The sequence below is a fragment of the Rhinatrema bivittatum genome, chromosome 4, assembly GCF_901001135.1.
Source record: "Rhinatrema bivittatum chromosome 4, aRhiBiv1.1, whole genome shotgun sequence".
Classification (NCBI taxonomy): domain Eukaryota; kingdom Metazoa; phylum Chordata; class Amphibia; order Gymnophiona; family Rhinatrematidae; genus Rhinatrema; species Rhinatrema bivittatum.
The window spans coordinates 230,514,364-230,658,542 of record NC_042618.1 but is presented as its reverse complement, the minus strand read 5'-3'; the positions used below and the strand labels follow the sequence as shown (position 1 = coordinate 230,658,542).

The 144,179-nt window shown below is 45.0% G+C and overlaps 3 protein-coding genes across 20 annotated transcripts in view; 2 read left to right on the top strand and 1 right to left on the bottom strand.

The window, feature by feature from the left end:
• CACNA1C (calcium voltage-gated channel subunit alpha1 C) overlaps positions 1-17,322 on the top strand; it is a 1,539,476-nt gene extending 1,522,154 nt beyond the window's left edge. For all 18 annotated transcript variants that reach the window (XM_029599882.1, XM_029599881.1, XM_029599874.1 and 15 more), the window contains 2 exons: positions 10,763-11,083; positions 12,696-17,322. In XM_029599882.1, the coding sequence (XP_029455742.1) occupies positions 10,763-11,083; positions 12,696-13,025 (651 nt within the window). In that variant the 3' untranslated portion in view covers positions 13,026-17,322. The remainder of the gene's footprint in view (positions 1-10,762; positions 11,084-12,695) is intronic.
• A 46,857-nt stretch (positions 17,323-64,179) lies between these two features.
• Positions 64,180-133,533, top strand: IL17RA (interleukin 17 receptor A). Its single transcript, XM_029599866.1, has 12 exons — positions 64,180-64,561; positions 98,603-98,627; positions 99,686-99,832; positions 103,943-104,067; positions 105,095-105,221; positions 107,462-107,509; positions 110,899-111,059; positions 120,887-120,964; positions 121,905-121,998; positions 124,115-124,222; positions 125,925-125,957; positions 127,837-133,533. The coding sequence occupies exons 1-12, from the start codon at positions 64,262-64,264 to the stop codon at positions 129,282-129,284; spliced, it is 2,694 nt and encodes an 897-aa protein (XP_029455726.1). The 5' UTR covers positions 64,180-64,261; the 3' UTR covers positions 129,285-133,533.
• A 7,111-nt stretch (positions 133,534-140,644) lies between these two features.
• Positions 140,645-144,179, bottom strand: part of TMEM121B (transmembrane protein 121B) — a 3,848-nt gene continuing 313 nt past the window's right edge. Inside the window, exon 1 of the mRNA XM_029599865.1 lies at positions 140,645-144,179. This exon is cut by the window's right edge and continues 313 nt beyond it. Within this exon, the coding sequence (XP_029455725.1) occupies positions 143,034-144,179 (1,146 nt within the window). The 3' untranslated portion in view covers positions 140,645-143,033.

Genomic DNA, 144,179 nt, shown 5'->3' with positions numbered 1-144,179 from the left:
GGATAGCATCAGCCCCACAAATCTTCACAAAATGCCTGGCCATGGTGGTGGCGCACATCCGCAGGCTGGGAGTTCATGTTTTTCCTTATCTGGACAATTGGCTGGTCAAGAGCACTTTTCACGCAGGGGCCATCAGATCCATGTGCTTGGCCATGACCATGTTGGAGTCGCTAGGTTGCTCATTAACTACCTGAAGTCCCATCTTAGCCCATCACCTCAATTGGAATTCATAGGAGCCATGCTAGACACAGCTCAAGCCAAGGCCTTCCTACCTCATCAAAGGGCTGTCACTTTGACGACCATCGTGGCAGAGATTCAGCAGAACCAGCAGGTGTCAGCCTGGCACATGTTGAGGCTTTTGGGCCATGTGGCCATGTCACTCCCTTAGCATGATTACACATGCACAGAGCCCAATGTACCCTGAGGTTGCAGTGGCGCCAGGCCACGCAGAACATCCAGGATTAAATCCTAGTCATCCCATCCCTCCGGGACTTGTTGTCCTGATAGCAAGTACTTCAAATCTGGAATGGGGGATCCCTTTTCAAAATCCTCCTACCCAAATTGTCCTAACCACGGATGCGTTCACTCTGAACTGGGGAACTTATGTAAATGGGCTCAGCACCCAGGGTCTCTGGTCTGCTCAGGAAAGATGTTGTCAAATCAACTTCTTGGAGCTTCGGGCAATGAGGTATGTTCTATAGGCTTTCAGAGATCGGCTGTCCAACAAAGTTGTCCTGATCCAAACAGACAACCAGGTAGCGATGTGGTATGCCAGTAAGCCGGGAGGTATGGGTTCATACCTCCTGTGTTAGGAAGCAGTCCAGATCTGGTCGTGGCCTTCTCCCAAGGGATGGTGCGCAGGGCCATGTATCTGGCCAGGACGAAGAACGTGGTAGCGAAAAGACTGAATCATGCCTTCAGACCCCCTGGACCAGGGGGTGGCAAATCGTATTTTCTGCCTCTGGGGAAGCCCGGACGTAGATCTATTTGTGTCCTTGCAATAGGAAGGTGTCTCAGTTCTGCTCCCTATACAGGTCAGACGGCAAACCAGCCTTGGACGCCCTTGCCTGTCATTGGAGCAAGGGTCTTCTGTACACGTATCCACCGATCCCCTTAGTGGCAAAGACTCTCTTGTTGCTTCGTGAGGATGCGGGAACTCTGATCCTCATAGCCCCTTAGTGGCCGAGACAGGTCTGGTTTCCACTCCTATGGGAGGTGTCTATCAGGAGACTGATCAGTCTGGGGACTTCCCCAGATCTCACCACGCAAGATCAAGACAAGTTGGTGATTCAATTATTAGGAATGTAGACAGCCGAGTGGCTGGTGGGCGTGAGGATCGCCTGGTAACATGCCTACCTGGTGCCAAGGTGGCGGACCTCATGCGTCACCTAGATAGGATTTTAGACAGTGCTGGGGAGCAGCCGGCTGTTGTGGTACATGTGGGCACCAATGACATAAGAAAATGTGGGAGGGAGGTTCTGGAAGCCAAATAGGCTCTTAGGTAGAAAGCTTAAATCCAGAACCTCCAGGGTAGCATTCTCTGAAATGCTCCCTGTTCCACGCATAGGTCCCCAGAGGCAGGCAGAGCTCCAGAGTCTCAATGCGTGGATGAGACAATGGTGCAAGGAAGAGGGATTCAGTTTTGGAAGGAACTGGGGAACCTTTTGGGGAAGGTGGAGTCTCTTCCGAAGGGATGGGCTCCACCTTAACCAGGGTGGAACCAGACTGATGGCGCTAACCTTTAAAAAGGAGATAGAGCAGCTTTTAAACTAGAACAAAGGGGAAAGCCGACAGTCACTCAACAGCGCAGGGTTCGGAGGGAGGTATCTTCAAAGGATACTGACGACGCATTAGTTAGGGCAACCCAACAGTGAGGTTCCAATAATAAGAAAAGTAGTCCAAATGCCTGTAACTAAAAACTCACCTGAGCTAAAAAATTCTAACTTATCCCTATCACTTAAAAAGCAGAATGAAAATACAAACAAAAAACCAAATTTTGAAATGTTTATATGCTAATACCAGAAGTCTAAGAAGTAAGCTGGGAGAATTAGAATGTATAGCAGTGAATGATGACATAGACTTAATTGGCATCTCAGAGACATGGTGGAAGGAGGATAACCAATGGGACAGTACTATACCAGGGGATTTACTTATGGTCCCCCTTCTAGTTATTAATTCAAATGTAATCATATTATGATCACTATTGCCAAGCAGTCCCAATACCATTACCTTTCTCACCAAATCCTGTGCTCCAGTAAGAATTAGATCTAAAATAGATCATCGGTTCCTGAACCAATGGCTCCAAAAAGCTGTCATTTATTCCATCCAATAACTGTATCTCTCTAGCATGTCCTGATGTTACATTTACCCAGTCAATATTGGGGTAATTTAAATCTAAAAGTCAACAGAAGCAAATCTTGCACATAAGCAAGTATTCAAATGAACAGGTGCAGGAAAGAGAATGAAGTTCCATTCAGAATTCAAATTTGTATTTATTATATATTTAAATTCTCATAGTTCATTCAAAACGGCAACTCCTTCTGGTAAACAAAGAAGGTTTCTAAATACATGTCCCCCGACACGGTCCGTGTTTCGTGTGAACTGCATCAGGAGGGACCACAGCATATTATAATCTACAATAAAACAATATATATCAAGAATGGAACAAATAGGCTGCAGAAAATACACTTGTAACATGACACGTACATACCTTTAAAGTTAACACAGGAGCGCAAGCGCCCTATAGCAATGACAGCCATTTAAAAGGAAAAAAGGCGCGAAAGGGAAGTCTCTCGCGAGATGCTGGAAACCGCAGGAACGCACAGCAACACACATGTCGAATTAATAGACAATTAATAGAATAGGTACCACTCTATCTCCTTGTTCAAACCATTGGGGAAAACCGAATCCAAAGTGAAAATCCAACGCTGCTCTCTCCGTCCTAGCATCCCGGAAAAGTCTCCCCCCGTTGGGGACATGCGACCACCTCCAGGACCGCCTCCTGCGGTTTCCAGCATCTCGCGAGAGACTTCCCTTTCGCGCCTTTTTTCCTTTTAAATGGCTGTCATTGCTATAGAGCGCTTGCGCTCCTGTGTTAACTTTAAAGGTATGTACGTGTCATGTTACAAGTGTATTTTCTGCAGCCTATTTGTTCCATTCTTGATATATATTGTTTTATTGTAGATTATAATATGCTGTGGTCCCTCCTGATCCAGTTCACACGAAACACGGACCGTGTCGGGGGACATGTATTTAGAAACCTTCTTTGTTTACCAGAAGGAGTTGCCGTTTTGAATGAACTATGAGAATTTAAATATATAATAAATACAAATTTGAATTCTGAATGGAACTTCATTCTCTTTCCTGCACCTGTTCATTTGAATACTTGCTTATGTGCAAGATTTGCTTCTGTTGACTTTTGGATATTATCGCATGATTGAAGCTTTAATGGCTGCGTCTGATGACTATACATTCAGCTATACTGATGATGCTGTAAACGCGGTCCTCACAGACACACTATTCTTTTCAGAAGATTCAGAGGATGCTGCTCCCCCTGTGTCATGGACTGACCTTATAAATACTCAAAAACGCCTGACTCGGGCAGAACTGCCTTCGGCCACACTCATTGAGTATTGCAGAGTTCGTCGCATACCGCGAGGGCTCCGCATCCAAAAAGAGCCTAGGCTACACGCGGACAATACAGCTTTTGTGAATCGATGGAACCAGATCTTAAATAAGTGTTCCTTGGACCTTATGGTCCTAATCATTGAGACGAACCGAGATCTTCATGATTCACTACAAGATGAAGTGACACAGAAACTTGATTTAATTAAACACTCTTGTCCGGTAGAAGTGTTTGACCAACAACTGGGGGAGTTCCAGGAAAATTTAAAAAAATTCAGGTCGGATTTAAAAGCCGTCAAATACAGCAAGTTCCAACGGGACGCGACTGATTACAGTACAGGATACGTGTACAAATGGATGGTACAGAAGCCTTCGAAGAAAGTCACCTTTGCAGACAGCTCTTCCTCTGGCGAATCATCCGGAGAAGAATCTCGGGCACAACGGACACGGGGTCAGTCCCGCCGGGGCCGTGCCACTGCTGCCTCTACAGATCCTGGACATTCGGCTCGCACTCACGGCTCAGACGACTCTGCCTTGAATGCTGGATTATCTGCCTCTTCGCGCTATTCCTCTATAGCAGCTACTTTTTTAGACTCAGGGCACCCGCAGCCGAAGCCAGACACCCGACAACTCCGACCGCGAGGGATGGTGCCTTCTCAGAACAGTTCACAGATTCGGGCGGTTCGTCCACCACGGTCCCAGGCGGACCTCTGGCAATGAGGGATGAAACTGTTTTTAACCTTTCCTCGCGCCAGCTCTCTCCGTTGGAATTACGACTACTACATAGGGGGCTCTCATTTGTCCCTACCAATAGAGGGGATAACTTTGATCTTCTGGTTCATGTTCACAGATTTCTTCGGAGATTGAAACTGAAACTATTTTTTGAGGATTCCCCACCATCATCAGACTCCTCTGTGGTACATCCGAGATCAAAATGGACCCCACCCGGGGTGGTGGATGTGTCTTTAGGTGCGTTTGAGCGCCTTGTATGTAGAGATGTAAATCTGATTTGCTCACAAAAACCATATATCAGGTACAATCTTCCAAAAAATGAGGCTCGAGCCATTGGGGAACTATCTAAAGATCATTCCATTGTGATTAAGCCAGCAGATAAGGGGGGTTGGATAGGTCTGACTATGAAGCTGAAGTCTTGAGACAATTGGGAGACACCTCTTTTTACACCCCACTATCTTCAGACCCCACGGAGGCTTTACTTTTGGAGATTAAGTCTATAGTACAAATGGCCTTAGACGCACGTATTATTACAAACAAGGAAGCCAAATTCTTAGTGGCCTCCCATCCAGTTATGCCACTGTTTTACACCCTTCCAAAGGTTCATAAATCCTTGACAAACCCTCTGGGTCGCCCGATAGTATCTGGCATCGGCTCTTTATTAGAGCCATTGTCCCAGTTTGTGGACGTCTTTTTAAAACCACTGGTACCATGTATTAAGTCATTTGTGAGGGACTCCTCTCACTTTTTGTCTATATTGGGACAGTTAGAGATTACCCGATCCACCTTGTTTCTTATTACCCTTGATGTTGTTTCGCTCTATTCCAACATACCACAATCTGAGGCACTTACAGTTATTGAGAGGGCTTTGAACACCCGCCCAGCTCCATATCGGGTCACTACCGCTTTTTTGGTGCAACTTGCCGAGATAGCTTTGACAAAAAATTTTTTTCAATTTCAGGACCAAATTTACCAACAAAATAAGGGGACTGCGATGGGGGCGACGATGGCACCGAGTCTGGCATGCCTCTATATGGATGACTATGAAACATCCCAGATTTATTCTTCGGAATGGTCTTCTTTCATCCATATTTGGCTACGCTATATTGATGATGTTTTCATTATATGGATGGGCACTGACATACAGTTTTATGTATTTTTTGATTGGGTGAACTCCCTCAATCCCCATATTCAATTTAATTTCAACATTCATCCCACACATATTTCTTTTTTGGACGTTTCTATTTCTTGGATGGGGGACCATTTTCAGACCTCATTGTACCGCAAAGACACTGATAGAAACACATTACTTGCCTATAACAGCTGCCATCCTCGGGCTCTTCGTGAGAATATCCCGACGGGGCAGTTTTTAAGACTGCGTCGCCTTTGCTCAAACCGTACTGACTTTCTCTTACAGGCTCAAATTCTATCCGCTCGGTTCGCAGAAAGGGGCTAGCCTCCTCGGGTCATTAAAAAAGCGTTTAAAAGAGCACTATACACGCACCGGGAATGGCTTTTTATATCCCCTACGGTTACCGAGGACACGTCATTGAATTGTATCCTTCCATTCTCTATAGTGGGGAGGACCATAGTCAACATGATTAAGAGACATTGGGCAGCCCTTTCTCTTAATACTCTTATGCACGGATCACTTCGGTTCACCTTTAAGAGAGGGACCAATCTACGGGACCGACTGGTTCACACAGCGAGCCGTCCTAGTGACTCGCGATCAGATAGGAGAGGTCAGCATTCCCCCTGCGGTCACTGTTCTATGTGCCGGCATACAGAATCATCTACGGAATTTATTCACCCCAAGACTGGACGAGTATTTAAGTTGTTCTCTAATACTGACTGTACGACCAGGGGAGTGGTTTATGTGATTAAATGTCCTTGCTCTTTACTATACGTGGGTAAAACCTCGCGTATGATTAAGACAAGGATCATTGAGCACTGTTGTAATATTAGATCCTCTAGGATTGATGAGCCCCTTGTATCACATTGGCTTCAGGCTGGTCATTCTATCGATGCTCTCTCCTTCCTGGTCCTGGAGGTGGTCGCATGCCCCAACGGGGGGGAGACTTTTCCGGGATGCTAGGACGGAGAGAGCAGCGTTGGATTTTCACTTTGGATTCGGTTTTCCCCAATGGTTTGAACAAGGAGATAGAGTAGTACCTATTCTATTAATTGTCTATTAATTCGACATGTGTGTTGCTGTGCGTTCCTGCGGTTTCCAGCATCTCGCGAGAGACTTCCCTTTCGCGCCTTTTTTCCTTTTAAATGGCTGTCATTGCTATAGGGCGCTTGCGCTCCTGTGTTAACTTTAAAGGTATGTACGTGTCATGTTACAAGTGTATTTTCTGCAGCCTATTTGTTCCATTCTTGATATATATTGTTTTATTGTAGATTATAATATGCTGTGGTCCCTCCTGATGCAGTTCACACGAAACACGGACCGTGTCGGGGGACATGTATTTAGAAACCTTCTTTGTTTACCAGAAGGAGTTGCCGTTTTGAATGAACTATGAGAATTTAAATATATAATAAATACAAATTTGAATTCTGAATGGAACTTCATTCTCTTTCCTGCACCTGTTCATTTGGGTAATTTAAATCTCCCATTATTACTGTATTACCAATTTGGTTAGCTTCCCTAATTTCTCTTAGCATTTCATCATCCGTCTCATCATTTTGGCCAGGTGGACGGTTGCATACTCCTATAGCAATACTCTTCCCCAACACACATGGGATTTCTACCCATAAAAATTCTGTTATGCATTTAGTCTTTTTCAGGATCCTTATCCTGTTGAACTGTATACCATCCTAGACATAAAGCTCTACAACCCCATCAGGTTACTCCTCCTTATCAGTGTGAAATAATTTGCTCTCTGATATGGTACTATCCTATTGGTTATCCTCCTTCCATCATGTCTCTGAGATGCCAAGGGGTAGATTTTAAAATGTACACGTATGCGCATATGGATGGGCCAATTTTATAACATGCGCTCGTTGGCGTGCGAATGTTATAAAATCCGTTGGCCGCACGGATTTTATAATCCGTGCACGCATGTATGGGCAGCACATGCAGAGGGGGTGAATTTTTGCAAATTTCGAGCGGTGACGCACTGGGGCCTTCCCCAGTTCCCTAACCCCCTGGCTAACCTTCCTTCCCCTTCCTCTCTCCTCTCCTCCCCACCCCTAAACCTAACCTACATTTCACCATTTTTTAAATTTTCTTACCTACTGCTCCGCAGAAGTAAGTTATGCGCGCGACCGGCTGCCAGCACGCACTTCCCCAGGACAGTGGCTAATGGCCGCTGTCCTGGCCAGCCCCCGCCCCCCCCCCCCCTCACCACCACCTTTTTTTAGGGCCCAGCACTTGTGCGCGTATCGCCACTTATGCGTGTGGCTTGGCCCTTTAGAAAATACGCGCAGCAAACTGTGACGGATATGAGCCCTTGGGCTGTGGCATGGTTGACGCAGCCTAGAAGGTGAACTTGCTAGGCCCACGCCAACAACTGGTGGACTCACTCTTACTGGGACAGAAACTGGAGCTTCACCTATACCAGCCCCATTCCCCGCAAGTTGAGCCCTTGGGTTCCAGCTGCCGACAAGACTTAGGCAAAAGTTCCATAAGAAGCAGCCAAATGAAGTCAAGATTCTGACAGCGGTCAGGGTAGGCAGCGATCAGAGGGTATCCAGGTCCAGGTCAAGGGTTGGGGCAGGAAGTGAGCAGACTGTATCCAAACCCAGGTCAAGGGTCAGGGCAGGCTGCAATCCAGGAGCAAAGTCAGAATCCAAAGCAGAGGTCAGAACCAGAGAATCAGGCCAAGATGGACAAGACAGGGTAGGCAGACAAGGCAAGGCAACAGAGAGGCAAGACAGAAACCTCAGTCGGCCCATTGTCAAATTGTACATAAAGGCATATAACATTGAAAGATATCAAAGCTGCTGTGTACATATTTCAGAAAAGATGATTAATATCTTTTAGACTCTGTCACTATCCTGCCTACTACACAGCCTCCCCCCTTGTCCTTGTCAGTGAGCCTTGCCCACAGCTGCTCTGGTCGCTTCCTCGCTGATCACATGGCTCGGTGGTTCCAGGCCTGTTTAGCCCAGCCTGGTCAGGGTCTCCTTGCCTCTTCATCGAGTCACCTCGGCTCCTTGACCATCCTTGCTTTCTTATACTGCCTTGCCTTGTGGCCTACCTAGGCCTCCTGCCTTGCCTTATGGCCTACTTGAGCCTCCTGCCTTGCAGCCTACCTCGGCCTCCTGCCTTGCTCTGTGCCCTTGCAGATCTCCATGTCTTGCTCTGAAGCCTTCCTGGCCTTCCTATGTTGCTCAGAGGCCTCTTGGGCCTTCTTTTATACCTTGCTGCCTTCAGGCCTTCTAAGTTTGCCTAGCCCAGGCTTGTGCCCTCTTGTTTATTTTTGCTTGTTCTAGTCCTGTCCTGTCCAGTCCAGACCTTGTCCTGTCCTATCTAATCCAGTCTTTGTCCTGTCCAGTCTTTGTCCTTTGTCTTGTCCAGTCTTTGTCCTGCCCAGCCCAGGCCTAGTCTTGATATGGTTGGTCCAGCCATGTGTCCAGCTCTAGCCTGGTCCTTGGTTCCAGCTCATGCCTACAGCCCTACTTGTACCTAGCTGCCAGCCATCAGAACCCAAAGGCTCAACCTATGTAGGAGATGGCTGGTCCAGGCAAAAAAACCAACTCCAGTCCTGTCCTGCAGTCCTTTGCTGCTCATGTAGGGGTAATCTCTGATCCCAGCCTGCCAGACCATTACAGATTCCATTAAGCATGCTAGAAAACAGAACAGGAACCAGAAAAACATTAGCGAAATGAGAATAATTTTTTTCCGGATTCAAGCAGGTTGGGGTAAGTGGTTGGAGGGAGGGTATTATGAATTTTACTGTATTTTTTCAGAAATACAACAGGATGAGACATTATAGATTACATCAAATGACTCTATATACGTAGAGGTTCATATTGAGTAAGCCAGGGAGTGGGAAAGTTACCTAGGTACATTGACCCAGATATTCAACGGAACATACCTGGGTAAGCATTCTACTGTCTATACCTGGCTAGTTACCCAGATAACATTAGGACAGCATTTTCTTCAGCCAGACTTACCAGGCTAAGTTTATCTAGCTGCTGTTGAATATCGGCGGTAGCAGGATAAATTTTAGCCACACCCCGCTCTGCTTCTTTTTATCCAGCTAAATTTTAACCGGTTAATGACGTATCTGGCTACAGTTTCTCACTGAGTATTGACCCACATGTTGCAGTCCCACACATGATTTCCTAGGAGAAGGTCATGATGGCAATAACAAGTCCTAAAGTGCATGCTTGTTAAAGGTCCCCAGAATCACGAGATCTAGGATGGATTGTGGTAGGCAGGTAGAAGGAAAGAACGAACGCTGATCTCAATAGCTCTAAGGATCATTTTCATGAATGTCTGGCAATTAAAGCAGTGATTTTCTGTATATTTACACAACGCATATGCATGAGATCTTTTTGCAAACATTGGATGCCCATTATATTTATTTATTTATTTATTTATTTATTTATTTATTTATTTATTTATTTAAATTCTTTTAATATACCGATGCTCAAGACAGGTCTTATCGTACCGGTTTACAATAAACTAGGGGGAACCAGTTAACAGAGAAAGCAAAAGTTACATTATAACAGGGAAAGTGGAACTGGGCTGTTAGAGAAAAGAAAGGTTAAGCAAATTCTAACTGGAGAGAAGGGCAAAAGCAGGAGAGGGTGCTTACAATGTAATAATTATGTACAAATTTACATAGTGTATATGAATTAAGCAAGTTAAAAGATTAGTCGAGAAATATGCACATGCATATTCGTTATGAACATCCTGAAAAACCTGACTAGCTGTGGGAAGCCCTGCGGTGTAGAACGTGAAATCCCACTCCGTGACAGAGGGCTGCTGTAATGCCATCCTTGTATGCAGGGGGGATCTATGAGAATAAACTGGAAAGCACTAGTGAATCATGAGTGCTGCTCAATTTCGCCAGGTTCCTTCACTTCTTCCACTCCCTCATCCAGTGAACTTAAGGTTCAGGATCCATTTCCTTGCTGTCTCCAAAGAAAGTTCTCTTTGGCCCAGTTGCAAGGTTCAAGTCTTTAAGTATGCTGAGGGAGATGCAGGAAGCTGTAAGAGAACCCAGGGGGACCAGAATAATAAGGAGAAATCCAGAAAAGAGCAAATCACCATGGTTAATTAGTGATGTACAGAATATTCTGTTATCATATGTAGACATTTTCTTCAAAACTATGGTAAATGCAGAATCACAAAATATGTTTGTGCTGTCTCATGCTTGTGGTTCTTCCATTGTTCAGTACTGATAGCAGTTCTCCTAAACATGTATGTTCTTGTTTTCTGTGTGCACAGGCTTTAGCAGTGGCAGGTTTGAGTCCTCTTCTCCGGAGAAGCCATTCTCCGACGACGTTCTCCCGGGTGTGCACCACACCACCTGCTACACCATGTAACCGTGGCTGGCCACAGCAGCCCATCCCAACCCTGAGATTTGATGGGACAGAGTCCAGTGAAAAACTGAACAGTAGCTTCCCCTCAATAAACTGTAGCTCTTGGTACTCGGACAGCGCCAACTGCAACCCCAGAAGATCCAGGCCGGTGTCCCTCACTGTTCCCAGTCAAACCCAAGAAAATGTGAGGCAGTTCCAGGGCAGTGCTGGTAGCCTCGTTGAAGCGGTAAGTTCACTAAAGTAATGAAGCCACTGCAGATCAGAATCTGCAGCAACTGGAAACGCCAGTCCCTCCTAGAAGAAACATTCAAGGGTATTGATAATATTACGGTTGTGGACTAATAACAGCTGCAGGTATTATTAGAACACAGTAACGGAGAGATCCCTTCCTAATCTGGAGTCCTTCACAGCTCCTGAGAAAAGGAGGAAGATATCTGTAGTAGAGATTAGGGAGATAATGATGACGATTAGGGATGTGAATCGTTTTAGGACGATTAAAATTATCGTCCGATAATTTTAATATCGTCTTAAACCGTTATGGAACACAATACAATAGAGATTCTAACGATTTATCGTTATAAATCGTTAGAATCGTGAGCCGGCACACTAAAACCCCCTAAAACCCACCCCCGACCCTTTAAATTAAATCCCCCACCCTCCCGAACCCCCCCCAAATGAGTTAAATAACCTGCGGGTCCAGCGGCGGTCCGGAACGGCAGCGGTCCGGAACGGGCTCCTGCTCCTCAATCTTGTTGTCTTCAGCCGGCGCCATTTTCCAAAATGGCGGCGAAAAATGGCGGCGGCCATAGACGAACACGATTGGACGGCAGGAGGTCCTTCCGGACCCCCGCTGGACTTTTGGCAAGTCTCGTGGGGGTCAGGAGGCCCCCCACAAGCTGGCCAAAAGTTCCTGGAGGTCCAGCGGGGGTCAGGGAGCGATTTCCCGCCGCGAATCGTTTTCGTACGGAAAATGGCGCCAGCAGGAGATCGACTGCAGGAGGTCGTTCAGCGAGGGTTCCGGCGCCTCGCTGAACGACCTCCTGCAGTCGATCTCCTGCCGGCGCCATTTTCCGTACGAAAACGATTCGCGGCGGGAAATCGCTCCCTGACCCCCGCTGGACCTCCAGGAACTTTTGGCCAGCTTGTGGGGGGCCTCCTGACCCCCACGAGACTTGCCAAAAGTCCAGCGGGGGTCCGGAAGGACCTCCTGCCGTCCAATCGTGTTCGTCTATGGCCGCCGCCATTTTTCGCCGCCATTTTGGAAAATGGCGCCGGCTGAAGACAACAAGATTGAGGAGCAGGAGCCCGTTCCGGACCGCTGCCGTTCCGGACCGCCGCTGGACCCGCAGGTTATTTAAGTCATTTGGGGGGGGTTCGGGAGGGTGGGGGATTTAATTTAAAGGGTCGGGGGTGGGTTTTAGGGGGTTTTAATGTGCCGGTTTTTCGATTTTTCGATTTTTCACGATTTTTCACTATATTTTACCCCCCCAAACGGCAACAATACGATTCCCTCCCCCTCCCAGCCGAAATCGATCGTTAAGACGATCGAGGACACGATTCACATCCCTAATGACGATGATGATGATGTAAAAATTGTTGATGACATTATGGATAGGATGACAGTGATTTTAACAATGTAATGATGATGAGAGCTGTGATGACTATTGTTGATGTGCCAGTGGGGGATATAATTATGTTAAGGATTTTGATGATGATGTGATGGAGAGAATAAAATCATGCAGTTGACAGATGATAGAGTTGATTTTATAAAGATGATTCAATATTAATTTTCATCTTTTTTTATTTTTTCCGATTGCCCATCCATTAACCGAATGAAGGTCTTGATCTCAGAAGGACTCGTGCAGTTTGCTCAAGATCCAAAGTTCATAGAGACCACCACCCAAGAGCTAGCAGATGCCTGCGATATGACAATAGAAGAGATGGAAAATGCAGCAGACAACATCCTCAATGGCAACAGCAAGGAGAGCCCCAATGGCAAATTGTTGCCTTTTGTTAACTGCAGGGACCAAAGGCAGGACAGTTCTGGAGAAGAGGAAATGGAAGAGGAGGAGGTGAAGGTGGAGGGGGGGCATCAGACCACAGATTGTAGAAAAAGTGAGGAGGAGGAGGAGCTCAAGGACAGCAGGATTTGTGTCAGCAGCCTGTAGTTGCAGGGCAGAAGTGATGCTGTTTTTTTCTTTGTTTCAATGTTCCTAATGGGTTTGTTTCAGAAGTGCCTCACTGTTCTCGTAACTTGGAGTAACCAGAACAGCGTTCTTCATACATTTTTGTTGGGATGAGTTGCTGAGTTGGGTGGTACAAGCAAGCTGTCCAGAAGTACGACCAATCCCAGCATGACGTTTCCATGGAGAAAGAGTGAAGAGGAGAGCCAGCGCCCTCGATTTTTCAGTCCCTGCACAAGGAACAACTGCTGCTTCTTGAAAGTGAAGGAGAAGCTCTGCTTCCTGTGGATGGCCCTAGAAAAAAGGACCCTGCATCAAACGGGTGTCTTTCAACTTTGCTTGTAAAAAAAAAAAAAATCATTTTGCACATGTTCGGTATGAGCCTCACAATCTCCATAGAGCCAAGGCCCTTGTGATTTTGAAAGGAATGTTGGACTTCTGATGATGCAGATTACCTCGTTAGAAAAGAAGACGCACTGCCTTAGAATTCACGAGAGGCAAAAGGCAATGCTGCAGATCGATGCAAACAGAGAATGCCAAGATGCCAAACCAGCTAGAGCTCTACCAACCAACCCCAAGAGCAGGTGGTCAGCTCTGCTAGGCAGTGAGAGCTTTGATGGCCAACCAGTCAGAGCTCAGGCAGCCAGGTCTGCTCCACAGAGCTCAGGCAGCCAGGTCTTTTCGAAGCGAGATTATGGGCTTTTGTAGATCTCTTGTTTCCGCAGTTTGATATTTTCTTGAAGGCATGTTCCAATTGCTTTGTTTTGTTTTTTTGGAGAGGGGGTACAGGGAAAGGGAGGAAGGAGAGTTTACAAAGCTTTGTAACCACCTTCTTTTTCACTTTTATAAATGTAAATTTGATTTGGTTATATTGTATTATTTAAACAATTTTCCATTGAAAATTCAGTAAGTTTCATTACAAATTCCTGAGTTTTACCTGCCATTCTCTACACCAAGAATTTTAATTTGATAGTAATTGAAACCATTTTTTAATTATTTTTTTTATATATATAAATAATTTAAAGATAGTAGGCAATGCACTTGATATAGTCTTGCACATTGGAGTGAGTGAGTAGGATTTTTCTTTAGTAGTAGGTCTGTGTGTGGGCATGTGGGTGGGTGAGAGTGCCTTGTGCGCGCGAGTGTATGCTTGCATGGTGTGCGTCAGTGTATGTATGTGCACGCGCAATGGTCCACTTTCTAGTGTTACCTGCAGGAAATCCGAATCTGGGGGTCATATGAATGCAAAAAAAAAAAATACAGCCAATGTCTTTGCTTTGAAAAGGGAATCAGTAACTCTTTGCATTTTCTGTTCCACAAGATATGCAAAAGCAATGCAATAATATTAATTTTAAAATAAAATTGTGACTTGTGTAGACATTATAAATTGTATAAAAAAAAAATTTCAAGAAAAAAAAATCCAGCGGGAATAATTTCCTCTTTGATATATTCCATGTGATGTTTTCTTGCATTGATGATGTTTCTGTTGAAGAAACCGTAATACTTGAATTCAGGTCAGTTTCAGTATTTTTGAAATATTTTTTTAAAATTGAATTGCAATTGTGCCAAGCGAGTATTATGAATTGACTTTAGTTTGTTTCAAAATCACTTATTGTATATTTTGCTGCATGTAAATCCTTTAGTATTCAGAGTGTGCCAAGCTTTACCTTTGGACTATTAAGTGCTTTTCTACGTGTGGTTGGGGGAAGGGGAAGTAACATTTTTTTTAATTTGTACAATTAACAGTGTACATTGTGTAAGTAACTATTTTAACAATCCACTAATGGATTTCACATGACTGATTTTGCATATCTTGTGTTCATTCTCCCTTGAAGATGCATGATGAAATGACTAGTATCTTGCTTACTGATGTTATGACATCTTTTCCAGTCTTTGGCACCTTTCCTTCCCTTGGTTCAGTTTCTATCAATGCTTTTTTTTTTTTCTTGCAAATCATGGCAAAAGCCAGTCTGGTACAAATTGCATCCTTGATTTCTAGAAACTGAGCTGGCACCAGCAAAATCAAAACAGGGAATAGCTGATTTCTCCTTTCTTAGCACCAGAACCCTCCCCCAGCAACGTCAACGGACGTGTCATAGTCACTCAGTTACTGGAGGTGGAACTTCCTGGTCAGTCATCAAAGGGGGCAGTAACGTTCACTCAATCTGGGCATTTTGATCATTCGGGCTGGGATAGTAGGGAGTTCTCCAGTCACAGAAATATCTGTTCCCAGATCACTCAGTATTATAAGGTCACTCAGATATTTCTTAGTAACTCAGTAATGCTGGGCTTTGCCTGATTAGTGCTTCCAGGCATTTCTTGGTCACTAGTTTTGTATTCCTTGGGACTAATAATAACCAATCCCTTACCAAAAAAAAAAACCAACCAAAAACAGATATTCTCTACATGTTTGCCACAGACAATGCACATGATGCACACTTGCTAACTTTTGTTTCTGTCAGGGATGGCTGAAACATCTAATACTACAAGGCTGAAAAATCTATTCAGTTCTTCCATGTATGACATAAATAAGTTCAGTCTAGCTGCACAGAGAAATGTCTCTAATGCTGCTTTTACTTAATCTTGGGCCTCATGAGCCAGAATTCTGTACAGCACCCACAAAATGATCAATCTTATTATGCACAATTGCTTAGACAAGTACCATAGTTACTGTGTGCAGTAGTGTGCGCAATACTGTTCCCAGATGTGATAAGAAATTAGATTATGGGCTCCTTAACTGCATTATGTAGTTGACCTAAGAAACAAAAATGTACTTTGAAGTGAAGGTAAAGGCATGGGTGTGTGTATATGTGTATATATATACACACACACACAGGCACGCACATACATATATATAAAGAGAAAGAATGAAAAATATTAAATCTATTTTCCTGTAAGTCTAGAAACTTCAGCACTGAAACCAATGGTGGTCTATAAATCCTACACTACCCTGAACAATGAAATCATTAATTGGAAGAGGAGTCCATTTATGAATATATGGACCTCATCACGCTGATTCCTTGTATATCCATAACCCCATGATTAGGGGATACAATCCCTCTTGGTGCCTAGAGAAGAAATTTAGCAATTTTGTTTCAGAAGTTAGAAAGCAAAGAAGTATAAGTTCTAGCTTAAACTCTAGAGTGAGTTTTCTTTGTAAGTTTCCCAGTCATTGTTTCAGGCTTTCAGAAGTTTCCTGGCTTGTTGCAGGACTTTTACAATGCTTCTAGCATGGAAAGAAAACAGAGGCTGCAGGATTCAACCATTCATTGTTCTATCAATCTGCTCCAGCAGACATTGAGAATGTAACATTAGGATAACCGCAGGCTCTCAGAACACACACACACAGTGAATTTTCTAGGCAAGAAAACACATGTGGATTGAGGGCTTCTTCAACTATTGTTTTCCCCCCAGTGATGTTCATAAGCTAGGTAAAGGGAACCACTTTCTCCAGTGTACTCATAGGTACTCTAAAGCACTGACTGTTGGGAGCATTCACTGCTGTATTAAATCATTTCAACGTTTACCTACCCCATAGACTATTCTCTAATTCTGCAGTTTTCCCACTGTGGTAAAACCATTCCACACAACCCCCACTGCCACTCCCCCTACCCCCAACTCCCTTACTTTTGGTTATTCACCCTTTCTTTCATGCTTCAAGGCTCCCATAACCCGGTACTGCACGGACATACTGCACATTTGCTGAGAAGTGGATCTTCATCCTTGCAGGTAGATGGTATTCCCCTATAGAATGGATGGGATCTCTATTTTCTATCCCTGTTTTATTTCTCTTTTATTGAAACTATCGTGCTCTCAGGGCTCCTGGTCTACAAGGGCTGGGAAAACCTTGGTCTCTACCAAAGAATCCCCACAAAATCTTGATTTGAATAATCGGTGGTAGAGGCGTCCTCCAAAGGTAGAGATATTCATAATGATTTGAAAAATAAAACGTAGCATGGGCACGCAGACAAAAATTGTTGGATGCCAGGTGTGCCAGTTTTCATATCCATGGAAAGGGGGGAGGGCATGCCATGTCAAGGAATTCCCATTGCAAGATTGCACTCTAGACCTGAGCAAAGAGCTACTGCCTCCTAGCCAGTTGAGTGTGGAGCCGGTTGCAGTCGGTATCCCATCTGGTTCAGTCAGTGGCTATTCTTCCTTTTCCTTTGTACTGGAGTGAGTGTCTGGCACAGTCACCGAATGGTTGGGTCAAACCTTTAGCAAGCTAAAGCCTAAAGTGTTTTCTATATATACAAAAAAAAAAAAAAAGAACAAAAAAAAAGATGAAAATTTGTCTTCTCCTTGTCTTGTCATTTGAGTTTTGAGTTATTTGCGGCTCGATAAACTGCACTATGGGCAAAGGACACTCTAACAGAACTAAACCCCCCCTGGCTCTTGCTCCAGGTAGTATCTGGCCAGTCACTATTGAACGTGTTTCCTATTCCATACTCTTATTGGCCAGCATGTGGAAGAGGTGGAACTAAAGGATTCTGGAAGCTGATGTTTCCTTGCACACAAATCTTTTCCTCATCGTTTGCCTGTTCACTTGGAGATGCTGCTGCTCAACAGGTGGCTGATCTGTTTTTCCAGTCAGGAGGGGACGGCCGAAGGAAAAACTTTGGAATCCCCTTATCATGTAGAGGACAGCATCTTTCTGCTTTGTTTTTTCTGGCAGCGCCCAGACCTCTTCTTCCCTCCCTCCCCACCCAAACAAACAAACAAAAAAAGGACAAATGCATTTTTTTTACATTTCTTGATAATTTTCAAAAGCAATGTATCATTGTTTTCTTTAGATTGACACCAATATAACAGTTGTATGGGTCACAGCTGGCCTCCTGTGTTTTTTCTGATTATTTTAAAGGTTTACAGGTCGAGGTCTGAACTAAGCAGATCCAACAAACGCAACAGAAAGACAACACAAGTCATTTACCATCCAGGAAAGCCTGAGCTCGGACACAGAATGCAACCAGCTACTTCTGAGTATCATCATCAGGAGGCTGACCATCTATGAGTAGAACCTGTGTCTGTTAAAAAGAATTCTGGCAAACTTGCCTTTCATGTTACTTGTCAGCTTTGCTTTTCACGTTCTCAAAAGCCCAGGAAAACCTCTTTTAAACAAGTTACTTACTGAGCTTACATGTAGGTGGCAGGAGTACAGAAAAATCCAAATCTGCCTTATCACTTAGGCCTCTAGCTGTACATGCCACTTTGACATTCATGTTTCCTACTAAGGCTCAGGTCATATCTGTTTGGGCTAATGGTCAAAGATTACTATTGTCTTGCATGTTTGAGTAATGCACAGTTTAAAAATAAAAGCATTAGTGGTTCAGATGATACTTTTAGAAGCTGACATCATTAACCAATCCTGTTATCTCCTGATGTCAGCTCCTGATAAGAGTTGTCCTGAAACATGCAGTGCACTAGTAGTGACATTTGTCACTACTAGCCTGCTTTAAAGCTGCTCTCTTCTCCATCATGGCCTCCCTTTGGGTCTGATTTTCAAAAGCATTAGTGGTTCAGATGATACTTTTAGAAGCTGACATCATTAACCAATCCTGTTATCTCCTGATGTCAGCTCCTGATAAGAGTTGTCCTGAAACATGCAGTGCACTAGTAGTGACATTTGTCACTACTAGCCTGCTTTAAAGCTGCTCTCTTCTCCATCATGGCCTCCCTTTGGGTCTGATTTTCAAAAGCATCTGCATGCTTAAAACTGGGATTTACATGCATAAATGCACTTTACCCATGTAAGTTGACTTTTGAAAATATATTCTGTTGCATTGTCAATAGGTTTTACCAGCGTTACATTTACTTAACAGGGGTAAATTGCTTTTGGAAATTGCTACGATAGTATGTTACATGTACATGGGTAATTACTTTGAAAATTCACCTGTTCATCTTCAAAAGGTCTAGACCAATGTTCCCTCTAACGTGTTTGGGTGTCCACTGACCATAGTGCATCTACTGTAGCTGGCTAGGGGTTTTGACTGTGTGGGGTAGGCACCCTGTGGGAAGTGCCCCTCCCTCCCCCCCCCCATGCGGTTCAAACCAGGCAATGACTGCAGTAGTGGCCAGTGGATGGAATATGGTCAGTGGCCATCAGTCTAGAGAGCATAGAGTAGGGGGTCCGTCAGCATTTTGGGCCAGTTTTACCCATCGATTTATGTAAAAAAGAAGACATTTGTATGTCTGGATATACAGCCACATACAGTTACTTTTAACATAGTATTCCTTTTGAATGAGCTTTCATTGACTTCAGGACCATGAGGGATGAAGCTCACCAATTGCTCTCCTTTAATAAGTCAGATAAAGCTAAGCATTTATTTTTCTATCATTTTTTAAATGACACCTGCGTGTGGTGGGGTAAGGGGACTGTAGATATGTGTTTCTCAAGTCAGAATAATGAAATAAAGAAGTTTGATCCGATATTATTTCTGTGCTTTAACCTGTGGAAAAATCAGCATGTCTGCAACTGGACAAGATTTGACTAGGGCAGAAATGCTAGCGCCCTCAGTTTCTCTTCTAGTTCTCCTATTCTTTTTGTCTCTTGTAGGATGTTATAGATCCCAATTACTAGGTCAGCCCCATGGTCTGGCCATAGCTCCATGCACTGCAGTACAGGAGCTATGGGCTTGGTTGCCTTGTCCATCAGGACAGGTCAATCTTAGGTACACCATAAAGAGGATGAGCTAAGGCCCAAGGAGGTAAGAAAGACAGCTTTCCCTGCCAGCCAAAAAGTAGCAGTGAGGGTACACCAAGGAGAAAGTACCTCACCCACCTTCAGGCCACCTAAGCATGCCATCTAGGGAGATGGTTTTTGAAGACAGAAGGTTAAAAATCAGAAAAAGATAATTACCAGAACCTCGCCACCCTATGCACACACATATATCGCTTTGAAAAAACAAATTGAAGTCCAATCATCAGTCTTAGTACAATGCCTATATTTAGGGAACAAGATGCTACAAGCATTTGCCTGGTGGGATTACTTCACGAGGGTTTTAATGAGGCATGAGCCACATGTCTGCATCATCTCAGTCTTCTGAGAGTGTGCTACACATTTATTTATTTACAAATTTTTCAAACCCGCTGATCGACAAATCTCACTGAGGAACAAATAAACATGCATAGCGGTATCTTAATAAACTAGACAAAACAAAACACAAAAGACAACGTGTCTTGCTTACAGTGGCACCCACCCAAACCAGTGTTCGTGTAAGTCATCCCATCATCCCCACCCAAGAAACACCAAGCTCCCTGCGCTGAGTCACTAGGTAGCAAAGGCCAAGGAAAAGAGATACGTGAGTATATCCATAGAAATGCTGAATCTGGTCTTTTACATCCCTGTTCTGAAACAGGAGTTATGGAATATATCGTTAAATATAATAAAGTTGTGTTACTATTAATGCCAGCCAAACATAAGAAAATGAGTCATCTGTCCAGAGCTTAGTGACATCAATGGCTGTACAATTCAAAGGCCCGGTTTTTTTTTTGCCAGAATTGCAATATTTCATATTAAAATATTAACGAGAAATTGTTATGGAGTGCATCACTGGCCCATTCCAGAATGCCATGCTGTGTGGTGAGGCATCTGAGATGTGTTGCAATGGACAGATACACACAAAATGAGGGATCTTAATGCAATCATGATAGCATGCATGTTTGCAATTCTGCCTCATGCCAAATCAAGGTTTTAGCTGTGCATTACACACACTCATGCAACACCAGAAACCACAGTTAGCAGCCAAAGATTCCATAGTATAATATTTATTTAGCCATGTATATACCATCGTTCTAGTTCATAGTCACAGCAGTTTACAAAGTAAATATACATAAAATAAGTAAAACGAAATACATAGGTATTTAAAATATTAAAACAAAGCAAATGACATTTACACCTATTCTCCAAGAAAAACTCTGCTTTGACATATTTATGGGCTTAGGCAAAAGGATTGCACATTATTCTTATCTACGAATGCCATTTTAAAGAGCCATGTTTTCAGATTCTTTATAAAATTCTTTGCACTTGGAGTTCATCAGGCATCGTATTCTACACTTTAGGTCCAGCGATTGATAGAGCCCTACCCCTAACTTCACTCAAATGTGCACTTTGAATCAAAGGTTACTTAACAAGCCTTTGCTAATCTAAGGTTTCTTTGTGGAGCGTAGAAGTGTAATGTGGCTCCCAACCAATCAGACTCTTTATTACTAATGATTTTAAGGGCGATGCATAGTACTTTATATTGAATGCAGAATTTTACTGGTAACCAGTGTAATGACATTAGTAGGGGGGTTATCAATAGAATCCATTTCAGTGCACAATTTGGAGCATTTACAATCTTGAAATACCCACCCTCTTTACATTGCTCACGCTTTCTCTCCCTGGCCTTTCTATTTAGTTGACCCTGTCATCCCAGCTCAGACTGCACCTAGTCAGGAACAAAACAGGCACGAAGAGCAAGAACCAAGAAGGTAGAGGTTCTTGTGAAGAATAAAACACTAATAGAAACCAACCAAAAGCCATCTCACGTCGATGGAGAGCAGTTTGTTTGAAATCAGTTTCCCTGTGCAGAAGAGCCTTGGTATGTTTCATGTCCACATGAATATCAGTGGCGTTTATTTCCTGTTTAGCTGCAGCCAGACCAGAGAGGAAAAACTAGAAGTATTATTTTTCTTGACTACCATCAACTTGTGCGATGCACAATTAACGTCCTTTTATTTGGCACGCAAATTGCTGTTTTTGAGCTTGGGAGGGTGGGGAGGGTCTAAGTATAATGCAGGACGAAAGGGGGATCTTTACGTATCCTACCTAGTAGCTGGGCAGAATTTTAAATGGCGTGTAACCCCTATGCCATCTGATATGTGCACTCAGTGCCTTGTTTAGCTTTGCTGAGGCCGAGGGCACAAAATACATAAAAGATTCCTGGCACTCTTCTTCCTTGCTGGAACGGCAAATCACCATTTTTCAGAAGTGGTAAGATAAAAGGGAATAAAGGTAAGAATATTTCTCTTTAGTAAATAATAGTTTTATAAACCAATACACAGAGAATATATGTACATTATGTTTTTTATTCTTGATAGGCCTAAAACATTACAATGAAATAAGAATCTGTACAGAGCAATAACTGAGTAAGGAAATGACTGTCAAGCCCGTAATAGTATTGTTAACCCATTAATATTGGTATTTATTAAAGCACACAGTATAAATATTTTTCCCTGCCCTAGTTAGTACAAGACAGGAAGCAGCTACACTCTTGGCCCCTTGCCACTCCTGTCCCCCGCCTACCACAGTAAATGGCCCTGCTTGTACTCCTGTGTTTCAGATTGTTTTTTTTTTTATTTATTTGATTTTAGTCCAGTAGTTGCTCCTTTCCCCTTTTTTCTTCCAGTTGAGTCAGAGCCAGGGCTGGGATCCTGGTAGCAGGAGCCTTCATTCCCAACCACCCGGGGATTTTTCCTCAATTTTAATAGACCCACCCATCCACTCTTCCCAGTCTGCTTCTGACGACTGCAACAGTCCTGAGGCCAGGGGCCCTGCAATAGGGCTCCTTTCAGAACCCTTCATCATGGGCTCTAAACCCAACCAGCAGATGTCAGCCTTAATGATGACCACGACACTTCAGTCCCTGCCCCAGGAACCGAATGTTGCCCCCACAGCCCAAGCCAACCCGGGGTGCAGAAGAACCGATCTCGGAGACTAACTGGAATCCTCAGCCTGGCAGTACTACACAGCACTGTCATTGAACCACTAGACTAGACCAGTCGTGCTTATTTTTTATTATTTTACTGTATTTTTATTGACTATAAACATTTATCAAAGATAAACATAGTTGAAAAAGAAATTTAGGCAAGAAACAAACACAAAGAAAAAAAAAAAAGAAACAAGCAAAATAAGAAAACTGCAAAATTTTTACCAGCCATATTAGTCTACTATATGGAGAAGGGGAGGGGGAGAAAGGGCCCTAGAGCATAGGGCCAGAAGGAAGCAATGTAAATATAAAAATCAAGCTCATCTGAACAAAAACAATGCCTCACTATATACAATCACATTTAAATCATGAGAGGTCTAGAACAGGTAGATGGAATCAGTTATTTACTCTTTCGGATAATAGAAAGACTAGGGGGCACTCCATGAAGTTAGCATGGGGTACATTTAAAACTAATCGGAGAAGGTTCTTTTTTACTTAACGCACAATTAAACTCTGGAATTTGTTACCAGAAGATGTGGTTAGTGCAGTTAGTGTAGCTGGGTTTAAAAAAGGATTGGATAAGTTCTTGGAGGAGAAGTCCATTACCTGCTATTAATCAAGTTGACTTAGAAAATAGCCACTGCTATTACTAGCAACGGTAACATGGAATAGACTTAGTTTTGGGTACTTGCCAGGTTCTTATGGCCTGGTTTGGCCACTGTTGGAAACAGGATGCTGGGCTTGATGGACCCTTGGTCTGACCCAGTAAGGCATGTTCTTAATCACGCCTAAGGCAAAGCAGGCTGAGAGATAACATTACGTCTAGCTTCCAGGAAGTTTCAACTGAGAATGCTCAAAAAATAAATACTTAGTATCATCCAAATTAACTGAACACTTACAAGGATGCCTAATAACACAGGTTGCCCCCAAAGACAAGACCCCAGGTCTCAAGGCCAAGAACTGTTTCCAATGGTCCAGCGAAGCTTTAGCTAGATCTGGAAAAATCCACACTTTCTGACCCTTGAAAAGGGTTTTTCAATGATGAAAGAAAAGGCAAAGAATGGTATCTCGATCTTGTGGGAAAACAAATGTCACTAATAAAGCAGCTCTTGAAGAAATAGTTTCATCAGAGTTGTCCAGAAAATCAGACAAATTAAGAGGCTTGCTCCACCTCGTTTGACCCCCTTCTTAGAAATAGGGAGATAATAAATCTTAGATAAAGGAGGTAAGGCATCTTCAAGAAGTCCCAGTATCTCCTTCGTATGTGATCTGAATAACTCAATCGAAGAAACTAAACAGAGGAAAATTTAATACACACAGATTCAAATATCTCTTCTCAATTTTCCATGTCAAGAGGACGCAGATAAGTCTTTGACGATGTTAGTTTGAACTTCCTTCACATGTTCCACCAATTTCTCAACATCATTTGGGGTAGATTTTATAAAATGAGTGCGCGCACGCTTCCCGGCACACACACACGAAGGCGCTGATTTTATAATCCACACGCATATGTGTGGGCGGCATGTGCAAGGCGGGGGAGAAATTATGCAACCTCTGCACTGCGACGCATTCGGGCCATCCCCAATTCCCTCCCAGTCCGCTCCAATTAAGAAGCAGACTGGGTGGGAACTTCCTTACCCCCCTATCTAAACTCCCTCCCTCTCCCCCTCTCCTCCCCACCCCCTAAACCCTACCCTTTTTTATTTTTTTCTTTGTTTCACAACTTACTTCAGCTCCTGAGCTGAAGAAAGTTGTGCGAGCCTTCAGAACAGCCAACAATGGCACTGTCCTGGCCCGCCCTGCCCAGAACATGCCCCCCAGCCCACCCCTTCTAAGAGGCCTGGCACTTATTCGCATACCGGCCTTTACGCACGTGGCCAGGCCTCTTAAAAAATTTGCCCGGCGCACATAACGGCCGGAATTTGTGCACGTAGGGCTTTTAAAATCCGGCTGTTTATCTCATCATAATGTACCATACGTTGCTATTGATTCTGAAGTTTAGTATTAATATTCACAGTCAGTACCACTAACAACGAGACTGACTTTTCTATAACAGCAAACGCAGACCACAGGTTTTCTAAAGATGCTAAGGGAGACTAACCAAAGTTAGCTCTGACCTTTAATGTCAACATAGCCTCTCAAACCTCCTGTGAACAAGCAGAATTGCCACCATTAGTCAAGACCAACTCCATGGAAGTCAATGTCTCAGCATTCCCATCCAGTACGCAGGAAGAATGGAGAAGCTCCACACCATCACGCTGTAGACCCACTATGGTGTGCAGTAGAGAAATGCTGACTGGTGACACGGCTGAAGTGCCGGAACTATCAATATGCTCCTGTGTATCTTTAGCCACAACAGCAGAGAAACCCGGAGGACGAGGCGTGCCACAATCATTTAGACTGAGTGATACCTCAGCTGCCAGCAGGCTGGATGCCCCTAAGCCAGCCAAGCCTGACACTGATGCCCCTGGAGGCAAAGTTTGTGCATGTTCTGGCTTGGTCATCCTCCAAGCTTCAGGGGTAAAGGAAAACCTTCTTACAGTCCTCTTCCTCTTCCCCATAAATTAAATTGTCTCGCAGTAAGAAAAAACAAATTAATAAGAGTCATTCCAGGGGAGCTTCAACATGCATGACTATCCAGAGAGCATCATCTTGAATCCCCCCACAGTCCTGTGTTTCTGGATAAGATTTATCAGGAGTAGGTGGCAGAATACACTAAAAAATGAATGAGGTCAGCTCATGATCTCCATTAGGTCCCAAGTCTAGTTTGTAATTTTACTTCAGTGGCTGGTCAGTATCATCACTGTGGTTTGTGTCCCACTTTAACATATTTTAAGTATTATGGTATAATATATTCATAGTTCTCTCACACAATTGTGCCTCTGTTCATTCTTCTGCTGCTACCTCTCTTCCCTTTCTTCAGCCACTGCGGCCTTGCTTCACTTTCTTTTTCAGCCTGCTGGCCTGGTCCTTCTTTTTCGGCCCCGCTGGCAGCCTGCAACCTGTCTTCATTTTCTTTTTTTAGGCCCCGCCGGCCTGGTCTCTGGTGGCAGCCGCAGCCTTTTTTTCTTCTTCAGCCTGGGCTCTGGCTCTGACCCACAGCCTTTCTTTTCCTTCTTCAGCCCTGCTGGCCTGGACTCCAGCAGTGGCTACAGCCTTACTTCATTTTCTTTTTCGGCCCCGCCAGCCTGGTCTCCGGCTGCAGTTTCTTTTTTGGTCCTGGCTCTGAAGGTGGCCTGGAAGCCACAGCCCATTTTTTCTTCTTTGGTCTGGGCTCTGGCCCCAGTCCCCAGCCTCCTCCTTCAGCCCTCTTGGCCTGGCCTCCGGCAGTGGCTCCTCTGGGCCCTTCATTCCATGCTCACCAATGTGTGGGGATACAGCATACCAAACAATTATAGAAGTCACAATGCTGCCTTTTGTCATTAGACCAAATCAACTGGCCCACCGGGACATGCCTGAAGCCCCAGTAGCCAATCCGCCCCTGCCTATGCCTAAGGTGGCAAAAATCTGGGGGCAGCAGGCTGGCTGAAGATTTGCTGCCTTTCAGTTGTGCTGAATCTCATTCATCAGAGAACAATCCTCTGCTTCCTAATCCAGCCCCCCCCCCACCAAAGCAGTCTCTAGCTAGCTTATTTGAATATGCATGAGATAGATTTGCATACAGTGGAGGCAGTGCATTCAACACTAACTCATGAATAATAATCATGGAACTCCTGAAAATTAAACTGGCTGGGGAGGATCTTCCAGGCCCAGCTTGAGAAACACTGGAAAGAATATTGACAAGAATAGCTAAGGGGCAGCCACCATGATAAAATCAAAAGTCAAGCCATGGCATATCATCATTGTGTACCCTGTAATCTGATTAAAGTTCTAGAGCTTTTCATCCCTGGCTAAAGTATTTATGTGACATGAAAGGTTACTGTAAAAGGACCGGAAAGCTCATCTGCATACTACTCCCAGCATCCCCTGGGAGAGGACTCCAGAGGTCACAGTGAACAATCCAGGCTTTCAACTCCACAGCCCCAGCTTCCAGAGGCCCCGCACCCTTTGCAGTAGAAGACGACCGGAAGCACGCGCCATTAGGCACGTGAATCTCAAATCTTTTAATCCTTTGCATGAAGATCAACTTAATGGTGGTTGAAGAGGATTGGTAAGCACAACTTTGGGAAATCATAGGACTTTTAAAAAGTTTGGACAGAGGTGAAATAATGGGATGTATTCTTTAGAGTTTGTGTGTGTCTGAGAAAATAAGCAAGCTAGAGGGAGTTAATTCTAGTGTCTCTTTCCCACCCTCCCAATCTCAGCCCTCTGATTTTTAAGCAAGAGACACTTTCTCATTAAAAATCAATCAGGCTCTTATCTAAATCATACTATTGCACCAGCCCTTATTGAGAGTTTAATCATCCCTTGTAGGATACTAGCAGATTAATTAGTAAATACACCTGTAAATTTAAAGTACTCTAATTCCCCTTAGTAACCTAAACTTAACTAGGAACTTAACAAAATTAAGATGAAGGCAGCAGTCCAGCAGCAAGAGGGGAGCTTTCCAGTCTTTTGCATTGAGTGTCACATGTATGATTTTTTACCGACCGGTGAGAGATTGTATGTGTGCACTCGGTGCAAAGAGCTCCTGGCTCTCAGAGAAAAAGTCCAATCTCTGGAGACTAGAGTGGCAGACCTGGAGAAGCTGAGGCAGACAGAGAGGTACATTAATGAGACTTTCAGGGACATAGTAGCCAAGTCCCAAATCCAGGCTGGCAGCACCAGTGCAGCTGTGGATCAGAAAGGTCTCACAGTTGGAGAACATCACCCTGGTGTAGCAGGAAGTGATCCTGTAGCAAGGACCTGCTCTCCAGGTGATGTGTTGTCCTCTTGCACTGAGGACAGGTTTCCCAGGGCTACTGCTCATGAGGAAAGGGTTAGGTTGGCCATCATAGTTGGTGATTCGATTATTAGAAATGTAGATAGCTGGGTGGCTGGTGGACGTGAGGACCACCTGGTAACTGGGCTGCCTGACGTGAAGGTGGCAGACTACACTTCACCTAGATAGGATTTTAGACAGTGCTGGGGAGGAGCCGGCTGTCGTGGTACATGTGGGCACTGACAACATAGGAAAATGTGGGAGAGAGGTTCTGGAAGCGAAATTTAGGCTCTTAGGTAGAAAACTGAAATCCAGAACCTCCAGGGTGGCATTCTCTGAAATGCTCCCTGTTCCACGTGCAGGTCCTCAGAGGCAGGCAGAGCTCCAGAGTCTCAATGCGTGGATGAGACGATGGTGCAGGGAAGAGGGATTCAGTTTTATAAGGAACTGGGGAACCTTTTGGGGAAGGGAGACACTTTTCCGAAAGGATGGGCTCCACCTTAATCAGACTGGAAGCAAGTTGCTGGCACTAACTTTTAAAAAGGAGACAGAGCCACTTTTAAACTAGAACAAGGGAGAAAGCCGACAGTCACTCAGCAGTGTATGGTTCAGAGGAATGTATCTTTGAAGGATACTAATGAAACAGGAGAGATAGGGCAACCCAACAGAGAGGTTCCAATAAAAGTAAATGTAGTCTATGTGCCTATTTGTAAAAAATCACCTGAGCTAAAGATTTCCAAATTATCCCTATCAACTGAAAAGCAGGTTGTTAATTCAAACAGAAAACACACTTTGAAATGTCTGTATGCCAGTGCCAGAAGACTAAGAAGTAAGATGGGAGAGTTAGAGTGTATAGCAGTAAATGATGAGATAGACATAATTGGCATCTCAGAGACCTGGTGGAAGGAGGATAACCAATGGGACAGTGCTATATCAGGGTACAAATTATATCACAATGATAGGGAGGATCAACTTGGTGGGGGTGTGGCACTTTATGTCTGGGAAGATATAGAGTCCAACAGGATAAGATCATACAAGAGACTAAATGCTCAGTATAATCTATATGGGTAGAAATCCCATGTGTGTTGGGTAAGAGTATAGTGATAGGAATATACTACCGTCTACCTGGACAAAATGGTCAGACAGATGATGCAATACTAAGAGAAATAAGGGAAGCTAACCAATTTGGCAGTGCAGTAATAATGGGAGATTTCAATTACTGCAAACAAAGTGGAAACCAGAAAAGTATTTCAGTCCAGCCTTCAAAGGTGTCAGCAAGCCTGACATTGTGTAACTTCAAAAAGAAACCAACCTATCTTATAATCATTCACCTTCAAAAATTATTTTTAATTCAAAAAAACTTTTTTGTATTAGTTTATATTACTCCAATTACCCCAGTATTGACCTGGGTAAATGTAACATCAGGACATGCTAGAGACATAAAGTTCCTGGATGTAATAAACAACTGCTTCATGGAGCAATTGGTTCAAGAACCAACTAGAGAGGGAGCTATTTTAAATGTAATTCTTAGTGGAATGCAGGATATGGTGAGAGAGGTAACGGTGGTGAGGCCACTTGGCAACAGTGATCATAACATGATCAAATTTAAACTAATAACTGGAAGGGGTCAATAAGTAAATCTACAGCTCTAACACTAAACTTTCAAAAGGGAAACTTTGATAAAATGAAGAAAATAGTTAGAAAAAAACTGAAAGGTGCAGCTGCAAAGGTTAAAAGTGTTCAACAGGCATGGACATTGTATTTTTAAACAATCTTAGAAGTGCAGTCCAGATATATTCCACGCATCAAGAAAGATGGAAGGAAGGCAAAACGATTACCAGCATGGTTAAAACTTGAAGGTGAAAAAGGTTATTTTAGCCAAAAAAATAAATCCTTCAAAAACTGGATCCATCTGAAGAAAATAGGAAAAAGCATAAGCATTGTCAAATTAAGTGTAAAACATTGATAAGACAGGCTAAGAGAGAATTTGAAATGAAGTTGGCCATAGAGGCAAAAACTCATAATAAAAACTTTTTTAAACTATATCCGAAGCATGAAACCTGTGAGGGAATCGGTTGGACCATTAAATGACCAAGGGGTTAAAGAGGCTCTTAATGAAGATAAGGCCATTGCAGAAAGACCAAATGAATTCTTTGCTTCTGTGTTTTCTAATGAGAATGTTGGGGAAATACCGATTCCAGAGATGGTTTTCAAGGATGATAAGTCAGATGAACTGAACCAAGTCACTGTGAAACTGGAAGATGTAGTAGGCCAGATTGACTAAAAAGTAACAAATTACCTGGACTGGATGGTATGCATCCCAGGGTTCTAAAAAATGAGATTTCAGATTTATTAGTTAAAATTTGTAACCTATCATTATAATCATCCATTGTACTTGAAGAATGGAGGGTGGCCAATGTAATTCCAATATTTAAAAAGGGCTCCAAGGGCAATCGGGGAAACTATAGACCAGTGAGCCTGAATTCAATGCCAGGAAAAATAGTGGAAACTATTCAAAGAGCATATAGAAACACATGGTTTAATGGAACATGGTCAACATGGATTTACCCAAGGGGCCTCACTAATCTGCTTCATTTTTTGAAATGGTTAATAAACATATGGATAAAGGTGAACCAGTAAATGTAGTGTATTTGGATTTTCAGAAGGCTTTTGACAAAGTCCCTCATGAGAGTCTTCTAAGAAAACTAAAAAGTTATGGGATAGGAGGTGATGTCCTTTTGTGGCTTGCAAACTGGTTAAAAGACAGGAAACAGAGAGTAGGATTAAATGGTCTGTTTTCACAGAGGAAAAGTTAAAAAGTGAAGTGCCTCAGGGATCTGTACTTGGACCGGTGCTTTTTAATATATTTATACATGATCTGGAATGGAATCTAATGAGTGAGGTTATCAAATTTGCAGATGATACAAAATTATTCATAGTAGTTAAATCTCAAGCGGATTGTGATAAATTGCAGAAGGACCTTGCGAGACTGGAAGATTGGGCATCCCAATGGCAGATGAAATTTAATGTGGACAAGTGCAAGGTGTTGAATATAGGGAAAAATAACCCATGCTGTAGTTACACAATGTTAAGTTCCATATTAGGAGTTACCACCCACGAAAAAGATCTAGGCATCATAGCGGATAATACATTGAAATCATTGGCTCAGTATGCTGCGGCATTCAAAAAAGCAAACAGAATGTTAGGAAGTATTAGGAAGGGAATGGTTAATAGAACGGAAAATGTCATAATGCCTCTGTATCGCTCCATGGTGAGACCGCACCTTGAATACTGTGTACAATTCTGGTCGCCGCATCTCAAAAAAGATATAGTTGCGATGGAGAAGGTACAGAGAAAGGTGACCAAAATGATAAAGGGGATGGAACAGCTCCCCTATGAGGAAAGGCTAAACAGGTTAAGGCTGTTCAGCTTGGAGAAGAGACGGCTGAGGGGGGATATGATAGAGTTGTCCAGGGGAGAGTAGTAGGGCCTAAGAGTAGGCCCCTGGGATGGGCTAGGAAGGAAGGCGTCAAGATTTACATTTCAGCAGCAGTGGAGGGAGTGAACCTGGCCCCTTAGATTCCTTTTGTTTTTCTTTTTTTTTTCCTGTTCCTTTTGATGTTTATTTCATTTTAAATAAATGAAACAAACCAAAATAAACCACCCAGAAATACTGGTGCGTGGTATAGAAATTTTATAAATAAATCAATAAATCAAATGCAACAAACAAACAAACAAAAACCCAGGAATCTGAAATGTGGTTGTACAGAAAGTCTCTGGAGAAAAGCTTGGAGGGACGCTTCAAATAAATGGGTGCATGAGATGATGGCACTTGGAAGATCTCTCTCTAACAGAAAACCTGCTCAAAAAGAAAATGAAATCTGTTGAGATTGTACTCAGAGGCCCTGGTAATAAACCAGTTAATTTAGTACCGGAGAGCATGACAGAGATCAAAGGATTCAGCAGAAAATAAAGAACAGTCTGGGTATTAATGATGCACAAGAATTGAACCTCTTTCAATGGAAAGAAAGCCGTAGGACTGGGGATATAATATGAAGCTCCAAGGGGGTATAGGCTCAGGACCAAAGTCAGGAAATATTTCTTCACAGAAAGGGTGGGTGGATGCATGGAATGCTCTCCTGGAAGAGGTGGTAAAGAGAAGAACAGTAATGAAATTCAAAAGGGCATGGAATAAACATAGAGGATCCCTAGTGCAGGGCTTCCCAAACCTGTCCTGAGGATCCCACAGCCAGTCAGGTTTTCAGGATCTCCACAAGGAACATGCATGATAAATTTGCATATCATGAAGGCTCAGCATATGCAAATTCATCTCATGCATATTCATTTTGGATATCCTGACAACCAACTGGCTGTGGGCTTCCCGGGAGAGTTTTTGGGAAGCCCTGCACTAGAGGCTAAATAAACAATGGAAATGAAAATAAGGGGTAACCTGCATGGCGCAGCAGTTACCTCCCTAGGCAACTTGCTGGGCAGAGCAGATGGACCACTTGGGTCTTTTTCTGATGTCACTTACTATGTTACAACATTAAAAAAAAAACAGTCGGAGAAGGAATTTGGACGCTGAAATTCATTTTGCCTGTATTGCCTGCGCTGCTGGCCCAAACTGGGGGTAAGAGAGAGATTCCTCTGGCCTCGATGGGATGTCACAGCGGATAACGAGAGGGGCGGAACCAGGAAACCGGAAGCCGGACTATAAAATCACCTCTGTTTAAAGCCGGGCGCGCGGCTATGTCAGGCTTAGCCTGGCTTTGCCTGGAATTGATCTGGAAATGATTGATACAAATTTCATCTCAGGTAGGAAACTTTAAATTTAAGGTCGGTGATCTAATTCCTTCTTCAAAGAGAATCCTTACAGCTTTGATAGTGGTACAAGAGAAACTGTCTGAGTCACTGAAAATATCCAGGTTCCAAATAAAATATTATTGAAATTATGCCTCACACTAAGAGAAAGGCTTCAATTTTGCCTATCTTTAATATTGCCAATGTGGACCCTGGACAGCAATCTGTCTCAGATTGGTTGGAATCCCCCTTAATAACCCCCGAAGTACAGACCGCTGTGAAGGAGGATTTAGAGCACAATCCCCTACACTTGGTCACTGAAATATCTCTAAGTCCGGGGGCACCGGAAACACCATCTCCACCTGGCTATAAAGGGACTGTCCCTTTAGGAGAGCCAGAACTATCCCAAGAGGTTGTTGGAAGACAAGGAAGAAAACTGAAAGAAGAATTGAAGGGAACAATGCAAATAGAAGAAGACTCTTAAGCATCTATAGAACTTGATTCTAGTACTGAAGGAGGTTTCAAAATCAACTCTAGAGAAACAAGTGTACCTGAGATCACTAAGACTAAAACTGATGATTCTAAAAAATTAGACCCAGTTAGAATGGTTGCTCTTAAACCTGGAAATATAACCTTGGAAACAATTTGGAATTATATGGTAAAGCTAGATGCCTTAATTGTAAATTTAACTGATGAAGTAAGGCAAATAAATACCTCCCTAAAGGAAAATGTGGGAAAGATTGAAGACCAGCAGAAAAAGATTAGCGATATAGATGATCGAGTTAAGGGTACAGAAAAAATTCAAGAACATCAGATAAAAAATGAAATGGTACTTCAGAGAAAGGTAGAAAGTCTGGAGAATACAGTTAGAGCATTAAATTTAAGGATAACTAATTTTCCTATATCTACTTATATGGGCCCAAATGAATTATTTAAATCTTATGCTACAAAGATTCTTAATATATCTGAACAAGGATACCCAGTGATAGTAAGAGCCTTTTATCTTGGGTTAAAAAGAAAAGGAATAGAAGAAGCAATACCCTCAGATAGAGAAAAGGAAGGGTCTGAGAAGTAACAATCTGTAGAAACCTCAATCAATATTTCAGATTTCCTACAGAAATCTCAAGAAGAAATAGAGATAAAAAAAAATAGAGGTACTCTTCTAATTCAATTCGCTTTTATAACTGACAAAGATAACATAATGAAATCATTTTTTAGGAATAGACCTAAAACATTTTACGGACAGAAAGTCTGGATCTTTCCTGATCTAGAAAAAAACACTCAGATACGTAGAAAAAGGTTTTTAGGTCTAAAAAAAGGAAGAAATAGAAAAGGGGGGTTTCTTCCTTTTAAAGTACCCCTGTAGATGTGTAATCAAATATGGGGGGGGGGGGGGGGAGATTACTCTTTTTTGGATCCGGAACAGTTGAAAAATCTTCTTGGGAATGCAGATCCAGTTAAATAGTATAGTTGGGGGTTTCTTTGTACCTTACTTTAGTGATTTAATTACATAATAGATAGTTTGCTCATATTTCAGCTAGAAAAAGATTCTCTTACTTTCCTGTTGTTAGTATAACATTTGTACAAATGTAATTTTTCCTTATTTATTTTGTTATAAATTTAAATATATGGTACACATGTTCTTTAATTACAACAAGATATTCTTGTATTGAATTGTGAATATTCTTGTATTGTATTGTGAAAATTCATAAATAAAAAATAAAAATAAAAAAAAACAACAGTCAACACAGTAACATAAATAACAACCAAAGGCAGAGTTGTTTAAAACCTGTAGCAGGTGTTCTCCGAGAACAGCAAGATATTAGTTCTCACACGAATGGCATCATCAGATGGACCCCAGCTAAGAAATTTAACTTCCGGATTTCCAGAAACTTTGAGCATGGCCGGCTGGGCATGTGCAGCATGCTATACTATCACATCTCCATGCGGGGGCGCCAGCCAGTCTCCTCAGGATTTCTGTGCTCACTCCTACAAACACATCTCAGCAGCCAGCCACAGATAGCTACTAATATAAAACAGTCTTTCTTTTTTTTTTTGTCTACTGATCCCAGTTTAATTCCCACCAGCACTCACCTCTCCCCATGCTTAACCAAGAAGACCTATATCAATCTAAATAGCCAGCAATACAAGTGTGACCACTGCCCAAACATCCAGCCTCCTAGATCCCCTGTGTAGCCTGCCACACAAAACAGGTTCATGCATACCAGTGTTTCCCCTACTACTTTATTACAAAACTTGCAGCCTGCCAGACAGATGCAGCGGCTAGTTTGAATCTGTAATCATAGCCTAGAATCAGAAAAAAAAGGCAAAGTAAAGAGGAACCCTGCCTGAACATACCAATAGTTTGGGCATATAGTTTCCAATTTTCCTTTTTATAGTTAAAAAGAGAAAAAAAAATCCACAACTGAGTTAAGATCTAACTCCTTTAACCAAGTTACTTTCATTACTAAAACAAAAATAATTGTTTTGTTTCAATAGTGCTCTTCAGTATACCAGAAACAGAGCTTCTATGCTTCTGGTATGGTGATGAGAGTAGAGTGGAAATACAACCGTCATTGCTCTCTCGTTATAATCTTGTTAACCACCTTGGAAAGTTGATAGGCGGTCTATACATTTTTGAATGAATAAATAAATAAATAAGATTTTGCTCACGCAGCCCACAAAGCCCTGTCCACACTGAAGCACTGCAACCAATTTCATCCTGAGGCATGCTGCTCCTTTTACCATGACCCCTCCACTCCCCTCTCCCCTTCTCCCAATTTCCCTCAGTTCACTAATAATGACATCTTTCTTTTCCATTCCAGAAGCACCACTTTATTAAGTGGTTGAAAACAGCCACAGCCTTCACAACTTAAGCATAACATTTCTAAACACATCAAAGCCAAGTGCATAATCACAACAGATTCGCAACACTGTGTTAACCTTCACTTCCCTCCCCCCACAGCACCTCCTAGTATGCTCCTTAGTTAAAGCCCAACCATCACTGAGTGTCTGCCCTCCAACCTACCGGTCCGTGAAAGTTGATGGCCAGCTGCTTTCTGCCCTGTGTGGTGTGCCGCCACCACCTCCTCAGCTATCTCCAGTCACACTTCAAACAGACCTTTGATGACACAGGGCAGCATGCTGTAGCAAGCACCAGTCTACTACATCTTCATCAAGGACAACAAAGTCTTTTTGATTACACAATAGAGTTTCGGACTTTGGCTACTGAGCTCGCTTGGCAGGAAGACTGCCTTCAAGCTATCTACTTGGATGGTTTCTCCAAGCAGATAGCAGTTAAAAGATGAGCTGGCTGCTCGGGAGCTCCCCTCCTCCTTGGAGAACCTTATAGATTTGACAGGCCATATTGACCACCATCTTCAAGAGCGTCACCGGGAGAGTCGGATGCCCAAGAGGCCCATGCAGGTTCGCTCCCGCTCACTACCCATTACTAACCCTACATCTAGTGACAGCAGAGTGGTCAAGGCAGAAAAACCCATGCAATTGGGTCGAGGGCAGCTGACACCGGAAGAACGACTCTGGCGAAGACAGGCCGGCTTGTGTCTGTATTGTGGAGCCCCCAGGCCACCATCTACAAAATTGTTCCATCCATCCGGGAAACTTCAGAGCCCAAGTTCCGTAGGGGCTTTGAACTTGGGTGCAACTTCTCCGGCCCCCCAACTCTCAGTTCCAGTCACACTAATTTGGGACTCTCGGTCCTTTCTGTGCCTCGCTCTGCTAGATTCCAGAGTAGGAGGTAATTTTATCCTCAAAGACCTTGTACAACTCCTGGGTATTAAAACCCGTTTGCTAAACCTTTCCTTATGCATCGCCTCTATCTACGGAGAGCTGCTACCAGGCCTTGTCACTTTGACCACCGAATCTGTCCAATTATATACAGGGGCCTTACACCTTGAAGAACTCAAGTTACTGGTGTTGGATAAGTCAATCCATCCCATTGTGCTTGGACTTCCTTGGTTACAGAAACACTCCCCCCAGTTTAATTGGACTTCACTACAACTGGTAGAGTGGGATCCAGCCTGTCACCAATCTTGTCTGCAGAAGGTGATTCCATCTTCAACTATTCCTTTGGTTACCACCTCTTCTGATATACCGCCTCCATATGCCACCTATGAGGAAGTACTTTCTAAGCAAAACGCTGATCTCTTTCCGCCTCTCCGTCGGTTCGATTGTCCAATCGACCTCCTTCCAGGAACTACGCCTCCTCGTGGATGCACCTATCCTTTGTCGTTACCGGAGACGAAGGCTATGACCGAATACATTCGGGAGAATCTGGCAAAAGGGTTTATCCATCCAGCCACATCACCCGCCAGAGCGGGATTTTTCTTTGTGACCAAGAAAGACGGATCACTCAGACCATTCATCGATTACTGTGATCTAAATGCTATCACCCATAAGGATAAGTACCACTTGCCATTGATTTCTGAACTATTTGATTGTCTCCAAGGTGCTACCATCTTCACGAAACTGGATTTGCGTGGGGCGTATAACTTGGTGAGAATCCGCCCTGATGACATCTGGAAAACCGCCTTTAATACTAGAGACGGCCACAATGAATATTTGGTGATGCCTTTTGGCCTTTCCAACACACCAGCTGTATTCCAGCGGATGATGAATGAAATTTTCAGAGATCTGCTATATACTAAGGTCGTGGTCTATCTGGACGATATCCTCATATTTTTGAAGGACCTCGACACCCACTGGACCGACATGCGAATGGTGCTATAACGCTTACGAGAAAACCACTTGTTTGCAAAACTGGACAAGTGTTTGTTCGAGAAGTCCAGTTTACCGTTCCTTGGCCTCATAATCTCTCCTCAAGGCTTCTCCATGGATCCAGACAAATTGAAGGCAATCCGGGATTGGCCACAACCAGTGGGACTTAAAGCGCTCCAGCGCTTCTTGGGATTCCTTAATTATTATCGCCACTTTATCCCGCATTACTCCACACTGGCTGCTCCTTTGACGATCCTGACCCGGAAAGGCCGAAATACACGGAATTGGCCGCCCGAGGCCATTACCGCTTTTCATCGTTTGAAGGAAGCCTTCCAGAAGGGATCCTGCTTACATCACCCTGATCTGACTCGTCCATTTTTAGTCGAGGTAGATGCTTCCGCCATTGGGGCTGGAGCCGTTCTAAGTCAGCGTACTGCTTCTGGCACCACCATCCCATGCTTATTCTATTCTCAAAAATTTTCTTCGGCAGAGCAGAACTATAGTATTGGGGACCGCAAGCTACTCGCTATTAAATTGTCTCTTGAAGTGTGGCATCCATGGCTTGAGGGCGCACAACATAGATTCACGGTGTTCACTGACCACAAAAACTTAGAACATCTAAGCCACGCCCAGCGCCTCAATGCCAGTCAAGCTCGATGGGCCTTATTTTTCTCAAGGTTTGACTTTGAGCTCCATTACCGCCCCGCAAATAAGAATATCCGGGCAGATGCCTTATCCTGGTCTTTTGAACCTGAGGACATCCCTGAAGAGCCAATTCACATCATCAACCCAGCTGTATTTCCTTGTCTGCTACCCATCCAGTCCCTCCTGAAAAAACTGTGGTGCCCCAATGACTCTGGGAAAGAGTCCTTCGCTGGGCACATGACTCCAAATTTGCCGGCCACCCAGGATGTGAGCGAACCGTGGCACTGCTCCAGAGGTTTTTCTGGTGGCCTACTCTGGTCTCCGATGCTAAGGCATATGTCGATTCCTGTAATGTGTGCGCACAACAAAAACCCCCGGTCGGGCGACCTTGGGGACTTTTACAACCACTTCCAGCACCCGAAGAACTGTGGACTCACTTATCTACGGATTTCTAAGGGAAATACCATGATATGGGTCACCATAGACCTTTTTTCTAAAATGGCCCATTTTGTACCTGTTCCGGGCCTACCATCTGCACCAGAGCTAGCACGTCTCTTTTTTCATCACATTTTTAGACTGCATGGCCTACCAGTGGATATTGTTTCCGATCAAGGGCCCCAATTCATCGCCAGATATTGGCGCTCCCTTTGCTGAAAATTCGGTATTAATATCAGCCTCACGACCACCTATCACCCCCAGGCCAATGGACAAGCTGAACGAATGAATCGCTCTTTGAAGGCGTTCCTGCGGGCTGATATCAATGACCAATAAGACAACTGGTCGGACCTCTTATCCTGGGCAGAGTTTTCCCACAACTCTCACATCGCCACAGCTACTGGAACATCGCCATTTTCTTTTTTTTTCCAAAATAATTTTATTTACCAGGGTGGCAAGACAACCAGTAATAATGCCTTACAACTTAGAAAACACAGTACATAAGTACATAGGCACAACACGGCAAACATGGTAGAACCAACAAGAACTCAAGTCACTGCTCATCCCCATTTTTCTTTTTATCCCCCCCCCTCGTAGGTCCCCCCTCCCCGAACCCAAACCCCCCACCCCAAACCCCACTCATCCATCCAGCATTCACACCTTATTCCCCCCCCTCCCTTGTCCCTTCACTTTAGAGGACCAGTTTAGAGTATACCCATTGCGACACAGTTCCTCCTGCAACGATTTAGGGAAAGTAGCAAAGCAAATGTCCCAACAACCACAGTACACGGAGTCCGACAGCCGCTTGCCTGCCAGGTAATCCAGTCGTTCCATTTGTGCCAGGGAAGCCATTCTCCCAAACCAGGCAGCCAGTATAGGCGCTAGCAACGGCTCTGTCCATCCAGCCAGGATAGTGCGACAGGCCATCAAGACAGCGAGTCTCTCAAAACGGGCCTTAGCACAACTGCCAGGTAAGTGTCGAGGAGACAGACAGGAAAGTAGCATCTTGGCATTGAGCCGCAAAGTAACTCCGATACATTTCCCCACCACCTCTAGTACCGCCTGCCAAAAGGACTGCAATGACGGGCAGGAGATCAAGCGGTGCACCAAAGTACCATCAGCAGCTCCACATTTAATACAGGTAGGGGAGGCAGCCAACTTCATCCTGAACCGCCGAACGTCATCGTAGTAAAGAGAATGAAGAAGCTTAAACTGAAGCTCCCGGAGACTGAGATCAGGTAACAGTTTATATAGATCCCGGCACCAGCTAGACATCTGCCGCTCCGTGATCGTAATGTCCAAAGCTGCGGACCACCGAACAGCCATACGGTGCACTGGAGCGGTGTCACCAAGCTTCTGTCCCAGGCGCTTCCAACTGGCGATGGAGTTCCGGAGATACGCAGTATCAAAAATAGTATTGGCAAATCGTATTTCAGCCTCAAGCTCCTGACGTGTCCAGGCAAAGGCAGTCAGGTAGTGGCGGGCCTGAAGAAAGGCAAAGAAGTGTTTGGCAGGCAGTTGGAAGGTCCGTGTAAGTGTAGCGAAGTCCAACAAAGTACCTGAAACAGGATCATACATATGAAAAGCAAACATCACCCCCTGCTCTGCCCATTGACTAAATACTGGCTTGCAATCACGCCCTGGGAGAAATTCCACATTCTGCAAAAAGGGAAGCAGCAGAGATCGCCCTCCCGACAGTTTAAATTGTCTCCTGAACCATCTCCACGCTTTGATACAGGGGGTTAAAAGAACCGTAGGATAAGACGCTACCCTACGCTGGTCCACCCTCATTTGAATAAGGTTCAACGGAGACCCCGGGGTAGACATACGGCCCAGCATCCCCGCTTCACAGTACCGATAGGACCCCGTAAGCCATTCCCCCACAAACCTCATTTGGCATGCCACATTATAAAGCCGGAAATCCGGCAAATTTAACCCCCCACATTCTCGTGGATATTCCATAGTCACATACGCCAGTCGCGCCCGCTTCCCCCGCCACAAAAAAGTTTGTATAGCAGAGCGGAGACGGCGCACCTCGGCCACCGTCAACCAGCAAGGGAGCATGTGCAAAAAGTATAAAAGTTTGGGCATCAATACCATTTTTACCAGGGCCCCCCTGCCAAAAAGGGAAAGGGGCAACATCTTCCACAACCCCAGCTGCTCCTGAAATCTAGCAATGCAGGGAGCTATATTTAAAGAGTGCAGCTGCCTGAGGTCCCGCGGAATCATTACCCCCAAGTACTTGAGTTTGCCGGAGGCCCATCGAAAGGGGAACTCCCCTACCCATGTAACAGGAAGAGTCTCATGCAAGGACAAGGCCTCCGACTTATCATAATTAATTTTGAGACCCGCCACCAATTGGAACTTATCAAATAAACGGATAATGGCCGGTACACTGGTACGCGGGTTCCCCACAAACAATAACAGGTCGTCTGCAAACAGGGCTAACTTCAGGGGATGCCCATCCAAACTGATACCACTAATATCTTGTGCACGCCGGATACTAATGGCCAAAGGCTCCAACGCCATGACAAATAATACAGGTGAAAGGGGACACCCCTGCCGCACCCCCCTAGAGATCGGAAAAGCCTCAGTGGGCAGGCCATTAAGTAAAATAGAGGCGCTAGGGAGATGATAGAGCACCTGTAACCATTTTAGGTACGCCCCTGAGAAGCCGTATTTTTGTAACACCCAGAACAAGTACTCCCAGGAAAGTGAGTCAAACGCTTTTTCCGCGTCCAAGCTCAGGATCAATGCTTCAGCCCCTGCCGGGTAACTCAAGGCAGCTATTAAACGCCGCACATTCCTCACCCCTTGACGACCCTGGATAAACCCGGTTTGATCCTTATGAATAAGACTGGGCAAGACGGGGGACACCCTGGCAGCCAAAACAGACGCCAAAATTTTGACATCAACATTGAGCAGCGAGATGGGGCGGTAAGAGCCCACCTCAGTCGGGTCTTTCCCTGGCTTGGGCAGAACTACGATAACGGATTGATTGGAGGCTGGGGCTATTTTACCAGTATGAAGTAAATCAGCATAATACGCCCTCACAGGCTCAAGCACCCCAAAACTCAGAATTTTATAATATTCAGACCCCAACCCATCGAGGCCCGCTGCCTTGCCCAGTGAGAGCTTTTTAATAACCGCATAGATTTCTTGGGTAGTGATAGGGCTATTCAGCATCTCTAACTGGTCAAAAGTTAACTTTGGCCATGGTAAGTCCGCAAACATCGAAGCAGCAAGGTCCTTATCCATGGGCTTCGAAGCATAAAGGGTCGTGAAATATTCCAAAAAGCGGCTCGCTATACCCTGGGGAGTTGTGTGGTGCACCCCATTCCTATCTTTAATGCCCACAATCGAGGCCCGCTGGCCACGTGGTCTAACCAAGTGGGACATAAGCCGGCTAGCTCGGTTACCGTATTTGTACAGCTGGTATCGGTAAAATCTGAGAGATTTAGAGGCCCGCTGATGTAACAGATTATTTAGAGCGTCCCGCACCCGATCCAACTGGGCTTTAGCGTCCTCGGACAGAGCCCCCATATGAGCCTGTTGGGCCGCTTTAAGAGCACCCGTAAGCCTCAGGATCTCAGCGTTACAGTGTCTATTTTTCTTAGCCACATACGCAATAATGGCTCCTCTCATGACCACTTTCCCCGCCTCCCACACAGTCGACGGGGTAACCTCCGGGGTCGTGTTATTCGTTACATAATCCTTCCAGCAGGCTTGCAAGTAGCCGTGAAATTCTTTGTCTAAGTAGAGATCGGGTCGCATGCGCCAGGAGTGCGGGGGTCGGGCCCGGAGCCCCCAATGAAGAACCATGGACACTGGGGCATGATCAGATAACACGATAGTCCCTATATTAGCCTCTTGTATTTTAGCAAAGCACTGGTCTGAAACAAGCAAATAATCCAACCTGGAATAAAGATTGTGGGGGTGAGAAAAGTGAGTGAAATCACGCTCTTGCGGGTGCAAAATACGCCAGATGTCCAACAGTTGGAGCTCATGACAAAGTAAGTTGACCCCTTCCTTGCCCTCCCCCCCGGGAGGTGAGCTTGGAGGGTGCATAATCAAGTTGGCGGTTCGCCACGGTGTTAAAATCCCCACCCACGACAAGGCTATAGTCCGAAAACTCGGTCAAGAGGGTGATTAGGGATACAAAGAACCCCCTGGAGTAGACGTTAGGGGCATACACAGCACAAAACACAATACGTTGTTGATACAAAGTGCCTGCTACTAGAACATATCGGCCCTCCGCGTCCTGGCAGATACGCTCCAGCTGAAACGGCAAAGTTTTGTGAATAAGAATGGCAACTCCCCTTTGGCGCCTAGTATAGGACGAGTAGTACGCCTGGCCCACCCAATCTCTCTTTAATTTTGCATGTTCCGCATCCTCCAAATGCGTCTCCTGTAGGAGCGCTACCTGTGTTTTCATACGTTTGAATAAGGCAAATAATTTAGTCCGCTTGATTGGGGAGTGGATACCATCCACATTCATAGTAACAATTTTGACAGGCTCCATTACGTGATAGCAGGGAAGTAATCCGTGTGATACAGGTGAGGGGGGGGGCCGAAGCCACTCCCTCACCCCACCCCAGGTGTGGACATCCCTCCCGGCCTCCCAGCCTAGGCCTTGAGGGAAAGTTGCAACCCAAATTCGTGTCAGCAATAGAATGTGTATAAACCAAAATCCCTGAGTCCCCAGCACTCCCCACCCCAGTCCCCTAACAGTCATACTCACATACATACCCCACATCCACACCAACCAAATAAGTTTCCCCCTTCGTTCCTTAGGGCTCCAACTATCGAGCGCCATAAGAACCCCCCTATTCCGTCCAACTCCCTTCTCCCGCCCCACTCCCCCACTACCGCTACCCCTACCCATAAACTCTATAATCCCCAGAAGAACTGAGCGCCCCCACCCTCAACAACAGATACATGTGGAAGGTCCATCGAGTGGAGGCTGAACAAGTGCCGCAAAGAGGAACCGAAAATGTTGAGCCCCGCAGCACCGGATCACCGGGCCGAGGCCACCAGGGAAACTACGCAGTGAGGTGAAAGGCCCTCTCCCGCAGCAGTCCCACAGTGCTCAGGATAGGAGGAGCCAGTCTACAGCACAAAGACCCCACAACCAGAGCCAGGGGGGCCCGATCTGGTGCGGAACCACCAACCAAGTGTCCAAGAGAAGAAAAACTGAAGAAAACTAAGGGCGGTGGAAAAAAAACCAGATAAGAGGCCATTCCAAATGTAAGGTAGTCCGCCAAATTAGGCTCTTCACTCCCCAGCCGCAGGGGGGAGGCTCGCCACGAATCCTGCAGCCTCCTCCTTAGAGGTGAAATAAAGGGTTTTATTTTCATGCTGGACCCGTAGCTTAGCCGGGTATAGCAGGGCAAAGCGAATCCCACGCTGGTAGAGCGCCGTGCAGGCCGGAGCCATCTCCTTCCTCTGCGCTGCAGTGGCGGCTGAAAAGTCATTGAATAACAACAGTCTGTGGCCCTTGTAGTCCACCTCCTTCTTCTGGCGGTAAGATCGTAAAAGACGGGTCTTATGATCCCAATTTAGGATCCTGGCCATTACAGGTCTCGGGCGCCCCAGGCCATCCCGCATGGGCCCCACGCGGTGTACCCGCTCACATTGGATCCCGTTTCCAGGCAGTAGGAGGCCTACCTGCTGTGGGAGCCACTGCTCAACGATTTCTTTTAGGTCCCCTTCCTTCACCTCCTCCGGTAGACCTATTATTTTCAGATTGTTCCGGCGGCCCCTGTCTTCCTGTTCCTCCATCTTGGCTAAGAGCTCCTGCTGTCGGCCATGCAGTCCCTCCAGACGCTGCTCTGTCGTGGCCAGCCTATCCCCCAGATCTGAGATAAGGCCCTCCGCAGTGTCCAATCGCTTCGCGTGGCCCTCCACCGCCGATTTAATATCCTCCATCGCCGTCTGTAATTTGTATAGGCGGCCATCCAGCGCTTCTGTGACGCGCTGCGAGATTTGTTGCAGAGCCTCCTCAGAGACCGTAGCAAGCAGGGGCTCTCCATGCTGGGCTGCCGCGGCCATCTTGGCTACACGCGGTCGGTGGGGACGGCGCTCAAGCTTGACCCGGGCGCTCGATTTTCGCATCACCCGCGGGTCCGCCCGGGCACACAGCTGCGTGGCAGCACCTCCAGCAGCCGATCACAGAGTCGGGGCAGCGAAACGGCGAATTTTTAAAGGTAAATTTTACCAATACAGGGGAGCGGAGCCACGGAGCTTTCCCCTCTCACTTCCGTCTCTCGCTCGTCATCGCCGGAAGTCCCCTCTCTCAGGACATCGCCATTTTCTATAGTCTATGGGAAACAACCTCGACCACCTTTACCCATACCTCTCTCTGTGCCGTCTCCTGCGGCACAGGCTACTGCAGATACCCTTAAAACATTATGGGAACAGACGAATCTTCCCTGCGCCAGACCGCTTCCCGGGCCAAGAAGACTGCTCACAGTTGTCACCATGCAGCTCCTGAATTCCTTCCTGGCCAGAAAGTCTGGTTGAGTACCAAGTACATTAGACTCCGAATCCCTTCACAGAGATTCGCTCCGAGATTCATTGGACCATTCCTGATTACTCAATGCATCAGACTGGTGACTTACCAGCTCTGGTTGCCTCCTTCCTTGGGTATACATAATAACTTCCACGTTTCCTTACTTAAGCCGGTAGTGTTGTCCTGGCCTACTCGGAAGGTCCCTGAGCCACCTGCATTAGTGGCAGAGACTGATACCACATACAAGGTCCACAAAGTTCTGGACCTCCACCACAGAGGCTGCCGCTGGGAGTACCTCCTTTCTTGGGAGGATTATGGACCTGAGGAGAATTCTTGGGAGCCTGCTCGTAACATCTTGGACAAGACCCTCCTCTCGAGCTTCCATCTGGGCAAACCCCGACCTCCAGGAGGGGGGGGCATAAAGGGGGGATACTGTTATACTCACCGCCCGCAGCAGCCATATGGTGCAGCCCTCTCACCTCTCTGCACAGGCTTCAGGCTCCAGCTCCTCGTCGCTGGCGGCAGTCGGACACCGGTCTCGACCTCGGACTCCTGCCAGCACCTCCGGCCCTGCTCCGCTTCCCAGGACCTCAAGCCAGGATGCCTCCACTCCCCACTCCTTGAACGTCTCCGTGGGCAGCGCCACGCCCCTCCCTAGGCATGCGCATCAGTGAATGATTTAAAGGGCCTGCGGCGGGAACCTGGCCATGGACCCGGATGCTGACGTCAGATCCTTCAGCACATAAATACTCAGGCCACAGTCCTCAGTGTCGCCTTTGCAACAGGTCTCCTTGGTCTCCTGTTTCTGGTTTCCGAGTGCTCATTGCTACAGTACCTGTTCACGTTTGTTCACATTTGTTCATGCTCCTGATCCTCCAAGTTCCCGATTCCTGTTCCTTTGTTCGTCTCGTGTTTGATTGACTTCCTGGATTTGACCACTGCTTCATCTGACTTTGCCAACCTGTCTTCTCCAAGTCTACCTCTGCTATGCCTGACCATGCCTGCCTTCTCCGAGCCTGACCATTGCTATGTCTGACCACGCCTGCCTTCTCCGTGCCCTGACCACTGATATGTCTGACCATGCTTGTTTTTTCCATGCCTTGAACTTTGCTACGTACGACTTCACCTCACTCTCTTGGGTCCAGAGTTCCACGTTGCTTGCTACACCTTCCAAGTGCCACCTGCTTCTACTCAGGTTCGACAGTGACGCCTCTGTCCCTATCCTCTGGACACGGACTATTAAAGCTTCAGCCACCTTTTGCTCAGGCACCTTCAGTATTCTCCTGTTCCCTGGTGTTTGGTTTTCCATTCCGCATCCTGTCCGGGATAGATCATGCCACCTGCTGGCTGCTGTCTCTGGCCTGAACCAGCTGTTACGGATACCCAACCTTGAGGCCTGTCTAAGTCCTGCCGGCCCCAGCACCCGAAGGCTCAACCCTAGGGGAATGCGGGCTGGTATAGGTGAAGCTCCAGTGGCCTCCAGCTTCAGCCCACTCCACCTGCTGACAATGGGGACCCGTAGGCGAGAGCCTACGGGTTGCGTCAACCCCACCTCAGCCCAAGGATCCAACTCTTACGCAACAACTGGCACAACCCCGAGGAGCGGGCAAGTCCTAAGGTAGATATACGGGTTGCAGAGGTGTTCCAGGATGGCCTCGAGGAGCAGGAGGCCATGCAGGATAGGACCCAAGAGGTGCAGAGCCAGCCCGAGGACCAGGGTAGGCCAGGAGAGCAAGTCCCCGTAGGAGCACACACTGACCCCCGAGGAGCGGGTGCCAGACAGGGTCCAAGTCCAAGAGCCGATAGCGTAGTCACAGGAACACAAAGGCAAGAGTCGTAGAGACATACAGAACTTGTTGCCAATTTGGCTAGCTGAGGGCGAAGGTGGAGTTTAAATACACAGGTCAGATGACATCATCAACCAGGGTTGCCCCCGAGGTTCCCGCAGAAGAGGCTTCAAATGACGGGCCGATGACGTGCACACACGTGCCTAGGAAGGGCCAAAGACGACGTGGGTGGGTGGTGGCAGCGTCCAGGCCAGTATGAGGAGTCCCTGGGAACTCGGTGGTGGAGACTGGGCCGTGCCGCGAGCAGGCCCAAGGAGGGCAGGAGAGCGGAGCAGGAAGTAAGTACGTGCGGTCACAGCCGTCTGCGACCGACGGGCATAACAGCCAAGAGTTTTGCTCCTGGTTTCTGGCATTGCCTCACCAGCCTTAAATACTCCCAAAGAACCAACACACCCCTACCATGGTCTGGGTAAATGTTTTGCACCCATCTTAGAGGCCCTACCCTGGGCCACTCTATTGTAAACAATTGTGTTCCTTCTGATAATAAGAGCAATGTTTCTACTGATGATGTTTTTACAGCACTGTATACTTTGAATAGCGCTATAGAAATGTTAAGTACTAATAGTAGAAGTAGAATGCTGACCCTGTAGCTTCTATTTTAAAGGAAAAATGTGAAAGTGCCATTATTCTTCATTTATGGACATCTAGTTTTAGGCACCGCCTCTCTATTTCCAAAATCTTACCATTTGTCCATGTCCCCCCTCCCTCAATTTGCATGTGAAGCAGCCCAATTTTGAAGAGTGGGTAGTTAAAAAACATTCAGGAAACCCATAACCCCCAATGCACCTTTGCTTTCATGGGTAAGTACTGGTCAAGTTATTGAAACTTATCCCAGCTTTTCTGCTAGTGGCCACATAAACCAGTCGTTAAGAAAGCGAACAGAATAGATTGATCCTGTTGTGTTTGAGGCATTGTGGACCCTTGGTCGCAATGGAGATGACTCCGCCCACAGGGAGGAGCCCCATGGGGAACCACTGTGATAGGCTGACACAGATAGCAGACACAGTATGGATAGAGTCTTTATTGTACTGCTGTAGACAGATGGTAAAAGCAGGAAGGTAAAGCACTGATCCACACTCAACAGGCTCAGAAGTATAGTCTAACCCAGATGGTCATGATAGGCAGGAGCCCGCAGTGTGGGTAAGGCCACGGCTGGTGGGTGGAGTTGGAGCGCCGGATTGTAGAGGTACTCACAGAATGAAAGGCATCTTCCTGGTGGTAGAATGGTGGGACTGAAGGTCCGTGGTGCAGGATATGAAGTAGATAGGCCCTCGAGGAGCGAGTACCCAATGGTCCAATATCCTGAAAGAAGAATAAAGAGAAAGACTCCCGAGGAGCGGTTGTCTTAGTTAGTGAGGAACCCCGAAGGGAAGTTGGAAGCGAGAGACCCCCGAGGAGCGGATGTCTAGAGCTTCTTACTGGAGCGAGGCCTTTTGCGTGAAAGCGGCGTCTAAGCATGCAGCTTAGATCAGTCAGAGTAGCGAAGCGAAGTCTTTGCTAACTCAAAGTGGTAGCAGAGGCGGAGGCTAGATATACCCGGAGGTATTGACGTCATGCGGTGGGGCCGCCCCCAAGGTTCCCTACATGACGTGTATTTGAGCGTAGGTAATGGGCGCGCTCACGCCCTAGGAGGCCACAGGAGTGAGCATGGTGGATGGGGACACCCATGCTGGTCTGGAAACGCCGAGGCCGTCGGCACTCTGCACCAGAGGCAGCCATCTTGCCCAAAGAGAGAGAAAGGGGAGAAAAAGAGGTAAGGCAGAGCGGTCGCAGCCGTCTGTGACCGACGGACGCAACAGATCCCTTCATGGGAGGAATGTTACCCTCTGACTAGCCGGATATAATTGCATTGTCTCTTAGACCTCCTGGTAGCTCTTCCAAAACTTTCTGCTTTATTCAGTGTTACAATTCTAGACCCCAGGCCCCATCACTGTGCTGGGACCCTCACCTCTCTGCCTCAGAAGTCCATAACCTGCAATAAGACAACTGGAAACAAGTCAGCATATAAAAGTTTGCTGTAAACAAAGCAGTTCATGTAAATCCCATCATTCATAGCAGCCATATGCTGGAATGTGTAAAGACTACTTTATTCTGCATCCCACCACAGTAGCTAACTTGCATCCCCAAGTCTAAAAAGACAGCTTAATCCTATGGGTATACATGCCAAATGTTCACATGAATGTATATGCACCTGATGCTCCCATCTCCTACTTTGTCAGGCCCAGATTTAGCACAGGCAATATAAGTAGCTGCCAAATTTTGATGTAATTCCAGCTTTAGTTCTCTGTAAATTTCGATGTAATTTCTAACTTTAGTTCTCTGTAAACCGACGCAATATGTACTATTACATGAACATCGGTATATAAAAGCCGTTAAATAAATAAATAAATGTTGAAGGTGCCCAAATATCTGGACCAAAGTGGAGCCTGTTTCTGCTTGCCTTGCCATGTGCTGGTCCAGCTTCAAAAAAAAGGGGTGGGGTTATTGCTGTGGCACTCTGCCTATGCCACCAAATTTTCATGTGATGTGTGTACACGAACATCGGTATTTAAAAATAAATAAATAAATAAACCAGCCCTGCTCTTAGTGCATATAATTGTATATTTACTTAGTACCAATAGTAAAGCAGATATCTCGTATAAAGTAGTTGTCAACTAGCAGCAGTTATTCCAACAAATTTATGAGGTTTCCTTTCCCATACAGAAAAGGCTCCACATAGTAAAGCTCGGGGAGGGAGAGGGGGAGGGGGGAACTCCCCCACCCCCACTGGAAATCTGCCAGAACTCTAGATTCACAAAACCCTTTACCCTTTAACTTTAACTCAGAATATGCCCCAATTCTTTGCCTTAAATAACGAATAGCCTGACCGCTTGATAACCTTTCTACATTAATACTGTTCTTGTTGTTCATCATGGCTCTGCAGACCTCCTGTCAGTCACCCCCCCCCCCCACCCCCTATTTAGTTTTCATATTCCTACCATATTCTCAAATTATCTTAACTTCGTCTATAACTTATTACACTGCATATGGTTTCTGACACTTGTGTCCCTTCAGCCCGCCCAAATATATCACTACCAGCCCTCGTCGAACCAGCCTGAAAAGCACACTCAGCTACTGAAGGGATGCCCCAATGCAATCTCCCAAGCCAGCCCAGCAAAAGCCAGCACACATTGCGCCTACTGCATTACTCTGGTCTCATATGCCAAAGATCCCTTCCTTGTAAGCCACCCCCTGTTAAACATTCCTTCATAACCCTGTTAATTACTCTAAGTCAAGGAAAGCATATTGGTATTCTAAATTAAATCAATTTCCTCCAGCAACTTTTAAATCTACACATTGCTTACATACCGCTCTCAGTTATAATTTAACCTCAACGTTTAGCAAACTAAATTGAACTATTAATTTCTTGTACTGTATGTTCCTGCCATTTAGGTTAATTTCTTGAAGGAGACAAATTTTAAGCAAGCTTAGTGGAAAATTAATAAAAATTATGTATTTCAACCCAATCATATAAATTCTGTATGCAGCATATGATGTTAGTTTATATATATATATATATATATATATATATATATATATATGTACACATACATATACAACTTCTCTCCGGCCCACTCCACTCCTCACTGCAAACCCCAAGGTGCTTGGTGTTATTAGATTCTTCCAGTAACACCTAGCTGATGAAATTGCTACCAGCTAGATTCTTTATAGAAAGGGGTCCAGTGTTTTATTGCTAGAGAGCCCACCCATTTGCATGCCCTTGTATATCTATAAAAGCTTTATATAACATCCACTATTATTACTATTGAATTAAAATTATCTGGTTTACTGCTCTAAGCTAACTGTAAATGTCCATTCCACATGCTGCCACTAGGGGCGTGCAGGGATAAAAAATGTTTTTGTTTTACGATACATTTTTGGGAGGCATTTTCCCCCAAATTTCCGTTCATGAAATGTTTAATTCGTTTCATTCATGTGAAAAAAAACAAATCCAAGCCTCGCAGCTCCAACAACAGCGTCCTTTTCTTCTTTCTTCATAAACTAACACTGTCCATGGGGGTTGCGCCGGAGAAAACTAAGCCTAGCACATTCACCCCAGCGAACAGCGCCATTTTGATATATGGCATTCACCCCAGTGAATGGCGTCAGTTTACGGAGAAAGGATGTAGTCGTCACTGCTCCAAGACCTGAGCTCCAGGCCTGGGCCCAGACCCTGGCCTAGGCTATGGCTCCTCCAGGCCAGGCCACAGCATAAGCCATGGCTGAGGCCCAGGCATCAGGACCCAGCCTAGTGGTTTCTTCGGATACCCACCGGATCAGGTAAGTGAAATTTTTCATAGAACTCAGTTCTTGGTCGAGACCCTGGCTTCAGCCCGGACCGAGACCCCGGCGTTGTGCTCGTGCCTAGACTGCAGCCCCTGATTTGGGCCTCTGCCTATGCTCTAGACAATACCTCAGCCCAAGGCACTCTTATTAAATGAATGCAATGAATAAGGTTTATTTCATCTGGGGGTCCTCAATTTGTTTTAGGACCTCCAAAACAAATTGAATTGCCCTTATTCATCGCCTTTTGTACAATGCGTTTAAAATGAATGCACATCCCTAGCTGCCACAGTTCAATGCTAATTTGCTCCTACCAAAGATAAATTGCTATAATTATCTTGTCTATAATTCTTTGCCATTAGATGGCTCTCCCACAATTTCTTTCAAAAGGGGACAGACATAGAAATATCTTTCTAACTCCCCCCACTCCATGTGTGTGTGCACATACACACACAGCATACTCACCAGCCACCTGCACTCTAGGCTGGCAGAAGGTCCCTATGCACCACCACCTAGCAGGTTTTCGATCACTTTGTTTCATCAGCTCTGCATTCTGCATCTCCTCTGGATTTTGCTGTTCTGTATCTATCTGCCTCTGCTGCTACATGTCTGCCTGCATGTCTCTCATGTACCCCATCGATGCACGTGTGTCTGCATCCCTCATGTCCCTCACCGCTCTGCAACCGACCAAAGCTCTCTTGCAGCCATTGCCACTTGTTGTCCTCCCGGATTTCTTTCCAGTCCCATGCCCCTCTCTCTTGTGCCCCTCGTTGTTCTTCATGTGTCTATGTCTAGTACCTCGCCATCCCGTGTGATTTCTCTCTCCCACTAGACCCTCACTATCCTAGGTCACTGTCCTTCGGTTTCCTCTTTTCAGTCCCATCACTGGCTTTCTCACGCTACTGCCATGTACTGGGGCTGGAAACGTTAGGCAGCAGTAGCATAGCCATGAGTGGGCCTGGGTGGCCCTCGGCCCACCCACTTTGGGCTCAGGCCAACTCAATCAGTGTTGCCCTGAGACTCAAGAAGCTCTGTCACAGAGCCACGGCAGACATGCTGGGCATGCACATCCAGGGGAGCGGTGGCTGAGAGGAGGAAGAGACCTGCGAGGCTGTCAGTGCACCCCATCCCACCGGTGGCCAAGAAGAGGGGTATGACCAGAAGGCCAGCAGACAAAGGAAAGAAACGTCACCAGAAGGCGCCTGTTCTCCGGCTCCTCCATGTGTGCTGTTCTATGGCATTCAAAACACGTGCAGCCAGTAAGTATCACGAGATCAGCATAGAGAACATGCTAGCCCCACGAGTTCTGAATACTGTGGGCAGTCACATGAAGAGCAACAGCAGCAGAACAGGATCCCCAAGGGGAGCCTGCCTGTGTTTTGTGTTTGTCTGTGTGTGTGTGTGTGTGCGCGTGAATGATGGCCTGCCTGGATGTGGGTGAATGGTAGCCTGTTTAGGGGTGGGGGTGGGGGTGGATGAACAGTAGCCTGCCTGGGGGTGGGTGTATGTGTGACTGGGAGTCTGCTTAGGGATGTGTGTGAATGGTAGACTGTCTTGTGGTGTGTGTTCGAATAGGAGCCAGCCTGGGGAGGTGGGATGTGTGTAAATGGGAACCTGCCTGGGGGTGTCTGTGTGTGAATGGGAGCCTGCTTGGGGGAGATGCGAATGGGAACCTACCTATAGGGGGCGTGTAAGAGAGAGAACATGTGCAAGTGAGAACTTGTTTATGTGAGAGTGGTAGCCTGCCTATGAGAGTGAAAGCCTGTGTGTGTGTATGTATGTATGGGAGTGGGAGCCTGCATGTGTGAGAGAGTATGTGAAAACCTAAGTGTTGGTGTGTGAGACAGCATGTAAGAGTGAAAGCCTGTGTGTCTGTAAGGGGGAATAGGCGCCTGCATGTGCCAGACAGCATGTAAGACTGCGAGCCAAGTATATTGTGTTTGTGGGAATGGGAGCATGTGTGTGAAAGAGAGCATGTAAGAATCTGTATGTGTGTATGAGAGAGAGCATGGAAGAGTGAGATCCCATGTGACAGAAAGTGTGTGTATGTGAGAGAGACAGAGGGACTGTGTGTGTATATGAAGGAGGAAGAAAAGAAGACAGGAGGAGAGACAAGAAACAGACAATAAAAGAGACCCTAAAAAAGGAATGAGGAGAAGACAGACAAGGGGGGAAAAAGGGACTGAGACCAACCGATTAGAAAAATAAGATCAGCGATTGGAATATGCCATCTTTGGGAATGTGCATTTCTTATATTTTGTATTTTGCTTTTTCTTCAGTATTCCAGTGCTTACATAGTCTAATTTCTCAAGTTTTCCATTTCAGATTTGTCTGCATGTTTGTTTCTAACTAGTAATCCCTTATTCTGTATTAGGTACGGGTCTGTCTGTGTTGCGCATGTGTGACAGAGATGCAGTATTTATCTAGCATGTAGTTTCTCTGCAGGGATTTTTAACAGTCCAGTTTATTCTGTTTGCCTATTAGCATAGTGTTCCAGGTCCTGATGTAATGTTTGCCTTGCTGCCTTTTCATAGATAAGGTAAGAACATAAAAACATGCCATACTGGGTCTATCAAGCCCAGCATCCTGTTTCCAACAGTGGCCAATCCAGGCTATAAGTACCTGGCAAGTACCCAAAAACTAAGTCTATCCCATGCTACTGATGCAAGTAATAGCAGTGAAAAATTTTGTATCATCTGCAAATGTGTTTACCTCACTCAAATGGAATTAGCGAGTCCAAAATGCATATCCAAACAAGAGCATAGGTAATAGCACTCATCACATGTAAATGCCATGTAGTTGAGGCTTTTAGATATTATTCCCCCCCCCCCCAAGCAAAACAATCGCCGTGTGCCCGATGTGCACATTTTGACACGGAAAACTATTCCTGCCCTGGAGCAGGCATAAAGTCTTGCCACGTGTAAAGGGCTCAAGAACAGAGAAATGACTTACCTGATAATTTTGTTTTTCTTAGTATAGACAGATGGACTCAGGACCAGTGGGTTTATGCTCCCCTGCCAGCAGATGGAGATGGAGCAAGCTGACGTGTCAATATATATAACCCTGCAGTGACCCCAGTCTGCCAGTATTCTCTTCAAAAGCAACTGTGGACAGACTAGCAAAAAACTGGATTAAAAACAGGCAACCATAACTGTACACAACCGACACGAAACACTGAACTCACGTAAGATTCTAGGTACCCCAATCCAGGGACTGGATGAACACTTATCAGTAATCCTTTGGGATCCAGAGCCCCACGGGAGGACTATTAATACACTCATGCAGCAGCCGAGGGCAGGAAGCTGAGTCCATCTGTCTACGTAAAATAGGAAACAAAAAATATTGCTTTTCTGTGGTTCCTCCTATTTAGTATTATCACGATACTAAGTAGGAGGAACCGCAGAAAGAAGAACCATGAAAAATTAAAAGGCTTGCCTGAAAAAAAAAATTTCTGGACACACAATAATCACCCATAATATACATGCTCTAGGCCATGTATATTGTGTCAGTCAATTAGCTGCCACAGGATAAAGCAGACGCTCGTATTGAGCGCCCGTTTCCCAACCCACACACAGCGTCCTTGGCATCTCCTGGGCGTCTGATGCCAAGGACGTGCTAAGGATGCACAGTTTCCCCTACTGTGTCCTTTTCAACATGGCAGTTCATTAGCGTATTGCATCACACGCCCAGCAGAGGTGGATGGGCATATGTTAGGTAAACAGTGCTCAATATGAGCGCCCGTTTCCAGCGCTTTTAAATTGCATCGGCCTGAAAGTGTTTGGCAGTGAAGGGAATTTGTTTTGCTGTCACTGAAGTGACACTGGAATTTGATTTTTATTTTTTTTTTTGCATGTCCTAGTTCTGTTCTGCAACTATTGCAAATCTTTTTATTATGATTATTGCTATTTTATTGTTTTATGACTTTTTGGAAGGAGGATTCATAAAACAATATTTTATTTGTTTAATTATGTGATGAGATCTGATGTTTCTGTTACATGTTTACTTTTTACATATTGTATATTTATAAACTGTAATAAATATAACATAAATGAATACAGATTAATAAGGCTTTTTTAATGTTGGTAAGTGCTTGAAGTATTAGGATTAACATATTTTAAAATTTCACTCATGCATGATGGCTGCTGCAGACTACTCAGAAATCCATTGTAGGGTGCATGCTAAGGAGGAATTACTACTTATCAGATAATTTCCTTTTCTTTAACAAGGACAGGTGGATCAAAATCCAGTGGGGTTTGCACCTCTACCAGCAGATGGAGATGGAGCAAAGTTGACATCACAGTATATGCACTGACATCAGCCTGCCAGTATTCTCTGCAAAAGCCAACTGTGGACTAACTAACAAAAACTTGATTATTAACAGATAACAACCATTCCAGCACTCAGCCAACAGGAAAACACTGAGCTTAGACAGAGAGTGTAATAACACTAGTCTAGGGACTGGAGTAACCCCTGGAACATGCAGCCATGCAGGAGGACAATAGCACAAACATCCGGCAGCTGAGGGCAGGAAGGTGGTTCCACCTGATCTTATTAAAGAAAAGGAAATTATCAGGTAAGTAGTAATTTATCCTTTCTTAGCATACAGTCAGGTGGATCCCAAACCAGTGGGATGTACCAAAGCTACTCCAGAACAGGGCAGGAGGGCTGCCTGCAACCTGATCAACACCGCATGCGCAAAGGTTGGGGCAGATTTTAAGAGCCCTGCTCGCCTAAATCCGCCCAAATCCGAGCGGATTTAGGCGAGCAGGGCCCTGCGCGCCGGTGAGCCTATTTTACATAGGCCTACCGGCGCGCGCAGAGCCCCGGGACTCGCATAAGTCCCGGGGTTTTCTGAGGGGGGCGTGTCGGGGGCATGTCGGGGGCGGGCCTGAACCACGCTGCGTTTTCGGGGTGTGTCGGGAGCGTTCCGGGGGCGGGCCCGGGGGTGTGGCTACGGCCCGGGGCGGTCGGGGGCGTGGCCGCGCCCTCCGGACCCGCCCCCAGGTCGCGTCCCGGCGCACTAGCGGCCCGCTGGCGCGCGGGGATTTACGCCTCCCTCTGGGAGGCGTAAATCCCCCGACAAAGGTAAGGAGGGGGTTTAGACAGGGCCAGGCGGGTGGGTTAGGTAGGGGAAGGGAGGGGAAGGTGAGGGGAGGGCAAAAGAAAGTTCCCTCTGAGGCCGCTCCGATTTCGGAGCGGCCTCGGAGGGAACGGGGGTAGGCTGCGCGGCTCGGCGCGCGCCGGCTATACGGAATTGATAGCCTTGCGCGCGCCGATCCAGGATTTTAGCGGCTACGCGCGTATCCGCTAAAATCCCACGTACTTTTGCTTGCGCCTGATGCGCCAGCAAAAGTACGCCAAATCGCGCGGTTTGAAAATCTACCCCGTTGTGTTCTCCGGGCCTGCACATCCAGGCGGTAATGCCTGGAAAAGATGTGCAAGGAGGACCACGTCACAGCTCAGCAAATGGTGACGGAAGACAATAATCTAATCTCTGCCCATGACACCGCCTGACCCTGGTGGAATGAGTCCTAACCTGACTAGGCCACGGTTGCTCAGCATTCACATACACGGCTGTGACTATCTCCTTAATCCAGTGGTGCTGGCGGGAACTTTATTATGACCCAGCTCATCCAACAACCAGGCCTGTCCACGTGGTCTAGAGAGCCCCCATTGACCATCTCCTCTATTCATGGAGCCCCCCTGTCTGGCAGGAACACCCATATGACAGCTTTACACGGGGATCCTTCATGAAGAGGAGCTCACCTTCCTTATCCTGGAAAAGGCCATACATCCAGTGGTTCTGGGCTTACCCTGGCTTCAGTGACACTCCCCTCACATCGATTGGGGATCTTTACAGATAACCACGTGGGGCTCTAAGTGCCACACATCGGGGTACATTTTATAAAAAAGCGCAAGTGCGTACTTTTGTTCGTGCACCAGGCGCAAACAAAAGTACGCCGGATTTTATAAGATACGCGCGTAGCCGCGCGTATCTTATAAAATCCGGGGTCAGCACGCGCAAGGGGGTGCACATTTGTGCACCCCCTTGCGCTCGCCGACCCCGGATATGCGTAGCCGCGCGTATCTTATAGAATCCGGGGTCGGCGCGCGCAAGGTGCACATTTGTGCACCTTGCGCGCGCCGAGCCCAGCGTGCACTGCCCATTCCCTCCGATTACGGAGCGGCCTCGGAGGGAACTTTCCTTCCGCCTCCCCCCACCTTCCAATCCCTTCCTGACCTAACCCACCCCCCCCCCCCAGCCCTATCTACACCCCCCCTACCTTTATTCCCAAAGTTACGCCTGCTCGCCGGCTGCCGGCACGCCAGGTACCGGTCCGGGGGCTGGTCCGGAGGCCACGGCCACGCCCCCCGGAATGCCTCCGGGCCGAAACCACGCCTGCAGCCACGCCCCCGGTTGACACACTGCCGTGACTCGCCCCCGACATGCCCCCCATGAAAGCCCCGGGACTTAAGCGCACCGCCGAGCCTATGCAAAATAGGCTCAGCGCGTACAGGGGTAGGTTTTCGGGGGTTACGCGCGTAACCCTTTGAAAATCTACCCCATCCTGTCTCCGAAAAGTGTCTCAGACAGTTCTTCCTGTGGCTACTACCGCACTGTTTCTCCCATCGCAGCATGCCAATTTCAGGGATGTCTTCTCCAAAGAAAAGGCGGAGACCTTATTGGAGCACCGTGCCTTTGATTGCGCTACTGACCTCCTTCCGGGCGCGGTTCCACCCAGGGGACGAGTCTACCCCTTATCGCCACCTGAAACCAAAGCCATGTCGGAATACATCTGGGAAAACCTGAACAGAGGTTTCATCTGACCCTCCACCTCGCCAGCTAGAGCCAGCTTCTTTTTTGTCACAAAGAAGGACGGATCCCTGTGCCCCTGAACCCTATCACCAAAAAAGACCGGTACCCGCTACCTCTGATCCTGGAACTGCTGGACCGTTTACAAGGGGCTTAGCTCTTTACTAAACTAGACCTCAGAGGGGCCTATAAACTTGTTCGCATATGAGCCAGGGATGAGACCGCCTTTAACACCAGGGATGGCCACTACGAACCCGTTAGTCTGACGTGATCTCGACCCACCTCTGATAAAATACAAAGAGAGAGGCGACCCCCTACCTCCTGCTCCCGGGGCTGGGTCAGCATATCTTCATTGGGATACTCAAGGGGCTTCATTATCCAAGCCTGCGCCCCGTCTGCACTGCCTGCAACAAAAGGTCTGAGACCTACCCAAAGGTCAAGCCCTCTGAAAGGTCGCTCCTCTGTAGGGTCGAAACCCCTACTACGACCTCTCGTGCTGGAGAAGCGAGGCGTCTGTTTGTTTCTAATCTTCTGGTAACTGAGGAACCTAGGAGTCACCCCACTTACTGGCCTTTATTTTTTTTCAGCTCGCTCCCAAACAAAAGAGTGAAGCTTTAAATTGGCAATTTGATACGGTTAGACTTCTAAATTGCATCTGCTGACCAACTTCTAAGACATAGCTGACGCCTGGCCAAAGTGCAGACCAAAGCACAGCCCGCATCTGCCAAAAAGGTGGCTGCAGGTTCCACCACGGTCCAGGAATTTGCACCTGATTCCTTGACCTCCTGAGAGAGAAGTAAACAAAAGTGAACCACCAGGGAACAACAAGAAGCTATCTGCAAATTCATTGCTATCGCTTCAAAAGTCTGCTTAAGGACAGCCTCAGATCTCCTATCTTGTGCATCCTTCAAGGCCACTTCCCCTTCTACAGGGATAGATCTCCGCTTGGTGATGGCACACACAAGTGCATCCACTTTCGGAAAGCTCAACTGCTCTCTCGCAGCTGGATCCAGGAAGTACAGTCCGGCCAAGGCTCATCTCCCTTTACAATTAGCTTCCGGGCACCCCATGCAAGATCAATCAATGCTTGGAGGGTCTCCATAACAGGGAAGAAACATGAGGCTTAACGCAAAGAAATCAAAATGGGATCTTTCTTTGGCTCAGACATGGATTCAGCCCCCAGTACCCCCAGCATCTTCAAGGTCTGGGAAATCAGAGCCAGTAATTCAGTAGTTCTTTTTGGCTCCAATCCAGAAGGAATTTCCCATCGTCTAGGGCAGGGGTGGGCCATTCCAGTCCTCGAGGGCCACAAACCTGTCGAGGTTTTAGGATATCCTAATGAATATGCATGACATAGATTTGCATACAACTGAGGCAGAGTGCATGCAAATCTCTCTCATGCATATTCATTAGGGATATCCTGAAAACCAGACTGGTTTGTGGCCCTCGAGGACCGGAACTGCCCACCTCTGGTCTAGGGAGTAAGAATCGGTCTCATCATCCGTGCCATCTGGGTCCCTATCAGGGAGACCCGCAGCATGTCTAGGCATACTCCGACGATTTCCCGCCGCCTGCAATCCTGAACTGCTAAGAATGGCCGGGGCCAAGGACTGTGCCTGAGATTCATGCCAAAACCAGGGGGTATCAGTCCTGTGCCCACTGAACTACCTTCCTCTGCTGAGGAAACAGGGGAGCCCCAAAATCAGGCGACACCTCTGACAGCTCTTTTTCCATTCCCGCATCAAGCTGGGAAGAACCAGGCTTAGTAAAATCAGATGGAGGGAATTCACCCTGAGCCTCCAAACAGCACTGACACAAGTTAGAGGGAACGTCAGGCTGAGGTGCCCGAATATGGGAAGCAGCACAAGGGCAAGGTGCTTAGGCTTCTTTGCTATTGGCACCATCAGGTTGTCAGTACGCTCTAACAGACGTCTGATAACAGTGCGCCCAGCTGTGTTAGCACTGCACAAAATACGCACCCAAAAATTAGGCACGCAACAGACGCTCAATACACGTAAATAAGTGCACGCGTGTCTTTGCGCGCACAACTAAGCATCTAGGCAGGTGCCCCTAAGTGCCACAAAAAGCACAAACCAACATAACTGAAGACAGCAGTCTAATGCGTGCAAAAACGCTACTGCAGCCTACTACGCCTGAGAGCGGGGCTTAGCCATAAAGGTTGCTCAACCCAAGCTGCCCACGTCTCCTAAGCTCTCCCGGAGGCGGGAACGGATGTCGTGTCAGCGCGCCAGGCACAGAAACCGGGGGGGAAATGAATCCCTACTTAACTCCCCTTCGTCTCTCTTCCTTTTTTTTTTTTTTAATTACTCTTTACCTGAGCTCAGCCTGTCCAGCTGAGTACAAAATCGGTCTCCAGCTGCAGGGGGAGAGGGCAAGGACCTTCATTGCTGCCCTTGGCCTTCTTTCAGCTGTTTTTTGTTTTTGCTTTTGTTTTTTTACAGCTAAGTCCACGCCGGCTGAAAGATACAGCTACCAGACCAAGGCACTCATCTGAGGGAGGGATCCAAGGATATCACCTCTTGAATGAGAGAGGGCCATACGGTATCACCACAGGAGAGCGGGGTGAATAATTTTCCTTCTTCTTTTCTTTAAAACTTTTTTAAGCAATCCCCAGTAGGGAGATGCACGTCCACCATCTGCTGGAGACAGAGAATACTGACGGGCTGATGTCAGTGCATAAGAACATAAGATATGCCATATTGGGTCAGACCAAGGGTGCATCAAGTCCAGTATCCTGTTTCCAACAGTGGCCAATCCAAAACACAAGTACCTGGAAAGTACCCAAACATTAAATAAATCTCAAGCTACTATTGCTTATTAATTAATAGCAGTTTATGGATTTTTCCTCTAGGAACTTATCCAAACCTTTTTTAAACCCAGTTATATTAACCGCTGTAACCACATCCTCTGGCAATGAATTCCAAACTCAGCGCTGAGTGAAAAAGAACTTTCTTCAATTTGTTTTAAATAAGCTGCTTGCTAACTTCATGGAATGCCCCCTGGTCCTTCTATTATCTGAGAGAGATTTGCATTAACTTGCTCATGATACTGTAGACCTCTTATCCCCTCTCAGTCATCTCTTCTCCAAATTGAACTTTCCTCATAGGGCAGCCATTCCATGCCCCTTATCATTTTGGTTGCCCTTCTCTGCACTTTCTCCAGTGCAATAATATCTTTTTTGAGATGTGGTGACCAGAATTGCAAGGGTATATATACCATGATGTCAACTTTGCTCTATCTCCATCTGCTGGTAGAGGTGCATAACACACTAGGTTTGGATCCACCTGTCCATCTGCTAAGAAATAGATATATCACATCACAGAGAGACCTTATATTCATATAAAGTGCAACCATTTATTTAAAGTTCACAACACATACCTACATAGACACATTAAAAACTGAACTAGCCCATTCATTCCACACATACATTCATACCATCATATTAAAAAACATTTCTTCACCAAAAAGCACTCTGTATAAATTACAAATATTTCAATGTGTGTATAACAAGTTAATATTAATACAAAATTTGAATATATCCCCTCCCATTGGATTAAACCTCCTATTTTATATCTATGCCCACATGTTTCAATGTCAGCCCCAATAAATATTTCAGATTTTTTGTGATTAAACAGATAACATTAAAAAATGGAGGTGATTTATCTGGTATTCTTAGAAAAATTGAACAACGTTTTATTTATAAATGGCATACGGTGGCTCCATATGGCCTTAATGGCCCGATCGAATGGCATGCTTTCTTTTGAAGTTCTTTTCTGCGGCTGATGGTTTAATTTGTGTGGAAATCGATTACGGGATTGGTCGGATTGAGCAGTGCGTGTATATATAAAGTTTTGAGGGATTTCATTTGGTACCGGAAGTTTGACGTACTACGTGCGTCGGATTCACGTGTAAGTATGGCAGTTCTTGGGCGTCGGTTTCCGTATGGAGTATTGGAGAAAAACGGGTAAGTTTTTGGATTTATGAGGTTGCTTTTGTAAAGATTTTTTATTCTTTTTGAATAGGAAATTGGGAAGCACAACATGTGAAGATTTTTTCATTTAATGGAGTATGAGAAGTGAGCCACTACAATTAAGTTTCAAAGGATTAGGAGTTCAACGGTTTTTGCCGAGGTGGTGCTAATGGAGGTAGCGGTGATTAGTATTGAGAAACTTGTAAGTGTTGAACACATTGGATTGTTTGGAACGGTAGAGGTGATACTGAAATATCTCCAGCACATTAATGTTTTTATTGTTTATTATAGATACGGGGTAATGGCTGTGTATGCCAGGTTGTAGTGGTGTGTATATAGAAGGTAATCACATCCTGGCCACGAATGTATCGTGGTGTGGTTTAGAAAGAAACTTTGTTTGAGGTAAGTTCTTGGACTTGCTGAATGGGGGAGATGTATAATGGAGGTGGTTGAGATTGTTTAACAAGGATGTTTGTATAATTTCAGTGTGGATACAGTGTAAGAGAATTGAGTCATCTACAAATAATATTTCATGTGAAACACACGATATCAACAAAGTGGTTCATGGTGTGATGAATTAATCCCTGAGGAAGCCTGAAGTTACAGGCGAAATGAAGACGTCTTTCGTTGGATAACAAGAATGAAATATTTATTGGGGCTGACATTGAAACATGTGGGCATAGATATAAAATAGGAGGTTTAATCCAATGGGAGGGGATATATTCAAATTTTGTATTAATATTAACTTGTTATACACACATTGAAATATTTGTAATTTATACAGAGTGCTTTTTGGTGAAGAAATGTTTTTTAATATGATGGTATGAATGTATGTGTGGAATGAATGGGCTAGTTCAGTTTTTAATGTGTCTATGTAGGTATGTGTTGTGAACTTTAAATAAATGGTTGCACTTTATATGAATATAAGGTCTCTCTGTGATGTGATATATCTATAAGCATAATCAGAGAGTGTGATTAATAGTTGACCCTCTGTGTTAATTTACCATCTGCTAAGAAAGGCATTATTTAGCAATAAGAGTACAACTAGTAGGGCCTAGATCTGTATGTCTACTGCCCACTCATGTTAAACTTGCCCCCCCCTCCCAAAACAATTTTTTTTTCAGTTCTGGCTACTCCACTCTCAGGCAGGACTGAAAAAAAAACACTCTGCCCTATCTATAATCTAGATCCAGAAATTCATAAGATCAAATAAAAATCACCCTCTTTCTGGTACTGTTAAAGTCTTTACTGCAAAGGGATTATTTTATATGCTATCCCATGTACCAGCTGCTGTGCTACGGCTGCACTGTGGGCCAGTCTCCTCTCTTAGTCCCCTGTTCTGGGGCAGGTTGAAACATCTTTACCAGAATGGAAATCCTGAATTCCTCCTTCCTTAAAGCAAATCCAGGAAGGCCTTTATATTAATGGTACCCTTGGCTAGGGCTGCTGCAAGGGTGTTAGCCGCCCTAGGTGAACCTTCTGCCTTGTGCCCACTACCCCCCCAGTCCAAGCTCCGGCTCCGATCTCATTCACTCCAACAAGCCCCCCTTTCTCACACAGATTTCTTGTCTCATTCACACATACATCCTTACACACTTTCTCTCTCTCACTAATACCATTGCTCTCTCGTACAAACACAATTCCTCTCACTCACACACACATGCACACAGGGGCACCGCTCGTGGCCTGGCGAGACTCTGCTTCTCTTGGCTGTGAGCAAGATGGGCGCAGCTCAAGGTGCAACGAGTCTCTGCTTCTCTCAGCCGCAAGCAGGATGGGTGCTGCTCGTGGCCCGCTGAGTCTCTACGCCTCTCGCCATGAGTAGGATGGGCTCCGCTCGTGGCCTCATATGGCTACTCTTTGCCGCCCCCTAATGGCTGGCACCATAGGCGACCGCCTAGTTCGCCTATTGGGATGCGCCAACCCTGCCCTTGGCAATTAAAGTTTTCTGCTTGCAGGGTTTTTGCTGGCTGCTCTCTGCGCTCCCCTTTCCTCCCTTCCACCTATTTAACTTCCCTTAAGTACTCCTGCTGCTACATCTCTGGGATTTGGAAGCCAAGTGCCCTCCACCCTGCTTTGATTTGAATTTTCTCTCTTTTCTTGTTTGTTCTTTCCCTTACTCCCATGCTTGCTCCAGGACGCCGGACCACTTATGCGACCCACGCCCTGACTGGCAAGGCCTTCTTAACCGCCTGTTGATGGGTGACTAAATCTATGAACGCTGGGCAGCTCTGAGGACACTTCGGGACCGAGGAGTGCATGCTTTTTTTTTTTTTTTGGTAGATTTCCGTAAACTCCCATTCAAGCTGCTTTGTATTCCCCGCCCCCATTTATTTTAATATTTTAGGCAACCGCATTCCCCCCTCCTCTGCCTTGAAGAACGCACGCAAGCATCCGCCTACCTGTCCCGCTTATTTGCATATTCCGCCCGCCCCTTCCCTTAACACCTCTGGATTGGTTACCGTCCGATTCCCTAGCTCCACCCTTATCCATGATTTGCATAGCCAAGAGCTGTACCGGGAAGTAGGTAGCGCTCCCGGGTTTTCCCCGTTCGCCGGCCGTGGAAGGTGAATGGCCTCGTCGGCAAGCGGAGGAATCGACCTTAAGTTTCTCCGCCGCTATTGCGACCACTGCAAATCGGTTTCCCAGGATAGGAGGGAGAGGGATTTCCCGCTTTCTCGCCGGTTCTTCGGGAGAATCGGAACCTTTCGCTGTGAGCGATTCAAGTTTTGGCATTCGGGCAGTGCTTTGCTACGGGCGATGGTCCCGCCGTTTCTCCTCCGGAGCCTCTTTACTCTTATGGGGTCCCTGCGTCTGGGAGCCGGGGCCATGCGAGTCCTCAACTCTCCTCCCTTCAGTTGCTCCCAAATGGTAAGTCCCCGGTAGGAAACATTGCCGTCTTCCCTATCTGTATCCTTCCCTCTGTGCTTTGTACAGTCGGCACTCGTCCAAAGGTTAATAAACAGGATTTATGGGATTTAAACAGTAGTTGCCAAACTTGCTTTTGAACTATGACAAATCATTATTAAATTATTAAATCCAACTTTTAAGGCTGTAAAAAGGTGTATATGCAAAGCCAGTTATTACGTAAGAACGGGAGAATGAAAATTCTAGCCTTAGTCTAAATGTACGTTACAAAAGCAAGGGTTATAAATTCATGTGCAAAATCCTATTTCTGAACCAGCACGTTTCACAATTACCACATATTTGGGAAATCCATACACTTATGGTTTTGGAAGAAATCCCCTAGTTTGTCAGTTTAAGTAGCGACTTGAGTATTATCTTCCCAGGGAAAAAAAACTTTACGATGGTTAATCATATAAAACATCAGTCACTAATTTAACAAGGCAAAATAATTTCTGTGTTGCTGGGAAGGTAAATTAATGGTGTTGTATGTGACATGACTGGCCTTATTCCATAAGGATGTTATTTGTAGGGACAGAATAGAAAGACTTTTGTGAATACATGTAGTAACATAGTAATAAGGGCAGAATAGGAATAAATGGCCCATTCAGTCTGGCCTGCGAGCTTCTTATGGTAGTATCTTCTGCTCCGTGCAGGATACCCCTATGTTTCTCTCAAAGATACTAACTGCCATGCCATGCAGTTACTCCCAAGCTTTATGTTAAGAGTAGTAATATTTACAATCAATCAAAACTAAGCAACTGTCAAACCCATAAACTACTGCTAGCAACATTTTTACTGGGTGAGGAGCCTTCTTGATAATTCAGACAGTGCTGCTTGAGTTCTTTACTTTGGGACTTGGCCGTAGAAGCTGTCTTGTGCTTTTTTTCTTATGTCTGCCTGTCAGTACCCCAGACCGTAAAAGTCAGGACCCAGCGATGTTGCAGTAGTGTCAAAAGTATCAAGGCTATTGATTGAGGGTAGTAATTCCCATGCCTTCTGCTAAGAGTAGTAACTACAGCTCCATGATAAGTTACCCACGTGCACTCTCTTCATTTCCACCCTCTAGCCTTTAGGGATCCACAGGCCCAGTACCACCGGGTGTGCATACTGTGCATTTGCACGGGGGTGGCACACCCGAGGGGGACGGTGAGCCGGCAGCAGCAGGAGAGGCCGCAGGGCCGCCAGCAGCCGAAGAAGGCTGCAAACCTCTGCTGGCCATCGGAAAGGCCTGTTTGTGTGTTTGCACGCTGGTGCATGCACAGTTTCTGCTCCCTCCCCCCCCCCAATCAGAAAGGCAACGGGGCCATGAGGGAGCTCATCCCACCTCGGCCCAAAGACAACAGGAGCCCATATGTGTATGAGTGTCTAAGAACCTGTTTGTGTATGTGTCTGTGTGGGAGCCTGTGTGCCTGTGAATGTGTCTGTGTGAGAGCCTGTGTGTGTGTGTTTCTGTGCCCATGAGAGCAAGTGTGTCACATTTAGGCTCTCACTGGCACACACACACCCGTATCTGTGAGAGAGCCTGTGTATGTTAGAAGGAGCATGTAAGAGATTGAATGTGTTATTGTGTGTGTATGTGAGAGAGACGATACAATTTGAGCATCCTTACTTCCCCCAATCCATGACAATCTCAGGGTGACTGGAAATCAGAAGATCACAAGTATGAAGAGCAGGAGATTTTTATTAATCCTTATTATTTATAATTATTGGGTGTAATTTGATAATTCTGCTCTTTTGAAATATTTAATTTTGGGGGGGGGAATAGAACACTTTTTAATTATTTTTCTTTTATTCATCAGATGTTTTGAAATATTTTATTGGTGTTTGGTAACTTTTGTATATTCTATTCATTAACTGAAATATTTATTCTTTTTATGAATATGATTTTACTATTATAATTGATATTTTATTTGTTTTTATGAAGAATGGTAATGTTTCTGGTTTTCCATTGTTGCTTCGCATGTAGAGGCTGGCATCTTGTGGGTTCCAGTTTAGTTCTTCTCAGCACGTTTCTTTTATACTTTCTGATCTCTTTATTCTGTTTTTGGTGAGGGTCTGACTGTGTTCTGTATATGTGACCAAGGCATGTAATTTCTGTGAAGGGATCTATAGCAGCCTGGTTTCCTAATAAGAGCAGTGTTGCCTTTTCATAGATAAGGTTGTTAGGGTTGTTTTGGTATGGAAGGTTTACTATTTTGTAATGGTAATTCGGTTTGTTCATGGCTTTCTGAGGGCCAAGCGCACACCCAACACGCATTACAAAATGTCTAATTCCATAGGAGTTCCAAGTGTCTTTTTTTTGCAGAGTTTTCTGATTGGTACCACAGGAGTGCATGTAAATATAATATGCATGTTATGTTATTTTTGCCTTAGGAGACTATATTTTTGAATGTTCTTTTTCATTTAAAATTTATTATAAATGCATAATTTGTGTGTATTGTTAAGGATGTGGGGGTGTGTAGGATGCATGTGTGCAAGGCTGTAAGGTTTCCCTGAGGTACCTAATACCCTTCCCTATCCATGGGTTCTGGGGTGCGGGGGTGTGTGTGTCAGTTTTTAAAAATATAGGGGCCACCCGTGTTGGAGAATCAAAATGGCTGCAACGAGAGAGGTCGTGAGGTGAGGAGCTCTCACTGTTACTCCATTACCTTGGTTTGGAAATGCCTCATACCAAAAAAAAGGGCAGAATTCGGGTGGAAACCCCGACCACTCCGACACAAGCTCTTTCTCAACTAAATATTGAGAACTTTTTCGCCCCGACGGCAACTTCAACCCCGGAAGGAGTGTCCGTTGCGGCGGTCGGCGAGGAGCGTATGCCGACGTCGCTGGACCTACAAACATCTCTGAGCCCTGGGGCTTCCATAACGCTTTCACCTCCACGATTTGGGCTGATGCTGGATTCGGGACTGGTCACCTGACCAAAGACGCCGAGTGAATCAAAGTCCCTTGGGAGGAACCCGGTGGAAGTGGAACAAATCGCACAGGCTGCTGGAGGAATTGGATTCCTAGCCCCCACGGAACAGCAATCGCTGGGGCTGAGTGAGGGCAAAGATCTGGAACCGACCTCGACAACCGATACACATCTGAGGCAAGAAGGCATGGCGGCGTACCCAGGTACAGGGCAGGAACGCCGTCAAGAGGGTGTGGTAAGCGCAGTTCTCGCTTCAACCTTAACTGCGATTAATTTTCAAAATGTTACTCTTGAAACCGTATGGAAGGCTCTTCTTTCCCTAGAATCCTCTACAGTAACTTTTATCAAAGATCATGACGGACACACAACAATGTATTTGCCAAATGGACCCGCTGTTAACAGTACATTTGAATAAATTACAAGATCTGGAAAATCGTGTATCACAAATGCAAGTTACACAAAATACTTTAGTACAAGGAGAATTGATGAACTCAAGGAAAATTGAAAACCTAGAAAATGAAATAAGATTAAAAAAATGGGTATTAAATTTTCCACATATTGCTCTAATTTCGCCATTGGAGCAATTTAAGAAATATTTAGTAGAAATACTGCAATTATCAAGGGAATTAATTCCATCTATCACTAAGATCTATTTTATAAAAAAAGAGAAGGAGGGACAATGTAATCAAGTTCCTAATTTAGAAGCTAGAAACCATACAAAATTCCTGGAACAACCGTCGGAAGACCAGACTGATTACTGTGGGACGTTGTTAGTTGGCTTCCTATCAGTTTCAGGTAGAGATTTAATATTGAAACATTTTCTCCGCAATAGAGAGAAATTGTACTTAGGATACAAGATATGGATTTTTCCAGATCTGATGAAAATCACTCAACAACGGAGAAAAATATTTTTCTCCAATGTGTCAAGAGGCAAGGGACATAGGAGCCCAGATTGACATCGTTTCCCCAGTAAATGTGTTCTTAGATTAAATAATGTGAGAGATGTTTTCTTCAATCCTTCGCAGCTAAGAGTATTTCTTGATACACATTCTTTGGGCAATCAAAGTGTTACTTAAACCATTTATGGGATATTGTATCTTAATGCCATCCCTCTCTTGATTTTTGAAACAAGATATTTCATGTAATTACTCCTAAATTTAATTGATTCTCCTGGTTTCCTTATAATGGGTCGATTCAATATTGGGTAATAGAGTATAGTAAAATTTCTTATGTTTGTGTTATGTAAAAATGGAAGACGTGCTTTACTTTATGTGATGACTGAATTAAAAACTGTTTTATGACCCATGTAATGATATGCATGTATTGCTATCAATAATTGTTTGAAAATACATAAATAAAAAAAAAATATTTAGGGGCCGATGCAATACAGTGCACTCAGCCAAGCGCACTGTATAACCAGCAGTCGGACGCGGATTGAATAGACGCTAATGAATCCCCTTTGGGTCCCGGGGCCAGCAGGACTTAGAACAATGCTAGTAGGTAGTTCAACCCAGAGATGGCAGCCAGCAGATGGCGTAGCTCTATCCAGGATGGGTTGCGGAATGGAAACTCAAGCACTGAGGAACTGGAACAGACTGAGGGTGCTTGAGCACAGAGGGGCCGAAGCCCTAGGAATCCACATCCCAAGGATAGAGTCCAAAGAGTCACTGAAGAACTTGAGCTGAGGCTGGCAATCGAAGGAAGCTGTAGCAGGTAACGTAGAACTTGGAACGTATCAGAGTCTATTGTGAGGTCGTACGTAGCTTTGGTCTGGGCACGGAGAAGGCAGGCGTGGTCAGGCGTAGCAATGGTCAAGGCACGGAGAAGGCAAGCATAGTCAGGCAGGTGAAGGTCAGGCTTGGAGAGAGGCGACGTGGTCAGGCAGGCAAAGGTCGGCTTGGAGAAGGCAGCAAAGTCAAAGTGAAGCAGAAGTCGGTGCCAGAAGTCAGTCAATACGAGGAGACACACGAACACAGGAACCGGAGACACTGGAACAGGAACGAAGACACGAGGCAATGAGCACTTGGAATCAAGGACAGTTAAACCAAGGAGACCTGTTGCAAAAGCAAAGTCTTCAGAGAAAACCAGGGAATTTATACTGAGCAGGACATGACGTCAACATCTGGGGTCCGCGGCCTGGTTCCCGCCCTTTAAAGGTCTCGGTGTGGTACGTGCACGTGCCTATAGGGAGGCGCCACGCTGCTGGCTCGGCTGACGGAGGCATCCTGGCTGGAGGGCCTGGGACTCTATGCAAGACCCGATGTGCTGGCAAGGTGCAGAGTCAGAGGCACTGATGAAGGTTTGTGGTCAGAGCCGGTGGCCTACCGCCGCCATAGAAGCAGAACTGGGTCCCACGGGCTGCACAGCAAGGTACGAGGGCCGCACCGCAGGGTTGCCATGGCTGGTGAGCGTAACAAGTTCTTCCAGATACATCTACCCCAAACTGAATTAGCCTGATGCTTCACTTTCATTGCATATCCAAGCAGCTCTCTGCGTCAGTGGCAGAGGGGAATGAAGAAAAGAGGATTTATATTCAAACAACCAACAAGGACTAAATCACACAGGCTGGGTAAATAGGCATGGGAGTAGCTTGCTCGTTGCGGCGGTTACTACCCTGAACCAATCAAGTCTAATACTTAGACTTGATTGGTTCAGGGTATATGTATTCAATATGCGCTGTATATGTATTCAATATGTATATTGAATACATATACAGCGCAGCTCACTGATTCAACAGCAGGAGGGAATGAAGAAAGGATGATTTATATTCAGACAACAACCAAGGACTAAATTGCACAGGCTGGGTAAACAAATAAGCGTGGGAGTAGCTTGCTTATTGCTGCGGTTGCTACCCCTGACCATTTAGGCTTGATACTTCACATTGATGCGGCTCCGGCACTGCTCTCTACATCAGTGGCGGGGGTGGAAGCAAATTGGAACCAAAAAGTTACCAATAAGGGCCCTGACTTCAGTGGTCAGAGTAACAGATAAGTATGAGAAAAATAAGTACGAAAGCTTGCTGGGCAGACTGGATGGGCCATTTGGTCGTCTTCTGCCGTCATTTCTATGTTTCTATACATTTAGACAAAGTCCGTATTTGTGAAATTCAAAACTCAGGACTTTGTGATATCAAACCATGCCATCTGTTGATCACTGGTGCTCAGGTGGGCACTTACCTGGACAATCCAGGCATTATCCCTATTAGTGAACACTAGGTCTAGTTTCATACCCTCTCTTGTGGGTTCCATTACCATTTGTTTGAGCAGCGCCCCTTGAAGGACATCCACAATCTCTCTATTTATTTGTTGTAGATTCTGCAGAAGGGATACTCCCAATCCACATCCGGCAGATCAAAATCTCCAATGAGCAACACTTCTCCTACCTTTTAGATATCTTCGATCAGATCTCTGTCCAGTTCTTCTGTTTGAATCGGTGGCCTGTAGATCACACCTGTAGAAATGGAAGCACCATCTTCTTTTTTAGAACAGTCCATAATGCTTCTTCTCTACCTCGCGTCCCTTGCAATTCAGTTGCTTAAGAGCTACTCATCCACCTTTTCTGTCCTTCCTAAACAAGTTATAGCCTAGGATGGCCGTATTCCAATCATGAGAATCAGTGAACCATGTCTCCGTAACAGCAACAATGTCCAAGTCCATCTCCACCATTAGGACCTGCAGGTTTGGGATTTTATTCCCCAGACTACGAGCATTTGTGGTCATAGCTTTCCAGCTGCTATTCCTAGTCACCTTTTCTGCATTTTTGAACTGACTGATTTTATTACTGTCTCTTCCTGTATTTCTTGGGGGTGGCCTGCCAATTTCACTGGCCACCTCCTATCACCCCCCCCCCCCCTTCTCTAGTTTTAAATGCCTGATACTGTATGATCTGAGTTTCTCACTTAGCATCCTCTTTTACTGCTCCATACACTGCCCCAGCATCCAATGTATCCATAACCACTTTCTTTACACCAGGTTTTGAGCCAGGAATTGAAATCATCTATATGGCGTAGCTTTTCCTTTCCTTTTCCATGAACAGGTAATAGTTTTTGCCATGCATGTAAGATTTTGGAAGTCATTCTGTACTTTATGGATACCATTTTTAGCGAGGGCATTGTACGCAGATGGATGATAATATTGATATCAAAGTCCCTACTTTTTTTTTCCATAATTGCTTTGACTATCTGGCTAATATTTCTTCTGGCTGAGGAACCTGGAAGGCATTTATCTGTTGTGTCCCCATCAAAGTGAGTTCCCAAATTGGTTCCTCTGACTGAGTCTCCCAGAATAAGAAGCTTTCTTTTATGACATTTGATCCTGTTGGAGGGTTTCCAGGTGTGTTGGCTGACTACTTTTTCAGACATTACTTCATATTCTATTGCTGGGGCTTCTTCATTTTCCAATGTAGAAAAGGCATTATATGTAAGGGTAACAGCGGGAAGAGTAAGTTGCCTTATTCTGCCAGCGCCCACTGTTATCCAGTTATTCCATGGTTTCCGAATCCTGGGTTTTTGACTTCTCTGTGGGAGTGGGGGCGGATAAACAGATTGCTTCAAAGAAGGAGAAACTGAGTGCCTTGGAGTCACAGGTCTTGTTCTACCAGAGCCTGCTGTAAACCATTTATGCCTGGGATTTTTGACACCTCTATGGGAGTTGGGAGAGAGATTCTGGATGTTGCAAGGAAGGGGAGGATTTTTGAAACCTGGATAATTTCTCTTTCAGGTGAATTACCGTAGTTCCTTTTTCATGGCAGACAACTGAAGGAAATTGAGCAATCCTTAATTGTCCAAATGATAGGCCTTGGGAATGAGGCCCAATGCATGTTTCATGTTGAAGCTAAAAGTTCTGGATTTCCCAGGGTTTCACTTTTTTTTAACTTTATCTTTTCGCTTTTGAGATTGACTGTCTTGAAATCATTCAGTTCAGAAATGCAGCTCTGCACCTGAACTTAGAGTTTGGATCTTTGTATAGATGCAAAGTAATTTTATAAATCGTTGTCTAGCTTTGTACTTTTTACAATTCTTGTCTGAGTAACCAGAATGCCGTTCAATCTTTTTACGTGGGTTCAGCTCCATAGTTTTGGTCTCGGGCTGTCTCAGCAAGTGCAAATTTTGCAGGTGGGGTGACTAAGAACCCCATCCGTTATAGAAATAGGGTATTGAAGGTATTTGACCCTGACTGCAGACAGTACCAGATCGTGTCCTCTATCCTAATGCAGACATTCTGTGTTCCGGATTAATATTTCAGCTGCAGCTTTGTACCTCTTCAAAAAATGAGCTTGCAAGAATACTACTTACTGTGCCAACCCAATGGAAGATGTAACCCAGGAGCAGACCTGTTTCCTAAGGAGCTGGTGCCAGGAGGAGACCTGGAAAATATTATGGGATTCCTCAGATTTGCAGCCTATTTTCTTTCTCAGCCAGTGCCCATCCTCATTGCTTCCAAGATCAACCTTTTTCGGTCTTTGTTATTTCAACAAGAGGATAATTAGGGTTCCCCATATTTCCTTCTACCTCAGTTCTGTGTTGTCTGAGGTTGCCTGCAAACTGTGATGAAAGTTGGAGGCCCTTTTAGTGGAGATGGATACCCTTCTACTTTTGCTGTTTCATTCCTCTTTAAATTGCACTCTTTTGGGAGAGGGGGATTTGGCAAAATGGCTTCCTAAAATTCTCCAAATGCCTGTGATTTGAAACAGCAGGGAAATGCAAATCAGGTCCCAAGTTTGGGCTTTAGTTGGTTCAGCCCCTTAGCTTAGAACCTCAAATAACTGGTACTTCAGGAGCTGCGTTGGCAAAGCTATTGCCTGGTTCGCCAGTTGAAAACCATTTTTGGATTTACGTGACTTAAAACTGGTCATGCGGGCGTTTTAGTTTATGAGTAACCTGAACTGTTGCAATGCCCTATATGTGGGATTACTGAAAACAAATTACAGTACGTTACAAATAGTACACAATGCTGTTGTGTGGGGGTTTTCTCAATAAAAATGTTATAAAAAGTGAACCCCACTCTTAAAGGCACGCCACTGGTGGCCTGTGAGCAAATTATGCTAAATTTAAAGGCCTTGCTTTGATCTTCAAGGACCTACATGGGGGGCCAGCCTTCATTATTTAAGACAATACCAACTTTCTAGGCTTCCTAAGGCCTTCACAAGATAGCCAGTGAGTACTCCTCTGCCAAGAACGAGGCTAGTTACAACTGGAGTCGCTCCCCAGTTGAAGACCCATTTTTTCGCCATCCCCCAGAATTTGACAGGGCATAGATTATCTTTTGTGCTGATGCCATCTAAATAAAAACCATGGCTTTTTTGTGTTTAACTTTGCAGCATTTTATCTTCTTCTGTATTATACTGTACTTATTGTTCATTCTTTGATCTACTTAATCTATTTTATGTGACCGGGAGCATTTGGTTTAATGCATGAAATGGCCCCAAAAACTTACCTTCAGTTTTTGCTTATTGTTTTCTATGAAGATATTTTCATAGTTGGTTTTAATTGATATTGTTAGTTTATGTTTTATGTATCTATCATTTGCTGTTTGCATCTTGTAAGTCATGCTTGGTATGTTCTATGCTGCTATGTTCAGAAATGGTTTTTTTTAAAATAGAAAATCATAATAAAACAGGAGGCTTTTTACGGAGGCTTTTGGACATACAAGAACTTCACCAGATGGCTTTGCTGTGCAAATTTCAGACTTGTTGCACCTCCGTGACAAGTGACGTATTCTTACTTCTGACAGAAATCAGATGAGCCTCAGGAGATCCAAAAGAAATCATTGATAAATGCAGTGGGCTGATTGCAGCCCTGGCAAGTGACTCGTGTTCTGGAGGGAGATTTTTAGCGATTCTTTCACAGTGTGCTGTATTTTGTTGGTTTTCTGTTTGTTCGCTTTAGTCCTGCTTCTTCCGTTTGAAATTGGCTCCACAGATTAGCAGCAGGAATGGACTGATAGAACTAGGCTGTCTCCCTCCAGAAACTGATTCCCCAGGCTGGCTTCGTATCTTTTCCTATAACGTGTGTTGAACTCGAGATTGTGTACCCACAAGAGTACACAATTCTCCTGTAGCACCAAATGAGTGACTCTCTTCTCCCTATTCCTTCAAGACTCCGAGGAAACAAAGGTTTCTTTCTTCTGAATTTTCCTGTCAGTAAATTCAAAATAATGCATTCTTCATGGGAGCAGACTCCCTCAAGCACCTATCCGCCTTTCGTGCCCCATTTCCCATAATGGAGTGTAACAGCTCTGTGTTGGATAGATCACACCCAGGTTGAGTAATTTAGAAACTCGAGGAGAAGCTGTAGGATAGTGTAGACTAATAAAAGGCCAATATCCAGGTTTCTATAATTGTAGATGAAAAAATACTTCTGTCAATCATAAATCCTTTTTATTAAAGAACTGATGTGTATTATTTAGTAGGGATGTGAATCGTTTTTTGACTATTTAAAATATCGTCCGATATATTTTAAATCGTTAAAGGCGATATTTAATAGGAATTCCCCCGATTTATCGTCAAAAATCGTAAATCGGGGGAAGGGGAGGGCGGGAAAACCAGCACACTAAAACATCCCTAAAACCCACCCCGACCCTTTAAAATAAATCCCCCACCCTCCCGAACCCCCCCAAAATGTCTTAAATTACCTGGGGTCCAGTGCAATATGGCCGGCGCCATTTTGCAAAATGGCGCTGGCTGTACGGCAACACGATTAGAGTGCAGGAGGTCGTTCCCGGACCCCCGCTGGACTTTTGGCAAGTCTTGTGGGGGTCAGGAGGCCCCCCCAAGCTGGCCAAAAGTCCCTGGGGGTCCAGCGGGGGTCCAGGAGCGATCTCCTACACTCCTTTGCCCTGTCATATGACAGGGCAAAGGTAGCGCCGGCGCCATTTCTATCAATGCACCCGTGGCCCGAGAGTGGAAGATCACAACGGGACCCCCCCACTGGCCCCAGGTAATTTAAGACATTTTGGGGGGTTCGAGAGGGTAGGGGATTTATTTTAAAGGGTCGGGGTGGGTTTTAGGGATGTTTTAGTGTGCCGGTTTTCCCGCTCTCCCCTGATTTACGATTTACACGATATTTAAAAAAACAAAACCGCGACGATCCGATTCCCTCCCCCCCCCCCCCCCAGCCGAAATCGATCGTTAAGATGATCGATCACACGATTCACATCTCTAATATTTAGTACTTTCTCTATAGAAGTAGTAGCTATAAGTATATTAACTGGGTTTCCTGCAGACACTCAGATAACTGGAGAAAATAATGTTGCTGATACTGCAAGAGATCAGCAGGCAGGAAGTGACACGAATAATCACTTGTCATCTAGATATCTTTTTAGGTCATCTGTTGTGTTTTTTCTGCATATTCTTCCCTAAGGGGAGGGGAAACTGCCTCTTTAATTGGGTTGTTTCACTCCACTGGTCAGGCGGGCTCGGAGACTAGTTTCTGTTTAGGACCCTCGGTAGATTCACTGCTAGATGTGGCAAGTAGCACTGACCCTTGGATTTGATGAGAGAGTGATAGTTTCCCCAAACTTGGGCCTCAGGGACCTTCAACCTGTTCTAGGGATTGCTTTGATATATGCTTGGGGGAGGGCGGGTAAGCAAAAATGCAAAGCACCTTGGTGTTTACATGAAATACATGCAAATGTGGCTCATGAATATTAATTGTGCATGGTGTGAGTAGAGCAGTGGTTCTCAACCAGTGTGTCACCACACTTCCCGGTCCCCTGCTGGCTCAGCTGTCCCCCTGCTCCAGCGAGATGTGAACTCTTCTTCCACCCGGACTTAAAATGCCGATAGCCCGGGCGGAATGCGGCAGGAGAGCTGGAAGAAGCACTCGGTGGTACTAGCAACATGGTCTCTTCTTCCTGCGGCCCGGAAGAGGAAGTGGTGTGCAGCGGCCAAACACATGGGAAGAAGAGACCATGCTAGGTACAAGTGCGAAGGAGAAGAGCTGCGCGGACCGGAGCAAAAAGAAGAGCAACGTCAGCCCCCGCAGCACATGGGACGAGCGAATGTATGTGTTTGAGACTCTGTGTGAGTGTGTGTGAAAGAGAGAGAGAGAGACACAGCATGTATGTAAGTATGTGATTTGAGAACCTGTTTGTGTGAGAGCGAGCGTGTGTATTCATGATTAAGAGACTGTGTGTACAAGAGAGAGAGAGCGAGCATGTGTGTAATTGAGTGATTGAGAGCCTACATAAGTGAAAGAGAGATATCATGTGCATATGTGGGTGACTGAGAGTCTATGTAAGTGATAGATGATGAAATGCTAAGAGAAATCAGGAAAGCAAACCAATTTGGTAGTGCAATAATAATGGGAGATTTCAGTTACCCCAATATTGACTGGGTAAATGTAACATCAGGACTTGCTAGAGACATAAAGTTCCTGGATGTAATAAATGATTGCTTCATGGAGCAATTAGTTCAGGAACCAACAAGAGAGGGAGCTATTTTAGATTTAATTCTTAGTGGAACGCAGGATTTGGTGAGAGAGGTAACGGTGGTGGGGCCACTTGGCAACAGTGATCATAACATGATCAAATTTAAACTAATAACTGGAAGGGGGACAATAAGTAAATCTGCAGCTCTAACACTAAACTTTCAAAAGAGAAACTTTAATAAAATGAGGAAAATAGAAAAAACTGAAAGGTGCAGCTGCAAAGGTTAAAAGTGGTCAACAGGCTTGGACATTGTTTAAAAATACAATCCTAGAGGCGCAGTCCATATGTATTCCACACATTAAGAAAGGTGGAAAGAAGGCAAAACGATTACCGTCATGGTTAAAAGGTGAGGTGAAAGAGGCTATTTTAGCCAAAAAAAAAAAAAACCTTCAAAAATTGGAAGAAGGATCTATCTGAAGAAAATAGGATAAAACATAAGCATTGTCAAGTTAAGTGTAAAACATTGATAAGACAGAAGAAGAGAGAATTTGAAATGAAGATGGCCATAGAGGCAAAAACTCATCATAAAAACTTTTTTAAATATATCTGAAGCAAGAAACCTGTGAGGGAGTCAATTTGACCATTAGATGACAGAGGGGTTAAAGGGGCTCTTAGGGAAGATGAGGCCATTGCAGAAAGACTAAATGAATTCTTTGCTTCCGTGTTTACTAATGAGGATGTTGGGGAGATACCAGTTCCGGAGATGGTTTTCAGGGGTGATGAGTCAGACGAACTGAGCGAAATCACTGTGAACCTGGAAGATGTAGTAGGCCAGATAGACAAACTGAAGAGTAGGAAATCACTTGGACCGGATGGTATGCATCCTAGGGTTCTGAAGGAACTCAAAAACGAAATTTCTGATCTATTAGTTAAAATTTGTAACCTATCATTAAAATCATCCATTGTACCTGAAGACTGGAGGGTGGCCAATGTAACCCCAATATTTAAAAAAGGCTCCAGGGGCGATCCGGGCAACTATAGACCAGTGAACCTGACTTCAGTGCCGTGAAAAATGGTGGAAACTATTCTCAAGTGTTGAGAACCTGCTAGGGAGTTAACAATCTGTTATGAATCTAGCTCCTGGAGAAAGGAGGAGTTAGCAATCTTGTTATGGAGCGACTGCACGAGTTAGCAATCTGTAATGAACTGACTCCTACGGGAAGGAGGAGTTGGCAAACTGTTATGATCTACTCCTGTGGAAGTAGTAGTAAACAATCTGTTATCAGCGGAGTGCTTGGAGAGGGCACTCAGCTGTGGAGGAATGTAGATAGGTGGATCCTTGGGCCGATGGCAGATGACTGCGCCCCCAGGAGGATATCCTGAGAGGGACCACCAGCTAGGATTGGGTATGAAGACAGACACAGATAGTTCTTTTATTAGACAGGTTAGTAGAACCACCAGAGGTGGCAGTAGTGAGCTGTTATACCCGGCAGGGCTGAAGTCCCTCAGGTACTGGAACAACAATCCCAGGGTTGCTGAGCTGTAAAGAAACTATAGATAGTGAGTAGACAGGGTACGCTGTGTTCATAGCCAGAACTAGATGACAAAACTCACATAAAGTCTTGAGGAAGCTCAGTAGCTGTAAAGGGTTAGGCCCTCGAGGAGCGAGGATCTGGTTCCAGGGAAAGCTCTGAGAGAGCTGTGGTAACTCACAATTGTCTGTATCTGCGATAGCTTCCAGACAGTAGAGAATCTTCAGAGTGTTCAGGAACATGGGCCCTCGAGGAGCGAGTACCGGTTCCTATCGGCAATCTGAAATAAAGAAAAGAGAACGAGGCCCCCGAGGAGCGGGTACTCCTGGTAAGTCCGAGAAGGCAGAGTAGTTGGACGAATCCTTGCTAACTCGATTAGTTAGCGAATACTGAGACCTTTTATATTGGAAGCGGATGACGTCATCTCAGGGGACGCCCCTGAGGTTCGCGCCCTTGCTGGTACATCAATTGGAGCGTGCGCCCTGCATCATCAGGAACATGGCGGATCCACAACGTCGTGCCGGTCCGGGGACGGCGGAGGGAGACTGCATGAAGACGCCGCGGCAGCTAACCGTCCATCAGACCCGGAGGGAGTTTCCACAGAGGTAAAGAGGGCGGAGTGAGGGCGTCGAACAGCGACGGATGCAACATCAAGATCAAAATTGTAGAGCATATAGAAAGACATGGTTTAATGGAACACAGTCAACATGGATTTACCCAAGGGAAGTCTTGCCTAATAAATCTGCTTCATTTTTTTTGAAGGTGTTAATAAACATGTGGATAAAGGTGAACCGGTAGATGTAGTGTATTTGGATTTTCATAGTGGAGTGCCTCAGGGATCTGTAGTTGGGCCGGTGCTTTTCAATACATATATAAATGATCTAGAAAGGAATACGACGAGTGAGGTTATCAAATTTGCGGATGATACAAAATTATTCAGAGTAGTTAAATCACAAGTGGACTGTGATACATTACAGGAGGACCTTGCAAGACTGGAAGATTGGGCATCCAAATGGCAGATGAAATATAATGTGGACAAGTGCAAGGTGTTGCATATAGGGAAAAATAACTCTTGCTGTAGTTACACGATGTGAGGTTCCATATTAGGAGCTACCACCCAGGAAAAAGATCTAGGCATCATAGTGGATAATACTTTAAAATCGTCGGCTCAGAGTACTGCAGCAGTCAAAAAAGCAAACAGAATGTCAGGAATTATTAGGAAGGGAATGGTTAATAAAACGGAAAATGTCAATGCCTCTATATCGTTCCATGGGGAGACCGCACCTTGAATACTGTGTCGCCGCATCTCAAAAAAGATATTGTTGCGTTGGAGAAGGTACAGAGAAGGGCAATCAAAATGATAAAGGGGATGGAAAGGCTGAAGAGGTTAGGGCTGTTCAGCTTGGAGAAGAGATGGCTGAGGGGGGATATGATAGAGGTCTTTAAGATCATGAGAGGTCTTGAACGAGTAGATGTGAATCTGTTATTTACACTTTCGAATAATAGAAGGACTAGGGGGCATTCCATGAAGTTAGCAAGTAGCAGATTTAAGACTAATCAGAGAAAATTCTTTTTCACACAACGCACAATAAAGCTCTGGAATTTGTTGCCAGAGGATGTGGTTAGTGCAGTTAGTGTAGCTGGGTTCAAAAAAGGTTTGGATAAGTTCTTGGAGGAGAAGTCCATTAACGGCTATTAATCAAGTTTACTTAGGGAATAGCCACTGCTATTAATTGCATCAGTAGCGTGGTATCTTTTAGTGTTTGGGTAATTGCCAGGTTCTTGTGGCCTGGTCTGGCCTCTGTTGGAAACAGGATGCTGGGCTTGATGGATCCTTGGTCTGACCCAGCATGGCAATTTCTTATGTTCTTATGATAGAGAGCATGTGTATATGTGTGAGAGAGAGCTTGTGTTATAGTATGTTGCAAGGAGTTAGCAATCTGATGTTATTAGGAGAGTTGTGGGTGGATCCTTGGACCGGTGGCAGATGACCATGCCCCCAGGGGGGGGAAGATCCTAAGAGGGACCACCGGTCAGGCTCAGAGTATGGAGACAGACACACACTAGTTCTTTTATTAGACAGTTTACTGAACCACCAGAGGTGGCAGTAGTGAGCTGGAATGCCCGACTGGGCTGTAGTCCCTCAGATACTGGAACAGCGATCCCTGGAGGCTGAGCTGTAGAGAAACTGAAATATTGTGAGTAGGCAGGGTATGCAGAGTTCATGTGCTGAACTAGATGGTAACACTCACACAATGTCTCATAGAAGCCCAGGAGCTGGAAAGTATAGGCCCTCGGAGTGAGTACCGGTTCCAGACTATCACCTGAAAAATAAAAGGAGAGAGCGAGGCCCCCGAGGAGCGGGTACCCCTAGTAAGTCCAAGGAGGCAGAGTAGCTTAGTTAGAGTAACCCTTAGTAAGTCCGAGGAGGCAGAGTAGCTTGGAAGGACGAAGTGAGTCCGTATCATTCCTTGCTAACTCGCTGTGTTAGCAAATTCCAAGACCTTATATATCCGTCGCGGGTGATGTCATCTTGGGGGGACGCCCCCGAGGTTCGCGCCATCGCCGGTACTTCAGTCGGAGCCGCGCGCACGCCCCTAGGCCTCCAGAAGATATGGCGGTATGCTGCATCTAGCCGGTCCAGGGACGCCGGAGGGCCTCTGTAGAAGGACACCGCGGCAGCCAATCTTCCGCGGACGAAGAGGGAGGCGTCAAAGAGATAAGGAGGTCGGAGCGAGGACGTCGGGAACCGACTGACACAACAGCTTGTTTGTGACTGAGAGAGAGGCGAAAGTTGTAAGCAGTTTCCACACACCCCCATTCTCAATAATCTCAGGTCACCTAGAAGTCAAACTTTTAATTATTGGGTCTTTGTGTCTGCTGTTTTGAAATACTTTATTGGTGTCTGGAAATTTTTGATATCAGTTTTTAATTATTGGATATTTCATTCATTACCTGTTTTGAAATAATCTGTTCTTTTTATTAGTATGGCTTAACTGCTATTGATTTTATATCTCTTGCTTTGTTTTATGAGGACTGGTGATGTTTCCCTTTTTCCTTTGTTGCACTGCATACAGTCTCTCTGGCTTATTGCAGTTTCCAGTTTAGTTTTTGTCTGCATGTTTCTATTTAGGTTTTATGGTCTCTTTATTCTTTGTTAAGTGAGGGTCAGCACATGTGATTCAGGTGAGGTTTTCTGCTGGCGTGTAGTTTCTGTGTAGGGCTCTATAGCAGCCTGACTTGTTCCTTTTTACTAATAGGAGGTGTATTGGAGTTTTAAGGCCTGATGTAATATTTTCAGTGTTGCCTTTTCTTTGGTTACTGTTTGAGTGCTGGAAGTTGGAGCTGTTCTGGTATGGAAGGTTTACTATTTATGTAATTTCTGTTCAGAAAGAGTACTTATCTTTCCTGTGTCTCATTCTTAACAATAAAAGAAATACTGGGCCTTCTTTTTTATTTCTGCCGTGGATTGTAATAAGCAGTTTGTCACACATGTGAGCATTGTTCATCAGGTGTGTCACAATGGAAAAAAGTTTGCGAACCACTGATTAGAGACCCTGAGGGAAACTCTACCTCTCACACGGGGTGCCTCTGTCTCTGCAGCCGGAACAAGGTTTTCTTCACATAAACAAATAACTGCCTTGGTTGGCTCGGGGATTTTGTGCCACTTCCCAGGTGAAAGATTTGGGAGCAGGGCCAGTGCAAGGTATTAGGCACCCTAGGTGAATCTTCTGCCTTGCGTAACCCCCCACCATTCCAGGCTCCGGCCCCCTCTCTTACACACACTTAGGTTCCTTGTCTCGTTCACACACGCACCCTTACACAGACTCCCTCCCTCCCTCCCTCTCTCTCACTAACACCAATGCTCTCTCATACACACACAATCCCTCTTACTCACACCCACACAAACAGAGGTGCTGCTCATGGCCCGCCGAGAATCTGCTTCTCTCGGCCTCGAGCATGATGGGTGCTGCTCGTGGCCCGCGGAGTCTCTACTCCTCTCGGCCGTGAGTGGGATGGGCTCCACTCGCGACCCCCACATGGCTACTCTTTTCCGCTCCCTAATGGCTGGCACCCTAGGCCACCGCCTAGCTCAGCTATTGGGACACGCCGGCCCTGTTTGGGAGGAATGTTTGATCGCACCATAAACATCCATGTTTCAATAATATGTGCTGATGTGTAACCTCTTTCCAAAGTAGCAAAAATAAACTTTTTTTTTTTTTTTAAATGTTTAAAGATTTTCAAATTGAAGAGATCTCGCAGGTCATCTCAGAACCGGGCATTTCGATCAGTGATGCGTTATCCAAAACTTTGCTGGTATGCTATTTGAGCACGTATTCGGATGCTTGGAGATTTATGCTAGCATTTTATAAACTGCGTGGCAGGAGCAGCAGGGTTTATAAAATACCATGGCTTTTGGCCTTAAAAGGAAACACGTATGTTTGTAATGCAGGAACATGCATGCTTTCTCTAACCGTGTTTAAAAAAAAAAAAAAAAAAAAGCACTTGTATTTTACATACATAATAATTGTAAAAATGTGTGCATAATAAAACGGAATTAAATGTGGAAGCAGGTATTCTGTAAAGTACATGCGTACTCCGCTTCAGAAAATACTTGCGCGCAAGCTCCCATCCAAAAACCGCGGACAAAAGACAAGTCCGATTTCAGTTGCGTTGGTCTATTATCAGGTATGAAAGCGGTTGGAATAAGTTTGGTTATGTATGTATATAAACTGCTTTCAAAATAGCAGCTTGCGTATGTGCTTCCAAACCCTGCCTCGGAATGCTCCTAAAAAGCCCCCCTTTTTTCCTCCTGTTCACATTTACACATAATACTGTAAGTAGGTACATACTCTTGAGGTTTATAAAACGGCGCATGCACACACATATGCGTGCTAATTTTACACATGCATCCTTTGCATAATTCTTTGAAAATTACCTCCTTTATGGTGTCTATTTTAGTAGTAGAATACTTTGTTCACACTGTATCTTACCCCAAATTTATCAAAATGCTATAAATATAGCAGAAATAGCTCCTGCCACAAAAAAGGGGGTGGGGGAGAGAGAGAGAGGCCAATATACTCTCTACCTAGCTTGATGCTCTCTCTACCTAGCTTCAATCAAGCTAGGTAGAGAGTACATTGTACAAATCAACTCCTCTCTTACTTTTCATCGCTCCAAATGACAGAAGATCTTCAGTGATGTCAACTTTGTTGTTCGTACCTCTGACTGTGTATGTAAAATTGCCCCCTCTTACAGTTGTCTAAATAGTAAACTTTGTGTTAGGGCCTTGATGCAGTGTGACTTTGGTCGCATTTTAAATTTATATTTCTGAATGGGAGCATAACATTGCATTATGAGTGTAAGCTCTACAGCATAGGGACTGCCTTCTATGTGCATTTGTACAGCACTGTGCCTTGTGTATTTTACGTCTAGTAGCGCTATAGAAATAAGAGGAAATACTGGTATATAGGAATGCATTTGGTCAATTCCAGTCCAAATGCCCCAACGCTGTACCCCACTCCAGTTTGCTTGTCAGGATAATTTAAATTTTTAAAATTAACCTTGTTAATTCTTGGTAGATCTCCCAAGAATCAGATGGTACTGGAGTTGAAAGCCATTTGCTTATAATGGCTGCTTTGTTTTTTGTATGTGCATAATTAATTTTATGTGGGTGTTAGATTCTTTTTTTCCAGATCCTGATAACTGTAGACCACAACAAAAGAGTGAACAAAAATGTCAAAACAAAGAAAATCACTCAACAAAATGAAGTCACCTTAGTATAACCATATATGATTGAATATAATGTTGTGAGGAATCACTCAAGGGCTCAGTTAGCAACCACTCATTAATAAGAGCTCCCAGTTCAAGATGAGCCTGAGAATGTAATCTTCATGTTCCACATAGGCACAAAAACAATACTTTTTAAAATATTTTTTATGCAGTTAGAAAACTTATCTCGTTGTGAGTTTGTCCATAAACGCATAGATGTGCAAGTATTCGCAAGACCTGACGTTAGTTGCGTTTTGAACTGTTGCCTTCATCAGGGGATACTCTCATAAGCATCATCTCATAAGCGTCATCTTGATAGTCTATGTAGTGTACAGTATACTTTGATGAAAACAATAGTTTGAAACTTAGCTAGCGTTGCGTCTTGCGATTACCTGCACGTCGATGCGTTTATGGACTTAAAACTCTTAACATTTTTTCAATCAATTAAAAAGCTTGTTATTAAAAAAAAAGTATTGTTTTTGTGCTTATGTGTTACATGATTAATAAAAGCTCAACTTGAACTGGGTGCTCTGCCGGCACGCGAATGTTATAAAATCCGGGGCAGCGCGCGCAAGGAGGGGTTGAAATAGCAATTTACGCACAGTGACGAGATGGGGCCTCCCCCAGTTCCCTACCAGTCCGCTCCAATTAAGGAGCGGACTGGGAGGGAACTTTCCTAACCCCCCCCCCCCCCCCTTCGAAGGCCCTACCTTTTTGTTTTTTTCTTGTTTTTGAATTTATGCCAACTCCTGAGCTGGCGTAAGTTTCACGTGCCGGCAGAGTGGCAAATGGCCGCTGTACCAGCAGCCTCCAGCTCCGCCCCCTTGGAAGAAGCCTGTCTCTTGTGCACGTAACGGGCCTCTTCTAAAATGCGCTCAGCAGACCCAGGGCCCGGCTGCACGTGTAACCCCCATTTTGCCCTCGTGCAGGGGATTAAAAATCAGACCTTATGCCCTCACTACATTATATTAAATCATATATGGTTACACTAAGGTGACTCTGTTTTGTTGAGAGAGTTTCTTTGTTTTGACTGCAGATGTGGTAAGGCCAGTGTTAAACTCAGCTGTGCCCAGGCCTGAGGGGTGTTTATAGCATGGAAATAAAATGCAACCAGAAGCCATTGCTGGGTTTCAGAATATGTGAGATGCCTTCTTGTTGTAAGCACTGTTTCCATAAGAGAGAGGCAGTGGGTCCTAGATAACCTAGATTTACCTCGCCCACCCACGCTTTACCTTGTGAATAATAAGGCACCCAGGCATTGGTTATGCTTTCTGAAACTAGACAGAAAGGACTTTCTTGCACAGATCTTCACTTGTAACCCATTTTCAGCTGGAGCCTCACCGGGGAGTGTAGCAGATGGTAGCACCCGGGCTTCAGTTGTAGAAGATTGTGGGTAACCACACTCTGTGCAAGAAAGACGTGAACATCCATTTCTGCACACCTTTAGCTGAGGCTCCTTACAAAGTGCAGACTCTGTGGCTGGATGCCTTATTGTGCGGCCACCGTTTGCACAGAGGGTAGAACCCCCAGCTTTTTCGAAGCCGAATGGGCCTTTTTTTACTTTTCTAAACCCTTAATTTTATGCTACCCTCAAGTAATATTTGGTGAATAAGCATGAATATAAAGCACCACTTTGTAATCTAGCTCTGCATGAACCAAAATTTAGTACATTACCTGATGATGCTCCAGTCCCAAGGGATTATGGGCACTAGAAAACATTGCTAGACTTTTAATGAAACATTGGGGTCGTTTGCACACAGACTGGTGCTTACAACTGTAAGTAGTAGGGGTTTGACTGCATGGGGATTCCAAGAAGACTCGGGCCGTGCATGGAGGGGGCCGTAGTTGAACCCAAATGTCAACAAACTTGGGGAGGCCGGACTTTTAACCACTGGAGTGGCTGTGGGGATTATTGCACAACTTGGTAATACACCAGAGGAGGGAGCCTGGATGTTGGCTTAAGCATTTGGTCCTGTAAGAAGCAAAGTTAAAGATTGCAAGGCCTGCCGTGGCCTAAAAGCAAAGGTGGCACAGGCTGACGCTGTAACAGATTTTGAGCTTGCTTGTGTAACCCTTGAAGTTCAATTTTCTTTATGACTCCTTGTGTCTGAAACCTGCACTTTGATTCCCAACCCAGTATCAGAAATGAATCCACACGCTCTTTAGTGAGTAACAGTTTTATCTTTACTGGAATGAATGACTGAAATAAATCTGTTCACTTCCTAAGCATCTGCATTTGTCATATAAACACATGTATATAGTACAAGAGAAAACTCAACTTTGTCATAACTCATGTTAAGTATTTCAACCAGAATCAGCATGTGATATAGCACCCGACCTTAAGCAGTCTCTGAACAAGCAAAGTCCCAGATTGTATCCTACTGTGTGTCCATTTGAATTTAGAGCTGAAGAGGGCGTCAGTACTGCTCTTTGCTTCAACTGCCAAATCCACAATACAGCAGCCTCTATCCGAAAGAAGAGCTTCAAATCCTGACAGGGCACAGTTCAATTACTCCCAAGTCGTCCACAGCAGGGTTCCAGAAAAGAGAACCTTAATCAGTACAGATAATATTTATTAATTCAGAGCAGGGCAGGAACTCTGTTCAAGCTGAGCAGTGATCTGTTTGCACATGCTCAGACAATCCAATTTTTATAAATCTCTTTAGATAAAGTAAAAACAACTTCAATACATCTCAAAACAATGCTAACTAACATAAATACATTACACATGAATACAATTATAGAGGGCTGCTCACCTTAATCAGTACAGATAATATTTATTAATTCAGAGCAGGGCAGGAACTCTGTTCAAGCTGAGCAGTGATCTGTTTGCACATGCTCAGACAATCCAATTTTGAATCTCCTTTCCCCCCCCCCAGCTCTTAAAGAGACAGCACTCTATTGTCAGTCTTTTCATGTCACAATGATGATTCAACATTTCTCTGCCCTAGTTCCTAGAGGTATGTTACATGGTCCCCTCCTAAAACCTGACGTCCCCGGCAGGTATTTATGTCCACAGCTTATATTTTAACTCTGTTTGTTTGCTCAATATCTCTTGCATCATACTACTTAGTTGCTGCATGGATATACACGCCTCTAATGGATTCCTTGAATATGACTGTCTCAATATGTTGTGGCTGTGCAACCCCTTGGGCAATTGCACTTCAAAGTCATCGAATCTACTAGGCAGTCTCCTTGGTCTCTGCGATCTTTGAGGTAACGGTAGAAGTCCTATTTTAGTCATTGATTCATCAAGAGTTTTCTTCTTCCCCAAGGAGGATGCATGCTGTTCTTCATTGACTGAGCTGTTCAAATCGCATGAATTGTTATGATTTACTGGTATACTAACTTCCACAGGATCCTCTTCCCATGACTCTGGATGAAACTCCTCCGCATTAGGATTTAATGTTCCATTTGACTGAATTTCACCAGTAATTGGACACTCATCCAGTTCAGCTGGATCTGAACTTCCGCTCTCCATAATAGAGCCATCCATACTATCCTCAGCGTCCTCCTTCTGCTTTTTCCTCAATTGCTTGGTACTATTGAATGGTTCACAGTGAATATCAGCCTCTTCTCTTCCAGAAATAAATCCACAGGGGCGCAGTAGATCCCTGTGTAACGTCCTTTCGGGTCCATCCCCTGTTTCTGGCTTCACCACATAGACTGGTATACCTTCAATTTGTTTTACCACAATATACACTGAAGACTCCCACCGATCAGCCAATTTGTGCTTGCCCCTCAACTTCACATTCTTGACCAATACTCTATCACCCTCTTCCACTGAGGATGGCATTACTTTCGCATCCCATCTGCGTTTGTTGGCTAGTTGATGTTTCTCAGCTTCCTGAGTAGCCAGCTCGTATGCATACTTCAAACTCTGACGTAACTCTCGTACATATTGGTGATGAGTTTTAGCGTTATGACCCACTGGACTGATGCCGAAGCATAAGTCTATTGGAAGTCGAGGTTCTCTTCCAAACATGAGAAAAAACGGAGAAATTCCAGTACTGTCATTCCGAGTACAATTATAGGCGTGTACTAGTGGCCGAACATATTTTCTCCAATGTTCCTTACGCTTATCCTCTAATGTACCCAACATTTCTATTAAGGTTCTATTGAAGCGTTCTACTGGATTTCCTCGAGGGTGATATGGAGTGGTTCTGGATTTAGTGCCTGCTATTCTACATAGCTCTGAAATGAGTTCAGATTCAAAATTGGCTCCTTGGTCACTATGGATTCGTTTTGGAAATCCATAGTGGCAGATGAAATTCTCCCACAGGGTAACAGCAACAGTTCTTGCAGTCTGATCTCTAGTGGGATATGCCTGAGCATACTTAGTAAAGTGATCCGTGACTACCAAAACATTTCGTGTATCCTTGTCGTCAGGCTCTAAGGTAAGGAAGTCAATGCAAACTAGCTCCATGGGGGCGTAAGCTTTTATATTTACCAAGGGGGCTGCTTTTTCTGCTCTAGCTTTTCTCCGCACACATCTTTCGCATGTCTTCACCCATTGCTCTACCCCATGTGCCATTCTCGGCCAATAAAAACGTGCACGTGCTAAGTCCAAGGTCCGTTCACAACCCAGATGGCCAGTTTCATCATGTACCCCCTCCAGAGCTCTCTGACGATATTTTCTTGGAATCACAAGTTGTTGGTGTGGTCCTCCACTCCTCATCACTTTTCTGAAAAGTACTCCCTCTTGAAGACATAGTTTTTGCCATTCTCTGAAGAATAATCGAAATTCTGGATGCTCCCGATTCCTGTCTCGATCGTCAAATTTCTCACCTCTCTCCAGCATCATTATGACTTGGGATAAACATGGGTCTTCCCTCTGGAACACTCTCCAGTCACCCAAGGTAAACCCAGGTAGGGTGGGTTGTCCAGGCCACAGGTCCGGGTCATCAAAATCATCTGGAACAGCATCTCCTCCTGCAGGTAAGATTTCCACCAAGGCACCAGGGCTGCACTCAAACTTGGAAGTAGAATGAGGTGTAATGGGAGTGTCGTAGTCTCCCGAATCTTCTGAAATATGTGTCAAAATAGAGACATCATGCTTCTGGAATGCCGCCTTACATATTACCTTAGATAGAGTGTCCATTCCTTCTTGATCTGTCTTCACACGAGATAGCATCTTGGCAACCCTCTCCTCATATTTCAAAAATTCTTCATCATCTTCTTCAGGATCATGTGGTCTCCTAGACAACCCGTCAGCATCTATATTGGCTTTACCAGATTTGTATCCGATGTCAAAGTTGTACAGGGAGAGGGATGCTAACCATCGATGACCTGTGGCATCCAGTTTAGCAGTCGTCAGGACGTACGTCAGAGGGTTATTATCTGTCACTACTTTAAACTCTGCACCATATAGATAATCATGAAATTTTTCACAAACTGCCCATTTAAGGGCTAAAAATTCCAATTTGTGGATAGGGTAATTCCGTTCACTTTTAGTGAGCCCACGACTGGCATATGAAATCACTCGCAGTTTTCCTTCTTGAATTTGGTAAAGTGCAGCGCCTAGCCCTGTAGTGCTGGCATCAGTGTGTAATACATAAGGTAGCTTCCAATTTGCGAAAGCCAACACAGGGGCAACCGTGAGTTTTTCCTTTATAATTTCGAATGCTTTCTGACATTCTGAGGTCCACCGCGTACCCAATAGCTGCTGACTTTGAATCCGGGCTTCTTTCCTATCCTTTCGACTGTTTGTTAGTCCCACCAACAGATTACTGAGCGGCTTCACCAAGCGTGAGTATTGATTCACGAATCTTCGGTAATAGCCCGCAAATCCTAGAAAAGATCGCAGCTCTCTAATGTTTTTAGGTTGTGGCCACTTAGTAATGGCTGAAATTTTCTCTTCATCGGGGAGCACCCCCTTCTCTGAGATATGATGACCCAAATATTTCACTGACTTCTGAAAGAATTTACATTTAGATGGAGAGAGCTTCAATCCGCATTTCAACAGTCGTTGTAACACCCTCATCAATCGGTCCTCATGCTCTTCCAGTGTGTCCGAGAATATTATAAGATCATCCAAGAAGGCCACAACTTCATGTAGATTAATATCAGTCATTACTTTCTCTATCATTCTTTGAAAACTTGCTGGAGCATTTGTCAGTCCTTGAGCCATTCTCTTAAATTGCCAGTTTCCAAAGGGCGTGGTGAATGCAGTTTTAGGCCTATCCATTTCTTCTACCTCAATCTGATAGTACCCACTCTTGAGATCTAGTACTGAGAACCACTTGCTACCTGATAGGAGAGTGAATGTCTCTTCAATTCGAGGCAATGGATAGGAGTCTTTTCTGGTTATGTTGTTCAATTTACGATAATCAACAACCATCCTCAAGGTACCATTCTTCTTTCTAACCAATACCACAGGTGAAGCATAAGGGCTATCAGACTCCTCAATCACTCCTGTGGCTAATAGCTCCTTCAGGTGCTGCCTGAGATCCTCAAAGTCAGCTGGGGATACATGACGTGTGCGCTCTTTAAATGGAGTTGGATCCAACAGGGTGATTTTATGCATTATTCCTGGAATACATCCAATATCAAGGTCATGACAGGAAAATGCTCCTTTTGCCTCTTGATTAATTCTCTTTTCTATATGCTGTTTAAACTCTTCAGATATTGGAGAATCTCCGAAGTCTAGCGACACCTTCTCAGACTCCATGTTACCCTCTCCAATAGATTCTAGTTTAGCACCATCCTTATAGGTCGAGCCTGTAACGTTCATGGTCCTCACTATATCGACTGGCTCACCTACACCCAGTGTCCTTCTAGGAGGCAAACTGATGCTACAATCTGATATATTCTTCATTAGCACCCTAGCCTTTGTGTGCGACTTACTGCCAGTTCGGATGAGTTGAGGTTGTACTAGTAAGCCTCCGGGTAGAGGATAATTTTCTGAAGCCTCAAGCAATATGGACAAACTCTGACCATGTCTGGGCATTCTCAGAATGCATTCCACTTCCTTCGCTTCATCCCTTTCGAACACTATTGGTCTGGTGCTGGTCAATCTAGCCATCATTGGCCTAGTAACTCTTTGATTGGAACTTTGATGAGAAACATAGGTCTGATATGTAGTTACCCAATTTTTGTCCATGGCTAACTCCTTAAGGTAATTTGGGCCAGCCAGTTCTTTACAGTCATGTATTAGATGTCTGAGAATATTCGTTCCCACTATTAAAGGCAGGGGTTTGTTCTTTTGATCGGGACAGACTAGAGCAAGGACAGAATATTTGTTCCCACTTCCACAGGCCTCCTTGGGAAACTGTACTTCAACTTCAATATACCCCAGATAAGGAACAGGTTGACCTCCTGCACCCGTAACACAAAGTAAGTCTTCTAGCGGGTATAGCTTCCGATGTGATAAATAGTCTTCATAGAAGGTTTGTGTTATGCACGTCACTTGAGAGCCAGTGTCCACTAAGCAAGGGCACTGCACACCATCCAAATAAGCGGTTGCAGAACAAACCTTTCCCACGAGGCGTTTCAAAACATCATCTGGTAGAGGACATGGTGGGATATGATCACTGGATATTTTTCTTTTGGGACTTATCTGAATTGCATTTGGTGCCTTTGTCTGCCCCTCGCAAAAGCACCTTTTTAGTTTAAAGGAGTATTTGAAACCTGCCTAATGCTGGGTATTTTTTTTTTTTCAAATTTTTCCCGCAATTTCTGTTGGACTAGAGCAGCATTTACAGGATTGATGCATTCTCCCATCATGTGTCCATTCTCTCCACAGTTATAGCAAAATGAAAGTATCTTGGGATGATGCCTCCCTTTTTGAGGCATCTTCTCTACCCAAGAGTTTCTTCGCATCATGCTGTTTGCAGCAGGGCTATTTACTATTTCTGAATTGGCAGCTCTACAATGAGTGATCAATGGGGCGAGCAAAACATTATCTTCTCCTGAAAATGTTCCCAACTCAGATCCCACCTTAAACTCACTTGCCTCTGGTGTCATATGTTGAGCAATGCTTATGTCATTTGCTAGGTAAGTCCTGCTTACAGGTTTAATCTGGGTAACTCCCAATTGACGTATCCTCCTAGATTCTTTCATGTTTCTTTCTTCCTCAATCGTTCTAATTTTAAATAGCAGCTCCGAGTACTGTGGCAGTTTCTTCGACTGGCTCTCTAATAAGTCCCTCAATTGCAGTCGGGTAATCAGGGTCTCCTCCCAGCACCCACGTACAAACTGTTGTAGTAACTGCCTGTCTGGGGCGAGCCCAAAGAAAATTCCCCGCTCCACGACTTTCTGTAACAGGACCTGAAGCCTTCTCAAATAGTCTGAAGATTTTTCTTTGCCATTCTGGAAAGTTTCAATAAATTGAAAAAATAATTCCTCTCCATTAGTTACACTGCCATATGCCTTCTCCAGTTCCTCTAAACACTGCTCTGCTGTGGCGCTTTTATCTATGTAAGAGACAATATTTAAAGCTGGAGGAAGGAGACTTTCAATTAATTTCCTTTTTTTTGCACCTGCGGTGAGATCTGGATCCTGCAGTAATTGCTTAATTTGAATATGCCAAGTTTCATAGTCTCCTTCATTACTAGGTTTAGGGACATTTCCAGAGAAAACTTTAATTTTGTAGTACGTATGATTCAACTCTGCACCCTTTTCCTTAGGAGTTTTGATCACATGCTCCACTATAACCTTTGAAACATCCGCAGGAATAGAAATTGGTGGAATGGAATATTGAGAAGAATTGATGCCACAGAATGTTGGGTCAGCATAGCATCCCGCCACTTGGGAACGTTTTTTTGGCTTTTAACTGGAGTCTGCAATATACTCTGGGGTGATTGATCCATATCTCGTGTTTCTTTTTCTTGTGACCCCAAACTCTCAATCATGAGAGCAGATGTTCTTTTCCTCAGATCTTGAATATTGATTTTATGACTGTCAGCTATATATGCTAATTCTTCTTGAAGTCGATCTGTCATATCTAAAAGTATGTCACTCACTAGTGGGTCAGTGCATGCTTCAGGGGACATCGACTCAACATTCTGTTCTGATACTGTCTCATCTAAGACAGGTAAAATTATCCACTGACTGTCCAGTTCCCCTTTTAAGCTCATTCTTTCTAAAATAATTATAGAAAGCGGTTCTTCAAACTCACACAAAACTTGATCAGATGACTCAGCTCTTAAACGTTTCAATTTTGTAACTACACCCGCTGGGCTTAATGCATCTTCTACACTTGCTAAAGATATTTCAGGATTTACAGAACTCAGAATAACAGATCTATCAGGAATACAATCATAGTACTTGCAATACTCCATTTTGTATGAGAAAGAAACAAAGAGAATACTGTGCTCACTTCACTAATGATGCTGGGTCGCTCAGTAGCAGGTCAGACAGAGAGAAGAAAAAAAAAAACACTGCCCCACGTTGATGCGCCAGAATTTGTTGTAACCCTTGAAGTTCAATTTTCTTTATGACTCCTTGTGTCTGAAACCTGCACTTTGATTCCCAACCCAGTATCAGAAATGAATCCACACGCTCTTTAGTGAGTAACAGTTTTATCTTTACTGGAATGAATGACTGAAATAAATCTGTTCACTTCCTAAGCATCTGCATTTGTCATATAAACACATGTATATAGTACAAGAGAAAACTCAACTTTGTCATAACTCATGTTAAGTATTTCAACCAGAATCAGCATGTGATATAGCACCCGACCTTAAGCAGTCTCTGAACAAGCAAAGTCCCAGATTGTATCCTACTGTGTGTCCATTTGAATTTAGAGCTGAAGAGGGCGTCAGTACTGCTCTTTGCTTCAACTGCCAAATCCACAATACAGCAGCCTCTATCCGAAAGAAGAGCTTCAAATCCTGACAGGGCACAGTTCAATTACTCCCAAGTCGTCCACAGCAGGGTTCCAGAAAAGAGAACCTTAATCAGTACAGATAATATTTATTAATTCAGAGCAGGGCAGGAACTCTGTTCAAGCTGAGCAGTGATCTGTTTGCACATGCTCAGACAATCCAATTTTTATAAATCTCTTTAGATAAAGTAAAAACAACTTCAATACATCTCAAAACAATGCTAACTAACATAAATACATTACACATGAATACAATTATAGAGGGCTGCTCACCTTAATCAGTACAGATAATATTTATTAATTCAGAGCAGGGCAGGAACTCTGTTCAAGCTGAGCAGTGATCTGTTTGCACATGCTCAGACAATCCAATTTTGAATCTCCTTTCCCCCCCCCAGCTCTTAAAGAGACAGCACTCTATTGTCAGTCTTTTCATGTCACAATGATGATTCAACATTTCTCTGCCCTAGTTCCTAGAGGTATGTTACACTTGGATCAGAGTGGTGGTGGGAAAAGGGTTGAGGGGTCAGATAAGACGACATGGCAGAGGGGAACTGGTGTTGGGTTGCATATGGCAATTTTATATTTGCATCTAAGTGGATGAATCTCAATCGGGTAGATTGGATGGTCCGTTTTGCCCGTTATCTGCTGTCATTTACTGCATTACCATATGTTACCTCTTTTGTAGATTGTTTAATCACATTTCAAAAAGCTTAACCTATGCAGAGTTCTTTATTCAGATGTTTTCACAGACAAAAGAGGAGATAGCAGGCTAGCATTTTGCTTGACATATCCTGGGGCTCGCTTCCCTGTGCCCTATGAAAATTGTGACCTCACAAAAACCAATAAGTAGTAATTTCTGCAACTAGACAAAACTACCTGCAGTGCTAGCTTCGTTACCTGGCACTCAACTAACCAGCATCCAGAAATGTGGCATTGCACTGGGGTGGGAACTTCTATATGGCGGGGAATTCATGCTCACATGGAGGTCCATATTTAGCTGCTGAGCGGCTCAGCAAGTTAACCAGATAAACTTGTCCAGCTAACTTATTATCAGGTTAGAATTTAGCTGGATAAGTGCCTAAATCTTCATTTGACCTTTTATGTGCTTTTACAGCACTATAACGAGCTGGGTGAAGGAAGATTGCGGGAACTGCTACTAATCAGAATTTAAAGATAAGGGAAGGAAAGCATTGAGTGACGTACATATGCAAATACAGTTGGCACGCATAGTCAGACTGTGAGTGGTTGGAAAATCCAGGCAGCCAAGAGCATTCAACGGCGCGGTTCGTTTGCCTATTGAATGCAAGGCATAACTTATTGCATGAATGGACCAGGAAATATTTTTGTACTGGATTTGCCATGTCTTTGTACCTGCAGTGAAAGCGCATCAGAAGAAACACAGAAACCGGAATTTAAAAAAATGGATGTTGATTTTATGTGTTAACACAGGTTGGAAAAATTAACTTTATTAGATGAACACTGAAAAAGTTAGTTTTGACAACTTGAAACCAATTTAGGTTTCAATGTATGAGCTTGGATGGCTTAGGATGACTCGTGTGGGTAGACGTTAGGTAGACTTACAGACCTTCCATTTGATGCCAATCAAAAGCGTTTTCAAAACACTTTTTAAATCTTAGCCTGTATGAGTATTTTTTTTAGGACTGGAGGAGCTAAATTGTATGTCTCTAAGATTTATATGAAAATGGAAATATTTTTCATAAAACCAAACACTAGCTCTGATTCAGGAAGGTGAACGTAACTGTTATCCAAAGTAAGAACGTGATTTCACTTTCACAGCCATAAGTCACAGACGATATTAAAACCCACAAAAGTGAAACAGAAATCATGTTTAAATCTTAAATGAAGACTCCTTCTTTTCAGATTGCTTCACCCAAGTCGGGGCCTGTCATCGATGTGTAGGCTGTGTGATTTTTTGATGATGTGGGTTTCACGTTTTTTTCCCTTTGAGTTATCTGGAAACATTTCTTTGCCCTCTTCCTGTAAGTGCAACCTCGCTCATACAGCCAGGGAATGATAGAAAACATGAAGTCCATCTACAGATGGGATTTTAGGCTATGACAGCACTTTTCCAGAATTTCAGTTGCAGCAACATCATCAAGAAAGCAGTTTTTGATGCAGCGTGCGGCCGGGCTGCCTAAGTAGTACAACTTTACGGAAAAGTTGGAGAAGATTGTGCACAGCGGTGGTTTTTGCCGAGGGATCCAAAGGAGAAGTATTTGAAGATTTCAGTGTGTGAGAAAAAATTAAAATAAAGTCTCGCTAAAATAATTTTTTATGTCCTTCAAAATGCAGGCACCCGCCCCCCACCCCCCCCACAAACCCTGTCACTAAAATTTAGATTGAGATTGAAGACTTATTTAACATTCATCTGAAACCTTGTGTGTTACACTGGACCTTACTGATGTTGAAATTATACAAAAGGCTGTGCATCTCGAAGGATCTATTTCTTCTGAAGAAGATGATTGCAATGAAGAAACGGCCTCACAAAGCCTTGAAATGTTGATACTGAAACTTGCTGGGGAGCAGCCTTATTATTCTGCTCGGGAGATGATGAAACCTTCTGTGGTTTACACCAGTTTCCTGAAATTAAAAAAAAAAAAAAAAAAGGCAACTGTTTTGCAGGCAGACACCCACAAGTTGCATCAAAGAGTTGTCAAGGATCGGAGCTTTTTAACACCATCAACATCTGATATTCTCTCATTGTTGATACTGAAAGAATACCAAGGGTTGGGAGGGGGAAGGGAAGTGGAGATAAATCATGTGGAGGTGGGGGTGACCATTGCGTGATCTGGGTATTTTATACCTTTTATTGTTGGATTTCGATAAATACTATACAAAGATGTAAAAACAAAAAACTGTGGACAAGTTTTTCTTTCATGAAAAGTACTTAAGTGAAAAACTGACTATTCCCCACGTGTGCCGGGTAATGGGGCCTTTGCTCTGTAGGAAAGTGTATGACTCAACTTTCTCGCACATGGCCTCATTGCCCAGAACCTCCCTTGAATTGGAGCAGTATCATACAATAGAGTACATTACATGTATATTTGCTGCAGTTGAAAAGAATTATGGGTCACAAAACTTGTGACTATAAAGCCAGGACAGTCGTTTGTAAAAAAAAAGTTTAAATACAAAACATTTTCTTTGGTTTCAAACAGTGCAGCATGGCACTTGGAACCACCTGCTGTTCCCACAGTACAGGAACGTGAAAGGTGGCGAGGAAGGAGCAGAAACGGGGCGTCTTCCTGTTGGATCTCACCCCCCTTCTCTCTCCTGCATTCCAAACAAAATAATAAATGATCTGACTCCATACTATTGAAATCACAGGAAAGGTTTGTCACCGTCCAGACCTAATAAGCATTTCAATATGCAGTTCTCCTCGCCTTTTAGATCTTTCTGATCTTTTTTTTTCTTTTACTATTCCTCACTTCTCCTCCCCTTTATCACTGCTCAGATCCTGTCTTCTCTCCTTGCTGTTCTCCAATCCTCCTTTCCTCTGTTTTTTTGTTTTTTGTTTTTTTTCTGATTTATAATAACTTTCTGTCCGCTGTGTCTTTCTTTCCTGCCTGACAACCCATGGTCCTTCCTTGCTCGTAATCTCTTTTCTGTGCTTCCTCTTCCTGTCCTTATCTGTATTTTCATGTTGTTCTTGGGTGTATGCCTCCCTGGTAATGAAGATCACACCAGTCCTCCGTTGCTGGGGCTTCCTCCCAAGGTCTGACCCTCGTGCTGGCGCTGAGTCCATATTAGTGTTTGTCCTTCTTCTTTTTCTGCTGCCTCTGTGGTGACTGCAGCAGTGGCCGAAGCAGGAGGGGCTACTGTCCACAAGAAGATCTTCGCTGTGGCCATACAGGTTGCAAAAACAGTGACAGATGGTTAGGGTTGCCAACCAGATAATATTTAAGTAAGGGAGGCTGGAAGCAAACAGAACCTTTGTTTTTTCTTTTCATCTGACAATATAATTGCTGATAATGTGTTGACTGCCTGTTTCCCTGGCTCTCCCCGCATTCCTTCTCCCCTTTCATTCTCCCTCCAACCCTACCATCCCAGGTTCCTCTCCAGTTCAGCAACAGCGACCTCGCTCGCTCACGAGGTTCAGGAACCTGTTCATAGGCCCTGGTGGCACCTCGCTTCTCTCCCCCGGATGCATCCTATTTATAAAGGAAACTGGCGGCAGAGGAGGTTGGCAGGGCTGCCATGGGGAACTTTGAGTGCACCATCCTGCGGCGTCCGCCCTCCATGAACGACTGCTGCTGGGCTGGAGAGGAGCCAGGCCCAGGGCCACCCCACGCAGCTGCTTTCCAATGCAAGTGGTCATTTTAGGGGAAAAGGGAGTTTTGAATGAGTTGTCAATCCTGTGTGTGGTTTGGCATCCATGGGGTTGAAATATAGATATAAGTAAATAAAAATATCCATAACTAGTGCTTTGGTAAGCTCTTGCAATTGACCTGGCTGGACATGGGCTGAAAGGAATAATACTTATCTTTGGATGGTCTCATCCAGGGTTATAGTAATACAGATGGAGAAACAAGTTGTTTTATTCTCATATATTAAACATCTTTTCTCTTCTTTTTATAGGGTTTGACTTGTCATGTGAGAAACAGTAAGTGTTTTGGTTTGTCTTGTGTTTTATTGTTCATTATGGTTTCCTCTTTGTTTACGAGACACATCCTTGGGGGTCGTATTCATTATTTGTAGTGGAGGAGTGGTTAGGGCTATGAACCAGGGAAACCAGGATTTAAATCCTTGTGACCTTGGGCAAGACACTTTACCCTTCAATGCCTCAGGTACAAACTCAGATTGTGAGCCCTCTGGGGATAGGGAAATACCTACAGGTACCTGAACATAATCCGCTTTGAAATACCAAAAAAAGCGGAATATAAATCTGTGTCTGTGTGTGTGTGTGTGTGAGATTCATTATGAAAATGAATCACTTAGACCACTCGTCTGTGTTGACGTACAACTTTGCCTGCCAGTGGCTGTGCAGTGGCTCTTTCAAGGGCCGTCTGCCTGGATATGGATCTTCACTTGTACCAGCCGCATGACTTGACTTGCCTCCCCTTACCATTCTGCCACACCCTGAGTTGCCTTGGTCCGCACGAGGCCTTCTGTGCTCAGTTATTTGGTCAAAGGGTGTGCTTGGCCTGATGTCACATAACCACAGATCTAGTGCTGTGCACAAGGTAGAGCAGCCCTGTAGGGGAGGGCGTAAGCTTTCCAGATAATGTACCAGCAAATTCTCAAGGAACTGTTGTTAAGGTGAATCTTTGTATTCAAAGGGGGCTTGTGTCTGTGCTGTCAAAGCTGCACTTCCTTGTCTGTGTTGTGCCTGCTAATGTAGGATCCTCGTATCATGTGTCATCTAGGAATGGAAAGTATCCCACTCTGAGGCTACACGTTGAAGCTGAAAGCACAATGTAAATGTAACTTCTTGCCTCAAACAGAGGTGCAAGATAAGGTGGTAATCGGCAACCTTCACTGTAGTGCATGGTTCCCTACTGATGCAGGTGATGTGCCATATCCGAGTCTGGTAGTCATGGGGACACCACTTCGGGTGTGTCGTTTTGGGGTTGGGGGATGCAGTTGATAAAGTTTTGAATTCATTTATTTGTGCGCCGGAAGTGTTTTTATAAAGCCAGCTTTTCTTGCTGATGTTGACAGGTAGCTGTATGGACGAGAGCTGGCTCCGGCCTTTTCACTTAACACCCTCGGCTCCTAGTTCTATGGACGTCAGTATCGCCTTTACCCAGGATGAAGGAGGCCACCTGGTCCCTGTGCTGCAGATTGAGTGGAAGGTGGCAACTGATGGTAAAGCCAATTCTTTATGAAATTTTGGTTAAGCGGGGCTGGAATTGGGGACTAGCCAGCCGCCACAGAGTTCTAAGCTACAGAACTTGCTCCAACACGACTCGGCATCATGGTAATTCAGGATAGCTATAGATGAGGTACCAGGAACCTTTCATTCAAGACTTAGTAGGATATTTCCTCTAATGTATCCCTCTGGCCAGTTCTTCCATTACCTTAGCATCACAGCAGTGCTCCGGTCAGTAAGCGTGGGCCTCAGCTGGAGCAGGAGCTCTAGTCCAGTGCCCTCTGATTGACCAGTAGGTATGGATTTTAAGTGGACCCAGTCATCCTTTCAGACTCCTGAGAAATGCCTCCATTACATGCTTAGTACTTGTGGTCCTAAGGAGTAGAAAACAGGCCTACCTACACAAAACGTGTTTTTTCTGTACATAAGAGACTTGTGTGCACAAAAGTGCTTGTGTTTTGCACACACAAATCATGATTCTGAGAGACTCCTTTTCCCCGTCAGAGTACATATGTATTCAGCCTATGGAAAGGTGTATATTTTAGCTCAGGTTCGCATACTTTTTAACTCCTGATGTATTAGTATGCCATTTGCTTACCATATCACAGGGCTTGCCAAACCTGTCCTGGAGGCCCCATAACCTGTCAGGTTTTCAGGATATCCACAATAAATATGCATGAGATAAATTTGCAATTCATGGAGACTCGGTATATGCAAATTTAAGTCATGAATATTCATTGTCGATATACTGAAAATCCAACTGGCTGTGGGGTCCCCAGGACGTTTGGAAAACCCTGCCATATCGGGAGTAAAATTATTATTATTATTATTTTTTTTTATACCACACGGGTTAAAAAAAAAACTGCGCAGATTTCAACACACAGTTTTATCGCGACCTTACGTCAGGGGCCCTTACTTCCCAAGCAGAAAGAAACCAGCTCCAAAGGCTCAAATTAGGCAAATTTCGCAGCAGAAAGAAATAGTTTAGTTAAACATGTTGGACAGATCCCAGATGTTAAGCCAATGCTAAGTCCCTCTCTCTGGAGCTCCTGCTTCGCCAGCAACACCCTTGAGACTGAGTTTATTCTGTTGGATGTGCCGTGAGGATCTGCTACCTGCACTAAACAGTGCTGTGTCCGGATGGGAGATGCCATAAATATCCCAGCGAGCAGGGATATTTTGTGGGCCAAATGCTTTAAGGGAAATGGTGACTTCTTATGTCCCTTATAACCTGCACGGAGTCAAATGCTAATAATCTCAATAAGATCAGTGACAATATTATCTGGGAGTTAGCGTAGGGAGGGGGGGGCGTGAAACATAAGCCTCCTTTCCTTGATGAAAGGAAACAATTGTCTTCCAATATTAATTGGTATACCTTTGAGCATATTAGGAATTTTACAGTGTGGATTATTTATGTCTGGGGCTTTTGCTTATTTTAATTATTTGGATATATATTGCATGCTCTCTTGAATATACGATTCACCTAAAGTGGTTTACAGTACCTTAGATTAGCAGCATATAAGCAAAGGTTAATAGCAGCTTTACACATGTTACGTGTGTAACAGTGGCACCAAATTCCTTTTTCCTTCACAATCAAAGGTGCTCCATGGGACTAAATTTAATATAAGAAACACGAATTAAACACGACAACGACACACAGGAGAATAATAAGGATTTATTTGAATAAAACGACTGTAGCAAAAATGTTCATTTTCAGCAGCGCCCATGAGGCAGAAAATACCAGGTAGTGTCATTTAATGTTTTTTGTGGCATGTCTCTTTCAGGTCAGGTTGGGATTCTTTTGTATTTTTGGCCTGGCAATGCCCTCCCTTTTTGGGCTACCAGCACAATCCGATCTAGCTTCTGCTGGGCTAGAGTGCCACGAGTCTTCATAACTACCCAGGGTTTTCATAACCTCCCTCATAGCTTGGCCACTGCAGTAAGGGTCCTTGGCCAGAGGCCACAGACCACAGCTCCCTCTGGGGCTCAGTATGAATATACCCTAAGTATGGCCAGTAGGTGTCACCATCGAGTAATGTCTGGGACCCCCTCCCCCGCCCCCCCCCCCCCCAGTGGATGTGAACGTTGCCTCCACAACCTCCCCTCCCTAGCCCTGACAGGTCTGGAGAATGAAAATCCTAATTCCAGACTCAAACGCTGGTCCTCCGTATGCGCAGCAGGCCAGCCCCAGAGGATAGTGTTTTTGCCGCTGTTCATTGTGCCTGTTTCCAGTTTTCTACTTGGATCTGGCTGGCTGTACACCAGACCACCTTTTTATTTTTATGTACGCGATTACGCAGAGTGCGGTTCTCATGTTCCTTGACCTGTGGCTGCCACTTTCTCCCTCAGCTTCCTGCGCCGGCTGTTCAGAGCTTCCCCTCTACTTAAGTCGCATACTCGGTATGTGAAGTCAGTGGGAAGTGGTGAACCAGCTAGCCAGAAGGTTACACAAGAAAGCAAAGTGGGAGGGTGACAGCCTTATCACTTTAACACTTAAGTGATTTGTTCCCACATCCTGTTTATTAATGCAGCAAAGTTCGGCTTGCTTTCTTCTCCAAACTGCATTTAATTTTTATTTTTTTATTATTTTTTTTTAATAAAAGGTGTGCAGCTTTCATTACGGCCACACTATTTGTTTTGGATTTTTTTTTTAAATCTCCTTGCCTTAATCCAGTGTTGACTTTCTGTTACATGTGTTGGTGTGATGTGTAAATGGGGTTCAGTTATGGTTCAGCGCCCTTCCTTGCTTACATTTTCGGATTGTTGGAGTGGCTAACTAGGATGACCTATCAGTAATTTTAAATACTAGTATATCCTTGGGAATAAGCTACCAGTTATTTACCTCTCCATCCTACCCCTCTTCCATAGAAAACTGTTGACCTTTCTGAAGGCAGTTGGAAGTTATACAGGGAGATGTATCAAAACTCCATCAAGCCCAGTTTTCTGTTTCCAACAGTGGCCAAACCAGTTCACAAGAACCTGGCAGGATCCCAAGAATAAGCAGTGGATTTCCCCAAGTCCACCTTAATAATGGTCAATGGACTTTTCCTCCAGGAACTTGTCCAAACCTTTTTTGAACGCACCTACACTAATAGCTTTCACCACATCCTCTGGCAACGAATTCCAGAGCTTAATTATGCATTGAGTAAAAAAATATTTTCTCTTACTAGTTTTAAATGTATTACAAGTAACTTCATTGTGTGTCCCCTGGTTTTTGTACTTTTTGAAAGAGTAAACAACTGATTAATGTTTAAATGGAGTTTTTAAGTAAATATAACCTTTTTTTAGGGAACTTCAGCCCCATTCAGGGGGGTTGGGCTGGGATAGGGAGAGCACAGGGTTGTGATGTTTGCCAGGGTGTTTGGATTTTTCTTTTTTTTTTTTTTTACTTTTTTTGTTTTTGTCGTTTTGGAGATAGTACGTGCTGTTTGCAGGCAGTGTGCTGCATTTCTAAATAGTGTGCACTGCTTACAAATAGCACTATTTCCAAAATTAAAAAAAAAAAAAAAAGAAAACAGAACTACATACACAAAAATATATAAGAAATGAAACGAAATAAAAACAAAGTGGAGATTATTCCTCTGCACCCTCCTAGAATTTATCCTCCACCCCCACGTCCTGCTTAGCAAGTGAAACGCATGGCCTTATGTTACAATGTGCATAGGCATCCCTGGGCTTGCAGTCAGGGGAGAAAACCATGCACCATTATTGGCTTTGCCAGTGTGCGCACAGGATTTGTTCTCCCATAAGTCTTCACACAGAAACAGCAGCTGCAAGTCTATGCGAGTATTTTTTTTTACTCTCATACGTCTGGGTGGATTTTCAAACACAAACTACTGGCGGCAAACTTGTGAAGTTACAGTATTTTGCACACTGAGCAGGTTTTTAGTGTTTGAGAGCTGTGATTTGAGAAGAATTGTTGGACTAGGTTTTGTACCCCTCTGCTCAATCAATAGATATTTTTCCCTAAACATTGCCTCCTATAATCTTAGTCCATTATTTTACTTTTGCCTACTTATTTTCTCTCCCTCCCCCTCCAAAATGTTCTTCCTTTTTTCCATCCCTCCTCTTTTCATGTTCCACCCTCTTCCCATCCCTCTTTGCAGCCAGTGTGTTGTTCCTGCAGGGGGCTGAGCTGAACGTGATGCAAGTGAGCAGCAACCAGCATATCTGCGTCCAGTTCCATTTTGAAACCAATCCGCCCCAGCAGCTGCGTCCAGATGGAAACCGGGTTAGTGTGTGAATTTTTTTGCTGTTCCTTGCCACCACCACCCAATGCCCCCCCACCCCTCCCTGTCATCGAAGCTGCACCTGGTCTGTTCCTTTTAGGCTGAGATGTGAAGTTGCTGATGCAGAAACCCCATGGCTAGAATAGAAAGTTGTATCATTTTGTTTGTGTCCTCGTGCCTCTCATTCCATGTCATTACAACTCACTGTGGTCTGGCAGAGAGAGACGCTGACTGAGGGACACTCTTGGAGCTGCTTTCTTAGAAATGGAGATGCGCAGTGTGGGGTTTTTGAAAAAAAACCCGACAGAAATAAAAAGAAAAAATGTTGTTTTCTGCCATCTTACGTGCTCCTGCGAATAGCACGCACTTAAAAACAAAAATCAACATAAGAACATAAGAAATGCCATACTGGCTCAGACCAAGGGCCCATGAAGCCCAGTATCCTGTTTCCAACAGTGGCCAATCCAAGTCACAAGTGGCCAATCCTGGCAAGTACCCAAACATTAGAAAGATCACAAGTTACTATTGCTAAACGAAATGAGAACCACACATTTTTGGCCTGGCACCCCTTACTTGGTGCTTAGTTTGTGCCAGAGTGGAAGATCGAGCCACTGGTGAACTCCATCTTGTTCACTGGTGTGAGACGGCAGACGGTCTTTTCTTGATGGAATGTGGTCTGCTGTCTGGTAAGCATTTGTCTATATGGTTGGTGTTTTCACACTGGCTCCATTTAACTCTCCATTTAGTCCTCTCTTTGGCAGGATTAATTTGGTTTAAGCACAGAAAAGAAGTGTGGATCCATTCGGTGCAGTGAAGTAATGTCTTAGTTTGGCTTTCCATATGATTGCTGGCAAAAAGTAGAGTTAATTGAGAATACGGCAGCCTTTCAACTGGTACTATGGGCTAACTGGAATTAAGTAGAGGAGCATTAACATCTTCCACAGTAACTTAACTAGAGTTAAGGAGAATCATTAAATTCCTTGGGTGGTAATGCTGCAGGTTTTTGTTTTTTTTGTTCTTCTCTCTCAGTGGCAATTCACTTTCAACCGCTTCATGGTGGACCCTGGGAAAACCTATGGCGTCACTGTTCACCACCTGCCCAAGCTGGGTACCAACGGCGACCATAACCAGAAGCATAAGCTCTTCATAGTGCCAGGTTCGGAACCTCCTCTTGCCTACTAACAATAGCTGTAAATGAGGATCAACCTGGGAAGCTGAGACCAGCAGGAAAGCCATTGGAGAACCCATTTGTGAGACATCAACTCGAATCCATTCCTGGCTGCAGTAATAAGAAAGCTAAATTTAGGTGCCCATCTGTGTGTAGGACTCCCCTGATGTTACCCAGCAAATCCCGGGGGGGGGGGGGAATCCTAAAAGAGGACAATTTTTAAACTGTATTACTTAGGTAACTTTGCAGGTACTCGGAAGCAGTCATCGATTGCCCTCGCCTTCTGTTGATAAAAGTATCCAACCCATTTCCCTGAACTGCATAGGGTTTGGCAAGTAACATGCAAGGACTTTAGCCAGATATACCCATGCCCGCATTAAGGCTCCCACCCTGAGTCTCCCTTTGAGAATTTGCTTGCAGCCTCTCAGGTACCAAGTACCCGTGGGCCTACAAGCAACGCATGTGTTCTAAAAATGTTCCCCTAGAGTGCATGCAACTTTCTGCAGTTAGCCAGCACTCTCTTCCCTCCTTCCCAGTCTACCCTGGCCATTTAATGGTCAGCCGCGGTGCTGGATGTCTAAAGATCATGCTTTCCAGCACCTAGCACTGTGTCTTCCTGCGCCAAGCCACACCCTAAGGTGCATGATTGTGCGTAGTGCCTGGGAGAGGCTGTTTTAGCATCTTGGCTGCCAAAATATCTAAGATATATTAGTCAATTAAATAAATGTTAAAATAAAGCTCAGGGATAAAATATCATTTTAATGTTATTCTGTATATGAAGATATAGGAAATTTTAGTATAAATATTTTCTCTTTCTCTCCCCTTCATCTTCAGTCTTATACCCCCTCCTTCCCTGGGCTGCGTTCCTGGGCAGCTGTAGGATCCCTCGCATGCCCGAGAGCTGGAGGGGCGGAACCTCTGAGTTGCACCCTCGGCGCCATGCTTTGGTTGGCAAGAGGCCATCCTATTAGCGACAGCTTCTCGTTCCTTCACTCCAAGCCCGAGCACGTCTTCTCTGCAGAAAGATTCAAGTTTGCAATTTTAAAGAGAATAACGTTACTCTCGTGTTTATATAGTTAGGCTGAAAGAAGACCAGAAAAGTTCAGTATGTGCGACATTCTTCCAGTTAATTAGTGATGTTCAAAGCCATTTATGGGGGTAAATAGCGATTTGTGGGGATAAATCTGCCATCTGAAAATCTTCTTTCTTCCATATGGATAAACGTCTGCCTGTTTAGACGCATTTAGGAGAGGTGTTCCAAGTGGCACGTTTTGGGCGAGACCTGCATACCTTTCAAGTCCAGGCATGTTATTTGCCAAATCAAATCCACTTACACTATAACCAAGTGCGGTGCCCACTGCAGATTTCATAGAGTGCACGCATGCCTTCGGATAACAAAATCTAAACCTGCAAACTTTGTCCTGATGCAGACAGTTTTAAAAATCACCCCCACCCTTTAGGGGTCAGTAATCAAAAGTGTTTACCCCTGAAAAAGCATAGTCTGATTATTGCCCGCCCCCGGCCCCCTCCGTGGGTAAATGTATGCACGTGCGTTCATAGCATAGGCACGTTGACTCGTCGAGAGAAAGGGGTGGGGTTAGGTCAGGGGAGGGAATTTACGTGCAGGGTTTGCACGATCGGATTGCTTTGTGTCATTTTTTGGTGCCCGCTTTGCGCCCGCCTTGTACCCAGGTTCCAAGCGCCGGTAGGATTCTGCCATAGAGCTTGCAGTCCCGTGGGGGCGGGGAGCTCATTATCATCCTCTTCATTAGAGCAGGGTAGAGCAAAGCTGCCGGCTTCTCATGGCCCGTGCTGAGCTAGAAACGCCCCCCCCCCCCCCCCCTTGGGAACAGACCCGAATAGAATTGTGGATTAGGAGAGGAAAATGATCACTGGAGGAAGGGCTTAAGCTGAGATGACAGGGCAGAGAGCCTTTGGGGAGGAGGAAGGGTTCAGAGGAGTGGAGGCAGAGAACGGCAGGGCTGAAGGAGTGGCTGAGGTAGGCAGGGGGGGAGAGGGTGGCAGACGTGTCCTGAGAAGGTAGACCTCCTTAGCTGTCTGACACACTCTACCAAAGGCAGCTCTGCTTGGTTTTCATCGAGCCACGCCAACCTTTCCACAAAGTTTTTTTGTGGGTTTCCACTGTTTACATCTTTGAGGACCATATCTTTAGAGCCAAACCCTAGCCACTCATGTTTTGGGGATTTTTCTTTTTTTTTTCTTTTTAGATTGCAAGGACGAACAAATGAAGCAGACGGAGCCCTGCAGACGTCAAGGTGGGGATGGCTACCCTGTTCTCTGGTGCTTTGTATAAGGAGAATTTTATTTATGTAGTAAAAAATGTCATGATTTTTGGTCTGAACTGTTAGAATGTTTAAATACAGGTCATGGTTTGAAGCAGAAGGGGGGAGTAGACTAAGGGGGTAAAGGAACTGTTTCCCAGTGAAGGAGAAAAGCCAATTTGAGGTTAAGAATGTATGAAAGAGACACCGAGGATCCTTCATTAGTAAAACTGATGATCCAGTAGGTCTGCGGTTTTGCAACGGGAAGGGAAAGGGGATGACCACCTGGATGCTGTGGTCTTTGCTACCATATTCTCTCTTTCTCTGCCCAGGAGTTCCTTCACACTTAGGGGTAGATTTTAAAAAGCATTTACTCGAGCAAAACTGGTTTATGCTCGAGTAAATACACTTTACTCAAGTAAGTGGGCTTTTCAAAATTGCTACAATATATGCCATTGAATTGTCCATAGGATTTACTCAAGTAAGTGCACTTTACTCGAGTAAATAGCTTTTGAAAATTGCTACGATAGTATGTCACATTTACATGCGTAACTCCTTTGAAAATGACCCCCTTAATGCTTTGGTTTTCAGCTTTGAAATGATATGAAACAGGGCAGCCAGGTCTAGAAAGTTATCAATCAGTCAGACTTTTGTATGGAGTCCTTATTGAGTTTTAACGATACTTCAAAAGTGACAAATTTTGATAAGCATTGTATTATTCTCTGAATGTAGTAACCCTCGCCTCTGTCACAAATGCAAAAAAAACCAAACAGGCAGACCCTCCTAAATTCAGAATACGTGATCACAAACTAAAAATAGAAAGATGCAGCTAAAAAGTCTAAACTGGAAACCCCCAAGAGGCCAGACTCTGTTTGCAAGGCAACACTGGAGAAACAGAAATGCATTTGCTCTTGTGCTCTGCAAAATACCAAGAGACCAGAGATGCACATTTCCCAAAGCTGACGGAGAAAATCCAAGCCTTCCCACAAAAGAATGAGCAGGAAAAACTCTTTGTAATCCTGGGAGAAAGAGGAGAAACAGCGGCTACAGCAGCATAATGTGGCATCCTGCCTCCAGGCCAGAAATTAAATCTGTCCAGGGACAATATGGATCAGCACCCAAATCTGAGACATGTCCTTCATACTGTACTTTCTGTAACCTGTAACTTTACTTCTTTTATAAGTGCCCGACACTTGATATTCATTTATTCACTCCTTTACTTACTGCCGACAGAGGTTCCTGGCCTGGAAGAGGGGGGGGGGGGGTGGATTTGGAGTCTGGCAAGGGCTTTTTTACCTCAGGGACCTCAGATGTACCATTTCAGGTACAGGACACCCAGGTTCGACCCGAACCGTTTGGCCAGTCGGGCTAGACCTTGGGGATGCTGCCTTCTGTGATTTCTTCCTTAAGAGGAACTACAGAAAGCAGGACCTTTTTTTTTTTTTTTGTTGAGCACTAGAGCACGATTTGATTCTGCTTTCTGCAGTTCCTTCTACTTAGTATCGCAACAGTACTAAAAGGAGGAATGACAGAAAGCAGGATTTTTTTGGGGGGAGGGTCAGTGAGCCCTTGAGGGCAGCAAGCTTTAACGCCAGCTCCTGGGCAGATGTTAAAATTTTGCCTCATTGAAATGAGCGCCTTGACCTCGCAGCAATTTTTGGCATCACAGGGTAACAGCTAATAGCCTCATCTACATGGAATTTGCACTCGATTGGACATGCGTTTTTGGACACGCTAATCCTTGTATTGCATCGGGTGTTATTTTAGCGCATCCGAAGCATGCATCCAATCGAGTGTTACCTGGTGCACTAGCTGAGCGCATTTTATCGTATCAGCCTACTGACGTGTTAAATTTCTCGCTTCTGACTGTCTATGACTTATCCAGCTATCAGGTTAGCCAGATAAAAGTTAACCAAATAAGTTGGAGTTATTCTAGGGGCATTTTGGGGTCGGATAAGTTATCCAGCTAAATCTGATATTCAGAGTTAGCCAGCTAACCTAGCCAGCTAACTCTAGTCATGCCGGAGAGTAGTCCTAAATTTAGCCGGATATGTTTATCTGGCCAGCTAGGACTTTAACTCAACCACACTACAGTGATCTATAAATATAATAAATCAAAGGGGACAAGGATGTCCAATCACTGGGGATAATTTCAAAATGTAATCTTATCTTGTTTGTGGTAGATCTTTGAAATATACTTATTTTATGCCACACACTGTATAGTTTTTTCTTTATTTTAATTTTATTCAAAACTCTACTTCCATTAGAAAAGAAAATATTTTTTGGGGATGGATTGAAAGTTTCATACGTTTATATAGGTGTCCCAGCACCACTCTATGGATATAATCATTAACTTCCAACCACCTCCATAAATGTGATTTTGTGCAGTATCTTTAAATGCATTAAAGTCCCCCCAAAAAAGTGGTTTTTTGGTTTTTTTTTTTTAAATCTTTAAATGTTGTTAAACTTTTAAATAGTCTTAACGCAAATGCCAATTTTCTAATGTAGGTTGAAAGCTTACAATTCAAACAGGCTTAAGTGACTTCTGTTAATCACTATTGAACGCTAAAAAAAATGTTAGCGTCTCCTGAAAAAATGTCTTTCATGAGACATTCTACACTGTAGACATCCCGACATGTACATGTTTCAAACTGCTAGCCCTTCTTCAGGGGATATTAACACTGTTGAAAATGCTACAGAAGATGAAGTATGCCATATACACTCTTTTTTTTTTTTTTGGGGGGACACACGGACTTTAATGCATTTAAAGATACTGCACAAAATCACATTTATGGAGGTGGTTGGAAGTTAATGATTATATCCATAGAGAGGTGCTGGGACACCTATATAAACGTATGAAACTTTCAATCCACCCCCCAAAAATATTTTCTTTTCTAATGGAAGTAGAGTTTTGAATAAAATTAAAATAAAGAAAAAACTATATAGTGTGTGGCATAAAATAAGTCTATTTCAAAGATATACCGCAAACAAGATAAGATTACATTTTGAAATTATCCCCAGTGACTGGGCATCATTGTCCTCTTTAATTGATTATAGCTAGGACTTTAGCCAGCTATATTCAGTGGAGCACCCTCGCGATAGCGCTGCTGAAAATCCATGCTAATATATTTCTGCTATCTTTTAGCCAGATAAATTGCTCTCTGTGTTGCTGAATATTGACCTCGTGTTTTCTTTGTATGTGCAAGGGGAGAACAGGCATTTTGGTGTGAGTAATGCAGTGTTTGGGGAGGTGACAGTGAATGCAAAAAGTATTTCCAGGAGCAGCCATTGAGGTTGTAGTAGAGCTATCCATTTGCGCAGAACTGTCCTGATGTCTTGTGAAAAGGTTTCTAACCCTCCTGGTGCTTCTGTGCCCTGTACAGGCAGTCACTGGGAGCCTCTCTTGGAGGGGGTGGTTCAAGACAAGAACTTGATCGTGAGCTTTAACCCACAGAATAGCTCCTCTGGCTACCGCATCTTCGTGACCAGCTTCATGCCGGGGTTCAACGACTCCTGCAGAGAGTACCAACACAACATCGGGGAGGTAAGCTGCCTAGGGTAATTCCAGAGCATGAGGTCGCCATATGCTGGAGCCCGAAACGTCCCATAGGGCTTTAAAAGAACTGCAACAACAAATCTCTGCTTACCAGCATCTTTTGGAAAAGCATTTACGCTCCTCTTATTCAGTATGAAAATAACTTTGATTGTAAAAGGACTGAAACTCCTTTTTTCACTTTATCATAGGCTAGTCTTGTAACTGTGTGTTTGTTTTGAGAACCCAGGTTCCCATCATCATTCCTCACCCCTTGCATCGAGGACAGGGCAAGGAGTAGAGTGAAAGAAAGTATCATAAATAGAGTTGTTAATTCTCTGTCCTTTTTTGTAATGTTTGGTTTTTTGTTTTTTTTGTACCTGTTCTTTGCTCTCTGTTCTGTTGGCTTTGAGAGTGGAGGTGTGAAAATGCCTGGTTTAGTTTTATGACCAACGTGATAGATGATGAGATTGCAGGATGTCAGGGGAGGGGTTCATAGACCTTAGACAGCAGCCCGGATCAAAGAACGGTGTCCCTTGGTTCCATTCAACTAGCTGGATCTCTGCCGCAGTAAGCAGGGCCCCAGCTCTATGCTAACGGGTACCCTGTGCAAAGGCTGAAATTGGTGACACCCCCCCACCACCACTCCATCCCAGTGAAAAAAATACTGGCTTTACTCACGCCACCGCGTGCAGCCTCTTCAGAGATATCGCCTATCCCCACTCCCCACCCTTTCCCCCTTCCAGTGACAGATTTAGGTTTTTGACACCCTTAGGCACTGCTGGTGCCATCGCACTGCCCCTCTGCTCTCCTGTCTCCCCCTCCTTCCTATTCGGTCAGACAACACTAATGAAGTCTGGGGTTTTTAAGGGTTAATACAGAATCCCAATATAAACTGTGCACCTCATGTTCAGTAAACATGCCCTGTGTCCACAGAAACCTCCTCCCAACAATGGGTGCAAATCAGAACTAGGCGCTTCCCCCTTCAAATCATCATACAAAATGTAAATATCCAAATGTTAATGTCGCTTTAGCATTAGCACCACAAACTCCTTCCACTACAAGGCACTCTGTGGTGCAGCATAAAACCCTGTGAAAAAGGCACTCAGGACTCGAACTGCAACAACCCCACCTATGAAAAAGCACAGGCCCTAGAATCCCATACAGTTCTTACTGGAAAATCAAAAACAGCACAATTGCTAGAGAGACCTGTATCTCACACACAGACCATAGACAGATCTTCAACAAATACAGAAAAAGAGACCACAAATTAGAAATAGAAAACTGAAAAGGAAAACCCAAGAAACCAGATGCTCCATGTAGTGCAACACCAGGGAAATAGAAACAGAACTATATTTCCTCCTATATTGTACAAACTACAAAGCTATCACGGATGCACATTCTGAAAGTTGACATATTACAATCACTAAACTCAAAATGAAATGCTTTTCTCTACATTTGTTGTCTAGACGTTTTATTTTTCTAATCACTGTGGTCTTTTTTTCTGCTTTCCTGTTGTCAGTCTACTAACTCTGTTTCAGGGTCTCTGCCTCTTCGTTCTCTTCCTTTCTTGACTTCTTTCTCTTCATCTCTCTGACTGAGCTTTCCCTATCATCTCATTTTCTCTCTCTCTCTCTCTCTGCTTGTCACTGTGAAATCCTAGCTAGATTTCATCCCTCCTTTTCCCCCTCTAGTTCTACCTGTCCCAGCCCTACAATTCCCCAACTTTAATCTGTATTGTTCCCTCTCAGTACCTTTTTCTCTCCCTTGTTGGGTTCCTTCCTTGTTCTTTCCCATAACATCTTCCTCCATTCTTGCTCTCTGAAACTCCCTCATCTCACTCTCCATTCTTCCCTCTGCCTTTTCACCTTCTTTCTTCCTCCTCCTCGCTTTCTACCCCTTTACCTTACACACGCCTCTCCCATCTCCTTCCATTCTCCCCCTCCCAACTTCTTCACCTTCTTCCATCCTACCTCCTCTCTCACCTTTCTTCCCTGTACATACTCTGATCAGTCCAGACTCCTGGGTTTATGCATCCCTGCCAGCAGATGGAGACAAAGAAAGTTTCACTGACACTGCTTCATAATCCCTGGTGCCACCTGCATTTCCTCAGTATTTCTCTGTCTCCAGCAGATGGTGGCTGGTACATAAACCTGCAGTGCTGCAGTCTGGCGAGTTCTTTTATTTATTTTGTGAGCTTTTCCTCCCAGGGGTGTTTGGGTCCTGGTGGATCCTTCCCTGTTTGGTTGAGGTGAACGAGCTGGAGGTCTGGGACCTTTTTGTATGCTCGCTTCATTAGTCCGTGGGGTTAAATCTGGTGGTCCAGATCCCGTCCCTTCATGAGGCTGCTCAGGTGGCTGTGGGCTCAGGATGGCTGGTACTTTGTTACTTGGCTTGCCTTATTCTTTTTTTTTTTTTTTTCTGGTTTCAGCCTTTCTCTCCTTATTTTTTGAATTTGGCTGAACTTGAGCTGGACAGCTCTGTGTTCCACAGCGAGGAGAGGCTGGCCAAATTTGATTAAAGTTGTACTAAAAAAAAAGTAAGGCTGTCTCACACGGGTGGCTGTCTCCCTCCAGTCGTTGCTAGTAGCGGAGGGACAGGCTTTTTCCGTCTCTCCCGATTGCGGTGGTGCTCTGGGCTTGGCAGGGGGGGTTTCCTGCCAAGTAAAGGCTGGTTCCCAGCTCTGCTTGCCACTCGTGTGGAGCGGTGCTGGTGCGGCTGAGCCATTTAGGGCTTTGTGCAGCCTGTGTATCGGGGGGAAGAGAGACCATTGGAGCCCCTGGCGGCCGCAAAACAAAGGAAGTGGCGTTCAGGCTCCCCCACGATGGCTATTTCTGAGTGCCAAAGTGCGATCTGCATGAGGCCCCCAACTTTCCTCGGCACGGGAATGATGGCCATCTTGGCTGCTCTGGCAGAGCGGCTTTCTCCAGCCCACCTGAGCGCTTGGGGGGCGGGGGGAGGGCAGATAAGGGCGTTAACTCAGATCTGCCCGTACCTGCATCCCCTACTACTTCAGCCACGCAGCTCCCGAAGGCTCCTCACGCTTTCTCTGCAGATTTTGTCCTGCCACTGAAGCTTATTTGGCTCAGCAGGCAAGACTGGGAGGCCAGTCTTGGCCTCTTTGGGGTCTGGGCTGGACGTCTAGGCCTGAGCAGTCCTGAGGTAAAAGGCCTTCCTTGGGGCAGCGTTTGCTGCATCCTGTGCTTGCTGGTGAGGACGCAGCTGACTCTGTTGGGTCGCAGGAGACCACCCCCCACCACCCCAGTGCGTAGGAGACATTGTCACAGGACCAGGGTGTTGATCCAGATGTGGCCTGCTTGTCTCAGGGGGGTGATCCAAAGGATATTCTAATTTTGGAAGGGGATGACCCTAAGGTACTCCGATTGTTCTGGAAGGAGGAGTTAGGCCCTTTGATTCCTCAGGTGTTAGAGGAACGGACTAAAAGTCCTGCAGGAAGACTCAGACATGGAAGGAGCGGATCTAGTCCTGGATGGCCTTCGAGGTCCCCCAAGAGCCTTTCCCTATCATAAATCTGTGAAAAAGATGGTAGATCAGGAATGGGGAGCTCCCAACTCTGGCTTGAGAGTGGGAAGGGTGATGGCTAAGCTCTATCCTTTGCTAAAACAGACGTTGGAACTCTTTTCCCTTCCAAAGGTGGATGCTGCGGTTTCGACGGTCACAAAGAAGATGACTATCCCTGTCGCAGGTTCCACGGCTTTGAAGAATATTCAGGATTGGAAGTTGGATTCACCTCAAGAGGATCTTTGAGGTGTCGGCCCTGAGTCTGCAGGCGGCTATCTGTTCCAGCTTCATGCAAAGAGCTTGCCTGCACTGGGTAGAACAGCTTCAGGATGGGCAGGCAAAATATGGTGACGAGGTGGATAAAGCTGAGTGCTTGGAGGCATCAGTTGCATATGTGGCAGATGCCTTATATGTCTTGGTGAGAACTTCATCACCTATTATGGGATCTGCTGTGTCAGCCAGGTGGTTATTGTGGCTGCATAACTGGTCAGCAGCTGTGTCGTCTTAAGTTGCAGTTAGGGTCATTGACTTTCAAGTGACAACTTTTGTTTGGAGAGGATCTAGAGCACTTGATGAACAATCTGGGAGAGAATAAGGTGCATAAGTTGCCAGAAGGCAAGCGGCCTTTTCAGCCTCAGTTGCATTTTTGTGATATCAGGAAGTCGCGTCGAGCGTGAGGAGCCCTAGCTTCACAAAAGCAGTTCTCTTCTTGAGGTCAGTCCTGGGGGTAGTCCTTTCGAGGCGGTCGAAGGCCATTCAGGGCTTCCTCAGGAAGCAGAGCTGCAGAGGCCAAATCCTCCCAATGAGGCAAGGCCAGGTCCACTCCGCAGTTCCATTTATAGGCGGTCGTCTGGCGTGATTTTACGGGAAGTGGGCCAAGATCACTCAGGATCAGTGGGTAGTCAGCGTAATAAGAGACTGTTACGCATTAGATTTTGCTCGACCTATTTGTGACCTGTTTCTGGTCTTCCCCTGCGGGTCATTGGAAAAGCGTCGGATGTTTCGAGCAATGTTAGACAGGTTATTGGGATTAGGAACAGTGATTCTGGTTCCTCAGTGCAAACGGGGCAAAGGTCAGTATTCCATTTACTTCATAGTTCCAAAGAAAGATTTGAAACGGGTAAATGTGGCGCTAAAGGTCCCAGGGTTCCAGATGGAAACTCTACGGTCGGTAATCACGGCGGTACACAAGAACAAGCCCCTGGCTTCTTTCGATCTGACGGAGGCGTACTTAGATATCCCCATTCGCCGGGATCAACACAGGTTTCTCAGATTTGTGGTATTGGGTCAACATTTCCAGTTTTGAGGCTCTCCCTTTCAGTCTAGCCACAGCGCCCCACACATTCACCAAGATAATGGTGGTGGTTGTGCCGGCATTGCAGCGCGAGGGAGTGCTGGTGCATCTTTATCTAGACTATTGGCTCATCAGGGCAAAGTTGGAAGACAGTTGTCATTCTGTGGTGGAGAAGATAATAAAAACTCTGGAATCTAGGCTGGGTAGTGAATTTGACAAAGAGCCACCTGATTCCCTCTCGGACTTTCAACTATTTGGGGGCTCGGTTCAACACTCTGAAAGGCAAGGTGTTTCTGATGGAGGAGAGAGTGTGCAAGTTACAGAAGCAAATCCAGCGTTTGTTGGCCTTGCAAGTCCCCAGAGCCTGGGATGTTTTGCAGGTGCTTGGCTCGATGGCTTCAACACTGTGGGCCTTTGTGCATATGAGACCGCTACAGATAGTGCTGTTGGCACAGTGGAACCCATTGTCAGAGAAGATTCATATGCCCATCTCACCTCAAGGGTTATGCTTAGGACAAGTCTGTCTTGATGGCTCCTGTCATCCAATCTAGTTTGTGTTGTCAACCTGGAAGTTCCCGATTTAGGTAATTCTTACTACCAATGCCAGTCTTTCCGGATGGGGAGCAGTATGCCAGCGACAGTCTGCCCAGGGCTCTTGGTCAGCGGAAGAAGCCTCTTGGTCTATCAATCGTTTAGAGACCAGAGCAGTGAGATTAGCATTACTTACTTTTCTGCCTTTGGTTCGAGGCCAGTTGGTGAGGGTCTTGTCAGACAGTGCGATGACTGTAGCATCCATCAATCGGCAGGGAGGAACCAAGCATCAAACGGTGGCCCAGGAGGCTCAGGAGTTAATTCTTTGGGCCAAACAGCACTTGGTTCAGATAGCGGTGTCACACATCGCAGGTGTCAAAAAGTGTCCAAGCGGATTTTCTAAGTCGCAGGATACTAGATCCAGGGGAATGAGAGTCCCCATGGATCTAATGATGTCCCCATGTGAATCTAATGATGACTCATCTCAATGCGAAGGTGTCTCACTTTTACAGCCGAAGGCAAGAATACGGGGCCGAGGGAGTCTATGCTTTGGACCTACCCTGGCCTCGAGGAGTTCTGCTTTACATATTTCCCCCTTGGCCTCTGATAGCCAAGGTGTTGCGTCGTATAGAGAAACACCCGGGTGAAGTGGTGTTGCTAGCCCCAGAGTGACAATATGTGCCATGGTTCGCGGATCTGATCAACATGGGCAGTGGACGGAGTGTTGCGCTTCAGTCATCTTCCATGCCTTCTTCGGCAGGGACCCATATTTTCAGACCAGGCAGATCACTTTTGTCCAACAGCTTGGCTTTTGAGAGGTGGCATTTGAGACGAAGAGGATACCCAGAGACAGTCATTACTACTCTCCTGCAAGCTAGACGGACATCTACTTCGTTGTCATATGTCTGAGTCTGGAAGGTCTTTTAAGGCATGGTGTATAATTAAAGGCGTACGGGCCTTCGGTCTTCGGTGTCTCAGATTTTTTCTTTCCTTCAAGAAGGCTTGATCCAAAGGCCTGGCTTTCAATTCCCTCAGAGTTCAGGTAGAGGCTCTGGCTTGTCTATGAGGTAAAGTTGAAGGTCGCCCGTTGTCCTCTCATCTCGATGTGGTTAGGTTTCTTCGGGGGGTTAAGAATTTCTGCCCTCCAGAGAAGAGAGTTTGTCCATACTGGAATCTTAATCTCATTCTCCAAGGTTTGTGTGAGGCACCTTTTGAACTTCTCCGACACTTAAGGATTTGACATTAAAGGTCATCTTCTTAATAGCCATTTGTTCTGTGAGGAGAATCTCTGAGTTGCAGACTCATCTTGCCGCGATCCATTCCTTCAGATCTCGGACTCAGGAGTGTCCTTGCGGACAGTACCCTCGTTTCTTCTGAAGGTGGTATCAGCTTTTCATGTTAATCAGATGGTGGAGCTTCCGGCTTTTCCGGAATCGGATGCTTCTGCTCATGTCAGGAGCTTAGGCTGTTGGGCATCCGTAAGGCTTTGCTGAGGTATCTCAAGGTCATGAATGATTTTAGGAGATCTGATCATCTTTTCATTTTATGGAGTGGTTTGAAGAAAGGTACCCAGGCTTCCAAGGCTACCATTGCAAGGTGGCTTAAGGTGGCTATTGGGTCGGCATACATTCTCAAAGGCAGTCAGGTACAGGAAGGTTTGAGGGCTAACTCTACTCGGTCTGAGGCGGCTTCATGGGCAGAGGCCCAGTTGGTTTCATCACAGGAAATTTGTAGAGCGGCAACTTGGAAGTCACTGCCTACTTTTGCAAGGCACTACCATCTGGATGTAGGGGATCCGGAGTCTCGATCGTTTGGCAAAAGTGTCTTGGGAGCGGAACTCTCCAGGTCCCACCCTCAGTAGGGAGCTTTGGTACAACCCAGAAGTCTGGACTGATCGGGTATGTACAGGGAAAGGAAAATTGGTTCTTACCTGCTCATTTTCTTTCCTGTAGTACCATGAATCAGTCCAGAACCCACCAATCTAGGGAGGTAGAGAGTCGGCAGCTCAGCTGTAATGTTTTGGTACAATCTAAGAATTTTTCAGGGTATGGAGTACAGACTTGTTGGTAAAGTTTTTTTGTTTCAAGTTTTTACGGGTTTTACAAGTTTTGCAAGTGTTTTGTGCTTGGGTACAGGTCAATACTGAGAAACTGTAGGTGGTACTAAGGATTATGAAGCAGTGTCAGTGAAACTTTCTCTGTCTCCATCTACTGGCAGGGATGCATAAACCCAGGAGTCTGGACTGATATGTACTACTACAGGAACAAAAATTAGCTGGTAAGAACCAATTTTCTTATCCTATCCACTCCCTTACCTTCTATTCTTCCCCCTGCTTCTGTCCTTCCCCTCTCCCTCACCTTCAAAACCCCTCACTGACCTTCTGTCTTTCTCTTTCTTCTCCCTTACTTTCTCTCCCTCTCCAACCCTCTGCCCCACAGCCAGACAGGCAGGAGAGCAGATCCAGTGACCCTTGCTTCTAACGTTCTCCTCTTGCCCCTGGCTCCTCCCTCCTGTGCAGATTTGCTGTTTTTGAACCAAGCCACACAGGAAGTAGAGGAGCCAGTGGCAAGAGAAGGAAGTTAGAAGCACCAGCAGCCGGCTCCACTCTCCTATGAGTCAGGCCATGAGATAGGTGGGGCGCAACAGCTGATCTTCAGTCTCGCAGTGTAGGCCATCTTGGGAATGGGGGAGCAGTGGCAGGAGCAAACTATACTTCAGCCTCCTGGGACATGAGGAAACCTGCAGTGCCACTGTTGGGCCCCTGAGGCCTGCAACCACTCCTCTCCTCTGCCTTATCAGTATCAGGGAAGAGAGGTAGCTCTTCAGTAGCTGCATTGGAAGGGGCTGCCTGCACCCCCTAGTGCAGCCGCACAGGTCACACAGCCACACAAGTCATGCATCCCAAAAGCTGATCATGGTAGTAAGCTTCTCAGCAGGGGGTCTGAGACTGAAGCCAGGAATAGGGAAAGTTGTGTCAAACTGATGTAACTGATGACTTGAGCCCATCTCCTGTCTGACTGGTTTAGGTTTAAAAACTAAAGGAAGGGGTGATGGAGGATTGAACAGGCTTGTGTGAGAGAGGTTTTCTCTTATTACTCCATCATACAAAATGGAATATTCAAATTCTGTCAGTTAACAGTCTGGAATGTGGTCCTACTACTTCTCCTACTTCTTTGGTAAACCATAGTGATCTTGTTGTCCTCTTTCCTTAGCTTAAGTGTCTGATTCAACTGATTTGTTGCCATTTCATTTTTTCTCATTTTTGCTGGCCATAGTTCCTTTCTATCTCTTAGATCTCCTATTTATGACAAGACTTCCTTAATGTAGTAAACATTCAGCCCCTTCTGAAACCTAGGACCATCATTCTAGTTCAGTTTTGGTTCTGATCCAGTTTTGACACTGAGCCACTCATTACGCTGATCACTGGACCCCAGGTTGTTCCCTACCATAACCTCAATGGTACCAGCTCCATTTGTTGGAGCCAGTCTCACCTTGCTGCTGGTGGGGACTCCTCAACTAGTTACTTGAGAGAGACTTCTTATAAGGGTTTCAGTATTTCCCCCATTTCTAGTCAGTCCAGTGGCTGATACTTTCCAGTCAGGTCCCCCATTAACAGTGCTTCATCTTTTGTATGCTCTGCTGCTCAATTATTTCTATCCTATCTACACCTCTTTGCCTTGTGATGGCATCCTGTTCCTACTCTCTGATTGCACCTCTTGGTACTTGATGATCTGCTATCTGGCCATGCATAGTAAAGAATAGTTGCTTGGATATTTCTGTTAGCAATGCTGTTCTTGTGATTTTTCTCCTTTAACATTATGTCTGGCTTTGCTGGTATCGGTTGGAATGGGCTTGTCCCCAGGTGATCACAGCTTCATTCCCTGAAACTGTGTTAGAATCGTAATCTCAGTGGTTTCCTGCTGTAGCAATGTGGTGCTTCCATGGTTTCCAGTGAATGAGCTTATTGTGTGCCTCTGTACCCAAGTCTTCAGACATCAGCACGTCATGCCCTGATCTGTGTCACAGAACCTGCAATTGTCATTGCTTCCAGGGTTTGATTTTTTTCTGTTTGCTGTAAAGCATCCTGTATAGTCCACTATCCTGTGCTGCAATCACCAATCTCTCATCTTTAAGTTTCTTTACCCCTCTCTTGCTCTGTGTGAGATGTTTTGATTGCTTAATAGGGAATAAGAATTATGCAAAGAACAGGGTCACAGACCTTGAGTCCTGTTAGAAATTTGTTTCCAGTGAAATTTTGAAAGTATGGGTGTTGACAGCAAAAAAAGGGCTCATTTTAGTACCAGATTTATATAAAACAAAAAAAACAATCTAGACTGCCCATTTTATCCCCTTATTGGAATGTCCCACCTGAAGCCCTGAATTCTTGAAGTGAGGTTGACAAATGTCTCCTCGTGCTCCTTTGCTTTGGAGAGCAGCTCTGGGTCTCCCCGTGATTTCTGACTGCATCCCTTCCTTTCATTGTTTTCCATAGCTGCGGTCGTCCTCCAGGACAAACATCACGATTGCTTTGAAGGACAACCGAGAAGCTTGTTGCAAATACAAGATTCAGGTAAGCTGCTCATCCTGTCCCCATTTGGGGTTGAAGAGTGATTAGCAAAGCTTTAGTTTCAGGCTGCAGGGGCTCTCCTTGCTTGGGCCAGCTACTGCTCCTGGAGAACACTGAATTCTTGGCAGGCTTTCATACTTATTGGATCAGTGTAAGAATTGTCCAGAGCTAATGTGCTTTCCCAGACCATAGAGGTCCCTCCCTGAAGAATTCTTATGTTGGCTCAATAAAAGAGATTTTACAGCTTGTGAAGAATCCAGAGGCAAATCCCTACCCCATTCTCTACAGTGCCCCCTTCTGAGAGAGGCTGAGATAGAGGAACTGTGATTTCTCCCACAATCTGTCTTCTGCTCTACTTCCCAAAGGATTAGTAGTTGCTACTTCTGTTTTTGGTGGGATCATTTTTTTTGTTTTTACTTTGTTTTTTTTTTTACCCCTTCTTGTTCTATATACCCACACCCGAGACAGCAGGGCCAGGTGACGCACATCCTCGCTGACCAGGGAAGGGCTAGAGAGAAGCCTCCTCTGAGGCTTGCCCTCAGTGCCACTCCTCTTTGGGCTAGCAAGGGTGTCCATGCGAGCGATGGCCATCTCTTCCCTCCGTTCCAGAGGCTGGGCCATCTCTTCCCTCGTTCCAGAGGTTGAGCGTGTCACCTCCAAAGCATGCCCAAACCCTCTACCCTCCCGGCTGGAGCCATCAGACAGAAGAATTACATTTTGAGTTTTCCCGTGCCTGGCGCTGCCACCTGAGTCATGGGGGCTGGGCCTTGTAAAGTGAAATTTTGTTGGGGAAATTCTAAGGTTGGAGGGCAGTTGAGATCTGGACATGAGTTGCCAGTGTTTTCTGCCTTCACTGTGATGAAAGAGCCCGAGGTGTCTGCTGCCAGAGGTTTATGTTATGTAGCCACTGTTTTTCCTCTCTTGTTTTCTTTTTTACTTCTAGATCCAGGCATTTTTTGCAAGCTGTGAGAATGACTGCTGGAGGCATTCAGTCTCTCTGCCTTGTCCTCCAAGCTCAACCCCAGCACCTCCTCCAGGTGAAATAGTTGCATGCAGTTTTTGAAAGAATTAAAGGCGTCCGGATGGCATGTGGTTGCTTTTATAGGAATACTTAGTGCTGAGAATTGTAAAACGTGACATGGCTGCTGGAACTATTAGAACTCATAATTATTTCTCCCAGCGACTTCAGTTTAGGTGCCTAAAATACTTTTGAAGATAAAGTCACGTGGCAAATCCATTTGGTAGGCAATTTTCAAAGCTGTTCCATGGGGGGGAAACTGTGCTTTCCCCACAGAAATGTGGGTCTTTGTGAAAATCGCCTGTCCTACTTGCAGAGTTAAATTGGTGCCACCGTGCATATAATTTTTTTTTTTTTGCCCACGGTGAAAGGAGGCATTCTGGGGGTGCGCTCAGAGAGGGGCTTGCAAGTCCATGCATGCCTTTCAGGTTTTCAAAAGTCTGTGTGGACCTTTTTGTCCAGAAAAGGCCTCCAGGCAAAATGCAGGAAGCAGCGCTGTTCGGTTACTTTTTCTTGGGCAATATTTCCAAAGGGAAGGATTTCCCTTGTGAACACCGGTGCAAGGTACCCGGGCAGTCTGAAAATGGCCTTCTTAAAGAGAAAAGTTGGAGGCACGGGTGGGATGCGCCATGTACAGTTCTGATTATGGAAAGCTTGGCAGTCGACGATGTTTTTAAGCGGGAGAGGACCTTCATGGGGCATTATGCCTTGCACAACTTTCATCAAAGGTGGGTGTGGTGGGGCAGCTGGGAAATGGTTTTTCAGTAGTTGAATAATTTGTAGAAAGGTCTCGGGGGTGGGAAGTCTTGTGTTGTAAAAACTGAATACTTTTGTATACCTTTTTGTTGATCTGGCATTCATAAGGAAGAAAGCAATGCCAGGCATTGATATATTCGTTGTGGTGTTCTTTCATTCATTAAATGAAATTAAAATAGAAAGAGAAAAGTGGACTGTGGTGATGGGGAGAGAGAGAGGATGAAAATTACAGAAGAAACAGATACAAGACTGAGATGAAGGGGGGAGGGAGGTGTTTACTGGTGGGAGATTTTAATCTTCCCGCAAGGGAGGAGGCAGTACTGGACCTGGAACTTAGAAATGGAGAATGTCCAGGTGATATAGCCGAGGGTTTAGTAAATCTGCAGCAGAATGGGACACCCTTGGGGAGCAGGCCAAATAAGAGTGAGCTTGAGGAGTGGTCAAGCGCTTGGCAGCTAAGATTCCGTGCAAAGAGCTGCAGAGTCGCGCATCTGAGCGCACTGATCCAAGGACATGGAACCAGAGGATATGACAGCAGGTATGGACCATAAGGCCCATCTAGTCTGTCCAGTTTCATTACTGCTGCAGTGCCATAGTCCCCAGCTTTCCTCTGGCTTTCCCTCAGAGAATATTTGCTGTGCATATCCTTGTGCACCCTCGCAATTCCTTTGCTTATGGCCACCACCTTGCTTCAGCTCTTTGAAAACTCCAAAGTAGATTTCATCAGGTTTGGCATTCCCGCTTCAAATGTTTTTGGTCTCCCTCCTTCTCTTACTTTGGATTTTCTCATGATTTTCACAGCAGATCTGGGAGGAAATTCCCCATTCCCCCCTTCACGCCACCCCTTTACAAACTCGAATGGGTTTGAAATCTGTCTGCTTCAAATGCAACCTTGAAGATTTTGCACATCTCGAGAAAGCGAGCTGAAGCATCTTCTGATCCTGTCCCTATGATGCACAAACATAATGTCATGTCTGAGTTTACCAGAATGCATTTCAAAACCTATCGAGCACTGAAAGCCTTTAGGAACAAGAGTGCTTTCCAAAAGCAGCAGCAGGGCAAGATTATAGTCCAGAACCTTTAGCAAGGGGTGGAGGGAAACTGAGTGATTGATCGAAGACCAGCACATCCTAAACAATGGAGAAACCCAGGCTGGTCCATGCTGGTCTCCGTAGGGACTGCTTTTGCAAAACAAGGGTCTGATTCTTTAATCTTAGATCTGTTCCTCCCAGCTCGGTGCGCTCTGAACCCCTCAGAAACCAGGACAGCAAGAATTCTGCCCCTCCCCCCCCCCCCCACTGGTGTCCTGCATAGTGTGTCGTGTCATGCTGCGTTGCAGAACCTCCTTCTCATTTGTGTTTTGCCGTTTATTTCTCAAGAATGTGTCCGGCAGCGGCATTGGTGTGTCTTTGCTGTGTGTGTCCTCCTGCTGGTAATGGTCGTAGCTGGAATCGGATACAAAGTCTGCGTGCATCACCAGACACTAGGTAAGAAGAGCAACAACCTGGAAAGTTAAAAATAAATAAATAAATAGATCCTGATTTTATTATATTACTCCAAGAGAGCAGAATAAATAAACCTCCAGATCCCACAAACAGAGTCAATTTGAAACAGATGTGTGAGTTCTTAAAAACTTGAGAAAAATCACATTTGCCAGTCTTTTTTTATTTCCTTCAGCTTCAAAATACATTTTTCTTGAAATACATTAGTACAAAACTTTTTTTTTTTTTTTACATGTTTTCCAATTTGCTCTTGAGTAGTGAGCTGGAGCTGGTAAATCTGTATGGAAAGTGTGCATTGTCTACAGAAGGACATTACATACATTCCAAGCATCTAGGTGTCTCTTTCCCTCGCCTTCACTTTTAGAAAGTATTCCACCACAAATTCCGTCTTGTCCATCTGGTTTTTGTTTTTTTTTTCTTCCCATGTCAGACCCCTCTTGATCTCTAACTTAACCTTCATTTCTCTACATTTTCCTTCACCGTGACATTTCAGTCTTGTAACATATGATTCTAATTGTATTTTAACCTTCAGAGCTCATGTTTCACTTGTTTTTATTAGATGTCGAGCTCCACAGTCCTCATGGTGCCAATACAGACGATGATCCTATGGAATGACAACTCGTTCCATAGTGTAGGGTCTTGGTGCTGCTGGAGCTTACTTACCTTCGGGCCGATAGAGTAAAATGCGCAGGAGAGCCGGCGCTCCAAGGCGAGCGCCCGCTCTCCCGACACACACCCAGGCCACTCTCCTGGGCGCGCGATTTTGTATTCAAATGAGGGCCCGCGGTAATAAGGAGGCGCTAGGGACACTAGCGCGTCCCTAGCGTCTCCTTATGGACAGAAGCGGCGGCTATCAGCGGGTTTGACAGCCGATGCTTAATTTTACCGGCTTCGGTTGTCGAACCCGCTGACAGCCACAGGTTCGGAAAACGGACGCCAGGAAAATTGAGCTTCCGTCTTGCAACCCACGAGCCGCTTTTTTTTTTTTTTTCTTACAATTTTTTATTTTTTTTTTTATTTTTGGGGCCTCCGACTTAATATCGCTATGATAAGTTGGAGGGTGTACAGAAAAGCAGTTTTTTTTCTGCTTTTCTGTATATTTTCCCATTACCAGCCAAAATTAACGCCTGCCTTTGGGCAGGCATTAATTTCTGAGAGTAAAATGTGCGGCTTGGCCGCGCATTTTACTTTCTGTATGGTGTGGGAATAACAGGCTCATCAACATGCATTTGCATGTTGCAGGTGCTATTAGTTTTGGGGGGGTTGGACACGCGTTTTCCTCGCACTATTACCCCTTACTGTATAAGGGGTAATAATAGCATGTTGAAAACGTGCATCCAGACGGGGGCTAATGGTGCGCTCGGCCGAGCACACCGTTCTGTATTGGCCTGCTTGTTAGATTAATACCATCAGTTCACCTTCACGTAAAAGAGCCTCCTGCCATGATAGGGTTTGAACTTGAGGGTGGATAAACGGGAATTACAAAGAGAGGACAGAACAGAGATGGAGTTAAGTAAATCAAGTCAGATATGGAGACTTATTGAATGATCTACAAGAACCCTTGAATAGTTCTTTAAAAAGAAAAATGGCTCAATAAATCAATGCTAAATTGACTCCTAGACCAAAGGAATAAAAATTGTTAAGGAATATAATTTGATTGTAAAGTGTTTCTATTGCTTTATTCCAGACACAAACACAACAGCAGAGAATGGTAAACCAGGTAAGTACTCTTATAGACACAGATAGTATTCCTTAAGTACCCTACCAGAGCTCTTGCACTCTGTTCTTTCCCCTGTAGCGCAGGCATTGGTGGGCTGCTCTGTGCTGGTAATTTTGCCTTGATTTTTCACTCCTTTGAGTTGAGTTTATTGTTGGTATTGATAGGGGTGGGTCTGAAAATTCTACAGAGAGCTTCTGTCTTGTTTTCTTAAATGAGAAATGCAGTACAGTGGAAAGCACAGGGTGACTCAGAAGCTGACTTCATCAGACACTAAGATGGGGGGTATTCATTATCCGGTGATATTGGCGCTCCTTGAAAAAGCATCTGAAAATCCAATGCATTTTCACTAGGTAACAGCTGATTCTGGAGAGAGCGAGAGATGGTTTGCCAGCAATCTGAGCAGATTAGCCTGCAGGTCTTCAAGTCATCCTTATAGAGGCAACCTGAAGATCTGTTTTTTTTTTAACAAGCCCATGTCACTGAAGACCCATTTTGAATTTAGGATGTAAACAAGATTGTTGAAATGTGCTCTGTGTAAGGGGAGGGGGGGGTCTGTGTGTGTTTCATGCAAATAAAATCATTTTGGCACTGTTAATCCACATGGGAGGACAGATTGCTGGTTTTGTTGTGGTGGGTGCCAAAGTAGGGCAGTGCAGCTCTCCCCTGGATGCCACAGAGAGGGTCATTGCTGCAGGGAGGAAGGGTCGAGCTGCCCTAGAGGTTTTACTCTGCCTTGTATTCCTCCCTGTACTACTGAAACTCTCTGGATTGTGCAGCTAGTCGTAATAGGGAGGATCTTCTTTTATAACCACCACCTGTATAACAAGTCCCCACAAAGTACTTATTGCACATCGTTTGCGGTGTCTCTCCTATTCAGCTGAAATAAATCTTTATAGCACACATGCCCATGGCCCACTTGAAAAGCCAAATCATTATCAGTGTTAACAAGAAGCCGTCACCCTGCCACCATCTTTTCCATCATCCCCTTCACTTACCCTGCAAGAAGGTACAACTCTGGTTTGTTTATTTTAGTTATTTATATTGTTTTATATTCTTAAGAAATCAAGTAACGTGTTCTATGCAGACGGAGTTCCATAGCATTATTAAACTCTCCTCATGAATTTTCATAGCATTAAACACTTTGCTTGCAACACCCTACATGGCAGTTGGAAAAAACTATTTTTGGGGCCCAGTAGGTTCCTCCTTCTCCTAACTGGGGCTGGGATCTGGTGCCATGAGCCTTCATTTGCATCTACTGGGGGTATTTTCCCCCCCCCACCCCTATTTTTATATCCCAATCAGTGTGGCGATGATCCTTAACTGGGTGGGGGGAGGGTCACACAACCATGCTTCCTTCAGTGCGTGCAATTGTGGTCCCTGAGTCTGGCTGCTATGTGGCACTGCCTCTGCAGCTGCCCTAGCAACAGAGTCCTAGGCCAACCCATAAATTAATGTTGAGCATTGCATGGTGTGAGGGAGTTAGTGAAATCATTGTTGATTTATTTTAACCAGCTTTCCTTGCTTTCCCCACCCCCAGCAGCATAGTCAAACATAATCTTTGCCACTACAGTTTAGCAAGCTTCAGTGGCTATTTTGTGTACTCTTGTGCATTGTGTTTGGATTAGGTGTAGAACAGTTGTTTGCCATAAGTTACCGAGCAATATCAAAGTAATGCGTGTGTGTGTGTGTGTATGATTTTTTTGCTGGGGAAAACTAGTAAATAATGGTAAAAGCAGTTTGACCAGCTACTAACAGTTAACTAGTAGCCTAAAATTAATTTCACTTTTCTGCTAAAATAGATTTGAGCAACAATGCATATCCAGCTGAAATTCTGAAAGCCTTTTTAACAAATGTTCTGTCTCTTCTCTTTGTTTTCCAGACCCGCACTTATCTACACAGAAGGTGTGGATTGTTTATTCCGCAGACCATCCTCTGTACGTTCATGTGGTGCTCAAATTTGCAGACCTCCTGAGGGCCACATGTGGTACAGAAGTGGCACTGGACCTACTGCAAGAGAGTGAGATCTCAAAGATTGGCATTGCAGCCTGGCTGAACCGGCAAAAGCAGGAAATGGAAGAGAAGTCCTCAAAGATCATCATCCTGTGTTCACGTGGTACTCAGGCAAAGTGGCAAGCCATGATGGGAGAAGACAAGGCAAGAGTCTGCCTCAAGCAAGACTGTCGACAGCCATCTGGTGACCTCTGCACTCCTGCCTTCAACTTAATCATGCCTGATTTTGGAAAGCCTGCAAATTTTGGCAAATATATTATTGCCTATTTCAGTGCTATCAGCAATGAGAGTGATGTTCCAGAACCATTTAAAGTCACCACCAAGTACCAGTTAATGAAAGAGTTTGAGCAGATTTTCTTTCGCATCCACAATATGGAGCAGCATCAACCAGGATGGGTCTACAGAGTGGAAAACATCAAACATTATACCCAAAACACAAGCGGCCAAAGCCTGAAAGAAGCACTAATCAGGTTCCAGGATTGGCAAAAAAAGCATCCCGATTGGTTTGAAAGAGAGTGCTTAGTCTCAAAAGATGATTTAGAAGAGGAAGTGAAACTGGATAATCTAATGGAACTGTTGGAGTACAAAGGGGGAATCCAGAAACAGCAACCAATTTTTCAGACATCAAAGAGTGATAAGTGCTTCGTAGTTGACTTGCATGTGCAGGAAAATGAGGAGAAAATCGGAATGGTGGAACCTTTATTCCACCCTGTGGGACAACATGGGAACTCATCACTCCAGACTGTGATATCTAATGATAAGAGTAGCACTGTTCAGGTAGTAACACCTCTCCCTCATTTGCTGGGCAAGAATGGCATTCAACAGCTGCAGCCCTACCAAGATTGTATGGAAGAAACACCATTACTTCGGGGCAAGTCATCTGTAAGGAATGATCTTCTGCTCAACGGAGACCCAGAATGCACATCCCCAACGAGCGGCACAGAAAGTCCGCGTACATCCATGCCATTGCCTGATGAACTCTCGGTTGATGTAAAGAGGCGGCTAGAAGAGCTTATGCTCCACCAGCTCTACGAAAGCATCATTCCCTCTGAATTCTCTCCCACACAAAATGAAGAGGATCAGCTGAGGATTAATGCACAATATAAGGCTTTTGAGGATCAGAGACCATCTCTGCAGTCTGATCAGGGTTACAGCTCCCGGATGTCCCCTGTATCTACTGAGGGACCCATGGAGGGGGAGAATGAGACTTCTGATCAACAGATTTCTGCTGAAGAGCTAGAAAGTCTGAAAAGTATACAGCGTCAATACTTTCTGCAAAACTTTGGCGACTCTTCCTTTTATCAGAGAGTATGTTGATGGCCTTTCCCTAAAGGAAGAGGAGTATTTATCTAGTATGACCCATTATTTTAAATTTAGGATGGGTTCAGCTGAAAGGAAACCCCAACTAAACCTGTAGTGAACCATGCTTGGGTTTTGATTGACAAAAGTACTCATTGGCCTACTTTAGGCAGGCAGCCGTTAATGTCTGATGCAGAATGTGATCAGAGTAGTTCTTCTGTTGCATCGGACGCTGTAAAACTGCTCCATGCCACCTTTCTTCAGTGTTAAGTTAACCCAGGAAAAAGGAGAGGCTTGGATTCTGTGAGGGTGCCAGTGGCGTGCGAGAGCTGTTCAGGTCTCCCAAACCGAATTATGTTTTGCTCTCGGAGCTGTTGTGCAATGCTTGGTTGGGGCTGTTGAGAACATCATTATGCGGTTGACTGGTCATGGTGCGCCCTGAGCTGGGTATACAGAGCGCAAACTGAACAGTGTTTTCTGTACTGAGTAACAGGAAGAGGAAGAAGGGAGGTCCATACAGCTCATGCACATGTTCCCAACCCGGGCATCTCATTTTCACAACACGAGATGCTTTGTACAATGCATGAGATGCTGTCTTGGGATCACAGGTTATGGGGGTGACTTCTTGCAGCTGTATGTCACATACTTGTAAGTAAGGTGATACTATGAGCCCAGTTCTAGGATTCTCTTACTCCAGGGGTGGATGGAAAGGAGATGGTCAAGAGATTGAGGACTGAAGCTGTGCAATTTTAGCTGCTCTGAGATGCAAATCTGAGTAAACTTCCAGTGTGCCTTAAACTGTGCACTGCATTGCAGTCTCTACAGTTTTCTCTCTTCCACTGCCCCCGTCTGCTCCTTTATCTGAGAACCACTATCTTGACAAGCTTCTTCTTAGCTCCAAGGTTGTCATTTTCTCTTCTTGCTGTTTTAGTTTCTCGATTTTTGAAATACAAATTCTTTTATCTATCACCCTTTAGTTCCCTAAGACGGGTTTCTTTTACCCCATCACCCCTCAGCCTTGTCCCAGCATGTCTCTCTTCCCCAGTGTTCTCTCTTTTTAGCCCCAGCCTGTCTCTTAGCATCTGTTCCCCCATACCAACCTGAACATCTGCTCCTCCTTCCTAAAGATATCTCTCCTCCCAGACCTAGCTTGTTTTCTTGTCCCTCAGCTTCCACAATCCTGTCTGTCTCTTTCCCCTAACCAGCATCTCTTTCCCTTCTCCCGAATTCCCTCCTTTTTCCTGTTCCCCCTCTTTATAGCTGGACTCTGTCGCCGGCCGATCCATCCATTCCTTACCCACTCAGGCCCTTGTCAGCCACCTGCTGCCTCCTTTCATCTCCCCCCAAGTTTACCAGATTCTGGATGGGCAAACTTAGGACACATACAGGTGCGAGCCAAGCTGTTTGTAGGGGTCTGGGGCAGTTTTCCATGTGAAATATTTTAGCAGTGTAGTCTCAAAGAACGCAGTTTCCTGATAACCTCTGCGAAGCACGTTTTTGGATGGTGGTGGCGAAAGCACTGCTGTGCAGAAGATCTAGGTGAGAAGCCCCGACCCAGACTTTCAATCCTTGTGCAGGCTGGGATGCTTCAATGTTCATTCCCCCATTTTGAATGCTGGAAAAAGAGGCCTAAGACCCATATCTTTGTTCAGTATTGATCCAAACAGAAGCAATATTAGTCTGGTACATAGGGGAGCCAGGAAAGTGTCTTGTTGATTTGCACGAAGGGCTTCATAGGGTTGCTGGACAGTCCATGTTTCACTGTTTTGTCCCTCCAGATTATTTGACAGCCTGCTAATCAGGTTTCTTATTATAATGTATGTATTTAATAATGCCTCTAGAATTGTAAAAGTTTGAGGCTCTATTTATTCTTCTTATTACAAAGCATCATTGACATGGTCAGTACAACCATAAATAGCAGTCCTAGAAGGAAACAAGCAAGACAGTGTTTAATATATTATTCATCTGGTTTGCAGAGAATCAGTCTCTTTAACCCCGGGGTGCTCAAACCGGTCCTACACAGGAGGTAGTGCATGCAAACAAATCTCATGCATATTCATGAGGGATATCCTGAAAACCCGACTGGCTGGGAGCCCGGTTTGAGCCCCCCCTCCGCTAACCATCTTCCAGCTCTTCTTACACAATAATTCTCTACTTCTCAAAGAGAAGGCGTCTTGTCAGAACATCTATTCAGTCTGCAAATGATGACCTCCAAATTCATCACAATTCACAATCAGTAGAAATGCTTAGATGTTCACCATCTCACCATTGTCAAAGCATGTATTGGGACGCTCTCCATGAAACGCCTCTGACGCTCCTGCCAAGTTTCAACCACATCCATCTAGGGTGAAAGGCCCCAACCAGATGGGCCAGGCATGAGTTCGCAAGAGCAGGAAGGAACTGAGTCTTAAAACAGAAGAAGGCACCTTCTTGTATATTCTGCTAGAAATATAAATGTCTCCACCCTGTTTAATTGCCATGGGAGCTCAATTCAATACTGCTGAAAAGAATTTTATAACTTTCTTTAATGTTTCCCTTTTAGCTCTATGATTTGGTGGTAATACAAGTCAGTGAGGCATTCTTGGACATTCAGTAAGCCTCACGTTTGTGCTAATTGTGCTAATGATTTTAGTGAGTCAGGCACCAGCCTTTAGGTATGAATTACTTTGGATCATTGTAGCTGACCTGGATTTAAACAGATGAAATCTGTAGCTACTGCAGTGAAAGTAGCCATATAAAAGTAACTAGTTTACTCTGAAATTCTTTTGGGGTGGTTATTAGCCATTGCAATTACTGTAAGGAAAACAATTACGGTTTGAGTATTCTGGAATTAAGGGTCAAAAAACGAGCTGTAGGTGAACGTTTGTTTTTGGTTTTGTTTTTTTGCCAGTTACTCTATAGCAACGTTTGTACTGAGACTACCTCCACTTTTTTAAATCCTGAATACAAACTTATAAAATGTATTTTTAGAATCATACATTATACAGAAGAGGAGTAAATAGAAACTTACAAAATTAGGATCCTGTTCTGTTTGGATTTTTTAAAAGTGAAAATGACATTTAAATATAATAAAGGGCACAAGATACAGGATGCCTCAGTAGGTTGACACAAAGATTTAAGGCCTTTCCCATTACATTGTTAATTCAAACCTGGCTGCTGTTCTGTTTCCAGTGGACTGGTGTCTACGTCACTGTAAAATTCCATCCATCATAATTGTTATGAATTGGCACCATTGTTCATAGTCTATGCAGAGAGGCAATGAATTAAACTAGCAGATGAATACATTACTGTCTCAGAAAGATCCTTCTGAAACAGGATTAAGGAAATGGGCAGGACAATAGGGGGTAGCCTGAGGGTGCAGTATCCCTTCTATTGCTAAAGGGAGGACTTGTTTGTATTGCACATCACCTTCCCAGAAAGGTTAAAAACAGTCATATTACTATATTATGATTTACCTTTACTGAGATTGGATGATGGGAACATTTATTATTACATAAAAGAAATTAAAAGGTATATTTCCTAGATTAAAAAGTTATTCTGAAAAGTAACTTGTTAATGTCACCTCACTGCTGCTTTTTTTTTTTTTTTTTTGTAATCATTTCACACTTTTCCCATCCCTGGAAATAATGTTTATGGGGAAGCACTGAGGAACTGATTCAATATTATTTGAATTATTGAATATTATTTCATTTTGGTGGCATTGTCCCACAAAATGTGAGTCCATCCCAAGGCATCCACCAGTGGCGGTCTTTCTTGAACCAGACTGGAAAATAGAGGTCCTGCCTCCAGGCACCGGAGCAGAGACTGCAGCCCCAACCATACTGCCCTGGATTCTTGGGGAGGGCAATTTCCAAAATCTTTTTCCCTAGGAAAATGCTGATTTTTAGCAGAGTAAAAGGACAGGCTGAAAATTGCCCAGCCTTAACTCATTATGTCTGTGTCCTACTGCGAGCACAACTTCTTAAAAAATGTTGGACATAATTGGTTAACCTAGCTTAAAATAAGTGTATGGTTCCACAATGCACTGCTCGGGGGGGGGGGGGGGGAGAACTAATGCATGTAGATCTGAAAATGCATCCTATGAGCACAGACCCCCATCTTCCTGCAGCAGCTCAAGTGTAGGTTCTGCACGGACGGTTAGCTAATTCTGGGGCAAAGTTTCTGAAATTCTATGGCAATTATGCAGTATAGATGTGCATAAATGTAAATGTTTGCATATTAAATAATGTAAATATATTTTGCGTAATAAAAAGGTTTTCCAACCTTGCTTAGTGAATGAATAATTTATTTTGTTCTTTTGGGAGTTCTATGCATGGAGAATTTCAGGTATTGATGGGGGGGGGGGGGGGAGGAGAGGAAAAGAACATCTTCCCCTCTCCACCACGAAGCCACTACAGATGCTCCAGAACGTGGCAGCTAGAGTCTTGACCAATACCAATGGCGGAGATCACATCACTCCCATCCTACGGAACCTGCATTGGCTACCAATAAACTATAGAATCCTACACAAGTCCCTCACCATAATCCACAAAACTATCCACAAACAACTCCTACTTGACCTTCAGATCCCTCTCAAACTCCACACCTCATCCAGACCCATAAGAGAAATAGACAAAGGATCTCTACACGCTCCCTCAACCAAAGCCACACGCCACTCCGCCACCAAAGAACAAGCATTCTCGATAGCAGGACCTACCATTTGGAATACTATTCCACCAGACCTCAGACTGGAACCCTGCCTACAAACATTTCGGAAAAAACTCAAAAACTGGCTATTCCGCCAAGCTTTCCCTTAATCGGTCTGAATCAGGAACCTTGCAATTTAAGTCCGCCTCGCTATTTTAGATAGCTAAACCCCCTCTATACACAATGGTTTCTCTCTTCAGACCCCAAGTTTTGCTACTCCTTGTTAAATGTAACTTTGCCTCCTGTTAATGACCTCTTGTTAATTGGTTTATTTATTTATTTAGGGCTTTTTTTTTTATACCGACATTCATGATACCAATCATATCAATATCATATCGGTTTACAAGAAACAATGGTGCAAATATATTAACATCAACATGAACAATAAGCGAAGAGAGAAAAAGTGAACAAAAAGTTACAATAAAACAGGGGCACATGAACTGGGAGGAAGAAGAGCCAAAGACATGGATAACTCAGAAATAAATAATACTTGGTTGTTAAATAAATAAATAAATAATTGGTTGTTAATGAATGTTAACCCCCAGATTCCATCTAAATCAATCTGATATGATCCATGTCATGAAGGTCGGTATATAAAAGAATTAAATAAATAAATCTTAGGGATGGGAAGAAAAGCAGCAAGGAGGATCAAGATTGGAGTGAGGGAGAAAAGGAAGGGAAGGTTCTGGGATTTTGAGGAGATGCAGAGGTTCTGAGATCCAGAGAGAGGTATCATTTTTATATAACTTTTGTTATATGTATAATGTTTATTTAACCCTGTTAAATGTATAACGCTCCGGCGTAAGTTCCTGTTCATTGTACACCGATGTGATATCTTTGATGAGCGGCGGTATATAAAAAACTTTAAATAAATAAATAAATAAATAAATAAATTCCCCCCCCAGCTCCAGCCCTGATCCCTGATCCCTCTCACATCCTCACACTCTCTCCACCCCCCTGGTCTTCTTTCTCTCCCTTCCTGTCCTCTCGGGTGCATGCATGCATACACATAGTCCCCCTCCCCCCTTTCCAAGTCACCCCCAACCCCACTGTCCCACTTAGCAGGAAGAGAAGGAGAGCAGCAGCACCACTTCAGCCTGCATTATCCTCTGCTACCCAGGGCCTGACCGAAGCTTCAGACCTTGCAGGACATGGAATTGTGCAGTTCATAGCTGTAGTCGAGCCCCAGGGTAGCAGAGGAGGAGGGGGGGGGGGGTGCTGCTGCTGTCCTCCCTGCTGCTAGATCACCGTGGTGGGGTGGCGGAGGTGGATTTGCAACATGGAGCCTTTGCCTCCATGACCTGGCTCGGGGCCCCCTGCACTCCCGGAATGATTCTGCGGGGGGGGGGGGGGGCAGCTCTTGCCATGGGAGACCGAGGGCCCTGCCTTTCTACATGTAAAAAGTACCCTAGAAAAAGCAGGTACAAATGTCTTCAGGTATTTTTGTACCCCTGGCACTTTTCAGAGAGAGAGAGAGAGCTGTATACCCTCCCTTTGCAACTTGATGGCAGATGGGGCAGTTTTGAAGTGCCCCCTTCCTGCTTGGATGAAATGACTTACTTGAAAGACTGAATAATAACTAAGAGAGAGACTCGTTTCTCTCTTTATTATGTTTCTCAAGTAACGTTAGCAAGTGGACCTGTCCTCATTGCTTTGGGTTCTAATTAGTTAGAAACGCTTCCCTGTTTTGCTTGGAGCTGTCACAGATCCATGGTCAATCATTCTCGGACAATCCGGTGCCTCAAATCTCCTAACCCAGGACCAGGAGGATTTAAGTTCCAAAAAGAAGCCGCGTAGCGTGGTAGTCCACTGGCTTTGAGGCAAAGGCCACTCTCCACTGACCGACCGACACACCTTAAAAATTATTTGCCGTAGGCAGTGGGGGGTAATAACGCAACTCGAAAAGAAAAGGGTACTAAAATGAAATCTGCTTCTACCTCGAATTAATGCATTTTCAAACTGTGCTCAGAAAGCTTTGACTAAATCGATGATGTCAAATAAAACTCCTGTGATGACCCGGAGTGCCAGTGAATGGCCTCTCTGGAAGACAGATTTACTTAAATACTTTTTTTTTTTTTTGTATTTTTTGCATACTACTGGGGGTGGTATACAAATTAGTGGCTCCTGCTGGTGGAGACAGACAGTATCTGAATTCAAGAAAGAATGGGTCAAGCACAGGGCCTCTCTGAGGAAGTGGTTGGGATGGCAGAGCTATGCAGGTTATGTGCATGAGCAGACTAGATAGGCAGTGTTGCCTTTTTCTGCTGTTGTGTTTCTTTTTGGTGAGCAGGAGCTGACCCATAAGAACATAAGAAAATGCCATACTGGGTCAGACCAAGGGTCCATCAAGCCCAGCATCCTGTTTCCAACAATGGCCAATCCAGGCCATAAGAACCTGGCAAGTACCCAAAAACTAAGTCTATTCCATGTTACCATTGCTAATGGCAGTGGCTATTCCCTAAGTGAACTTAATAGCAGGTAATGGACTTCTCCTCCAAGAACTTATCCAATCCTTTTTTAAACACAGCTATACTAACTGCACTAACCACATCCTCTGGCAACAAATTCCAGAGTTGAATTGTGCGCTGAGTAAAAAAGAACTTTCTCCGATTAGTTTTAAATGTGCTCCATGCTAACTTCATGGAGTGCCCCCTAGTCTTTCTACTATCCGAAAGAGTAAATAACCGATTCACATCTACCCGTTCTAGACCTCTCATGATTTTAAACATCTCTATCATATCCCCCCTCAGTTGTCTCTTCCCCAAGCTGAAAAGTCCTAACCTCTTTAATCTTTCCTCATAGAAGAGCTGTTCCATTCCCCTTATCATTTTGGTAGCCCTTCTCTGTACCTTCTCCATCGCAATTATATCTTTTTTTGAGATGCGGCGACCAGAATTGTACACAGTATTCAAGGTGCGGTCTCACCATGGAGCGATACAGAGGCATTATGATATTTTCTGTTTTATTCACCATTCCCTTTCTAATAATTCCCAACATTCTGTTTGCTTTTTTGACTGCCGCAGCACACTGAACCGACGATTTCAATGTGTTATCCTCTATGACACCTAGATCTCTTTCTTGGGTTGTAGCACCTAATATGGAACCCAACATTGTGTAATTATAGCATGGGTTATTTTTCCCTATATGCATCACCTTGCACTTATCCATATTAAATTTCATCTGCTATTTGGATGCCCAATTTTCCAGTCTCACAAGGTCTTCCTGCAATTTATCACAATCTGCTTGTGATTTAACTACTCTGAACAATTTCGTGTCATCTGCAAATTTGATTATCTCACTCGTAGTATTTCTTTCCAGATCATTTATAAATATATTGAAAAGTAAGGGTCCCAATACAGATCCCTGAGGCACTCCACTGTCCACTCCCTTCCACTGAGAAAATTGTCCATTTAATCCTACTCTCTGTTTCCTGTCTTTTAGCCAGTTTGCAATCCACTAAAGGATATCGCCACCTATCCCATGAATTTTTACTTTTCCTAGAAGCCTCTCATGAGGAACTTTGTCAAATGCCTTCTGAAAATCCAAGTATACTACATCTACCGGTTCACCTTTATCCACATGTTTATTAACTCCTTCAAAAAAGTGAAGCAGATTTGTGAGGCAAGACTTGCCTTGGGTAAAGCCATGCTGACTTTGTTCCATTAAATCATGTCTTTCTATATGTTCTGTGATTTTGATGTTTAGAACACTTTCCACTATTTTTCCTGGAACTGAAGTCAGGCTAACCGGTCTGTAGTTTCCCTGATCGCTCCTGGAGCCCTTTTTAAATATTGGGGTTACATTTGCTATCCTCCAGTCTTCAGATACAATGGATGATTTTAATGATAGGTTACAAATTTTTACTAATAAGTCTGAAATTTCAGAAGATCCACTGTCTATCTTTTGTGAATTCATTGATTTGCACTTCATTCCCTTACCCCACTCCTTCATCTTCTATGCCAGGGCTTACCAAACCTGTCCTGGGGACCCCACATCCAGTCGGGTTTTCAGGATGGCCACAATGAATATGCATGAGATACATTTGCATATCCGTGGAGACTCGGCGCATGCAAATTAATCACATGCATATTCATTGTGGATATCCTGACAACCTGACTAACCGTGGGGTCCCCAGGACAGGTGTGGGAAGCCCTGCTCTATGTCTGATCAAAGACTAGTTAGGTGGCTGAAATGTCAAATCCACTCCTACTACGCAGCTACGTTCCTGTGTTGAAACTGATTTTCACCCCTAAATTCCTGGATTTTTCCAGTGTGGCCCAACGTGCATGCCGCATTGGAAGTCCCACCCGCACCAGTGAAAGTGCTTACCTTTCAGTGCCACCCAGACCATGTTTCACGTCCCACCTCCTCACCACCCAAGCAGCCACAGCCTTCTGTCTAATGACGTGAATACGTTTCAAGCAGGCCCTGTCCACCAGAAGCAATGACTGGTAGGCTCCCTGGCCCTACATAAAAACAGACGTGCAATGCTGCAGAGCCGAGCAGCTATGAGAGGAAAAACCTGGAACCACCATCCAAAAGGATAAATGCTGTTGCAGTGTAGGAGTGGGGGGAAAAGAGGGAGATTCGCAGCAGTGAGGGAAAGACAGAGGGACATGTTAGGCAGTAGATGTGCTAGAGATGGGGATGCGGCTGAATAGGTGAGTGGGAGAATCTACTACTTAATAATGTTTTTTTGTTCGGGCTTCATTCACACTTTTTTTTTTTTTTTTGTCTACTCATTTTTTTCATGTTTTTGTTCTTGTCCTAATAAACCCTGATAAATTCCTAGGAGAAATAAAAACTGAACATGAAGGTCCCTAGTATGCACAGGGCAATTTAGCGGCAGCAGCCTACTTCAGCAACATCGCCTCCGTGCCACAGAGGATCTGAAGCCTCACCCTATGGGGACCAGAAAGAACTGCTGCAGTCCTGCATCTCATGAGGCCTAGCCCTCAGCACACGCGGGGGCTGCTGCCATCTCATCACGTAAAAAACGTGCGTCCAAACTAGGCACGTGGTTTTTTTAACCTGCACATATTCACCTCTCCTGGGCGCTTGATGCAATAGGCAAATGAGCTGCCTCCTACCTCCTCGTCTATTCCTCTCTTTGAATCCCACCTTTACGGACACTTTATCTACAGAGATGCACAGAAATCCCACTTCATGGCTCATCCACATAACACTTCCCTATCACCAGAGCATGAGCAGCCGAACCTAAAAAACTTGCTCTGTCCCCTCTTCCAGCTTCAAGCAATGCCAGTTCAACCCTGAGGCAAACCAGGCTTAGTGTGCCAAAATGTGGGGTGGCAATGGTGGCAAAAACCTCCAGGTGCTGTGTACCCACTTTTAAGGCACAGCACCATACGAGAAAAGGTAGTGGATGATGGGTAAGGTACTGAGTGGGTGGAGAAAGAGGGGAAGCTTGGTGGAGAGAGGGCGCTGGGCAGGAAAGAGAGAAAGAGGAGTTCTGTACAAGTAGGCAGTGGAGAGAAGACGCTGGGCACTACAAAAAGGGGACAATGGATAATTTGTGCGTCCCTAGTGCTCTGCAGCAGGTGCCCAGGAGAGTGGCTGTGTGTCCACAACAGCCTGGCTAGAGCTCCCCCCAACCCCCCCTGGCAGGGCTGTTCCTCATTGGTCCTTTTCACTGACCCTTGCCCATGAATGGACCAATCGGCAGTAAGCCGAACTTGGGGGATGCTGCTTTCTGTGGTTCCTCCTACTATCACGATGATACTAATAGGAGGAACCACAGCAAACAGGATTTATTTTTTGTTGTTGTTGAGCATGGCACGATTCTGCTTTCTATGGTTCCTCCTATTTAGCATTGTGACAATACTAAGAGGAGGAATCGCAGAACGTAATATAATTTTTTTGTTTTTCTTTTTCCTGAGCTCTTGAGCGTGGAATGCTTTAACACCTGCGCAGCCATTAAAATTGCCGTGTTAAAACAGGCACCTTGGCTGCGTGGCAATTTTTGGCATTGCAGGGTATAATAGCTAATAGCCTCGTCTATTGTGGAATTTGCATGTGCTGAGTGCTATTGGATGTGCGTTTGGACATGCTAATCCCCGTATCGCATTGGGTATAAGCCCAGCGGGTCCAAAACACGCATCCAACCGTGTGTCAAGCGCTATGCCGACCTGAGCGCCCCGTATTGCAGCGGCCCGATGGTGTTTCTGGTACCAATTTCGGACTCGTCATGGCTGATGATGTTTCCATTCTGGGCCGAGCTACATGTAAGTGCATGTTTCTTCTGGTGTTATTGAGTAAATCCTGTTTTCATTCCTTAAACTGAAATATCCCCAGCTGGAGTTTTAGAACCAATATTCATTTCGCCAAGCAAGCTTTCGATACAATATATATATATATCCCCCCTTCCCATCGCTAGCAAATGTTAGAATGCAGGGGCAGACCTCGTGGCCTGGGCCTAGCCAAAGGAAGGAAGAGGCAGGGACTCATTGTGCAGATGAAAGCTCCACATTGCCTTTTACTATGAAAAAAAACAGGACTGAGGTCTGGGGCTTCAGCACAACACTCTTAGCTTCTCCGTGGCCTTTCTGCTAACCCCAGGCCATCCAAAAAGCAACAAGCTCTGTACATATTGTCAGGGCATCACTTCCATAAATGATAATTATTTGAAAAAAAAAAAAAAAAAAAAAGCCTAGCTAAACAGAAAAAGAGGAGGGAGTTGACAGAGAAACAAACTCCCATTAATTTGTCATCAGTTCTTGGCTCTGAATAAATCTGTGACTGCTGTGAATTCGGTGTACTCTTTATTTCTGGCAAGGGAACGTCTGTTTTCATTATTATTATTTACATTGGCCTGACATTATTTGATAAGGGATCAATGAAGAATGTTTGTTATGTTAAATAAATGATGGTAATCTTTTCCCGTAACATTTTCTCTTTCAGTTTCTGTTATAATGGCACATTGCACAGGTGGAAGGATAGCGGTGTCAGGTGTCACCTGCTGGCCAAAGTTCAGCTACTGGAGCCCGAAAATGTGCCACGCACCTCCTCGTCTATTCCTCTCTTTGAATCCCACCTTTACAGACACTTTATCTACAGAGATGCACAGAAATCCCACTTCATGACTCATCCACATAACACTTCCCTATCACCAGAGCATGAGCTGCCGAACCTAAAAAACTTGCTCTGTCCCCTCTTCCAGCTTCAAGCAATGCCAGTTCGACCCTGAGGCAAACCAGGCTTAGTGTGCCAAAATGTGGGGTGGCAATGGTGGCAAAAACCTCCAGGTGCTGTGTACCCACTTTTAAGGCACAGCACCATACGAGAAAAGGTAGTGGATGATGGGTAAGGTACTGGGTGGGTGGAGAAAGAGAGGAAGCTTGGTGGAGAGAGGGCGCTGGGCAGGAAACAGAGAAAGAGGAGTTCTGTACAAGTAGGCAGTGGAGAGAAGATGCTGGGCACTACAAAAAGGGGGCAAAGAGAGGGGGGTGATGCTGCTGAACTGCGCAGAGAGTGAAGGGGAGAAAGCAGAAGATGCGGGGGAGAGAAGAAGAGAGAAATGCTGGACGATGGGGATAAGAAAGAGGATGCTGACACCCTGGACAGGGGCAAAGGGAGGGGAATGCAGGATATGGCAGGGGGTGAGAGGTGGATGCTGTGCCAGAGCTGCCCCCGCTGGACTGGTGTGTAAGAGAGAGAGAGTGCGAGTTGAAGGTTCACTTAGGGCACTTAATGCATTTGCACCAGCCATGGCTTCAAGGCTAACCTAATTTGGACCAGACAGGTCCATTATGTCGCAAGGTCATCCTGATGCTAGCAGAAGCTGACCCTGCAAAAATAAAAATCAGTTCACAAAAAGGTATAAAATAGCACCATGACAACACCACTTATAAATGCATTCACATTACACCGAACAGAGCAACCTTTCTACTAGAAACAAATCATAAACATAGAACCTTTTCATAGAATCTTTTCATGGAGGATAAATATACACTGGAACATATTTCCCTCCAAAAAAAGGCAACAGCTTTCGCGACACAGTTGGACTCTGGTTTCTTGAAAACACAACCAGGTTAAAAGACGAAGGTAAACATGTTTAGTACAGAAAAACAGAGAAGCTACAAAATTGTTCCCTTGATTACTGATTAGACAGGGATTGCCCATAGTATATGGCTCAGGTGATTTTGGTCTTCTTAAATCCAGGATGGATGAAGAGGTGTAGTTCTTTGCAGGCTTATCAGAGGCAACAAGAAAAAGAGCTTCAAGGTCACGTTGGAAACAGGCAAAGGCTAAAAAGTTCCTCAGATTAGTAGTGAAGCTACTTCTTTGATGTTTATGGAGAACTGTAGGCAAAGTGCAGAATTTCCAAGGGCTTGGCTTCACAGGAAAGCAAAAACAGCAGAAGAACCAAGCAAAGAGTAACTCTGAAAGCCACGTTGAAAGAGTCAGTTTGGCACCAGAAAACAAGAATCATAAGACACCGTGTTATATCACTAGTCACCACAGTTCTGCACCCTATACATTTACATTTAAACTACTTTCATTCAATTAATTCCAACAAGCTATCTCAGCAGGGCTGTTACATTGGCATTGGCTGAAAAAAAGACCCTATGAATTAAGTCTTTTTTAATTAGGGGGACCTCCAATATACAGGTATTTTTGTCATGCCTCCTACCTTTATATTAAGGTGCCAGTAATGTCCTTAATGCATGGTCTTTCACTCCATGATCCAGGTGTTTATATATATATTTTTTTAAAAAGTTTAAAAAAAAATGTAAAGTATTGTGGTTGCCATGTTAGTCCAGAAATGAAAGTCAACGAACAAGTTATAGGTGATACTTAAAACAAAGAGAACGATAGAAATGATGGACTCTCAAATAAATACTCTATGAACTTGTCAAAAGTTGGACAGTCAGAAAAAGGGAGGGGGTTGGAATGGATTTGGACATCTGCTTAGGTGGACGTTTTGACCCTCCAAGAGCCAAATCCTAGCAGGGATGTGCAAAATAAGGCAGGGGGAGTAGTAGTGGTGGTGGTAGTGCACCGGAATGTGGGAGGAGGGGAGCAACAGTTATTAACCATTGGCCCACGGTGCAGAGCCGACGCTCAGTTGTGCGAGGTGACTGCCAGGGTGTTCACGTAGCCATGCGGGCCCATGTCGTTCTCAGAGATGCCATGGCTGAAGTGGCCGGGCTGCGCCGCCTCCTCCTCATCCGCCCCTTCCCGGCCGCCCCCACCCCGCCGCAGGCAGCACTGCTCCAGTGCCTCCAGCGCCCGGCAGCACAGGAAGAAGACGTTCTTGAGCAGGAAGACGCTGATGGGCTGCTGGGCGGGGGGCCAGAGCAGGCAGCAGCGCAGCGCCAGCAGGGGGCCGTCCACCAGGCAGCCGGCCAGGAAGCGCAGCACCGCCTGCCCGCAGCCTCCCGGCCGGTCCAGCTCATAGAGCCAGAGCACGGGCGAGGCCAGGGCGAGGAAGTAGACGGCGATGAGCATGTGCTTGAGCGGCGGCAGGGGCAGGGGCGGCCGGCCCTCCAGCAGCAGCAGCGGCTCCAGCAGGCTGAGGGTGTCCAGCAGGTCGAGGAAGGTGGCCAGGAAGCAGCCGGCGGCGCGCTGGTGCAGGGGCCCCGAGGGGCCCCGGCTGATGGCCTGCACCAGGCAGTAGAGGAGCGGGGCGGAGAGGGCCAGGGTGACGCGGAAGCCGGTGGTGCCGAAGGGCAGGCGCAGCTCGATCTGCTCCAGGATGGACGTGGCCAGGATGAGCGCCGCCTTGGGGGTGAAGGCGATGGCGTAGATGAGCCAGGCCAGGTAGGCAAAGGCGAACTCGCCCCGCTTCGCCGGCGCCTTGCCGGGGGCCGGGTAGTGCGGGTGCAGGTGGTGGTGGTGCAGGTGGTGCCCGCCGGCGGCGGCCGCCGCCGCCGCCCGCTCCTTCCGCTTGCCCCGGCTGTTCTTGGCGAAGAAGATGGCCCAGCCGGCCACCACCACCAGGTCGGTGGCGATCCAGGAGCACCAGTACAGGTCGGTGACGGCGATCAGGTAGAGGTCCAGGAAGCCGCCCTGCGCCAGCAGCAGCACCAGGGACAGCGCCTTGTAGCAGCGACTCCTCCCGCCGCCGCCGCGCCGGCCCCGCCGGCCGAGGCCCGGGCCGTACAGGGGCGCTCCGTGCGCGAAGTCGCCGGCGCTCATGCCGGAGGAGGTGGGCGACGAGGAGCTGGAGGAGGCGGCGGCGGGAGGAGGCGGCGGCGGCGGCTGCAG

Coding starts and splice junctions, on each gene's coding strand:
- IL17RA (XM_029599866.1), top strand. CDS start 64,262: ATGGCCTCGTCGGCAAGCGGAGGAATCGACCTTAAGTTTCTCCGCCGC. Junction 104,068..105,094: donor TGCGTCCAGATGGAAACCGG/GTTAGTGTGTGA, acceptor CTTCTCTCTCAG/TGGCAATTCACTTTCAACCG. Junction 121,999..124,114: donor AACCCCAGCACCTCCTCCAG/GTGAAATAGTTG, acceptor TTATTTCTCAAG/AATGTGTCCGGCAGCGGCAT.